We start from the raw sequence: 121,896 nt of genomic DNA, 5'->3' as shown, positions 1-121,896 counted from the left end.
TATTATTACTTTTTGACAGTTTTTGGTTTAAAGAGTAGCACAAAGCTCTTTGCAAAATGGCTTTTAAACAGCCCTACGCTGCACTTTGAACTCACAACAACTGGGTGTTGAAATCACAGTGTCGCTGGACGTCATAGTGAAGACTGACAAGTGAGTGGTCTAGCCTTTGGAGTTCTTGGCTGGTAAGACTTTCTCCCTGTTAATTCTAGAGTGCACTCTCTCACTCTCTCCTGCTAGAATTTGCTGACTTCTTTTTATGAAAAGGTCTTTTAATTGAATTCAACATCTCAAGGATGTTTGCATACATACGCACACAAAGTTCAACTGTGCCAAGCTTAATGAGCCCACTACCTCAATGAAGCTGAAAATTGTGTTCCATTCTTTTAAGTGATGAAGCAATTGAGCTAATCACACTTTACTCAGCCAAAAAATCACCTAGGCCTAGCGCACTATTGCCAAATGACAGCTGTCATGTCTTAATACACAAATGCCTTCAATACTGACACAGGAGAAGGAATGGGTGAAAGTTAGCAGTACACTATCTCAGTTATTTTGTAAGCTGCAAGGCCGACCCAAAGGAACAGCGTTCTCCAGGCTAGCAAAAGACAGAACATTTGGTGAACTGGCTGTGCTGTTGAGGCTGGCAGTTCAGTCTGCCAAGCAAAGAACAGAAATCAGCCAGTTCACTTAGCCACCCACCCAGCATTTCACTCACATTTTTTGTGGGGGAGGTTCCATGCATTTTCACTATGGCCAGAAATGAATACTGTTGGATTGAGGAATAGAAATGAGCTGTGAAATTAATAAGAGCTTTAGAAGAGCCCAATTGGATCAGGCCTAGTCCAGCACCCTGCTCCCACGGTGTCCAAACAGATGCCTGTGGGAAGCTGGGAAGCAAAACCTTAGTGCAAAAGTGGTCTCCCCTTCTGTGATTCCCTGGTATTCAGTGCAGTGCTGGATTAAACCCTGTGGAGGCCCCTAGGCAGTCAAAATCTCAGCCCCCTCCCCACATTGAACTAAGAAAGCTTGATTGCAATTTTCTTTCTAAATCCAATCAATATTATTTTGATCCGTTGTTGTGGGGCCCCATAGGTTAGTGCCTACTCTGCCTATTTGGTAATCCAGCACTGATTCAAAGGCATATTGCTTCCAACAACACACAGGGTTGGCTCACCCAGGGGACAAGATGAGGCGACTGCCTCAGGCGGCAGAATCCACCAGGGCAGCAGATTCCGATTTTGATCTTTCTTCCTCTCTTGTTCCTGGTGTAGATATTCCCCAACCCCTTCTTCTCTGATGGGGAGGGGGCACCATTTTGGGATCTGCCTCAGGTGCCAAAATGTCTTGGGGCAGTCCTGACAATGGGGGGATAGAATACAGCCATCATTGCTATTGCTAGCCTCATCCTCCAGAAATTTGCCTAATTGTCTTTTAAAGTCATCCAAGTTGGTGGCAATCACCATCTCTTGTTGTTTAGTCGTGTCCGACTCTTCGTGACCCCATGGACCAGAGCACGCCAGGCCCTCCTGTCTTCCACTGCCTCCCACAGTTTGGTCAAACTCATGCTGGTAGCTTTGAGAACACTGTCCAGCCATCTCGTCCTCTGTCGTCCCCGTCTCCTTGTGCCCTCCATCTTTCCCAACATCAGGGTCTTTTCCAGGGTGTCTTCTCTTCTCATGAGGTGGCCAAAGTACTGAAGCCTCAGCTTCAGGATCTGTGCTTCCAGTGAGCACTCAGGGCTGATTTCCTTCAGAATGGAGAGGTTTGATCTTCTTGCAGTCCATGGGACTCTCAAGAGTCTCCTCCAGCATCAATTCTTTGGCGATCAGCCTTCTTTATGGTCCAGCTCTCACTTCCATACATCACTACTGGGAAAACCGTAGCTTTTACTATACGGACCTTTGTTGGCAAGGTGATGTCTCTGCTTTTTAAGATGCTGTCTAGGTTTGTCTTTGCTTTTCTCCCAAGAAAATCACTATCTCTGGTGGGAGCAAATTCCAGTTTTCCATGCACTGTGTAAAGGACTTTCCTTTGTCTATCCTGAATTCTCCAAGGTTCAGCTTCATTGGATACCCCCAAATTCTAGTATTATATTTAAAAAACCATCTTGCCACATGGATTTAGGGCTACTGCATCCTGCTGGTTTGGGTTTGATGTACAATGATCTGTAAGTGCACAGATACCTATTTCTATGCAAAGGGTGGTGCTGGATGACCTTTGGTGTGTCCTTTCTGCTGGTATATCATGTTATGAGTGTATTTATGAGTGCAGAGGGGGGAATGTTGTACGTGACTGGCATCTTTATTTCAGCTCATTACCATCTCACTGGTTCTGGCCTGATCATTTTGCAAAATGTTTATATGCCGGAAATGGTTTCTGCATTGGTAAAGTGCAGCTGCAGAATGGGATCCTGGCCCCATTTGAAATTAATGGGAGCTTTGCAAACAAGAATTCAAGGTGACCATGGACTTTAATGACTATGCACACCTACAATCTAGGACTGAAGGGGCAGGTAACCGATCAGGCTTCCAGGAAAACATAGTTTATAATGAGGCTCTTGCAGAATTCCAGTTGGTAATGCTAAGAAATGTATAGATAAAGCAACCTTCCCCAATTGTGGGTTGGCCTGATAGGATTGGTTGTCCGAAACAACTGGAAGGCACCAGGTTGGGAAAAGTTGGTTTAAGACAGTGCTTTTTTTTCTGGGGGTATGCATACCCCTAAACATTTTGTGAAACTAAGTTTGGCTTCATTGAGGGGAAATATTTCAATATAAGTTGGAAAATGAGTGGGACGCGGGTGGCACTGTTGATTAAACCACAGAGCCTAGGGCTTGCTGATCAGAAGGTCGGTGGTTCTAATCCCTGTGAAGGGGTGAGCTCCCGTTGCTCTGTCCTAGCTCCTGCCAACCTAGGAGTTTGAAAGCACGTCAAAGTGCAAGTAGATAAATAGGTATCGCTCTGGCGGGAAGGTATACAGCCTTTCCGTGCGCTGCTCTGGTTTGCCAGAAGAGGCTTAGTCATGCTGGCCACATGACCCGGAAGCTGTACGCTGGCTCCCTCGGCCAATAAAGCGAGACGAGCGCTGCAACCCTAGAGTCAGTCACAACTGGACCTAATGGTCAGGGGTCCCTTTACCTAGGAAAATGAGAGTACCCCTAAACATTTTTTTAAAGGAAAAAAGGCACTGGTTTAAGGTGTTGTTTTTTCCATGAATGGCAGCATTTTTTCAGGTGACCAGGTATGGAGGGCTTACCAAGATTCTGGTCACCCACAATCCAGATGTCAGCTCTACTGATCCTTGGACAAATTGTTGCTAACTAGTTTACACATCAAGGCTTACTGCTTGATTTCTTTGTACGTAATAAACGTCGATTGTGCGAGTGAATGGGCTCCATTGAAATACCTGGGGAAAGTTCAGAAAAGGGTGACCCAAATGATCAAGGGGGTGGAGCAATTCCCCTATGGAGAAGGATTGCAGAGTTTGGGATCGTTCAGTTTAGAGAAAAAGCAAGCAAGAGGTGGCATGATAGACATTTATAACATTACTCATGGCATGGAGAAAGTGGATAGAGAATTTCTCATGAAGCATTTCCCCATGAAATTTTCCCATGAAGCAGAATGTTGGAAGATTCAGGACAGATAAAAGGAAGGACTTCTTCATGCCACCAGCTTGGTTGGCTTGAAAAGAGGATTAGACCAATTAATGGGACGCTGGTGGCGCTATGGGTTAAACCACAGAGCCTAGGACTTGTCAATCAGAAGGTCGGCGGTTTGAATCCCTGTGACGGGGTGAGCTCCCATTGTTCGGTCCCTGCTCCTGCCAACCTAGCAGTTCGAAAGCACGTCAAAGTGCAAGTAGATAAATAGGTACCACTCTGGCGGAAAGGTAAATGGCATTTCCATGCGCTGCTCTGGTTCGCCAGAGCAGCCATGCTGGCCACATGACATGGAAGCTGTACGCCGGCTCCCTCGGCCAATAAAGCGAGATGAGCGCCGCAACCCCAGAGTTGGCCACGACTGGACCTAAGGGTCAGGGGTCCCTTTACCTAGGAAAATGAGAGTACCCCTAAACATTTTTTAGGGAAAAAGGCACTGGTTTAAGGTGTTGTTTTTTCCATGAATGGCAGCATGTTTTCAGGTGACCAGGTATGCCTGTCTTGCCCCACTGGACCTAATGGTCAGGGGTCCCTTTATCTTTACCTTTAGCCATGATGTCTGTGTTCCTCCTTCCTTGTAGGAGACAGCAATGCTTCTGAATACCAGTTGCTGGAAGCTACAGGAGGGGAGATGGCTCTTGTGCTCAGGTCCCACAAGCATTTGGTTGGCTGCTGTGAGAATGGGATACTGGACTAGACGAGTCAATGGTCTGATCCAGAATAGGCTGTTCTTATGTTCTTATGCTGAATTATGTTTTTTATGTTACTGTTCTATGGTGGTCTTTTTGTACGCCACTTGGGGAGTGTGTACAGGCATGGTGGTTTAGAAATACTTTGAAATAAACGTAGTTAAATAATAATGCACATGCCGGCCACAAATTCAGTGGCATTGTGAATGAGCCCTATGCATAGCTACCACGGACGGATGTAGGGCTTTTGCATTCAGGAATAATTTTTGGACAGTAAGAGCTGTTCAACAGTGGAACAGGTTATGGACTCTCCTTTTTTCTTTTCCAGTTTTGATGTTTTATTGTTCGTTTTCCATATATATACAACATGTAATCATATTCATTTCCATCAAGCCAATAAAGATATCAATGCTCACAAAAGATACATACGATTTCAACTATGTGTTTTCTACATGAATCTATGACTTCCCATCCTCTCCATATTTGGTGGGATGGCCATCTGTCATGGATGCTTTAGCTGAGATTCCTGCATTGCAGGGGTTGGACTAGATGATCCTTGGGGTCCCTTCCAACTCCACAATGCTACAATTCTATGATTTGGTGCCTGTGGTTCTCCCTCTTTTCCCTTTTACTCTCAGGAAAACCCTGTGAGGTAGTCCAAACAGCACGGCTATTGGATTTCCTGGCAGCTCATGTCCTAAAAATATATTTTTAAAAATAACTTTTGTGAATAAATAATTCCAAAATGTTTAGATCTTTGCACATGCCTGCGTGGTGGGAAGGTGTGTTTGCTCCAGGGGCAATGCACCTTCCATTTGAATGAATTCCCAGGTTAAGCTTGACAGGAGCTTGCACTCTAAAAGCACCATCTGGAGGACTAGAGAGTTGGAACAAAACATCCTGGCTGGCTAATTACAGTTTCTTCTTGAAAATTTCTCTCCTTGTCGGTTGGGGAGAGGCTACCGAGAAGCCTGAGGAAATTGGAACCGGACGATCTGCAGGAGGCTGGGATGGAAAGCTTATGGTATGAATAAGCAAATGTGCCCACAAATTAGTTAGTCCATTTTGGACAAGTGGCAATTGGTTAGCCTGAGGTCTCTTGAGTGGTACCAAGGCACGGTAGTCTGCAGAGCAAGCCAGGGGCCTCCAGTGGTCCATCAATGCCTAGAAGTGGTGAGCAGAACTTTTAGCCTGGGGGTGTTGGTGCAGAGCCCTACTAAGTCACAGGGCGGCAAATTATCAGCACAGCTAGACATTTATCGTTGTCATTTACCCTGCCTCAAAAGTGGGCAAGACCTGGTTTGGACCCTTCCTCTCATTTTCCAAGAACAGTGGAGCCTCATCCTGACCTTTGCTGTCCAGCCCAACAGTCGCTTCACTTCCTTCTCCGCATCTGGTTCCCAAAATGGTCCTCCTTTTCCATCCTCAGTGGGGTGGTGGAGGCCTCGCAGCCCAAACCCACAGCCTCACCCGAGCAATTTTGTTGCATGAAGGCAAAGCGGAAGATGGCATCGCACCCACCCTGTTCCATGTGCAGAAGTTGACTGGACTGCCAGAAGAGTCAGGGGAGAGAGGACCATGGAGTAGAGGGCAGGCAGCAATGGTCACCTACTTGGATGGCTTCGGAAGCAGATTGGACAAGTTCCTGGAAGAGAGGGCTACCTATGGCTACTAGCCAGCATGGCTTTCCTCTGCCTCCATGGTCAGAGTCAGCAATGCTTCTGAATGCCAGTTGCTGGAAATCACGAAAGGGGAGAGGGCTCTTGAGTTCGGGTCCTGCTTGCAGGTTTCCCACGGGCATCTGGTTGGCAACAGGATGCTGGACTAGATGGCCCCGATCTGGGCGGGCTCTTCTTAGGTGTGTATATCTGGAGCTGCATCCTCCCTCTGCCTAATGGCAGAGCTGGCCCTGCTCCACCCTCCTGGAAGACTCCAGTGCTACTCAGGGGCCAAAGAGGAAACTCCTTCCCAGAGTGGCAAAACCTTGCCACACAGGAAGCTGCCTAATACTGACTCAGACACATTGTTCCATCTAGCTCAGTATCATCTACACTGACTGGCAGCAGCTCTCCCAGGTTTCAGGCAGGGGGGTCTCTCCCAGCCCTACCTGGAGATACTGGGGGGTAAACCAGCGAGCTTCTGCATGCCAAGCAGATGTTTTACTATTGAGCTAGGGCCCTTGGCTAAGCTGCCTCATACCGTGGCCCACCTAGTTCAGTGTTGCTTACACTGACTGGCAGCAGCTCTCCAGCGTTTCAGACAGGGGTCTCTCTCAGCCCCTCCTGGAGATGCTGGGAGTTGAACCTGGGACCTTCTGCATGCAAGGCAGATCCTCCTCCTCCAGAAACAGCGCAGAACCAGTATTTCCCGGGGGTGGGGGGGGGGAGAGAAAATATAACGACGAACTGCCCAGCTTCCTCTTCGGGGCGCGCCATTCTCCCCTCTTGGCTCCAGCCCAGCAAAGGCGCAGGCGGGTTGGGCCAAGCAAGCAGCAGCAGCCGCGCTCTGGAGCCGGCGCTGGAGCGGCGGCCGAGAGAGGGAGCGAGAGGGAAGGAAGGAAAGGAGGAGGGAGGGAGTCGAGCAGAGCGGGCGGAGGAAGGAAGGAAGGAAGGAGGGAGCGGGCCGGCCATGGCAGCGGTGCGAGCAGCAGCGGCGGCGGCGGCAGGAGGAGCCCGCCGCAGGAGGCGAGGCGGGCGCGGGCAGCCGTCGTTGCGCGCCTGATTGGCCCCCGGAGCCGCCGCCGCCGCTGCTCCCGGCCGGCCGGTGGGGACGCGGAGAGGGCCAAGGAGGAGGATGCAGGGCAAGAAGCCCCGCGGCTCCTCGGGAGAAGGAGGAAGCGGCGGCGGCGGGAGCAACAGCAGCGGGGACGGCGGGGAGCTGCAAGGGGACGAGTCGCAGCGCGCCAAGAAGAGGAAAAAGAAGAGCTCCCCGTGCGTCTCCAACATCCAGATCTTCCTGGTCTCCGAGTGCGCGCTCATGTTGGCGCAGGGCACGGTGGGCGCCTACCTGGTGAGCCAGCGGGGCCGGGGAGCGGGGGGAGCCGGAGAGGGTGTGCGGAAAGTGCGGAGGGGCAAAGTGGGTGCCACCTTCTGTTGGAGAGGAAGAGCGAGGAATCGGGCATGCGGGTGGCATCTTTAGCCCCTCTCCGCTGTAGCGTCAGCCAAGGCTGCGGATGGTATTGAGGGTCTGGGGGCGAGAGGGATAGGGACCCTCGCTCTATCTCTCTCATTCCGACTCCCCCCCCCCACCTCTCACTCCGGGTCCCGTGCCAGGTTCGGCAGGATGGAAGGTGATGCGAGGAGGGGCGTGTTTGGTGCAGGTGGCTTGATGGACAGCCAGCAGCCTCGGTTCCCTCCTGGTGCCCAGGCAAGCTGTCCGCGGCGGCTTCCTCCGGGCACCCTGAGCCTTGCCGTTGAGCTTCGATTGGGATGAGCGAGAGAGGGGGAAGCGTGGCCTCCCCTGCCCGCAGTTAATGGGGGATACACACACACACACACACACACACACCTGCATGGGAGCGTCTTCAGTAATTGGCCCTGGCCGCAGTAGTTGCTCCGAAGTAATCCAGTGTGGGGTAGAAAGAATCCCATATTTGCCTAGGTGGTATGCAGTAGAGATGCTGTGGCTGAGGGGTCCATAGGGGATATACATTCCTAATGCTAATAACTGTAATCATCAACTTGAATTAAGCAGAGGCCATTGTGGGTCAACCCCTCCGTGACCTGATTAACTCTACCCGCTCTGGTCTGACACACAGAAGCTGAACCAACAGAGGCAGTGACATCTGTGTATCTAGCAGGCATGGTGATTGACAGCCAGGAAGCCCCTGGTTCAAATGTCGCCTTGGCTAGGAATGCACTCTGCTGCTTTATGATGGCTGTGGCCTCCCCCTTGCCAATTCATAAAGGGGGCAGTTGGTATTCTAGCCCGCCTTACAAGGCTGGCATAAAGGTATCCCAGTTAAGGTACATCCGGACATTTAGCCACAGTTGGGTATGATTAAACCCTTCTCCCCCAACTACATGCATGCTGCGAAATGAGGCCTAAGAGCACAAAAACTACATTTGCTTAAGCCACTTTACCCTTTTCTCCTCTTAGTTGTACATTCTAAGTGTGGGTTACCAGCTGACCAGAAGGGGGGAAAGATCCTTAACTGTGCCTTGTAATCTGCAGTGATCAGCAGCTTGAAGTTCTTCAAGACCATGGAAACGAGCATTTTCACACCAGAGTGCTGTTTAAAGGCACAAGGACTGGGCAAATAAAGAGAATAAAAACTGGCAACCCTAATTGTAAGCTTTGTGGGGCAGGGGCTTGGCTTTTTCCTGATCATCCTGTTGTCTGATGTAATTGTAGTTGTGAATAATAATAACAATAATTTAATGTACAGCTATATACTGTAGGCTATCATGTGAACATAATTGTCTCCATCCTGCACCTTTTGCTGGCAAAGGGAAAAGGTTATCAGGAGTTGCTAGCAGCAATGGCTATATGCATCAGGCCAGAGGCCTTTCTAGTCTAGCATCATGTTCTCATAGCGGCCAACCAGATTCCCAGAAGGGCAGCCCACAAGCAGGACCAAAGCACACCAGTGCTTTCTCCCCATTTGTGATTCCCAACAACTGGCAATCAGAGGCACACTGCCTCCTACAGTGAAGGCAGAAAATGGGTCAGGGGTGAACCTTGCGAATATGCTGTCCTATGCAAGGCTAACATATGATGCCCTCCCCACAGTCCTCAAGGTGCTGGTTTAAGCCTGGTAAATGAGTGCTGGACTTTGGGAAGGAGGTGTAGGGCTCTGGCAGAGTTCTAGAGCCCCACACCTCCTTCCCAAAGTCCGCTAAGTGCTTGCCCAGCTTTGGGAAGGAGGGAGGAGAACTCTAGGACCCTGCCAGAGCCCTCATGCTTCCTTCCCAAAGCCAGGCAAGTACTCACTGGGCTTTGAGAAGGCACCCACCTTAGCTGAGCACTCAGTGCGAGCAAATCGGTGGCACTGTCCGAAAACCACCTCTGAACTGCTGCAGACCCTCAAACATTTCTCTGATGAAAATAGGGACATCCTATTTAATAACAACAGCAACATTTGCACCACAGCCACTCTGGGTGGCTTCCGACATATATAAAAACTTCCCTATGCAGAGCAGCTTTCAGATATCTTCTAAAGGTTGTATAGTTAACTTATCTCCTTGGCTCAGGGGGTTGCATAGCTCCACACCTTCCAACATTTCTCTGATGACAATATGGACATCCTAAGGAAAAGCAGGACATTCCTGGATCAACTCAGAAACCGGGATGGCTTCTGTAAATCTGGGACTGTCCCTGGAAAATAGGGACACTGGGGGGGGGGGCGTCTGCTGCTGTTGCATTCAGGTCGTGCTTGGGGGCTTCCCATTGGGCCATTTGGTTGCCACTGTGAGAACAGGATGCTGGGCTAGATGGGCCTTTGACCTGACCCAGCTAGATTCTTCTTACGTTCTTCTCTGATGAGCCAGTGCAGTTCTATTTAGGGCCTGCGTTCAGCCATGAGCTTCTCACCTGAGTCCTTGCCCTGAAGGTGAAAGGGAAACAGGGAGAAGCAAAAGAGGAGAAAGGTTTCTGCAGTCACCTGGCTTGCAAATCTCCAGTGCAGACCACCTTGCAAGCAGGGGGTGGCTATTAGCAAGCTTGGTTTTCTCGTTAAGTGACTCAGCATTTGCTCTGGGGTTGCCAGCTGTCTTTCCCTTTGTATGATGGGGTGAGAACAAACACACTTTTTGGGTGGCGGGGGGTGGGAGATAAAAGGTTGCATTTGGAATCTGAGAGTGCAAGGCAAATGGGTTTGATCGGGGGACCAGCTGTCCTGCCCTGAGATCAGATGTCAGGGTACCTGAGCCAAGGAAAGCAAATCGGAAGAGGGAAGAATGGGATACCGTCTCTCTGTTCCTCCTCTCACTCTGTTTCACCTTGCTGGATCTGAGTGACAGTGTGTCATTCACAAGCACGGGGTGCGTCTCATGTCTGGGTTGTCCTGTGTTTGATACAGGCAAAGGCCACGAGACTGCACATTTGCCGTTGGCTGGTTCTGCCCAATGGGTTTTGTGTGTGTGGGTGTCATTAGGGAGAGGCAGCAAATTCTCTCGGTCGGCTCTTGTGAACAGATGGAAACCGAGCAGCAAAAAGAGTTTGATGTGTGTGCTGTGAAATGCAGGCCTGCGCTGGGTGTTTCAATGTGGCCTTGCATGGAGGCAATATTTCATCTGGAGGTGCCGATAGCTGCAGAGGAATGAAATCCAGGTGCAAGCGCATTGAGAGAAGTGCGCCATTGTGAGCTGACTTGAACATTCTGCTCAAAATGCTGTGAGTTGTAAAATTGCCGGTAAATAGTAAATGGTTCTGGTCCAACTGAGGAACTGTGCTTCGAGCCTTCCCACTCTGCAGTTCTTTTGCTCCCTTAATTGGACTTTTTACGCACCCCCTAATTCAGATTGCTATTTTGGCAGCTGATGTTGAAATCCAAGTTGTTCCATTGCTTTAGAATAGTGTGAGTGGGCTTGCTGTTTCCTTGTTATAAAGTGTGTGTGTGTGTGTGTGAGAGAGAGAGAGAGAGAGAGAGAGAGAGAGAGACTGTTCTCTAATTGAAATTGAGAATATCAATAGCAGGAGTTGTGCCTCTTCTTTGATCTTGCCATCAATGCCGTTGATTGAACCTATGAGTCCCTGACCCACCCCCAGTCCAGAGCTTCAGAGAAGCTGTGTTGTCGCTTAACATTCAGCTGTTAACATTCACCTTTACCTTGAGTGATTGGAATGCTCTGTGAGCATTCTGTGATATCACAGCAGCACAGACAAGCGACAGCAAAGCCTCGGAGCCTGAGCCTCAGAGCTTGCTTGGAAGGCCTACTTGGACACTGCATGATATAATCCTTCATTTAAAGCATTTGTATTCCGTCATGCCCCACATTGGCTGAAAGATTTCTGCATTGCGGGGGGTTGGACTCGATGACCCTCATCAGCCTTTCCAGCTCTACAATTCTACGATTCTGTGATCCACGCCCAAGGCAGTTTGTTCCAAAAGCATTAAAATCTACCCACCCTCCTTGCCTAGGACAGTATGTGGAGGCTGGTTGTCGAATTACCACTTATGCAGAGTCTCTTTTACTCCAGATGGGCTGTGCAGGAAAGTAAAATAGGCAAATGGGGTGTCTGGTTTTGCACCTTGCTTTTCAAATATCTGCAGATGCCTCCCACTGCTTCACTTTGATTTTGCTGTGGGAGAGCTGGAGCTCAGGGCCAAAGCATTGGCTTTGCCTGCAGAAGGTCAAATACTTCTGCACACATAAGGCCACAAGCTCCTCTCCAGCATCATTTATTTAAGGAGCATAACACGGTCCCCGGTTCAATTCTCTGCATCCCTAGATTGGGCTGGGAATGCCCCCTGCCTGAAACCACTGCTGCCAGACCGTGTAGGCAGGACTGATTGTGGTTTGACTCCGTATATGACTGTTTCCTGTGCTCTTGTCTCTTATTTCGGCGATCCAATTTCAGGTATCAGGACAGGAGACGACCCCCCGCCCCGCCCCACCTTATGCACACTGCAACACAGTGTGGATGCCCTGGAGAGCAATCTGCCCCAAATCTGCTCTGCCTCCCCCCCCCCAGAACATTGAGCAAAACAAGACAGGCAATGTGCCTTCGGTGCTTTGCTAGTTTCCCCACCCATGAATACAGCAGCCAATGACAGTTGTAGGAGGGTGGAGAATGCACAGTAAAAGGACATTGTGCCTTTTGTTTTATTCACTGTTGCAGGGGAGGGAGGAGGTGAAGTTTGGAGCTGCTGGCTTTGGTGGGGCTCAGCTATCTTCTGGCACTCTGGCCAAAAGATCTTGGAGAAGTGCTGTCAGCCGTGGTGGGGACTGCTGGGTTCACCTTTTACAAGGCACCTTCAGGTGCTTAGATGTACCCCTGGCGTACAAAGTGTGGCACAGAACAGATTCGGGATTGGAGGATGATATGGGGTGGCATTCAGTGCCAGTCCTCCTCAGAGTAGATCCACTGACATTAATGGACATTATTAAGTCTACATTCAGACACTGAGGATTTTCGCATTTGTTTTTTTACTGGTTATAATGCTGACTCTTCCTTGCTGTGTTATGAAGTGGTGACTTCTTGATTGACAACTCCTGGATTGATTTGACAGCCAATCCCTCTTCCCAGGGAACTCTGGGGAATTGTAGCTCCGTGGGAAGAACAGAGGTCTCCTAACAGTTCTCAACGCCCTTAACAAACTACAGAATTCTTTAGTGGGAGCCATGATAGTAGCTTTCCTATCTAAATGCGCTGAAGTTAATGATGTGATTAATTACATTGGTGGATAGTGGTGACAAATAATGTAGGTCTTAGCAGAACTCAGACTGTGGCAGAATGGAAACAGTGCTGATTGCAATGAAGGCCCCATCTGAACTAACATTTTAAAGCAGTGTCATACCACTTTAACGGTCATGGCTTGTCCCAAAGAATCCTGGGAACTGTAGTTTGTTTAGGGTGCTGAGAATTTTAAAAGGAGATCGTTATTCTCTTCCCAGAGCTACAACTCCTAGAATAGTTTAACAATCAATCCCACTTCCCATGGAATCCTAGGAACTGTAGCCCTGTGAGGGGAATTGGGGTCTCCTAAGAACTCTCAGCATCCTAAACAAACTACAGTTCCCAGGATTCTTTGGGGGAGACCGATTGGGAAATTTGGTAGGATACAGCTTTACATGGATAGTGCAGATGGGTGGGCCTAAGATAGGCATAGGCAAACTTGGCCCTCCAGATGTTTTGGGACTACAACTCCCATCATCTCTAGCTAACAGGACCAGTGGTTAGGGATGATGGGAGTTGTAGTCCCAAAACATCTGGAGGGCCAAGTTTGCCTATGCCTGGTTTAAAGCATCCTTTTTCCAGCTGTTTTTGTGGACCCCTTGAAAACTGTGAGGGGGGCTTTTCAGACCTAAACATTCCTCCTCCCCCCAGCTGTGTCAAAACCACCACCATATTATGAAACCCACAAACCCACAATTAGGCCACTGACAAAAAGCAGCTGAAACTGAAAGGTTTCTAGAGAAAAATGAGTAGGCTGAACCAGTGCCATATTGTCATTATTACAACTGATTTATTAATCTCCTTTTAAACTGCTGTTTCAGTGTGATTTGCACGTAAGATAATTAAAAGCAGATAAAACCACAAAAGTCACAAGTAGAAGACTAAAATCCTAAAAGTGGACCCTCATGGAAAAGGCCCATTTATCTGCTGGGAAAGCCTTTCAGAACATAAATGTCTTCGACCGTTTCCAGAAAGTGCAGTAGTGGGCACCCGCCAAATCTCAACAGGACTGCTTTTCCACAGAACGAAGTCAGCCACACTAAAAGCCCTGCTCTTTTGTGTTATTGTGGAGAGGGCTTCTGAGATCTTTCGAATTTGCAGGAGAAACACTCCCACAGATGGCGGCAGGCGGTGGATAAGGGATAAGGCGGTTTCTCAAGTTACCTGGTCCTGAGATGTATGGGTACTTAATATGTTAGTACCAATACCAACAGTATTATGAAAATTGTTGGTCCCAGACCAAACAACTTCAATACCCATTATCAGAAGAAGGGAAAAGATTCCAGTGAGGCCCAAGTACACATATTTTCAATTGTTCTACAGCCTTTCTTTAGACCACCTGAATGGAGCTCATAGGCCACCAGTGTTCAATAGACCACACTTCTGTTACTAGGTCAGGGTTTATAGACCTTTTTAATCAGCCCAGAAACCAAATTGAGGTTGTTGTTGTTTTTGGTTGATCCAGGAGGAGAGACCAACTCTAAAGTCCTCGTGTTTTATTATTCTTGGATATCCATATAATACATGGCACATTCATCCTAACACTAGCAATGCAGCATTGTATGGCAAATGGTATACTGTGGTACCTCGGGTTACATATGCTTCAGGTTACAGACTCCCCTAACCCAGAAATATTACCTCGGGTTAAGAACTTTGCTTCAGGATGAGAACAGAAATTGTGCAGCGGTGGTGCAGCGGCAGCAGGAGGCCTCATTAGCTAAAGTGGTGCTTCAGGTTAAGAACAGTTTCAGGTTAAGAACAGACCTCCAGAATGAATTAAGTTCTTTACCCAAGGTACCACTGTAAATTTATTTTACCAATCCTGAAACATGTTGCTTGGTCATGTGCACCCACAGGAATTTTTCATATGTGTATGTGCATGCGCATGCAAAGTAGATACTCCAAACAAACAAACAAATAAACAAACAAACTTAACTGAAAGCTGGGAACGGACCGGTTTCTTGCAAAACCAATGAGGAGAACAGTGTCTGAAATATTGTGCCTCATATTTGAAGTTCTACAAACACTAGAAACGTAACTATCTCTCTCTCTCTCTCTTTATTGAAAGCTGGGAATCTGGGCATTAGGGTTCATCTGGGGCACAGGGAGTTGTTGTCTTGCTGACCCTGTGGGCAGCCATGTGGTTGGTTGGTCAGACCAGTGAATGGGCCCAAACCGTATCCACAGCTGGGTGTGGACACCAGGGATGTGGTCCAGTCCAGGTGATGGTGAGTCCAAGGAGTGACTGTTCTCAGAGTTCTCTGGGAAGAAGGGTCGATTCTTCAACTGCTCTGGGAATGGTAGCTCTGCAAGGGAAATAGGGGGACCAGCTAAGTAGAATCATGATGATGATGATGATGATGATTCTCATCTGTAACAGAAAGCGGGGATCTGTCAGGGATTCTTAAACTGTGATTCCTCCATTGCAGCAGGTTGGACCAGATGATCCATAGAGGGCCTTCCATCTCTACAATTCTATGATTCTATATCTCTCAGCACCCTTAAACTATAGTTTCCTGATTTTGGGCAAAATGGTGGTGGCAGCCATGACCGTTAAACTGGTATTGTGGTGCTTAAAATGTGTTCTGCAGATGCCACATCTATGAGATCTTACCTGACGCAGACCGAAGGGTAACTAATTATGAAACTGGACGACGTAAGGCATAGGTGATGTAATTTCCAGGGATTATTCTAAATGGGTTTACAAAAAGCATAGTGAAAAATGTAATCCCACTTACTGGGAAAAGAAAGCCATTATAAAATACACTGCACTGAATGGATGGTATTTGATGCCTACCAGGTTAAAAAAAAATTTATAATCTTCATCATGATATATGTGAGGAACCCAGGAATGGACGTAATGAATACATTCTAGAACTGCACCCAACTAAGGCCTTTTTGACAAGAGATTATAAATATAAGTGGCATGGTTGGGTGTAATGTAGTTTTAAATCCAAAAGAAATGCTCCTTTGTTGTTTCCAAAGAATTGTTAATAAGGGGGAATTAGAGCTTGCTATGGCATTATTAATAGCTGTGGGTAATTTGAAAATCTCCCAATGGGCCAAATGCAATGAATGGTGTACCAAAAATCCAAAATAAAGGTGTAAAATAAAGGCTGGCAATAAATATATTGAGAGGTGCAGTTACTTTATAAACTACAGTGGTACCTCAGGTTAAGTACTTAATTCGTTCTAGAGGTCCGTTCTTAACCTGAAACTGTTCTTAACCTGAAGCACCACTTTAGCTGATGCGGCCTCCTGCTGCTGCTGCGCCGCCAGAGCACAATTTCTGTTCTCATCCTGAAGCAAAGTTCTTAACCCGAGGTAATATTTCTGGGTTAGCGGAGTCTGTAACCTGAAGCATATGTAACCTGAAGCGTATGTAACCTGAGGTACCCCTGTACTGGAACTCAAAAAGTTTCATGTAAGTATTCAACCATAGGTTTTGTTACCTTTAGAACCATACATTTAAGTCAATTTGAGATGATTTGAAGGGTCTTTTCTTTTCTTTTCCAAAGGCTGATATTAGTTGCTGATTTACAGATGTTTCCTTTGTTATTTAGAATAATATTTAATAATATGGAAGCAGCAAAACCTACTGGAACAATAAGAAACCAAGAAGAAATGAATTTCATTAAGGAATGGGGAAAATTTGTGGAATATCTGAAAACAAAATTGTATACATTTAAGTTCATTAGCAGGATTAATGTAACAGGATTAGCAAGTAGTTGATTCGCTAGAAGCAGCTTAGTCGTGCTGGCCACATGACCCGGAAGCTGTACGCCGGCTCCCTCAGCCAGTAAACCGAGATGAGCGCCACAATCCCAGAGTCGGCCACGACTGGACCTAATGGTCAGGGGTCCCTTTACCTTTAAGGGTAATGCTAAAGAAAAATCAGGGAGTAACTAATAAATGGAATAATGTAGGAAATGCAGTATTAAAAATTAACATTATAAGGAAACCGCAAAAGGGGTGGAGGGGAGACAAAACGTATGTTTATCGGGAATCTATTGGATTTAAAAAGGTAAAGGGACCCCTGACCATTAGGTCCAGTCATGACCGACTCTGGGGTTGCGGCACACATCTCACTTTATTGGCCGAGGGAGCTGGCGTACAGCTTCTGGGTCATGTGGCCAGCATGACTAAGCCGCTTCTGGCGAACCAGAGCTGCACACGGAAACGCCGTTTACCTTTCCGCCAGAGTGATACCTATTTATCTACTTGCACTTTGACGTGCTTTTGAACTGCTAGGTTGGCAGGAGCAGGGACCGAGCAACGGGAGTTCAGCCCGTCGCGGGGATTTGAACCGCCGACCTTCTGATCGGCAAGTCCTAGGCTCAGTGGTTTAACCCACAGCGCCACCCTATTGGATTTGTATGTCTGTAAAAATAATAATTCCAAAATTGAAAAATAAAATTTATATATAAAAAAGAGCAGACATACTGAACTTAATGGAGTTAACGTAGTCAGGTTCATTCATTTCAGTGGATCTACTCTAAGTAAAATTTAGCTTACACCCCCTTGGTTTTTATCTGTTGAGTCCTCAGGACCCACTGCCAGACTGAGGCCTGATTCAAGAGTAGCACCATCACCATGCAAACATATGGCAAAAAAATAAGTAAAATGTGCCCCCAAAAGCATGTTAAAGGCAGATCCTAGGTATGAAAATATAGACGGCGCTACTATGAAATTAAGAGACCTAAGCTAGCCATTCCCATTGATTTCAATTTCAGTTATTCACCTGAGTAAAGCACAGGTGAATGAATGGCTTTCAGGGCATGTCCGTTCCTGGATGTAACCAAAAATAGCCAGACAAGACAAGGGCATAGGAAGCATCTGAGAGACGGCTGTAGGAGTAGTTCGGTAACAGCGGAAGGAGAGGCTGCAAAGGTTTCCTGGATGAAGGCATTATCATTATCACAGACCCTCCAAGTGTTCCTGTTTTCCAAGGACAGCCACAGATTTACTGAAGCTGTCCCCGTTTCTGATTTGATCCTGGAATGTCCCGCTTTTCCTTAGGGTGTCCCTAATTTCATTGGCGAAACATTGGTGGGTATGGAGTTATGCGACCCCTGAGTCAAGGAGATAAGTAACCATACAACTTTTAGAAGACATTCTAAAAGACATTCTAAAAGACATCCGAAGGCAGCCCTGTACAGTGGTACCTCGGGTTATGTACTTAATTTGTTCCGGAGGTCTGTTCTTAACTTGAAACTGTTCTTAACCTGAAGCACCGCTTTAGCTAATGGGGCCTCCCGCTGCCGCCGCACAATTTCTGTTCTCATCCTGAAACAAAGTTCTTAATCCGAGGTACTATTTCTGGGTTAGCGGAGTCTGTAACCTGAAGTGTATGTAACCCTAGGTACCACTGTATAGGGAAGGTTTTTTAAAAATGTTTTATATGCTGCCCAGAGTGGCTGGGGCAACCCAGTCAGATGGGTTGGGTATAAATAATAAAATCATTGTTGTTGTCATTGTTGCTGAATAGGATGTCCCTATTTTCATCGGAGAAATGTTAGAGGGTAAATTCAATTATGAATCACTTCTCATGATGCGTGTCAAACTGATTTACAATATAATGACACATATACGTGTGTGTGTGTGTGTGTGTGTGTGTAATTAGAAAAACAACAGCTATAAATGTTGAAACACTTCAAACAACAACACATACATAAAATCAGGTCAGAACCAGGACACACATCAACAGGGATAAATATTTTAGAAGGCTTGTTGAAAGGGGAATATGTTTAGCAGGTACCAGAAAGCCTGCAAAGAAGGCGCCTGTCTGATATGCAGTGGGAGGGAGTTCCAAAGGGCAAGTGCCGCCACACTAAACGTAGCTTGCCAAAGGGATGTCCTTTCTTTATGCTGTGTTGGAACATATGAGAGCATTCAGTCCATGGTGAGCAGCCAGTTGCACGTCGCAACAGGCTGGTCGGGTGATGTAAATGCAGAGTGTTTTAAGAGCTAGCCAGACTTTATCATGCCACTGCTGCTACTTGACACCACCCTCTTCCCTTCTGCAAAACCTATTATTAGGATTATACTGAGCCAGCCAAAACAAGCCCTAGGTGGGGCTCGGGACAACCAGCAAGTATACCTAAGGAATTTATCAGTGAGACCAACTTTGCTGACTCCTTTGTGGGATTTCTCTCAAGCTCATGTTTATGCTACCCACAATGCTGTTACAGAAGAAAAGCACGAAGATGTTTAAAGCCATACGTTTCTCTTTTATCCCAAAGGCCAGCTTCAGTTTTGTTCTGCTTAAGTAGCATTTTTTTTTTTTGTTTGCCGTTTATAAATCACTTTTAGAAATGTTTTACAATCCAGTTTCAACCCTCCTTGAAACAGGTCAGTTGCAATTTATCACATAACCCACAGAAATATTTTTAAGTTGCCAGGAAGCCAATGGTTACACCCTTCCCCATTTTTCATTTCTGCAGATTTAGCTTAAATATTTTAAAAATGGATGTCCTGTGGCCGATCATCTGTTGCTGGAGCCTTCTGCCTGAGCCACTGAATGAGTTGCTGGGATGTTATGGAATAGTTGCAGGCATTCTGACTGCTTGCTGGAGAAAGTGTCAGCGCTGGATTGCATCAGAACAGCCTCTCTAGTTGGCTGGACATTTCTGACAGTAACACAGACCTATTTGATTCCAGCATTCGTATGCTACTAAGGGAATGTGATTCAGCCACGGAGAAACCATTTTCAAGTGACTATCAATCTGCGTTGGTAATGTCTCATTTGGTCCATCACTAAAGCAACAAGGCCCTTACAGAAAGTCTGCAAAGTCCATTATCTCAGCCATGGATGAGGAACCTGTGGCCTGCCAGATGTTGCTAGATTACAGTCCCCATCATCTGATTGGCCAGCAACATCTGGAGGGCCACAAGTTCCTCATCCCTCATTGACTGACCAGTAGTTTTTCTTGGTGCATTGTGGTTAGAACAGTGGTTCTAAAATTATAGTCTGGGGAATCTTGACATTGATTTTGTAGCTCATCAGGATCCTAGGAGTGGACTGGTTTTTCAGAAAGGCACCAGCCACCATACCTTGCAGTGTGCAGCCACAAAGAAAAACTCAAACTGTGTCCTGGGATGACAAGACCCCATAGGCCTGCGCAACATGTTATTTTGTGCAACTAAGAATGCACCCCAGTATCCTCTGCAATCTGCAAAGGATTTCATGGGAGGGGATACATAGAAAGCTGTCTTATTCGAGGTCCATTGATTTGCCTGTCTGGTTCAGTAGAGTCTCCTCTGACTGCGAGTGACTTTCCAGGGTCTCAGGCAAAGAGAGGTCCCATTCACCATCTTTGACCTGATCCTTTCTAATAGGAAATGCCAAAGAATGAAACTGGATCATTTTGCATTCAGAGCGGTGCTCCGTTAAAATTGAGTGAAAGTCTCAAACTTTGGGCCCAGTGTTGTAAGAATGGTTTGGGCCCAGTGTTGTAGATGGGTCCATGGCCCATCTAGTCCAGCATGCTGTTCTCACAGTGGTCACCCAGATGCCTGTTGGAATCCTGGACCCACAAACAAGAGCCCTCTCCCCTCCTGTGGTTTCCATTAACTGGTATTCAGAAGAATTAATGCATCTGGCTATGAAATCAGAGCACAGCCATCATGGCTAGCAGCCATTGGAAGCCTTCTTCGTGATTTTGCCCAATCCTCTATGAAAGCCATCCAATCTGGTGGCCATCACTAAGTCCCATGAGAGCGAGTTCCATAGTTTAATTATGGGTTGCATGAAGAGGTCCTTTCTTTTGTCTGTCCTGAATATCTCAACATTCAGCTGGATATCCACGAGTTGTAGTCTTCTGAGAGAGGGAGAAAACCCTTTTTCTATACCCAATTTCTCCCACATCATATCCTTCAGTATTTCTCTGATGAAAATAAGGACATCCTAAGCAAAGACAGGACATTCTGGGCAGCAGCGTAGTTACCCGCTTGGGTGCCTGGGGCAGCGCATGTGCCCTGCGGCCAGGGGCAGAGCGAGCCACCCATGGAGCCTCTCTGCAGCCTCCACCTCAGCTGTAGGGCGGCTGAGGCAGTGGGCAAACATAAGCCCCGAGCTGCTCGAAAAAGCAGTGCAGAGCTTGCAGGCAGTCTGCCTGCTACCTCCCCTTCAGGAGAGACACTCAGGCATGCTGCAGGCCCTGCAGTGGTTCACCCAGTCCCCCCCCCCCGCCTCACCCAGCTACACCTCTGGATTAGGCAGATTAATGGAGGAGAGGGCTGTCAAAGGAAACATTTCTGAGCACAATTCAAAGTGTTGGTGTTACCCTTTAAAGCCCTAAACGGCCTCGGCCCAGTATACCTGAAGGAGCATCTCCACCCCCATTGTTCAGCCCAGACACTGAGGTCCAGCGCCGAGGGCCTTCTGGCAGTTCCCTCACTGAGAGAAGCAAAGCTACAGGAAACCAGGCAGAGGGCCTTCTCGGTAGTGGCACCTGCCCTGTGGAACGCCCTTCCAGCCAATGTCAAACAGATAAACAACTACCTGACATTTAGAAGACATCTGAAAGCAGCCCTGTTCAGGGAAGTTTTTAATGTGTGACATTTTAATGTATTTTTAATCTTTGTTGGAAGCTGCCCAGAGTGGCTAGGAAAACCCAGCCAGGTGGGCGGGGTACAAATAATAAATTATTATTATTATTACTAGCCATAAAGGCTGTGCTCTGCCTGCAAAGTTGGAGGCGGCAATGCTTCTGGTTTCTGAAAATCGCTCGAGGGGAGGGTGCTCCTGCAGTGGTGTAGAAAGGGGCGTTCGGTGGGTACGGGAGTTATTTTTTCAAAAACACACATCTTTGCCATTTAGTCACTCCCCTCAGTGATGACACCGGGGGCAGCCCGCACCCACAGCACCCCCCTTCCTACGCCACTGATTCTGGGATCAAATCAGAAACCGAGACAGCTCCTGTAAAGCCGGGGCTGTCCCTGGAAAACAGGGACACTTGGAGAGTCTGCATGCATAGTTTAATAAACTTTGATCATGTCCCCTCTTACTTGCCTTTTCTCTAAACCAGAGTCCCAAATGCTGCCGCCTTTCTTCATAGCTGGGTGGCTCAACTCCTTGATCCGTCTGGTTGTCCTTTTCTTTCAGAGTTGTCTACACTGGCTGGCAGCTGCTCTCTGAATATTCCAAGTGGAGCCTTTTCCCGCTTGCCTGGAGATACCAGGGACCAAACCTGACTGCTTTGGCATTCGCAGCACGTTTCCTTAGCAGATATAACTATTAATTTATTCATTAGGATAACTTATAGCCAGCCTTTCCAGAAGACACAATAGTACTCAGCGTGGATAACAGCTCCAACGCCCCCTTCCAACCCCCCCCCCAAAAAAAACCCCAGTAGAACAACAATTAAAGCAATTAAAAAGCAAAAAAAGCAAAGCAGAAGCAAGACAGACGATTAAATCATCAGAGCTGGCTCAAAATATAAATAAAAATGCAAGCATGTGGGAAAATGGGCCGTTTGGAAACGGTTGTGGGTAGAATAATTCTGCCTTGCCTTGCAAGTTTTGGAAGAGGAGAGGTGTCCGGCTGGGAGAGAAGGGACATTCCTCTTCTCACCAGTCTATTTGCCATCCTTGGGACCCCCTGAGATACTCACCAAAACCACCTGTAGCCTGGAACTGGATGGGTGCAGCACAGCTGATTGAGGTCTGAAAGGGACACAGCAACAAGAAGCCTGAGAAAGCTCCACACACACACTCCTGGGCACAAGCCTAGCGGGAGAGACTAAGGTGATGTCAGTTTGTTTCAGAAACTCTTCTAGTCATGAGATTTTGGGGGTGATCTGTGAGATTGTTTGGCCCCAGGGAGAGAGCCAGGGGGGAATTGTGGCTGAGAGCCAGGAGGCTGAGCGACATTGAGTGGGAAAGCATGTCAGAGGAAGGAATATTGAACGAATCAATATTCGTTAGCAATTCGTATTACGGTATTACTAATTCCTGTAATAAGTAATGTGTGCTGTATGCAGGTTAAATTTCTTTCTAGATTATTTATTTGTTTCATGATATATATATACTGCTTGATTATTATGTGTTTTTTTTAAAAAAAACCACACACTCTCAAAGTGGTTTACAAAAAGAAAACAATGAAACTATCAGATTTGTGTGTGTGTGTGTATTCTCTTTCTCATCTTTTCTCTCATTTCTCTCTCTTAATTATTTTTTATTAGATATTTTCTTGTGTCACAAAACAAACAATTAAACAAGTAAAAGCACATATAGCCTCTCCTTTTTCTATTCATAGAGTAGTTTTCACAGCTCGCTTATGTTCGGTGTGAGACACTATTGTCATAGACATCATGCAGTTGGGGGGGGGGTAAGAGAGGGGAGGGAGGCAGAGAGACAAGGGGGGCAATGTTCTTTCCTTCTATTGCATAGTGTTTGTGTAGGATTTTGTGTTGGCATCACGTAGGTAGGTCCTTTATTTATATATAAATTTTTATTGGCAATTTGTGGCACCTGCCACAGTGCTGGTGATATATAAACAGCCTTTATTTAATTTATTCAGAGCATGAGTCCACATCCCTGTGCTTCCCCCCTCCCTCCCCCCCCCACACCCTCCAAAATAAAATATCCCTGGTAATGTTTTCCAGAACATTCGCCAAGATGGCACAGCAAAGGGGGCTCTTCTGCAGCCTCACAAGGGCTCTCAGCTGCCATTTGACACGTATGAAGGGCTTTGGCTGTGCCGCCTGCACCTCCCTGTGTCCACATCTTCCACTTTGCATAGCTTTTATGCAAATGCAAACCCACGCTGCTTGCAGAGAGGCGGCTGCATGCACCCTGCTATTTTCACGTTCTCGTAATGTTCTGTTTATGTCCTTGTTTGGATCCTGCCTAATTATCCCATAAGCACATCGAAAATAGAAATTAGGGTGGACTGAAATGGCACCGGCAAAGGCCCCACTCAGCTTGGGAGTTTCACCCTGTCGAGTTTAGTCCAAGCTCGATTCCCTTCATGGTGGTCAGCTTCCCAGCAGACTTGTCAATACAGTGGTACCTCGGGTTACATACGCTTCAGGTTACAGACTCCGCTAACCCAGAAATAGTACCTCGGGTTAAGAACTTTGCTTCAGGATAAGAACAGAAATCGTGCTCCGGTGGCGCAGCAGCAGCAGGAGGCCCCATTAGCTAAAGTGGTGCTTCAGGTTAAGAACAGACCTCCGGAAGGAATTAAGTACTTAACCCGAGGTAGCACTGTACTGGCTATCCCTGGTCACCTCTGGCGAGGAAGAAGGCCCTCCAGGTGATCAGGCCAGGAGGCCCGATAAAGCTTGGTTCATTTAGGCTTCGGCTGACTAAGACTGCACTGCTAACCCTTCTTACCTAGAAGCAAACCCCACAGAATTCTATTGGGTTTACTTCTGAGTAGGCATTGCACTGTAAATCAGTATATTGAGGGCAGGTAGGCGAGATACTTGGTGGGTTTGTAACTCTTCTGGCATTTATATATTTATGTAATTTATTATTTATTATTGCTTTTAGGCAATTATATATAATAGAATATATAATTTCTATTCTATTCTATATTGCTTCTTAGGTTACACCATGGGTAGGCAAACTAAGGCCTGGGGGCCAGATCTGGCCCAATCGCCTTCTAAATCCGGCCCACGGACTGTCCAGGAATCAGCATGTTTTTACATGAGTAGAATGTGTGCTTTTATTTAAAATGCATCTCTGGGTTATGTGTGGGGCATAGGAGTTCGTTCATATTTTCCCCCCGAAATATAGTCCGGCCCCCCACAAGGTCTAAGGGACAGTGGACCAGCCCCCTGCTGAAAGAGTTTGCTGACCCCTGGATTACACAGCCAAACCCAGCGCTGTTTTTAAAATATATGGAAACCATACAGGATCAATATGATTTAGGCTGTTTTCCTTTTGTGTACTGCTTTGAAAGTAGGGCCTTAAGCAGCATTATGGAAATTATAAGTTACATAAAGAAATGAGATGAATACAGGAAGAATAGTTGAGCTGAACGTCTTAAAAAGTCTGGGTGACTCATCAGAATCCTCCTTCACCCCGTGCTGAAAAGGCAATGGGGACAGCACCAGTTGAACTTCTCTGGGGCGAGTTACAGAGGTGGGGGTGCCAAAGCAGAAAAGGCCCCGTCCTGAATTTCCTCTCACTTGAGATGGTGCTAGGACTTGCAAAAAGGCATTAGAAAAAGGAGAGGGACAAGTGTTATTGCTTCTAGGCACATCTGGTGTCTTTTTAATATTAAAATAAAGGTCACGAGCTGTGGGGACATAGGCTGCTTTCTGGTCTCTCTGGACACCTTCTAACTGATGTTAGGAAAGCATATATAGAAAACAGCAAATCCATATCTAGGTGCATGGACTTCCATCCTCAACCTTCTCCCTGCAACTACGGGATGAGAAAACTGGTCTACCTTCCAAGGCTGTTGTAGGATTTCTTGGGCGCATGTTGAGCGCTTCAAGTGCAGGTGCTAAGTGTTCTTATTATGAGGCCTGTCAGATGGTTAGTGGCATTTCAGTTGGTTAGTCCCCTTTTAACCAGTAATCAATTTATCCTTCAATTTAATTATTATTATTTTAAACTGGTCAATTTGCAAATAGCCAAATCCTCAATGATGTTGGTGTTGCGAGAGGTTTGATGGAGCAGAGCAAGCCAAAAAGCTTGGTTTTGAAAAAGAGATGAAACTATGCCCTGCAATTGGATTTCTCTTCTCTGCTTGCCCCCTACCCCACATTTCAATCTTATAAAGCCCCCATCCTTCTTAGGAGAGTGTTGCATACCTTTTTCCTTCTGTCTAACAGAGAATGTTTGTGCTTAATAATAATAATAATAATAATAATAATAATAATAATAATAATTCCCACCCTGAAGCTGATATTGTGGCTTATCTCGAAACAGAATTATTCTTTTTTGCAGCAAGAAGCAAAGCTTTCAGGTCTGACAGCTTCCAGGGTTGCTTTTTTCATTTTTTTTGCAGAGCAAAGAGCCTGATTTAATTTTCTCTCCTCGGTCTTTAGCCTTCGAGAGTGCCAGAGAGCTCCAGTTCAGGCTGACCTAGTTGCAAGGACCCAACATCTGCCAGAGTCAGGGGGTGCTTCAGATAAAAGACTGTCCATCTGGGGGATGTGTTGCTGAAGAAAGCAGTTCCATGCCTGCTTTGGGCTGGCTCTTTAAACCGAGGCCTTTGGAGAAGTTGATTATTGCTCACCAGTCCTGGCTCTGAATGTGGCTGGCTGGGTGAACATAGGAAATTGCATGAATCAGACCCTTGCCACACTTCACTCAGTATTGCTCCCACTGACTGTCAGCAGCTGTCCAGAGTTTAAGACAGGGATTCTTTCTTAGCCCTACCTAGAGACTGGACCCGGGGCCACTTATGGTAAAGGGACCTCGTGGTGGGAAGGAGACTGGGAAAGAGAAGAGCTGTGGTGTCAAGGAAAAGCATACTAACTGGGAAAGTGAGGGGGAGCTGAAATGTGAGGGTAGGGGGCAAGCTGAAAAACAAGGCCATCTCTATCCTCAGATTTGCAATCTAGAAGACACAGCATAAAAGGAAGAAGGGAGGAAGAGGGAGGAAGAAACAAGCAAGCTCATTCCCCAGTTCAAGTTAGTGTTCTTATAGCAGCTAGCTGGGATGGAAAAGGCTTAGGTAGCCTGATGAAATTCTCAGAGACAGTTGAAGGAGCAGAAAGGTAAGATCCTGATGGCACAGCACTGCTTCCCTTCTCTCTCTCTCTCTCTCTCTCTCTCTCTCTCTCTTGCATCCTGATGGAATGGTTGCAGCTAGGGGACAGCTGGAGGAAAGCCAAAGGCAGGAAAGCCAATGAAACAGCCTTGCTTGCTTTCTCTCCTGCTGCAGCCTGATGAAATTGCATCTATTTGTCGATTATATCCAGCTTCACCCGCTCGCATATTTTGTGTGTGTGTGTGTGTGTGTGTGTGTGTTGTCATGCCTGTTTCTCTCAGGCTTGGTTCACACACTGTGTGCCCATCGCACGGGATCCATGTCAGGTGTCAGTTGGGCAGATCAAGGCTCTGTGCTGTACTGAGAAAACCCAGAAGGAAAGAAAGCGCTTTTACACTTTCTGCCTTCCATACATTTAATTTGTGAGATTTCAGCTTGCCCGCCTTCAGCCACGTAAGGTTGAAATCTCACAAATTGGATGTGCGTAAGATCCGATTGTACTGCATTTCCATCTCTGACATTCAGGCGTTCTCCTCTCATTGCAAGCTGCAACATCTTAAAACACTGAGGATAAATGCTGATGGGGAAGCTGTGATAGTCAGTTACAGCAAACACACAATCCCTTGTGGTAACAGATTTACTGTGGCAAAAGCTTTTGTGGACCAAAGCCGACTGTATCATATGCTCAGGGTGTTATTCTCTGTTGGCAGATACTGGGTTTGCTTGCTTGGCTTGGGGTTTTGATGTAGGTGATCCTCCTGGCTCTCCAGAAAGAACTAAACATGTGTAAAGAATCCTAGGCAGATCTGGCAATAATCCATCAAGTGGTTGGATTTTAATTTTTTTTAAGATTGCAAGAAGCGTATGCCTCTCTTGCCTGTATTAGACTGGTTTCATCTTAGATCCTGCACCGAATTCAAAAGATCCAGTGGAGTTAAAGTATTTCTAATTCAAATATTAGAACTTGAGGACATCTGGTGTCGCTGAATGTTGGATAAAGGAAAGCCCTCCTTCATTCTGTGCATGGTTAAACTATGGAACTTGCTTCTGCAGGAGTCAGTGATGACCGCCAACCTGTAAAGGTAAAGGGACCCCTGACCATTAGGTCCAGTCATGACCGACTCTGGGGTTGCGGCACTCATCTCGCTTTATTGGCCGAGGGAGGTGGCATACAGCTTCCGGGTCATGTGGCCAGCATGACTAAGCCGCTTCTGGTGAACCAGAGCAGCACACGTAAATGTCGTTTACCTTCCCGCCGGAGCAGTACCTATTTATCTACTTGCACTTTGACGTCCTTTCAAACTACTAGGTGGGCAGGAGCAGGGACCGAGCAACGGGAGCTCACCCCGTCACGGGGATTCGAACCGCCAACCTTCTGATCGGCAAGTTCTAGGCTCTGTGGTTTAATCCACAGCGCCACCCACATCCCGACAGCCAACCTAGATAGATGGCTTTAAAAGAGGATTAGCCATATTCACAGAGTTGAGGGCTATCGATGGCTGCTAGGCATGAGAGTTGTATTCTGCCTCCACTTTTGGAGGCATTATACATCTGAATACCAGTTGCTGGAAAACGCAGGAGGGGAGCATGCTGTTGTGCTTGGGTCCTGTTTTTTGGGTTCCCATTGGGGTGTCTGGTTGGCCAGTGAGAGAACCAGAGGCTGGATAAGATGGGCCTTTTGCCTTGCCCTATAGTGCCTTTCTTACATTGGTTAGTCTATTAAAACCACCTATGTTCCTTACTTAGGCTTTTAAAAACTATGTCAGGTGGGTTAATGAATTCCAATTCATCTGCTTCTCAATAAGATGCAGCTTTTGTTCTTACCACCTACATCTCTGTGTGCCTGTGAGATGTGTGGGAGAGAGATTACTTGTGGTGTTTTTAACAGCTTGGCAGGTAAGTCTGTGTGTGTCAGAGAGAGAGAGAGAGAGAGAACTTATATAATGCTTGTAAGTACAAAATTTGGTTCCCAGGGGTTTGAATTCCCAGCACTCTAGGGAACAAAGGCTCATCTTCAGGAAATATGGAGCAAGTGAGAATGAACTTTTCTTACATCTGGCAATTAAAATGTGTCAGAAGCACTCCGGATGCAAATTGGTGCTGTTTGTTAGCTCCAAAATGGAACCTTAATTTGCCAGGGGATTTATTTTACAAATTATTCGGAACAGAGGAGACTAATCAGGCATCCTGGGGCAGCAGCAGCAGCAGCACCTCCTTTCCATGTTTCTGCCTCGTTGCAGCTGAGCTCCTCCTTCCTTGCCTGCATTGTTTATATTTGTTTTTATTAAGGGCATTGTTAACCTGCCCTTCATTAATGGATCCCCAGGCTGGGTTACACCATCATTTTAAAACAATTTAAAATGACAATTGAGACGGTAATCTAGACAAAACAAGGGGCACTCCTGATATAAACTGAAAACAGAAGAGCAAACTCCAGCACAGGAATTGCAGCCGCAGCAGGCGAACTTCCCTACAGACCTTCTCGGGTGCTCAGATTGGCAGAAGTTCAGAGGTAGCGACGTCCCAGGAGAAAGCATTCTCAGTGGCAGGCCCTAAATTGTGGGATTCCTTCCCAACAGCAGTGGGCCTGGCACCTTCAGCATATACCTCAAGGACTGCCTCTCCCTATATGAACTGACCCATACTGTGTGACCATCATCTGAGGTCCTTCTTTGGGTGCTTCCCCCACTAGAGGTCTGCAGGGTGGCCACGTGGGAACAGGCCTTTTTAGTGTTGGCTCCCCATGTGTGGAATGGTCTCCCCAGAGAGGCTCACCTGACACCTTCATTACATATATTTAGGTGTCAGGCAAAAACATTTCTCTTCAACCAGGCTTTTGGCTGATTAACATTCTATGGCCTTTTAAATGTGTCTGAGGAGGGGGATGGTTATTGTTCTGCTTTTGCTTTATTATGTAATTTGTGTTTTCATTTTGTATTTTTACGTTGTGAACCACCCTGTGATCTTCAGATGAAGGGCAGTACACAAATTTAATTAACGATGATGATGATATAGCTTTTGCCTTATGTTGAAGACATACCTATTTACTCTGGCCCTGGACATTCGAGAGAGAAAGAGATTTTAGAACCTGCTCTGTTTTGTATTTTGGTTTAAACGGTTTCAAATGCTATATTTCATATTACTGCGACCCACTCCTGGGGAAGGGTGGGTCGTAAATCTCATTAATTAATAATAAATTACTAATCACCCAGGTTTTAAATGCCACCAAAGTATCAGCCTCATCTGTGCCAGGCATGCTTCCAGGAGCAGGTCATTTTATAGTTGCAGTGCCACCACTGAAAAGGCCCTGTCCCTTGTCCCCATCCAACAAATTGATTGGACCTTTGTGAGACGCCCTCGATCAGCCTTTGCCAACCATGTGGCAAACCCTCCTCATTTAATCCCCACAACAATCCTGTGAGGTAAGTTAAGTTAAGAAGGCAATAACTGGCCTGAGCTCATTTAATGAGCTTTGTGGGCAAGTGAGGATTTGAACCCCTCTCTCCTGGGTCCTAGTCCAACACTCTAACCACTGTACCACACTGGCTCTCTACAAATCTGTCAGCTAAGAGTCTGGAGTCTGAGTCTTTCATGGCTTTCCCTATCTCTTACTTGGTAAATCCCATTTTTGTGTGACAGGCGGATATTTTGGGTGGATGCTGAGGTCAGCAGCTTTTCACCCATCAGGCTGTTTCTGTGGGGATGATGATGAGCACAGTTATCTTTTGACATTGGAAGTCAGTGTTTGTGACAGTAGCAGGGAATATCTCACAGTTTCCTTTAACTGGGCTGGGGAGGGCGACGGCGGAGGGGAGATGGGATCTTCTCACAGAATCAGCGCTCAAAGCTTGTTAAAATGAGAACAAATATTTTTGGGGGTAGGATCCTGAAGCAGAGCTCCTAAATACATAATTGCTTTGTAAAACGATAAATGAGAATGGTTCCCTACTGTATGCTTTTTTCAAAAATAGCTGTGATGATGTTTGGATTCAGAGGTGCCTTCTTTTCCTTTTCTGTAAGGAGTTGCATTACAAAACAAACAGTATTTCTGACGTTAGACCTCTGGGAAATGTTTGTTTTTCTAATTATTCTCAACCCTTTTGCGCTGCTTTCTGAACTGTATTGCTGCACATCTGTCCTTGCTTGCATCTCTACAAATGCTGCCAGCAAAAACTTGGCCTGTTCTGCATGGATCTGATGGCCACTGAACCTCAGGGCTTTTTCACACTTCTGTTTACCCCTCTGCTTTCCCCCAAAGAAAACCTGTGACTTGGTGCTGAATCGGAACGAACGGTCACCAGGTTTTCCATGGATTGCGATCTGTTCCAATTTAGCCCCAAAGAGCAGGTTTTCCAGGGGAAAGCAGAAAGGTAATAGCAAAACCGCTGGAACTCGTGCCTGCAAAGCGTGGGACAAGTGGGAAACTGCTCGGCCCCTTGCTTTCTAGGCACGGAACAAGCAGACGTGTGGATGAACCCTCACAGTGGATGCTCCTTGCACCTTCATCCCTCCCCTTGCCCGACATGCACGCCATCCCTCCTTCACTCACTCGCAGAAGAAACCGCAAGGCTCTTTGTGTATGAAGTGTTATTACTGGTGTTCTCTACTTGCCAAGAAGTGTCTCCAAGGAGATATGGAGCAAAGACAAATTCAGGAGTAGGTTGTGTCATGTAAGACAATCCCAGGTGTGCCAAAGTACTAGGAAGGCATTTTGCAGTGATGTTCAAGTATGGTTTTTCTGTATTCTTAAATGTCTCACAGAAGGAAGACATTCAAGGCTATATCTATCTATCTATCATCTATCTATCTATCTATCTATCTATCTATCTATCTATCTATCATCTATCTATCTATCTATCCATCCATCCATCTATCTAGTACATTTGTGTGTGTGTTGGAGAACTGCGTTGCAAAAATCAGATGAGTGCAAATTCTGGAAGATAACTGTGTTTCCATTCATTGCATTTTTACAGGAATTAGGTGCACCCACATTAAAATGTGAGCCAAACAAACGTCTTCTTGTTCGCCACGTCCCATGCACAGCAAGAGTTCTTGCTCACATGTTTCTTATTCTGCACTGCCTGCTGTTTTAAATGGAAACTGTAGTGGCAGAAGCACTACTATTACACTAGTGAAAAATGGCTAAGCATTACACCGAACCTCATCATTTTCCAGTGAGGGGTGTATTAGGACTGTATAAGGAAACCACAAACAGGTCAGAATTGGCAGATCCCTTTTTGTCAAGTTCACCTGAAGGAAGGTTTTAATTGCTGCCAAACTACTGGAGGTGAGAAGTCAGGGAAGTGGCCATGGCCCACTGGGAGAATATCTGCTTTCTATGCAGGAGGTCCCAGTTTACATCCATAGCATCTCCAATTAGGAGATAACCCTGCAAAATCCTGGAGAGCTATTGCCCGTCAGTGTAGACAATACTGAACCAGACAGACCAATATTCTGACTTGGTCTAAGGTAGTTCCGTATGATGCTATGAGAGCTTTACAACTAACATCCCTGAAATCTTCTAAGGACCTTGAGGAGTCCTAATACTCTTTACCCTGCTTTGCATACAAGAGGTTCCAGATTAAATCCCTGGCTCTTCCAAGGCGACTTACCCTCTAGGAACTTGATGTACACTGGTGGCATGCGATGAAATTTTTCATAGGGGAACAGATGTGCCGCAAAGAAGGTCCAAAACACAACATTGTGGGAGCAGGCACATTTCACCAAGTTGCACTGGCCTTGGCACAGTCTTGCAGCCTGACTGCATATGTGCAGATGCATTCTCTAAGCAGGGAAATGTTTCTTTAACTGAGTCCCTCTCCATACTTTCTAATTAAAGTACAGTGGTACCTCGGGTTAAGGACTTAATTCGTTCTGGAGGTCTGTTCTTAACCTGAAACTGTTCTTAACCTGAAGACCACTTTAGCTAATAGAGCCTCCTGCTGCCACCGCGCCGCCGGAGCACGATTTCTGTTCTCATCCTGAAGCAAAGTTCTTAACCCGAGGTACTCTTTCTGGGTTAGCGGAGTCTGTAAGCTGAAGCGTATGTGTCAGAGCTGCCCGAGGTCCCAGCTCACAAAGAACCAACGCCAGTTCGTTGTTATATACAAAAGTCTTTATTGAAGTTCAGTTTCGATTTCAAAGCCGCGGCGCGAAGCTCTACGTCTTAAACCCTAGACCGCTGAAGCTCCGTCTGAATCTCCTCCCCCCAGACACCAGTTTAAGACTCTAGCCTTGCTCCACCTCTTCCTTTGCTCTTTCCTCCTCTGGGTCCGCCTGTCCGCTGGGGTCTTGCCCTTTCTAGACTCTTCTGACGCTGAGTCCCCTGAGTCTTCCCCCTGCCTCCGGCGGGCTTTAGGACCTGGTTCCCAATCCGGGTTTTCTGCTGTCCCGCGCGCCTGTACATTCGAACTTGGCGCGCGCGCCCAGCCGGCAACCTTTCTCCTGACCGTTACACTGCTCCTGTCACTGCTTCCCCCTTCGGGGAGGCTAGCTGGACCTGACTTCCCCTCCGTTCCCTCACTCTCCGATAGAGGCGTGGTCAGTCCTGACTCATCTTCTCTCCCTGCTGGAGGAGACGCTGGCCCTGATACATGGGACTCTTCCCCCCCACTACGCTCTGGTGGGGGAGCTGGTCCTGATCTCCCGCTGCTGCTTTGGGAGTCCCCGCTGGCCCCTTGCTTCTGGTGCATCCCCCCTGGGACCCCCCTTGCCCTGGCCCTCGGCGCCCCCCTCTGGGAATCTTCTGATTCGCTGGAGAAGCTCATGGAATCTCTCGTGCCACTGTCATACTCCCCTACGCTGCCCTCAGATTCTTCCCCTTCGCTCTCCATTTCCTCTCTCCCCTGTGCCTCTGCTCCTGAGCCCCTGACAGTATGTAACCTGAAGCGTATGTAACCTGAGGTACCACTGTATAGACACACAGTATGGTCTTTCTGGTCACTTCACACTTCACTTGAATGCTTGAAACTGCATGCTTTTAGTTGCTACAGGGGAAAAAACAAACAAACCTGTGCTGTGTTGCCTTCAGAACAAAAGGAGACATGTTAAACGCAAAGCACCAAACACCACGTGTAGTTATTTTGTCCAACAGACTATTCCTGTTCCTCGGCTCCAGCCGCTCCCGCTGATGACTCATCTGTCGTAAGTGGAAGCCAAAGCAGGGCTGTACAAAATGCATTTACACGCAGGAAATGAACCAAGGGAACATCTCTCGAACAGAGTATTTATCACGTCAGAGTGATAAATATCGTGATATAAACATGAACGTATACGAATGAGTTGGACACACTTTAATACTCTAATTTACCAAGAAGAAGAAGAAGAAGAAGAAGAAGAAGAAGAAGAAGAAGAAGAAGAAGAAGAAGAAGAGGAAGAGGAGTTTGGATTAGATATCCCACTTTATCACTACCCTAAGGAGTCTCAAAGCGGCTAACATTCTCCTTCCCCTTCCTCCCCCACAACAAACACTCTGTGAGGTGAGTGAGGCTGAGAGACTTCAGAGAAGTGTGACTAGCCCAAGGTCACCCAGCAGCTGCATGTGGAGGAGCGGGGATGCGAACCCGGTTCACCAGATTACGAGTGTACCGCTCTTAACCACTACACCATGCTGGCTCTCCAGGAACATTTAGGGGACTAGCCTAGTTCCCCCAAGTCCACTGACTGCACGCTGCAAGACTGAACTAGATGGACCAAGAATCTCACAGTTTCCCATGTTCCTATGTCTCGCCCGTGGCTCAGTGGTGGCACACCTGCTTGGCACACAGAAGGCCTCAGGTTATACCCTCAGCACCTTCAGTTAAAAGAAATAAGGAGCTGGTGCTTATAAAGTCCTCTCTTTCCATGTGACCTGGAGACCCACAGCTGTTCAGAGAAGACAGTGCTGAGCAAGATGTAGAAGTCATTTATATATACACCTCATTGTTTTAATATTGTTTTTTATATGTAAAAGCTTTAGCTCTTTATACATGCAAATGTTGTAGTGGCCACCCTAGGCTCCTTTGGGAGGGAGGGATATAAACTTGAATAAACAAACATCTGCTATTTTGGGTGTATGTTTTCGTTGGATTGTAAATCACTCTGGGGCGGCTAGTGGGAAGCGATTCATAAAGAAATATAGAGGGGCTTATTTTAGTTACTTTGAGGCAAGAGTAGCCAGGGTGGCACCCAGGTAATGTTCTGGACTGCTGTTCCTGTTGGACCAAACTAATGTGGCCAATTGTCAGGGATGATGGGAACTGGACATGACAACATCTGTATGTCACTACATTGGCTTTGTCTGGCTTCAGGAATACAAGAAATTGCTTTTCCCTTTAATTTTTCCATACGAGTCCAGTAATATTCTCTCTTCCGCCCAGTGATCTTTTAATGTCCTCTCAGCATTCCGATGTTCACTGAGGGCATATCTAAGAGGACAGAGGCTGCCAGAATCTCTTAGAATCCAGCTACAGAGAACATCATCTGCTTTTTGAGGAGGTTCTGATCGCCTCTGGTCCTAACTATTTTTTGCTTTTCTCCTAAGGCTGTCCTTTTTTGTTTTTAAGGTCTTTACTATTTGGGGTTTGTGTGTGTGTTATAAGTCTTTGGTGCGGATGTTTTTAAAGGCTTGCTGCAGAATATACATTTCTCTCCAGAACAGTTTTGGCATTTGCTCCTTTCAGGAGGAACAATTTTCTGTGTGCCTATTAATCTAATAAAGCTGCTGAAAGAGCTTATCCCCTGTCAGCAAGAGGAGAAAGTTCTGCAACAGAATATGGTGGGTCAGGTGTTAAGTAAGCTGACCCCGAAACTGCATCCCCTCAGCCGTTTACTCCATTTCCCTCATGTTTCCTTGTCAGTTTCTGCATTGTATTTGAGTTTCCACATGCCATAAAAGCCACTTCCAGAAAACTAATGGAATGTTGTGCATTTTTTGTGCTCATTTCCATTTTATTTGATTCCAGGAAAAAAACCCTGTTTGCAGCCCCCTTACCCCGGAAAATCACAGAAGTGACAAAATTCAGAGCGCTATAACAGCATATGGTTCTTTTCTGCCATTTTCATGGGGAAATCACGGGGGAATGGAAACATGCATGTGTGGAAAGTGTGAGGGAGCTACTACTACTATTATTATTGTTGTTGTTGTTGTTGTTGTTGTTGTTGTTGTTGTTGTTGTTGTTGTTATTATTATTATTATTATTATTATTATTATGCCCCAGCCACTCTGGGTGGTTTCCAACACATATAAAAACATAATAAAAACCAGACATTAAAAGCTTCCCAATACAGCGTAGCCTTCAGATGTTTTCTAAAAGTTGTATAGTTATTTATCTCCTTGACATCTGATGGGAGGGAGTTCCACAGGGTGGGTACCACTACCAAGAAGGCCCTCTGCCTGGTTCCCTGCAACCTCACTTCTCGCAGTGAGGGAACCACCAGAAGGCCCTCAGAGCTGGACCTCAGTGTCCAGGCTGAACGATGGGGGTGGTGACACTCCTTCGGGTATACAGGGCCAAGGCCGTTTAGGGCTTTAAAGGTCAGCACCAACACATTGTCCAACAATGTTTGTTGTGTCACACTGGTGTGAATGAAAATTAACATGGCATGTGAGTATATGAGTAAAAAACACCACCTTTCCATATTTGAACAGGTACTGCAATGCAAAAGGAACGTTAGAAAGCAGGACACAACCACGCTAAATCTCATTGTCTTTCCTCACAGGTGAGTGTGTTGACCACCTTGGAGCGGAGATTCAACCTTCAGAGTGCCGACGTGGGTGTGATCGCCAGCAGCTTTGAGATTGGGAACTTGGCTCTCATCCTCTTTGTCAGCTATTTTGGTGCCCGGGGCCACCGGCCTCGCTTGATAGGATGCGGAGGGATCGTCATGGCTCTCGGGGCTCTCCTCTCAGCGCTGCCCGAATTCCTGACCCATCAGTACGAATACGAATCTGGGGAGATTCGGTGGGGCGCAGAAGGGAGGGATGTTTGCGTGGTCAATGGCTCTGCCAGCGATGAGGGACCAGACCCGGAGCTTATCTGCAGGAACAGAACTGCCACCAACATGATGTATTTGCTTCTCATTGGAGCTCAAGTCCTCCTAGGGATTGGGGCCACCCCTGTACAGCCTTTAGGAGTTTCCTACATCGACGACCACGTGAGAAGGAAAGACTCTTCCCTGTATATAGGTAAGTGGTGGAGCTTTCCAGAGTATCGTTTTTGGCTGTTTCTTGTCCTCTTTACTAACTTTGTTCTCGGTAGATCTGGAATTGTGCCTTCTTGCTTCTGAATTCTTGTTCATTGGATGGGAATCCTCCTCCTCATTATATTATTATTTGATGGACATCCAATGTTGGAGGACTGAGGATCTATAAAAGAATGAACTTCTTCACACAGCACATGAAATATGGAACTCAGTCCCACAGAAGACAGTGAAGGCCACCAACTTGGATGGCTTTAAGAGAGGGTTGAACAGATTTGTGGAGGAGAAGGCTATCTATGGGGACTACCCATAGTGAGGTTGCAGGGAACCAGGCAGAGGGCCTTCTTCGTAGTGGCGCCCACCCTGCAGAACTCCCTCCCACCAGATGTCAAGGATGTTCAGAGGCAGTAATGCTTCTGGGTTCCAGTTGCTGGAGGCTACAGGAGGAGGAGGTGTCTTGTTCATGGGCCCTTCTTACAGGTTTCCCACAGGTAACTGGGTGGCCACCATGAGAATAGGGTTCTGGGCCAGAGGGCCCTGATGCAACAGGGCTATTCTTACGTTCTTAAGAATAAACCTCTACAACACCTTCCTCTTTCCTGATGACTAGTTTAGATCTCAATTTTCTTTCTTTTTTATAAATTTATTTGGTTTTTCAGATTAAAATTTTACAGTCATGTATCCAACATACAAACAAGATTCCAAAGAAATCTCCTGGATTCCCCTTTGTGGGTCCTATTGTTAATCATTTCCTCCTGCATCTTTTATAATAATCCAAATCTTTTACCTCTCCACTTTATCCAAAATTCACCATTAAACTACAAATGATATATTCCAGTCCTACTAATGATTTTAACTGTTTACAATGGTTTTTAAGATAAATTATAAATTTTCCCCTGGGATGCAATCTCAAAAATGATAGAATGATCTCGATACGAATCCAAGGCAGACCTTTTAACATCACAGTAATCCAAGTTTATGCACCAACTACTGGTGCTGAAGAAACTGAAATTGACCAATTCTATGAAGACTTACAACACCTTATAGAAGTGACACCAAAGAAGGATGTTCTTCTCATTATAGGGGATTGGAATGCTAAAGTAGGGAGTCAAGAGATAAAAGGAACAACTGGCAAGTTTGGCCTTGGAGATCAAAACGAAGCAGGGCAAAGGCTAATAGAGTTCTGTCAAGAGAACAAGCTGGTCATCACAAACACGCTTTTCCAACAACACAAGAGACGACTCTACACATGGACATCACCAGATAGGCAGCATCGAAATCAGATTGATTATATTCTCTGCAGCCAAAGATGGAGAAGCTCTATACAGTCAGCAAAAACAAGACCTGGAGCTGACTGTGGCTCAGATCATCAGCTTCTTATAGCAAAATTCAAGCTTAAACTGAAGAAAGTAGGAAAAACCACTGGGCCGGTAAGATACAATCTAAGTCAAATCCCTTATGAATACACAGTGGAAGTGAGGAACAGGTTTAAGGATTTAGATTTGGTGGACAGAGTGCCTGAAGAACTATGGATGGAGGCTCGTAACATTATACAGGAGGCAGCAACGAAAACCATCCCAATGAAAAGGAAATGCAAGAAAGCAAAGTGGCTGTCCAATGAGGCCTTACAAATAGCGGGGGAGAGAAGGCAAGCAAAATGCAAGGGAGATCGTGAAACATACAGGAAATTGAATGCAGATTTCCAAAGAATAGCAAGGAAAGACAAGAAGACCTTCTTAAACAAGCAATGCAAAGAAATAGAGGAAAGCAATAGAATGGGAAGAACCAGAGATCTGTTCAAGAAAATTGGAGATATGAAAGGAACATTTCGTACAAAGATTTCCATAATAAAGGACAAAAGTGGAAAGGACCTAACAGAAGCAGAAGACATCAAGAAGAGGTGGCAAGAATACACAGAGGAATTATACCAGAAAGAAACGGATGTCTCATATACCCCAGGTAGTGTGGTTGCTGACCTTGAGCCAGACATCCTGGAGAGTGAAGTCAAATGGGCCTTAGAAAGCACTGCAAATAACAAGGCCAGTGGAAGTGATGGTATTCCAGCTGAACTATTTAAAATTTTAAAAGATGATGCTGTTAAGGTGCTACACTCAATATGCCAGCAAGTTTGGAAAACTCAGCAGTGGCCAGAAGATTGGAGAAGATCAGTCTACATCCCAATCCCAAAGAAGGGCAGTGCCAAAGAATGCTCCAACTATCGCACAATTGCACTAATTTCTCACGCTAGCAAGGTTATGCTTAAAATTCTACAAGGAAGGCTCAAGCAGTATGTGGACCGAGAACTCCCAGAAGTGCAAGCTGGATTTAGAAGAGGCAGAGGAACCAGAGACCAAATTGCAAACATGCGCTGGATTATGGAGAAAGCTAGAGAGTTCCAGAAAGACATTTACTTCTGCTTCATTGACTATGCAAAAGCCTTTGACTGTGTCGACCATGGCAAACTATGGCAAGTTCTTAAAGAAATGGGAGTGCCTGATCACCTCATCTGTCTCCTGAGAAATCTCTATGTGGGACAAGAAGCTACAGTTAGAACTGGATATGGAACAACTGACTGGTTCAAAATTGGGAAAGGAGTACGACAAGGCTGCATTTTGTCTCCCTGCTTATTTAACTTATATGCAGAATTCATCATGCGAAAGGCTGGGCTGGATGAATCCCTAGCCGGAATTAAGATTGCCGGAAGAAATATCAACAACCTCAGATATGCAGATGACACAACCTTGATGGCAGAAAGTGAGGAGGAATTAAAGAACCTTTTATTGAGGGTGAAAGAGGAGAGTGCAAAATATGGTCTGAAGCTCAACATCAAAAAAACGAAGATCATGGCTACTGGTCCCATCACCTCCTGGCAAATAGAAGGGGAAGAAATGGAGGCAGTGAGAGATTTTACTTTCTTGGGCTCCATGATCACTGCAGATGGTGACAGCAGCCACGAAATTAAAAGACGCCTGCTTCTTGGGAGAAGGGCAATGACAGGCCTAGACAGCATCTTGAGAAGTAGAGACATCACCTTGCCAACAAAGGTCCGTATAGTTAAAGCTATGGTTTTCCCAGTAGTGATGTATGGAAGTGAGAGCTGGACCATAAAGAAGGCTGATCGCCGAAGAATTGATGCTTTTGAATTATGGTGCTGGAGGAGAATCTTGAGAGTCCCATGGACTGCAAGAAGATCAAACCTCTCCATTCTGAAGGAAATCAGCCCTGAGTGCTCACTGGAAGGACAGATTGTGAAGCTGAGGCTCCAGTACTTTGGCCACCTCATGAGAAGAGAAGACTCCCTGGAGAAGACCCTGATGTTGGGAAAGATGGAGGGCACAAGGAGAAGGGGGCGACAGAGGACGAGATGGTTGGATAGTGTTTTCGAGGTTACCAGCATGAGTCTGACCAAGCTGCGGGGGGCAGTGGAGGACAGGAGTGCCTGGCGTTCTCTGGTCCATGGGGTCACGAAGAGTCGGACACGACTAAACGACTAAACAACAACATAAATTTTCCCCATTCCTTATTAAAATTTTGGTCTTCCTGGTTTCTGATTCTTCCGGTCATTTTAGCCATTTTGGCATAATCCATCAACTTGATCTGCCATTCTTATCCAGTAGGGACTTTATCTTCTTTCCATCTCTGGGCCAATAACATCTGCGCAGCCGTGGTCACATACATAAATAGTCTTTTCTTAGGTCTCCATTTTCATTCACCTTTCCCCAGGAAATAGTTGCCATTCCTACAGCAGAAACGTGTGTGCCTCTTGGCTCGTTGCTCCAAAAATTAGTTATTTTGGGACACAATGCCAAAATATTTATGATGGGGGAAATAATGGCATCTTGAAACCAGATGGATTTTGCGGGTATCCATGGTGGGTGACTGTAGGGGCAGATTAGGGCTGTGCAATGGGTGCTGAGCCATGGAGCTGCTGTCTCAAAGCCCAGAAAACAAGGTGCTGGACTTTGAGAAGGAGGTATGAAGCTCTGTCAGGGTCCTGGAGTCCTCCCTCTTGTTCCTAAAGTCTAGTTAGTACTTTTACAGCTTTGGGAAGGAGGTGGGAGGGCTCTAGGACCCAGACAATGCTCTCGTATCTCTTTCCCAAAGCTGGGTGCCTCCTTATCAGCCTTTGGAAAGCATTGAGAGGATGGTGGGGTAAATTTTGGCCTTGCACAGGGTACCCTAGGATCCAAGTCCATCACTAGTGGGTGGATAGGGAAGTTAAGGGTGTGACAGAGAAAAAAACGATTATGAATAGCTCCTCTTGCCTCGTCTATTTGATTTTTATTTTTTTTTGTAATTACAATGGCAGAAAAGAGATAACCATTCTATTTATTCATGGTTGTTGGCATTAGAGAAAGCTGATGATCTGTTAATAATCCTTTTGGGCTGACAAGTGTAATGAGAGAGTGGTTAATTAGGAAGATATTCTCCTAATGTTTTCTGCAAGTGAAATCTCTAAAGTATCCTTAACTTTTTTATGGATCATTTTTTTATTGACTTCAAAGTTACCAATTATGGCTTTCTTATCTAGGCAGTAAGGTTCCCTCCTCCCACTTTTCATTGCCTTAAGTCAGTTGCTGGAATATTCAGGTTTAGTTTCTGCCTAGTGGGAAGTAATATGTTTTCCATATGCCCTTGGGATCACAAGCCAAGACTTGTAAGTTGTTCTGGTGTAAAATAACAGAGGAAGACACCAACACTTTTCACAGATGCTTGTACCAATGTCATTCAAAAGATTCAGAAGCACCAACCGGACATCATAAGAGGTCAACAATGATTTACAAGGAGCTAAGATAGGGAAGCTGCCTACCTTTAGCGATGAGAAAATCCACCAATTTCAGTTTCCCTGTTCCTCTTGTTTCCAATCTTAACTTTTAGATCACATTTTCACATCAGTTTGTGATTTCTTTTCAAAAGTCCTCATAAAAAATGGCATTTTAGGATAAATTTCTCCAAATATACACATTTAATGCAGTAGCCACATATTTTGCAAAGCGATCTCCCTTACTATAACATTTTTTTCCTGTTATTTTCAATATATTCAGTTCTTTGGACACTTTACCCTGGTATGTGCATTTTGGGTACACATTGCTTGAGAACTGCATTGCCAAATTTGGAGGATTACAAAAGATGGCTGTGCTTTGGTTACCGTATGTTTTCAAAAAGTGCACATTACCGTAGGTTGGTTTCTTTCTCTGTGCAAACTCAGTCTGATTTCTCTCTTATCCCTACTTACAGTACATCCCATTGCTGCCCCAAAGCCACCAATAGTGGACAGCAGAAGGAATAAGCCACCTTCACTAAAGGCTGAGCTGGAAAACAGGTGTATGAAACCCTGAACTGCAGTCATGGATGCATACCTGTTAGAAGACCCCTGTGGGAAGGTGGTCAGGGCTTGGGGTCATAGGGTAGAGTGGGCATCTTGAAGGCTGGGCTGCCCTTCTCAGACACTTTGGAAAACAAAGAAGAGGAATCCTTTATGATAGTTTGACGTGTTCAGCCTTAAACTTTTCCATCAGTGTTGGCTGGGGGCCCATTTGGGATTTGTGGGGCAGAAAGCAAGGGAGTCCAGCAGAGGCTGGAGACAGAGTCAGTGGCAGGCACAGACAGCTAACTTATTCATTCATTCATTCATTCATTCATTCATTCATTCATTCTACTCAATTAAATCTAGATCCCACCTTTCCCCCAAAAGGAGCCTAGGGTAGCAAACACTTCTGTGATGGAAACAACAACACACAATTAAAAACAAATGTTATCCCCCTAGAGCATTGTGGATCCAGGAAAAGGGTTCCCACTGTCATTTTCATTTGTGGCAAACGCTTCCTTTCTCACCACTGGCCAAAGTGAACTGGGGTAGTGGAGAAGGGTTTTTGGGGGGCTCTAGTCTTCCTTACTCAAAGGCCTCACATAAACCCAGCCTAGCTCCTCATTGTTCAGATTTAGATTTAGATTTAGATTTAGATTTAGATTTAGATTTAGATTTAGATAAATTTATTGTCATTGTCCGTATATACACAGTATACACAACAACGAAAATCAAACACCCAAGACCGGATTCACATACACATTTGCACGTATCTCCAACACTCTCATCCTATTCAGACATAATCTATTAAAACATACATAATCCAGAATATAACACAACCTATTAGAAGCATAGCATAACCTAAAACCTATCTCATTCCTTACTACTCACTGCTTGCTATTTCTTACAACTGGCCCTGAGATCATTGTTTAGTGCAATCAGAGCTCTTGGATAGAAACTATTCAGAAGGCGTGTAGTTCGTGTTTTCATTGTCCTATATCTTCTGCCCGAAGGCAACAGTTCAAAGAGGTTGTGAGCAGGATGGGTGGGATCTCTCAGGATATTGTGTGACTTCTTCAAGCTGCGAGACGTGAAGATCTCATCCAGGGTTGGTAGTTGGAGCCCAATAACATTCTGGGCAATTTTAATTATTCTCTGTAAGGCTTTTTTATCCATTCCAGAGCTGCTCCCATACCACGATAATATACTATAGGTTAAGACACTCTCAATGGTACTATGATAATAGGACAGAAGTAGGTGCTGGGATAGATTCAATCCTCTGAGCATTCTCAGGAAATACAACCTCCCCTGCACCTTCCTCACAACCAGCATACACAGCCCTGCCCTTTTCTCCCTTGATCTCCATCGCGACTGGCTGCCAGGAAGGGAAGCCTCTGTCGACTAGTCCTTTCTGGTAGCTAAGATACCTCTTGTTCCAAAACACAGTTGGCTCAGATGATGACTTGGCAACCCTTGGATTGTTCCCCTGTTTCTGCCTTTTAACTTTCTGCACTGCAATCTCACCTTAGGTGAAGTATCAGAGACAGAATGCCTCTACTGGCTGGCCTTTGTGGTCCCTCTTATTTGTTTTAATTATTTGACAAAATTTATATACCACTTGATTGCTTACAAAAAAGAAGAAGACGATCCCAGCACCCTCAAAGCTGTTTAGAAGAAGACTAAAACAATGACAGGGACGCAGGTGGCGCTTAGGGACGCAGGTGGCGCTGTGGGTTAAAGCCTCAGCGCCTAGGACTTGCCGATCGAAAGGTCGGCGGTTCGAATCCCTGCGGCGGGGTGCGCTCCCGCTGCTCGGTCCCAGCGCCTGCCAACCTAGCAGTTCGAAAGCACCTCCGGGTGCAAGTAGATAAATAGGGACCGCTTACCAGCGGGAAGGTAAACGGCGTTTCCGTGTGCGGCTCTGGCTCGCCAGAGCAGCGATGTCACGCTGGCCACGTGACCCGGAAGTGTCTCAGGACAGCGCTGGCCCCTGGCCTCTTAAGTGAGATGGGCGCACAACCCCAGAGTCTGTCAAGACTGGCCCGTACGGGCAGGGGTACCTTTACCTTTACCTTTAAAACAATGACATTATCGGGGAGTGAGGGGAACTGTTAAAAACAAGTATTTAAAGGATTCAAAACATACTGTAATTAATATCAGCAATAAACTAAAACCAGATTAAGATACGTGTCAGTATCCTGCATGTCCGAATAGGCTTGCCTGAAGAAAAAAGTGGAACAGGCTACTTCAGAAGACGGTGGATTCTCCTTCACTGGAGGGTTTTAAATAGAGACTAGATGACCAGGGATTCTTGAGCTGTGATACCTGCATTGCAGGGGGTTGGACTAGATGACCCATGGGGCCCATTCCAACTCTACAATTCTCTGATGCCTGATAGGTAAGGAAAAGGAAGTCCCAGCACAGAAAATTTCCACAACTCCAAAGGCCTAGTTCCTACATTGTGTGGAACAGACCTCCTGATGAGATGGTGTCTTCAGGGGGCCCTCTCCTACAGAGTGCCAGGGATGTGTGCAGTATATAAGGGTGTGATTATCTTTTTGGTCAGGGCTCAGGAACGGCCTGACAGACCGTTTCTCACATTCCATGCCCATTTGCCCACACCTGTTGCCATATGTGATGACATGTGTGTGTCAAGTAGGAACACGGCTGGGTCGGAAAACAAGATTGAGCTCCCTGTGCATCACCTTTATCACTTCCATCCTATGTGATTCCAGTAGTCTGACTAAGGTCTCCATGGGGAACTTGCTGGCACATTGACACCTGCAGGGAACAGGACCTTCACATCACCTTGTTCCTTCTGTCTGTCTGTCTTTTTTTGGTTCCTTCTTTCTAATGTATATTTTGTTCCAGGGCTTTCCTGTTTTGCATTGGATGAGTCAAGGTGGGGCAATGTATCTTTACCTCCTAAACAAAGTTCAGGGCTCCAGCCATCCATTCTGTGGTCCATTCTCTCCATTGATTTTTGGCACCTGGGACACAGAACATAGATGGAGGCCATGTTTGCTGAATGGAGAGCTTTATTTCAGATTGCTTTCATTGCTCACAGTTAAGTACAGACTGGAGTCCCTGCTTCCAGAATTCCCAGAGCATTCTAGAATCCTGGTCTGGGTCAAGGGATGGATCTGCTCAGATATTAAGGTAAAGGTAAAGGTACCCCTGCCCGTACGGGCCAGTCTTGACAGACTCTGGGGTTGTGCGCCCATCTCACTTAAGAGGCCAGGGGCCAGCGCTGTCCGGAGACACTTCCGGGTCACGTGGCCAGCGTGACATCGCTGCTCTGGCCAGAGCCAGAGCCAGAGCCGCACACGGAAACGCCGTTTACCTTCCCGCTGGTAAGCGGTCCCTATTTATCTACTTGCACCCGGAGGTGCTTTCGAACTGCTAGGTTGGCAGGCGCTGGGACCGAGCAGCGGGAGCGCAGCCCGCCGCAGGGATTCGAACCACCGACCTTTCGATCGGCAAGCCCTAGGCGCTGAGGCTTTAACCCACAGCGCCACCTGCGTCCCTGATATTACAGCCACCTGCTCAGATATTACAGCCCTCCAAACAGGATATACCAGTCTCCCCCCTGCTGTTTTGTCCCCTGCCCCAATTGTCACAACATTCCAAGGCTACGGTGCATGCTCAGTCCTCATTGGACTGTGGAGTTTTTTTGGGGGGGGGGCAGGGGTATTTGGCTACCACGTTTTTTTAAAAAAATTACTTCTGAAAACTTTGGGTTCCCTTGGGCATGCAGATACCTCCCGCTTGTTCCTCCTTGGCCCCATTTTTGTGGCAGTCCTGTCAGCACTCGCCACCTGAGTTTGCTATTAGAAGGATTGATGCCAGGCCCTGTAGAAAGCTCTGTAGTACATGCTGTAAACGTTGTGAGACAGCCACAAGAGAGTGTTGCTGTAGCAACTGTTTATAGGAATAGCAGGAAGGAAGGGTGGGGGAGTGCTTTGGAGTCAAACCAAATCCAAATTCCCCCCTCCCTCTCCAAGTTCAGAAGAGGATGTTCAAACTGCCAGCACATTCAGCTTTTCGCAGGCGCCATCCTTTCCGGCTGGTGATGGGCACTGCATCTTCCTTAGCACCAAACGAAAACAAAAGGCTTGAAACCAAAGATTTGACTGCTTGTTTCAAACCGGTACGTGATTCCTCAGCTCTCTGCAGCTGCCAGGTTCCTGGCACTTCTCATGGATCATTTTGTCTCTTTTCAAGAGCACAAGAAGAGCCTGCTGGGTCAGGCCAAAGGACCATCTCACCCAGCATGCTGTTCTCACCGGAGCCAACCAGATGCCCCAAGCAGGACAAAGCACAAGAGCCCTCTCCCCTCCTGGTATCCGGAAGCACTGCTGCCTCCAGCTGTGAAGGCAGAGCACAGCCATTGTGGCTAGTAGCATAGCCCTCAATGCAGGTCGTCAAAGCCCTGTGTTTATTTATTTATTTGTTGTTGTTGTTTAGTCGTTTAGTCGTGTCTGACTCTTCGTGACCCCCTGGACCAGAGCACACCAGGCACTCCTGTCTTCCACTGCCTCCCGCAGTTTGGTCAAACTCATGCTGGTAGCTTGGAGAACACTATCCAACCATCTCGTCCTCTGTCGTCCCCTTCTCCTTGTGCCCTCCATCTTTCCCAACATCAGGGTCTTTTCCAGGGAGTCTTCTCTTCTCATGAGGTGGCCAAAGTATTGGAGCCTCAGCTTCACGATCTGTCCTTCCAGTGAGCACTCAGGGCTGATTTCCTTCAGAATGGAGAGGTTTGATCTTCTTGCAGTCCATGGGACTCTCAAGAGTCTCCTCCAGCACCATAATTCAAAAGCATTCATTCTTTGGCGATCAGCCTTCCTTATGGTCCAGCTCTCACTTCCATGCATCACTACTGGGAAAACCATGGCTTTAACTATACGGACCTTTGTTGGCAAGGTGATGTCTCTGCTTTTTAAGATGCTGTCTAGGTTTATTTATTTACATCATACAATTCATACGCAGCTTGATTGTAAAAGAAAAAAAGCCCTCAAAGCAGTTTACAGAAAAAATAAAGCAATGAAATTATCAGTAAAAACAATTAAAAACAACTATGTAAAACATAGAAAAATAATAATTTAAACCAATAATAAGGTAAAAACCAGATTGCAACACAGGTCAGCATTCGCTACATGTCTTGATAGGCTTCTCTAAACAAAAGTATTTTTTAGCAGGTGCCGAAATGAGTACAGTGAAGGCACCTGCCTGGCGTCAATAAGCAGGGAGTTCCAAAGTCTGTGCTGCCGCACTTAAAAGACTAAGGTCTCCCGAGTGCAGAATGGGTATTGTGTGGCACTTGTGACAGTGCCAGTTCCTTAGATTGAAGCGGTCAAGCTGGTGAATGTGGGGCAAGGCGATCTTGCAGGTAAACTGGTCCCCAGTTGGTAAGGGCTTTATGTACCAATGGTAGCCCAGTAGCAACTTGCCAACCAGTGCTGATCTCTGAGTATGGGTGGTATATGCCGGCAAGGCCTCATTCCTTTCAGCAGTCATGCTGCAGCATCCTGCAATACCTGCAGCTTCCAGATCAAGTGCAAGGGGAGTGCCATGCAGAGTGCATTGCAGGAATCCAGTCTTGACATAACCGATGCATGAATTGTGGCCAAGCTGTTCCTGGTCCAATCTTCCCTGTGTTAGTAATGTCAGGTGGATGATTTGTACAGTGGTACCTCTGGTTACGTACTTAATTCATTCCGGAGGTCCGTTCTTAACCTGAAACTGTTCTTAACCTGAAGCACTACTTTAGCTAATGGGGTCTCCTGCTGCTGCTGCGTTGCCGCCATGTGATTTCTCTTCTCATCCTGAAGCAAAGTTCTTAACCCGAGGTACTATTTCTGGGTTAGAGGAGTCTGTAACCTGAATTGTATGTAACCCGAGGTACCACTGTAGTCCAGTAAGAGAAGAGGGTGGGTCTCCCTTCCTTTTAATTTCCTGTGTTGATCTGGGGGGTTGTTGACACAACAGATACCGCATTGTGAAAGGAACATTAGAAAACAGGACAGAAACATTAGTTTTATAATCAGGAAAACCAACACAATAGTCCCCACATCTGTACGTCCCCTTAGTTGGTTACAGCCTTATCTATTTTCCATGGAAAGTACTCAACAACATTTTTCACTAATCCCAGATGAGAGTCATTTAGTAAAGTCTTACAGCTTCCATTCCCTGCCTACCCCATGCTGCCCCTACAAAGGGATGTACTAGTGAGAAATGAATGAGTTATTAATACTAGCCATCCAGGAACGGTTCCCAGAAGTGCCATATATATTCTTAACAGCAGGTGTTCTGTCCATCTCAGACCGATTCCTCTTAAGATTAAATGGCAAAAAATCGACAAGGAAGTTGTGGTATCAGCCGCACCGTCATTGATCCAGGAAAAACCTGAAGCCTTTTAAATCATTGTCCTTCCTCCGGAGTCATTGTTTCTGAATATCCGCTCCTTAGTAGACCGGGCTCAGGTTGCCCACATCTCTGTTTGTGGCAGCATTAACCCAGAAAATTAAATGAAAACATAAATATTGTTGCAGTTCACTTAGAGTCATGGCCGTAATCAATTAATGGAAACACCTTCTATGCTTTGCGGGGGCACTTAAACGGATGTATTTATTAAATTACAAAGAGGGGCGGGGAGATAAACCTTCACTGCAGCACCGTCGCTCTGGGTCTCTGGCATATCACGGCAATTGCTCCACTTCATGTCATTTTGCTAATAGCTATTGGAGGTCTGAACGCAGCGGGCACGTCAGGGAGGCAAACGAGAGCAATACAGTCAGATCAGCTGCCTGGTTTGCATGAGATTGGTTGAAGCCAGCTGGTCGTAACAGTTTCTGACTAGTCAAATAGACTGCATCATGAGAGGCTGCTGAAAGCTTCGCCCTTTCCAGAATGCAGCAGGTCTGTGTGCTTAATTTCGCAGGACCATCAGAAGCAGTCTTAGGTTTATTTTCAAAGTGGTATAGCTATGATCTAAAGTACTAGGTACGTATTGTCTGCTTGGTGCCAAAGTGCAAAGCATCTTGTAAGAGGCACGCAAAAGCCCTGCCTTTCTCTGTGTATCTTCTCCTTTTCTGGGTTCTGTTCATTCCAGGAGCAGAGGAAAGGAGCACTGGATGTGGGGAGTGGGGTTGCCGATTTGTGGTTCCTAAAAGGTAAAGGGACCCCTGACCATTAGGTCCAGTCGTGGCCGACTCTGGGCTTGCGGTGCTCATCTCGCTCTATAGACAAGGGAGCCGGTGTACAGCTTCCGGGTCATGTGGCCAGCATGACTAAGCCGCTTCTGGCGAACCAGAGCAGCGCACGGAAACGCCGTTTACCTTCCCGCCGGAGCGGTACCTATTTATCTACTTGCACTTTGACGTGCTTTCGAACTGCTAGGTGGGCAGGAGCAGGGACCGGGCAACGGGAGCTCACCCCATCACGGGGATTCAAACTGCTGACCTTCTGATCGGCAAGTCCTAGGCTCTGTGGTTTAACCCACAGCACCACCCGTGTCCCTTGTGGTTCCTACTTCCTGCTTTTATTATGTATTTTGTGTTTTTATATCTTGTGTTTTTATGTTGCGAACCACCCTGAGATTTACGGATGAAGGAGGGTATATAAATACTGGTCTGTCTAGATCCATATTGTCTACACTGACTGCCCGTTGCACTCCAGGGTTTCGGTGGGGGGGGGCGATCTCCCTCTCCCATCCCTACCTGGAGATGCTATCAGGGACTGAATCCTGAGACTTTCTGCATGCAAAGCAGATGCTCTACCCCTGAGCTGTGACGTTCTCCATTTTGCATGATGTTTGCACACCACTGACAGGTCATTCAGTTGCTTTTGTCCTCTAGGACTAAGGGCAGAAAGGGTTTTTTAAGGCTTCCTTTGAAAAAAAAGGTTCATTGCAGCAGAGGAAAATGTGGAAGACATTTCAGGCGGCATGGAAACAGAATAAACAGGCATTACAGAATAAATTACAGAGACTGGAACCACAGAGCTATAAAGGCTTTTCTCCATTGGACGAAAAGGAAGTGTTACACCTGTTGCTCCACCTACCTTTGCTTCTGGCCCTGCTAATCACTTGCATCCGGCCCCCAGAAAAATGCCTGCAAGGGAATCTGGCCCTCTGGCTCCACATGGTCCCTCACCCCTGAGGTAGCTGTACAGGTAGCAGATGTGGTGGCAGAGTCTGCCCCAAAGTACGGAAGGGTAGACTTTAGGCTTGTAGAAACAGCTTTTTCTGTTTGTTTGCTCGAACCCTGGAATCCGTTCACTGTTCTCTCGGCTTTTCCTCCAGCCTTCGAAGGCCTCTGCCCTCCCCACACCCACCCCTCACTCACCACGCTGCCCCAGCAGTAATAATAGCAGAGGAAGAAGTGAGTGTTGCAAGATATTTTCAAGGCCTGTCGGGGAAGATTATTCCGGCTGCCCTCAGCCAAATGAGCAAGACGGAGCTCTGAAGAATTCAGCGATGCCCTTTTCACCTTCCACGGAGAGCTGAGCAATATGCTGAGTGATGCGGGACATAATGTTAGCAGAAAACCATTGCCTTAATCACTAAGTAGCTCATGCGGCTGGATTATGATTGAATTTGGGGCTCTTCCAGGCTCTCAATAGTTTCGGGTGGGATTTAATGCCAGCAGATTCAGGGAGCTTGATGCAGTCAGCCCCTCTTCCCAGGGAATTCTGGGAATTGTTACTCTGGGAGGGGAATAATGGTCCCCCAGCAACTCTCAGCACCCTTAACAAACCACCACAATTCTTTGAGGAAAGCCATGATTTTAACATGGTACCCTAGTTCCTTAAATGTATGCTGTGGACGTTGCCCAAAAGTGTTATTTTTTCACAGCATAGGTGTTATGTACTGAGTTGAATAGGATCCAAAATGCTGCAGTCTGATTGGTCCTAGAACAATAGGGTCCAGAATGCAGTAGTCTGATTGGTCCACAGGAGCCACCCGATCCAGCTCCAGGTGGAAGTGAATCCGCAACCTGATTGGCCTACAGGAGAATCCCAGAATTAGCCAATCACGTGGGGCCCATTGTGTAAATAATGTATATAAAGCAGGCATTCTGGGGGAACTTCCATTCCTCCTTACCACTATGAGCTGAATAAAGAACATGAAATCCACTCTCGACTCTGAGTATATTTCACTAGGGCACTGCCTTATACCAAATCAGGCCATTGGTTGGTCTAGCTCAGTAGTGTTTACACTGACTGGCAGCAGCTCTCTGGGTTGTCCAGCAGGGAGTCCTTCCCAGCCTTACCTGGAGATGCCGGGCATTGAATTTGGGATGTTTTGCACGCAATGCATTTAACTTGGCATTGTCTGTAATGACTGGCATTTCAGACAAGAGAAGTTGGGGGTTGAACCCAGGTTCTTCTGTATGCAACACAGATGCTATGCCACTGAGCAGCACCCTTTCTCCTTCTTTCCCTTGAAAATTGCCTTGCAGCCCAATAATGGGACGCTTGAGTTGGCTCTTCTTCCCATTCTCAACAACTTCCTGTCCTAAATACAGCCTGCTGCTTCTCTTCTGTTCATGGCAGATGCTGAATAAAGGGCAGGTTCCAGCAGTGGCAATGGCCTCTCCAGAGTGGTGCATGCTCTGGTTATCTCCCGCTTGGACTACTGCAATGCCCTCTATATGGGGGTACCTTTGAAGGCGACTCAGAAACTAAAACTAATCCAGAATGCGGCAGCTGGACTGGTGACTGGGAGCAGCCACCGGGACCATATGACACCAGTCCTAAAGGATCTACAGTGGCTCCAAGTACGTCTCCGAGCACAATGCAAAGTGTTGGCGTTGACCATGGTTAGGCAAACTAAGGCCTGGGGGCCGGATGCGGCCCAATCGCCTTCTAATCTGGCCCGTGGACGGTCCAGGAATCAGCGTGTTTTTACATAAGTAGAATGTGTCCTTTTACTTAAAATGCATCTCTGGGTTATTTGTGGGGCGTAGGAATTCATTCTTTTTTTAAATAATAATAAGAAATAGTCTGCCCCCCCCCACAAGGTCTGAGGGACAGTGGACCAGCCCCCTGCTGAAAAAGTTTGCTGACCCCCTGGTGTTGACCTTTAAGACCCTAAATGGCCTTAGCCCTGTATACCTGAAGGAGTGTCTCCACCCCCATTGTTCAGCCCAGACATTTACCGTATTTTTCACCCCATAGGACGCACTGGCCCATAGGACGCACCAAATTTTTTGGGGGGGAAATAAAGAAAAAAAAATTTATTTCCCCCCCCCAGGCGCTTGTGGGGCCGGCAGCGGGGAGAAGCGCTCTTCTTCCCGCCGCCCACCTGCAGACCAGGTCCGGGCACAGCGGGAGGACGCGCTGTGCCTCCCAACTGTCCCCGGAGCTTGCGGGGCAGGCAGTGGGGAGAAGCGCTCTTCTCCCCGCCGCCGGCCTGCAGACCAGGTCCGGGGACAGCGGGAGGACGCGCTGCGCCTCCCCGCTGTCCCCCGACCTTGTGGGACTGGTGCTGCAGCTCTCCTGAAGCCTGGAGAGCCAGAGGGGTCGGTGCGCACCGACCCCTCTCGCTCTCCAGGCTTCAGCGAAAGCCTGCATTCGCCCCATAGGACGCACACACATTTCCCCTTCATTTTTGGAGGGGACAAAGTGCGTCCTATAGGGCAAAAAATACGGTAAATCCAGCTTTGGGGGGCTTTTGACAGTTCCCTCACTGCAAGATGTAAGGTTGCAGGGAACCAGGCAGACAGAAGGCCTTCTCAGTCGTGGCACACTGAGTCAGATAAACAACTATCTGACTTTCAGAAGACATCTGAAGGCAGCCCGGTAAAGGAAAGTTTTTGCTCTTTTATGGTTTATTGTGTTTTTATATTTTGCTAGAAGCCGCCCAAGAAGGCTGGGGCAACCCAGTCAGATGGATAGAATTATTATTATTATTATTATTATTATTATTATTATTATTATTATTAATATTTTTACTTGAAAATGAGCTGAGCTTTCTCCATAACAGAGAGATTTCCAGGCAAAGTTACATTGAATCTCATGGACAAAGAACACATTAATTATATCCTGAGCAGGGGGTGCACAAAGTCTTATCAGATTTCCAGATAACACTAACGAGAAATCCGTTAGCCTTCAAGGTGCCGCAAGAAATTCTCTCCCTTTGTGTGTTTGCTTTATGAAACTCACAGGGTTACTACCTTTGGATCTGTCGGAGGGATGTTGGGTCTGGGCTGCTTAGATAACAAATATTTTACTACATGTAATCAAGGAGTGCTTTGTAGAAACTTTTGTAGCTTGTTCATAAAGAGCTTGTTGTCACAGCATCTGGTTGCAGACGTAGCAACCCTTTTCACTGTCCTTTGTTCCAGAACAATGGACTTTTTATCCATTCTCTCTCACATACACACACACACACCCTCCCACCTGCAAGATCTTGTGGCTCTGGCAATTAATAGGATCGTGCTAAGCCTCACCAAACCCAGACGTATCAGCTTGGCTGCCTTCCATAGGCCTTGTAACACAGTGGACTTCTGTTACGACCTTTCCCCTGTTGGATGCCAGCTTGAAGGGTGCCAAATAGAACTCATGTTACAAACATGCCCCCTGGTACAGATGACAAATCCATACTCAAGACTGTGTATATTTAAAGAACATAGTAAAGGGACCCCTGACCATTAGGTCCAGTCATGGCCGACTGGGGTTGCGGTGCTCATCTCACTTTATTGGCCAAGGGAGCCAGCGTATAGCTTCCGGGTCATGTCGCCAGCATGACTAAGCCGCTTCTGATAAACCAGAGCAGCGCACGGAAATGCCGTTTACCTTCCCGCCAGAGCGGTACCTATTTATCTTCTTGCACTTTGACGTGCTTTCGAACTGCTAGGTTGGCAGGAGCAGGGACCGAGCAACGGTCCCCGTTGCGGGGATTCGAACCGCTGAACTTCTGATTGGCAAGTCCTAGGCTCTGTGGTTTAACCCACAGTGCCACGCTCTTCCCCCAAATAAGAGCAACTGTTTTCAACATGTGGGGGAGATGGGATCTTAGAAGCACTGGCTGTTCCTGGTTGACCATGATGCCAACCTAGGCGTCATGGATTGGCTGGATGCAGAGGAGTGGTGGGAGGCACCAGCTGGGGAACTCCCACGGGAGGAAGGCTCAGAGCCAAGGGATTGGTGGCGGGACGACCGTGAGTGGTTAGAGGGGGAGGCTGTGTCAGAAACAGGGTTTAGTGAGCAGGAGGAGTCTGTGGCAGAGTGCAGTTCAGACTCCGAGGCTGAAACAGAGGCAGGAGAAGAGGAGGGGGTGTCAAGAAGCTGCTGAAGAATCCAGGGAGTCTCCTCCTGCTGCTGCATCCAGCTCCCCTCCCTCCTAGTCTCAGAAAACGCACAGAGAAGAGCAGGACAGAGATTGGTTGTGCACAGATGCAGTTTGAGACTATGGGGGTGGGACCCTGGACAGGAGGAGCCTTAGACAGCTGAGGGAAAGCAGGGACCTTCAGTCCTCACAACTGTGTCATTGGGCCAAGACCTCCTAGGAAGACTTGCTGAGACCACTAGACCTGAGCTACATTCCTCCCCCCCCCCTTGAATAGAGAACTTCACAGGCGTTGTTGTTGTTGTTTGATCGTTTAGTCGTGTCTGACTCTTTGTGACCCCATGGACCAGAGCACACCAGGCACTCCTGTCTTCCACTGCCTCCTACAGTTTGGTCTAACTCATGTCAGTAGCTTCGAGAACACTGTCCAACCATCTCGTCCTCTGTCGTCCCCTCCTCCTTGTGCCCTCCATCTTTCCCAACATCAGGGTCTTTTCCAGGGAGTCTTCTCTTCTCATCAGGTGGCCAAAGTATTGGAGCCTCAGCTTCAGGATCTGTCCTTCCATTAGTGACTTATTAATTTAGTGCTGACTCCAGCCCCTCTCACACTAGGTGGACATTGGTTCTGATCTAATGGGGTTGTTCTAATATTTTCAATGATATCTATATATTTGACACCTTGCGATGCTTGATCTCTGTATTTTGATCTCCATCTGACAGGCAATCATTTTTGATGACATGCGAAGGCTGTGGGTCTCCCCTGCCCCTCCACCGGGTTTTCTTTCTTTCTTGATTCATAAGCTTATTACTTCTAATGTTCTCCATTTAAAAACATACCCAGGGCAGTGATAAGCACAGCAGGAACACGAATGATTAATATTAATGTGGATTTTTTGGGGGGGAAGGGGGAAGTTATTTAACATAGAAAGTTAATGCAAACAAGCCTCATTTTATGCTTGTGACTGCTATTTGTAATTAGTGTGTGTTGCAATTACCCTGCAATCAAGACCACCTGGATCTTGTTAGCAGTTGGCTAACTACACGCAGGCTTGTTATTTAATCAGTCTAGGCATCAGAAGAATAAAAACAGTAGGCAGAGGACTCCAAAGAGAGTTATGAGTTTGTGGTTGAGCAATGTGGGAGGTTGATGGACTCTGGGCACCAGGCAGGGTGGGCATTTGTAAATCATTCTTCTTCTTCTTCATAATTCCTTTAAAGTCTATACCACTTTATATTTTTAAAGGGAAAAATCTCAAAGCGGTTTACAGCCTACCATAAAACATCAAATAAAACAATCCAGAATAAAACATTACTGAAGAAAGCCAGGTATAAAGTATACATTCAAAGCAATGTAAGGAACAGGAAACTAAAAATATTATCTAAAAAGATTTCAGAATAAAACATTATAAAGGAGGTCAACTACAGAACACACATTTAATGCAGCAAAGTTAACAAAAAACATTTAAAAAGAGAACATTACCGAAGAAATTCAAAAATAAAAAGCACATTCAAAACAGTGTAATTAGCAAGAGAATAAAATATTACCACAAGCACAGAGCATCTCTGCTGCTGTTGCTGCCAAGCCTGCCAGTGGCTGTTCATGGCAGGTGGCAGCTGTGGAAACTCAAACTCAATGAGCTGGGTCTGCACACAGGGACAAACAATATTGTCCTTTGTCAGTGGCAAAGGACCAAGATGCTCAACCCCTTATTGGGCAGGGAGGGAGGGAGAACCCAGCGCGCTACTGGCACCAATTCAAGGTGTTTGTACCAGGCCCTAAAGGACTTGAGACCCAAGTTGCCAAAAGAACACCTTCCTCAATATCAGCCATCTAAGGAAGGGGAGCCTCAGTTAGTAGTGCCAATCTGGATCTAGTCCTCCAGGGCTCTCTACCTGGCCCTTGGAACTCTCCCCAGGCCGCCACCCCCTCCCCACTGATCGGACTTCACACCTCCAAGCTTTATTTTTATTTTATTTTTTGCCTCAGTACAATTCATCCTTGAACTGTGATGGTGCTTCTTCCTTGTTGGAGGGATGATGGAGGCATATCGGTGCAGGTGTGCACAAAGGCAAATGTCACCACTGTCTGTGGCTCCAGCCATCACTGCCATGTGGCCCTTGGATGGTCCCTCACTCCTGGACCAATGTGTATAAGTTGCATAATTCTGATTGTTTTGCAGAGGATTTTGTTAAAAAAAAAATAGCATGCCATCCACACAGCTCTGAATATGAAGCAGCTTCATGATGACTATATGATATCATATCCCCAACATTTCTCTGATGAAAATAGGGATGTCCTATATTATTATTATTATTATTATTATTATTATTATTATTATTATTATTATTACCCTGCCCATCTGACAGGGTTGTCCTTGCCATTCTGGTCAGCTTCCAACATATAAAAAATATATAACAAAACATTAAAAACTTCCCTATACAGTGCCTTCAGATACAGTGGTACCTCGGGTTAAGTACTTAATTCGTTCCGGAGGTCTGTTCTTAACCTGAAACTGTTCTTAACCTGAAGCACCACTTTAGCTAATGGGGCCTCCTACTGCCGCCGTGCCGCCAGAGCAAAGTTCTTAACCTGAGGTACTATTTCTGGGTTAGCGGAGCCTGTAGCCTGAAGCGTATGTAACCTGAAGCGTATGTAACTCGAGGTACAACTGTATCTTTTAAAGGTTGTGTTTATCTCCTTTGCTTGGAAGTTGCATAACTGCATACCATCCAACATTTCTCTGATGGAAATAGGGACATCCCAAGGGAAAGGGGTTCATTCCAGATCAAATCAGAAACCGGGACAGCTTCTGTAAATCCAGGACTGTCCTGGAAAATAGAGACACTTGGAGGGTCTGAAAGCAGCTTCATATATGATATGATTCCCCATGTACCCAGAAAACCACCTTACACTGAGTTGGTCCATTAGTCCTCAGTACCAGCTACCCTGAATGGCAGCAGCAATCCAGGGTTTCAGGCAGGGGGTCTCTCCCAGCCCTTCCTGGAGATGCTAGAATGGAATCACACCTGGGATCTTCTACATTCCAGGTTTGCCACTGAACTATGACCCTTACCCGCTTACCTAATGGTAGAAGAGGGCAGCTATATGCACAATAACCCTATTCTCATCATTCTTCATTGGGAAGAATTCCTGTTTCGGTGCAAAACAAGAGACAGGGGCCTTAGATTTTTATTTTTTATTTTTTAAAATCTCTGACACCGCCTTCTACGGAAAGTCCCGAGCTTGTGCAGAACACTTTTTTAAAAAAGAAAGTCTATATACCCACCGCTTTGCGTGCAGAATTAAATAAACCAATAAACTAGGGCAGAGTTATAATCACCAGCCGAATTTGAGTGCCGCCAAAAGCCTGGGAGTACGAGCCTGTACTATTAAAATAATTTAAATTGTAACTGCAGCTCCACACAGCTTTTAAAATGTTGTACGCTTCAGGAAAGCTCTTGATAAAGGACAGGGAGTGCCTTTGTTCATTTGGAGTAAGTGCTAAACAGAGGAGGCTTGCAAGGGTGCCTCTTGAAAGAGATTTTTCCTTTTTGAAACCCCTCCAGCTGTTTTGGGCGATGACTCTACTCCCCTCTGCCAGCCACCAGGACAGTGGTGATGGGAGTCGCAGTGCAATTGCAACTGGAGAACAACAGGATGTGAAAATGCTCCAGGAATGGATCCTCTCTCTTTCCTCCTTCCCCCCAACTCTTATGTCCTGCTGCTGTGCTAAATAGACAGTAACATGGATCCTGTGGATAATTAGGTCCATCTAAACCCATTGATTTCAGAGGTCTTAAGCATACATTAGTCGGCCTGGGATTGGGGCTGCAAGCCTCACGATGCAAAGTCACCTGGTCCCTGGACTTTCTAGTGAGCACTTTTGCCCATGGCTGTTTATTATCGTACTTCCTATTGACTTTCATGTGGACTAGCAGATCTGGACCATTTGAGGTCATCCTGAAATATAAACGTATTCAAGGATATTTGGGTTACTGTGGCAATTCCCTTTAACTTTTAATTTCCAAATCCTTTCTTTTCTCCAGTTGTTGTTGACCTTAAAGAAGAGGCCTTTTGTAGCGTACTCTATAATTTATTGAAGGTTTTTACAAAGTCATTTTTTTCTATTTTGCATTTAAATATAAGTTTACATACACACACACACACACAAAACAGCTTTTTTTTGGAACTCAGTTCTGGCACCTCTCAGGTGGGCACCATTGCCATTACAAGAGAACCAGGCAGGCATTCATGGTGTGTTCTGACACCTCTTTTTCTAGAATGTGTGTGTGTGTATTCACACACAATATAGATATATATATGGAGAGGCTGTATCTAAGTGATGGAATACTTGTTTTGCATGAAAAAATGGCCTAGGTTCAATCCATGACATCTCCAACTAGGGCTGTGAAAATCCCCTGTCTGAAATCTAGGAGAGCTTCTGCCAGTCACTGTAGATAGTACTAGACTAGATCCTGTGTTCTGACTTGCTACAAGGCAACTTTCGGAAGAACCGTAGCCCAAGGGCAAAGCTTTCTGCTTTGCACACATAAGTTCCGAGGTTCAATCTCAGCAGCGTCTTCAGTCAGGGCTGGGAGAGAACCCTCTGCCTGCAACCCTGGAGAGCTGCTGCCAGTCAGTGTAGTGTGGTGAGCTAGATGGACCCGTGGTCTGAGGGATGCACAGGATCGGTCTGAAGGTAAAGGTGCAGCATCCTATTGAGCAGACGTTTTGGCCTGGCTACCAAGGCCAGCCAGAATATGAGGAACAACAACCTCCCATAGATGCTGCAGTGCCCTAAGGGTAATCATGAACCTGGTCCTCCACAAGTTACCTAAAAGCTTGCCTTTTTCAGAGCACAGCTCCAGCCAAACCCAGAGGAGATGGGCCATCTTTTCTCTTCCGCGTCAAGATGAAAATCCTTCTCAGATTAAAATTTAAGCATTAACACTCCTGCAAGGTAATTAGGGAAAAACCTGAGCCTTGCTTATAAAATGGGGACGTATATTAATAGCATTCATGCCATCTCAGAGGAAAAGGGAGTGAAAGCCAGCCTTCCTTTCCCGATGTGCCTCGTTTCCCAATGTTTCAGGGCCACATTGCCTCTTGGGGGACCTTCAGGTGGAACTAATGTCCACACTGGGCAGGCAGCAGAAGCAAAAGTGGTCAGAGCAGCAGTTGTGACTGTTACCTTTGTACAGAAGTCACACCACACCTCTCTGTTCTCCATCTAGACAAGCAAGGGACATTGTCACAGCTCAAGCAGGGCTGCCACCCAAACAGTAGAACTCAAAAGGGTCATGGAGCAGGTCCAGTGAGGGGTGTGGCCTGGGCAGGGGAGAGTCCAGAGGGGCCATACAGAGATGCCTGGAGGACCAGATTCTCCAGGGTTTCATCCAGAAGATGTTGGGACCTTCTGCATAGCTCTGCTCTGCCACTGAACCATGGATTCTCCAAAAGAACACCAGACGTTACCGTGCATTGAGTGAGATCGTTGGGCACCATCTACCCTGACTGGGAGTGGCTCTCCAGGGAGCGTTCCCAGTCCTACTTGTAGATGTTGGAATTTGAACCCGGGGCCCTCCGTATGTGCAGCAGGTGCCCTGCCAGTGGGCTGAGGACCTTCCCTGAAGTTGAGGACCATGACATACAAACAGAATGGGAGTCATGGAATGTGGCATCCATACCTTGTTTTCTGGTATCTCTTTCATGGCTCCTGCAGCCATTAAAACCTGCAGAAGACTAAGGAGAGGCTGACTCTGTTGGTGATCTAACCTATTTACAAGTCTTCCTACAGTTGATGTGGCTATTTTATTTTAAAATCAATGCACTGTCAAGGCAGCAAAGCCTGTTGAGCATTTCATCTGTGTTTTTTATACAGGGTTGGGTTGTTTTTTTTTAAAAGAATCAATGCTGAGATCCAGCTCAGCAGCGGAAACCTCATGCAATTATTGAGTGCAGTGGTGCTCATTGTCATGTTATTGATTCCTTTTCATTCACTAGCCTGAGCCCCCTTCCTGGGCAACTGAGTCAACTTCACAAAGTGTCCAGGAGCGAGAAAGAGAGCCTTTTCCAGAGATATGGTATGTGGGTGATTTCATCATTGGAACTGAAATTGGGATGATTTAGGCTGCATTCAAATGGCAGTGTATTCCCTTTCCTTGATGTTTCTCTAACTGGTGATTTCTGCAGAAAGGTTTCTGAGAAGGAAATGTGGCCCTTTAGACTGATCAAGGTTCCCCACCCCCTGCTGCATAGGCTGAATTTCAATGGCAGAGCAGCTCCTTTACTTGTAGAAAATCCAAGGGTCAATATCCATCATCTCCAGGTAGAGCTGGTCAAGACCTCCATTCTGGAACCCTAAAGAGCTGCTGCCAGTCAATGTGGGCCAGAAGTAAACAGCATGGATCCCTCTATATGTTCTGGACTCCCACTCCTATCAGCCCTAGACATCATGGCCATGGACCAAGGGTGAGGTGAGAGGTAGTCCACAGTATCTGGAGACCACTAGGTTGGCTACCCCAGAGCAGGCAAGTACTGTACTGAGCTAGACCAACCAATGATTCTACTCATCTGTAAAGCAGTTTCCTCTCTTCCTTTGGATGGCTCTAAAAGAGGATTGGACAAATTCATAGAGGATGAAGCTATTGGTGGTCACTGGCCATGAAGCCAATCTTCCACTTTCACAGTTGGAGGCAGTAATGCTTCTTGAATACTAGTTGCTGGAAACCACAGATGGAGGGAGTGCTCTTGCATTCAGGATTTTGCTAGTGGGCTACTCATTGGGGGATTTGGTTGGCCACAGTGAAAGCAGGGCTCTTTTTAGGTTTGGCTACAATATCTCTCTGTCTCTCTCTCTCTCTGGGTTATGCTAAGCAAGGATAGAAGTATATTCTGGAGCAGCTGAGAGCTTCTCAGAGATGCCTGGTCCGGGAGTCCCGTTTGAGAGACTATTTGTTGGAAGCTGTGTGTTTTGAGTACAGGACTTGCTGCTCCATGGAAGCCTTTCCGGAGCTGGTTTTTCTCCTCTGTTTTGTTTGGAGCTGCAGGAATAGACTCCTGAAAAATTGAACAATCTTAATTGCATTTTGCACTACACATTATTCCCTGGAGGGGAACATTCCACTTCAGAAGAAGCTCACTTCATTTGCACTCCCAGCCTGCTTCTCACTCTCTCAACTGAGACAGGACTCCATTCTTACATTCCAATCGTGGGACTCATCCCACCAGGTTTCAGTGATGCCTATTATGTCATATTTAGTTTGCTGTACCAATAGCTCAAGCTCATCTTGTTTGATCAGCTGCTTGGCTGCTGCTAATTCCAGTTCAGTCATGTGTTGGCCTTTGGGAAACAATGTCAGACTTGCCTTACTAGGTCAGGTGAAGGAGGTCTCTCTAGTCCTGCATGGTAGCTCCAGTGGCCAGCCATATACCTGGCTTCAGGAGTCAGAACCATCACGTGCCTGTTTGGGACCTGTTTGGGACCTTCAGGGGCCCACTGACAAAGTGGGGAGGTTCCTTCTCCCTGCTTCCATTGGCCCTGCAGACGCTTTCTGAGCATCACATACTCTGGCCTTTGCTACTGGCCACATGAACTCTGGCCACTTGGAGGCTGTCTCCTGGAAGAACATCATGGCAAGGGAGAGACCAACCTGGCTCCAGCCATCAGCCAGTGAAGGAGCACCTTCTCCAATGCTCTCTTTCCTCTGCCCTCCCCATTCATCTTTCCTTTCGTGCTGCACTTATTAGATTTCAGGTAGGGATGGTGTTACCTTTCATTGGAAGCGCAGCATTCAGAAACTTTTGGCAGTTCATGAGTGTTAAATGATAACTTTCTGTTTCTCCTGTACAAACACCTGTACACTCAGGAACACAGTGAGGCAAGTGGATCTGTCTGTCTATTTTTTTCTCTCTCCTAGCCCATTGAAATAAAGAATAAACCCACTGCAGCCCAATCATTTTTGTGAAGTGTTATCATCTGCTGCTGCTATGAGGTTCCAATTAAGATGAGCAGGAGATGGATGGCTAAAACTCAGTGTGAATCACCTTTAGAAAGTACCATTGATAACTGTGTTTCCTTTTAAGTGCTTTCAGTATAAAGAAGGAAGCACCTTGAATATAGAGCATTTCATGTAGTTAGGGGTATATATGAGAGAGAGAGAAAGAGAAAGAGAAAGAGAAAGAGAGACTATATGTTCTGTGCAAGGAAATGGATGTAATTTTCCACCATAGGCCCAGCTTTTGGGGTGACCTTTCAAAGGCATACATTTACAGCATGTGTGCAAGTGTTTTGCATTAATTCTTCTTGCCATCTTAATAAGAATATTTGCTTTAAAGAGGTAAAGCATTTCACCTCCTGCCTCTCTGCCGAATGGGCCTTCAAGGTGACTTGCAGCGGAAAACATATGCATGAGACAATCACAGCTGCAAAATAGCAAAAGGATCCTATTATATCTGTCAGGGATGGTTAGTTTCATAACTGTAGGAACTTGGAAGGTGTTTTGCTTGTATGTGCAGTTTTAATCTTATATAATCCCAGACTTCTGGTTCAGAAGAATTATTTGCTAACAAAATATATTTTGGGAGGTAAGGAATCTTCACCTGGGTCAAATCAACCGGCAGTTCATAGAATTATTCAACATCTGTTTCAATGATGCCTCATGGAATCATCTATCCACATCACCCTGCACAGCTTCTGCTAAAAAGTTCCATGGAAAGTTTTGTCCTAGGGTTGCCATATTTCAAAAAGTGAAAATCTGCACACAAAAGTTTTGGAGCTTTTTTTTTCTTTTTTCTTTTTCTTTTTTCTTTTTCTTTTTTCTTTTTCTTTTTTCTTTTCTTTTCTTTTCTTTTCTTTTTTTTTTTTTGCAAAATCGCAAAAAAAATACTATCATTTTGGAGCTATTTTTAAGGAAAATCTGCAAAAGCAACACTGCCGACATGGATTGCTATACGTCCGGATTTTCCCAGACACTGCTTCCAACTGCAATATTCTGGGCATGTCAAGGAAATTCCAGATGTGTGGCAACCCTATTTTATCCTCATCCTCACCCCAGATACTGCCATATGGTTGAAGCCAATCCTTGTCGTTGAGGGTGACTCCAGAACTGGGGTTGAAGATCAGGTTTTATAATCCTTTCATTTGCGTTCCACATCTCAGCTTGTTTCCCTTGACCCCAAGAACTGAATATGAACCGTTGATAACTTGCCCACCTTCAGCCCACCTAGAGTTCCATTGCTTGGTTTAAAGCTGGATTGTAATAGAATCCCAGGACATGGGAAGTGACAAACATTTTTGGAGGGTGGTGGAATGGGGACAGGGAAATGGAACAGAGTATCCTGGAAGGGAGCGTGGCTAACTCGACTTCTAAACAGGATCATTCCACATTGCAATATTTTGTTGGAGGTTCTTGCAGTTGATTGCCCATGTCGGGCTCTTGAGTGCCTACCAGCTCCCCCACCCATTTGGAGAGCCAGTGTGGTGTAGTGGTTAAAGTGTTGCACTAGGTCCTGGGAGACCAGGGTTCAAATCCCCACTTACAATGCAATACAAATTTAATAGCATAAGAAGAGCCTGCTGGATCAAGCCAATGGCCCATCTGGTCCAGCACCCTGTGGCAGACCAGATGCCTGCGGGACACCGGCAAGCAGGATTTGTGCGCAAGAGCCCTTTCCCATCCTTTGGTTACCAGCAACTGGTTTTCAGAGGCATTGCTGCCCCTATCTGTGGATAGCCACCATGGCTAGAAGCCTTCAATGGTCCCCTCCTCCATTAATTTCAGCTCCCTTGTTGGGTTGGGGCTCCTGTTCCCCTAAGAGAAACTGCAAGATCCCCAGACATTTGGAACGGTGCCGATAGGAAAGGAAGTGTCCTTGAGATCACGAAGCGTGTTGCATTGGTGCCAGACAGATTTCAGCTTTGCACTTCTCCAGAAAAATGCCAAGCTGCTCGTGCCCTCCTTTGTCCACCGATGAAAGGCTTTCTGTCATCAGCTTAGGAGTTCAACATCAGCTCCTTGTGCACAGCTGAGATGCTCAGTGGGACTCTTTCCTCTTTTCTGTTGCCAGCCGTTTCCCTGCTGTGATCTGGTTAACGGTATTCAATCTACTGTGCAAGGCTGCCGGCAAGGGATCTGGGGACTTTGGACTTATTTTGGATGCCCAGTTAAAGTTGCTAGATATCGAAAAGAGATTGAGAGACCTCTAGAAATGTCAGCTACATATTTTGGGGGGTGTGGGGCTTAGACAACAGTCTCTCAGTGAGCCCCCCCCCCACACTTGAACAAGTCCACCTCTTTGCCAATCCTTGCCACTGTCTATTCATTAAAAAAAAATGCATTCATATTGATTTGTGCTCTTGATGGTATCAGGTAGGTTGTATGTGATCCTGCATTCAATGCTTTTTGCACCTGTAACATTTCAGGAAGAATATATTACTTTTTTCATAATTTTTATTCAATTTTCTATATTACATTTTAGAATATCCATTTAAACATCCTTAAAATATCAATGGCTTCCCTTCTTCTCTTTCCATGGTTCATTTTGCGTAACATAAATCCCTGCGTATTTTATATAAACTAACCATTCAGTATTCCATTACATCCATCAAAACTTATTTACACTGTTGAATTTATTTTAATGCTGCCAGTGTTTTCGAATGTACACAATTTCCCCCCATATATTCAATATCCAGTCTTCTTTAAACGTGTCTTCTTCTTGTTCTCTTAATCTATATGTTAAATCCACAAGCTGCACATATTCCATCAGTTTAAGTTGCCATTCTTCTTTAGTTGGGACTTCGCTCATTTTCCAGGAAGAATATACCGTATTATTTAGTTTCCAATCAGTGCCTGTTCCGTAGCTTCCAGCTGAAATTCTGTAACTTTTCAGTTTTTCTGGAGCCTTGAGAGCCTTTAGCCTTTAGCCACCCCCATTACAGGCCCCATTTTTTGGAGCTTAGATAACTTCCACATGAGAGGTCTGATTTAGAATTGATCCAGGAATCTCAGATGATTTCCTTGTTGGACCAATAAGGAACTGTGCATCCTGAGTCCCAAGTCCACAGCTCTCCTGCTGCCTGCCGGCTATCAGTATTTTGCAAGAGGGATTCAGTCAAATACAGAAATCTAGGTTTGCACAAATTGACCTTTTGCACTTAGGAAAGCAATGGGGAAATGCAAAGAAACATGCGGCGTGAACAAGTGATTAACATGAAGACAGGTATGCAGCCTAAAAGCAAATTAGAATGAATCATCACTGCAAGAAAACAGACCCTCCAAGTGTTCCTATTTTCCAGGGACAGTCCCAGAATTACAGAAGCTATCTCAGTTTCTGATTTGATCCCGGAATGTCCCACTTTTCCTTAGGACATCCCTGTTTTCATTGGAGAAATGTTGGAGGATATGGAGTTATGTGACCCCCAAGCCCATGAGATAAGTAACTATACAACCTTTAGAAGACATCTGAAGGCAGCCCTGTTTAGGGAAGTTTTTTAATGTTTAATGCTTTACAGTGGTACCTTGGTTCTCAAACAGCTTAGTTGTCGAACAACTCGGCTTCTGAATGCCGCAAACCCGAAAGTAAGTGTTCCAGTTTTTGAACATTTTTCAGAAGTCGAACATCTGATGTGGCTTCTGCTTGAGTGCAGGAAGCTCCTGCATCCAATCAGAAGCCGTGCCTTGCTTTTTGAATGGTTTTGGGAATCAAATGGACTTCTGGAATGGATTAAGTTTGAAAACCAAGGTACCACTGTACAGTATTATGTTTTTATATATGTTGGAAGCCACCCAGAGTGGCAGGGACAACCCTGTCAGATGGGTGAGTTATAAACATTATTATTATTATTATTATTTATTGAATAAGACATTCCTATTTTCATCAGAGAAATGTTGGAGGGTTTGAGATAACTGCCCCATAAACAAATCCAAATGAATGCTCAGTAAAAACCAGATGTAATCTAACTACACAAGCTCTGCTCTGAACAAATTAGGAAGATCCCACGGTGCAAACACAAATTCTTCTCCACAGTTGCTTCTGAGCCTCAGGACCCATTTGCCAGGGTCATGAGCGTGAACAGATTGAGTGGTCCGTCAAACCACTAGGGCCATTTCAAATGGCGACAGTCCTTCATAGAGATGTCTGTGTGTGGATGTTTAAAACAGACTGATGGCTTTATATTCCAAACTTCAGGGTTGTGGGAGGGAAAGGAACTTTTAATCCTATGTGTAAAATTGCATCCTGAGCGAATGGCAAAATTTCTGTACAGACAGAGTTCCCAAAAGAACATTTATCTCAGTGGTGCAGCTGGGTTGGTTTTAGACCTTGGATTTAATGGCTTTATTTCGGTGGGGGTGGCGGGGGGGGGGAGGGTGCTGCCATTTGGGACGGTCATGTGTATTGCTCCAGTGGTGAAGCAGACAACGAACATTTCATCTTCTCACTGCCCTGAAACCCCACTACCGAACTGCTGTTCCATGGCTTGCACTGACTTACTACATTCCTTATTTGATCGAGAAATAACCAGGCAAAAAGTACTTTTCCAATGCTTATAGAAAAGAAAAGAAAAGAAAAGAAAAGAAAAGAAAAGAAAAGAAAAGAAAAGAAAAGAAAAGAAAAGAAAAGAAAAGAAGTACTCTGAGCATGTGCAGTTTCTCATTTTAAAAACTCTGACAGTAATACCATCGTGACTACAGGAATCAAAGAGTGTCTGCTTTGGCTGTCTTGATGTGAAACGCTTAGGACTGGGGATGGAGGAAAAAAATGATTCAGTTCATATTTAAAGCCAAATTCAAATGTGCACTTTCTGAGGCAAGATGTGACGCAAAACTGCTATCCCTTGAAATTCTCACTTTTCCGAATTTTGCAATGCAGTTGGTATTAGGAAGGTGCCTTTACTGTACTGTTCTCAGTGCCTGCTAAAAACTTATTTCTTTAGGAAAGCCTATCCAGTCCTGTAATTTTATTGTATATATTTGTTTCTTGAGCATCTATAGCTTGATAATTTTGCTATTATCAGTCTTTAAAGTCTGTTCTTACTGCTTTTTAAAATGAATATTTTATACCACTGAGTATTTTTGAATGGAGAGGTATATATATTGATGGGGGAGAAGGTTATCAATGGCTTCTAGCCCTCATGGCTTTGTTCTGTCTCCACAGTCAAAGGCAGTAAGTTCTTCTGAATAGCAGCTGCTGAAAGTCACGGGAGCAGAGAATCCTCTTGTACTTGAACCCTGCTTGCAGGTTTCCCACAAGCGATCTGCTTGGCCCCTGTGAGAACAGGATGCTTGATCCTGTCAATCCTGCTTTTGTGTTCTCAGAGCTTACGAAATAAATGAAATAGATAAAAATGTACCATGTATGTGGTTACCCAACCCCTATACAGTCGTACCTTGGAAGTCAAACGGAATCTGTTCCGGAAGTCCATTCGACTTCCAAAATGTTCGGAAACCCAAGCGCAGCTTCTGATTGGCTGCAGGAAGCTCCTGCAGCCAATCAGAAGCTGCAGAAGCCCCATCAGATGTTTGAGTTTCAAAAATAGTTTGCAAACCACAACAGTCCCTTCTGAGTTTGCAGCAATTGGGAGCCAAGACATTCCAGAATTAAGCTGTTTGAAAACCAAGGGCTGTCTCTCTCTCTCTCTCTCTCTCTCTCTCTCTCTCTGTGTGTGTGTGTGTGTGTATGAAAGGATGCTGAGACCATCTTTAGCTCTGGTGGACTCTACTTTGCATCCCAGATGCTGAACTGAGACTTGTTTGCCAGCATCCCCATCATCTTATGTCCTCTAAATGGTCATCTGGGGGCCTCTGGACCATAGCCAGTATTCGAAATTTGCCAGGTGGATTTTGCACCTGGCTATCGGCCACTTGCAACCAAGTGAAGATATCCGGGTATCTGGATGGCACCTGACGTCTCCACCATCTGGAGGTACCTGCCTGAGGATTGTTGGATCTTGCCTGTTTTCACACAGTAGCAACACATCCTGTAGAATTCTACCGGTTATATTTTATCTGCACAATCAGAATGAATTTCAGGAACCAAAAAGTTGTATTGAAAAATATGACTTTCGAGCCATCTGGCCCCAAAATGGCAACTAGGCATTTCATTATTGGTGACTGCAACCTTGGATTAAGGAGCCATTTGACACCTAGCATGTATATCTGAGTTTCTAACACTGCTGTAGACTTGAAGTCCAGGCCTAGCTGTACCAACTGGTTTAACTTGTCCTCTTTCATAGCTGTAAGAGAAAAGGGTTCGTTTGCCCAGTTTATAATACAGTTTTCCTCTACAGTCACAGAGAGGTAGGAGACCTTGCTTTGCCACTTGTGCAAAACTCGTTTCTTCTCTGGAGCGAAAGAAGAAGGCTTGACTTTTCCATGATTGGTGCGATCAATTAGCAGAAGCCAACCAAAAGGAAAATCTTCTCCATGTTTGCGTTATCAGGCAGGAAGGTTGAGTGGGCAATGGATCATCGCCTGGAACATAAAGCCGTCTCTCCCCTTTCAGGAACTCTGATTTCTATCCAAACTATGACAAGCAAGGCAGCTGTTCCTTGCTTGTCAAGTACAAATCTGTAGACTTTATAAATAGAAGCAGGCAGTGTTTCTCTCCGACATCTAATGGTTGGAATCTCAGCCGTGGAAACGTCCCAGTTGCTGGAGTGATGGAGGTCAGCATACCGGTTTGGATGCTTGACTGAGCAGTTTGCATCCTGACATTGAGGCGTGCATCAGTAAACTGCACATTGGATGAGGCCTTGGGACCTTGGATGGGTTAGTCCCATGGCAGGTGGCATCGTAAATTTGCTCCCTTCAAGTCCCCAGCTAGAAACTGATATGGGAAATGTGAGAATTGTAAATGTTGTGAGGAGTTGGGTAGTTTGCAGTTCTGAAATGCTTTAAATATGAGGGTTACTGACCCTCTTACTGCTAAGTAATACTGCTTCAGTGCTAAGTAATTTGGCTTTAACTGACTCTCTAAGCCTAGTACACTTTGCAAAAATAATTTCTGGGTTCGCTAACATAATGACTGTCAATATTATTTGGATTTCTGCCTGATCCAAAACCTGATTTTAGTATCCTGGTTTATCCTGGTGAAGAATTCTGGAGATCTCCAAAGCTTATACTCTGTTTCTGAAATGTTTGGGTTGGTCCTAAGCAAAGTTTCCGTTCAGCTGTAGGTTTATTTGGGGGTTTTTTCCGGAGGGGCTTCCTTCTTTTTCTTTATGTGACGTTGCACACATGAACACCATGCATTTAAAGCACTATGGTATCGCTTTAAACAGTCATGGCTTCCCCCAAAGAATTCTGGGAGCTGTGGCCTGTTAAGGGTGCTGGGAGTTGTCAGAAGACCAACACACACACCACTGCTGCCGCCACCACCACCACCACATCCCCTTCATAGTGCTCAATTTCAGAGTGGAAATGCAGCTCTGGGAAGGAAGCACCAGAGTTCCCAGAATTCTTTGTTTAAAGAGGCGCCATAGTGCTTTAAATGTGTGGTGTGAATGGGGCCTTTTATCTTCATAAGACCACTTTCTCCATGATACCCTGGCCAGCTTCACTACTAAAAGGTAAAGGTACCCCTGCCCGTACGGGCCAGTCTTGACAGACTCTGGGGTTGTGCGCCCATCTCACTTAAGAGGCCAGGGGCCAGCGCTGTCCGGAGACACTTCCGGGTCACGTGGCCAGCGTGACATCGCTGCTCTGGCCAGAGCCAGAGCCAGAGCCAGAGCCGCACACGGAAACGCCGTTTACCTTCCCGCTGGTAAGCGGTCCCTATTTATCTACTTGCACCCGGAGGTGCTTTCGAACTGCTAGGTTGGCAGGCGCTGGGACCGAGCAGCGGGAGCGCACCCCGCCGCAGGGATTCGAACCGCCGACCTTTCGATCGGCAAGCCCTAGGCGCTGAGGCTTTAACCCACAGCGCCACCTGCGTCCCCTAGCTTCACTACTAGGGATGTACAAAACCTCACAGGTAATTTTTTTTTTTGCCCCTACTCCTCCTGATCCATATTGCAAAGCAAAAGATGGGAGGCAGAGAAGGAAGAGAGATTTATTGCCTTTGCTGGAAATGAGCATGGACTGCTGTTTCCTACCCTTTTCCTTTTATTAGGTTTTATTTATAGACCCCAAAACAAAAGCAAATTATTGAAGTATTAAAGTGAAAAAGAAGTGATAAATACTACCACTGGCCACGTAACTCATGGTTCTTTGGCTTAATGCAATACAAAGCTTTCCTGATTCGCCTCTGCAGCCTTAGGGATATTTAGATTCCTCTTAAAAGAATTCCATGCAGCGGGGTGTCTTCAAAAAGTCCCAACTGCACCACTGAGGGCTAGGGAAGTGGGAGGGTGAGGGATACGGAGTGTTCCTTTTCTGCTATTATGCCTTATTTGTTGTTTTCATTTTTAGCTTTGTAAAATTATATGAAATCCAATAAAAAAAGAAAAAGTCCCTTGGACTTTTTATATCTGCCTTGGATCAATGCGTTGTTTTTAATGCCTCGTACCATCCCCAGTTTGGCTGCTGTATCTGGCGGGGATAAGAGGATTTCATGATATCTGCTCACCTGCAAAATTTTTAACACCTTTGACAGGGAGAGTGGGGATGATTTCTCATGCATTCAGAAGGGTAAATAAATATGGTTCCATATTGTTAGGCCAGATGCATATCTAGAAGGGTTCCTGGCAGTAGACGGTTTTGAAATCCACTGATACAGTTCATGAAAGCAAATAAGAGTGAGGGAAGGTTGTTTTTCCGCCCATCTGACTCCCTCTCTCATTCATACCAATTCCAGGCTATTGCAACTTGAAAAGCCATCAGCAAAACAGAACAGGTACTTGAGATTTGAGAGGAAAGAAGCTTATATAAAGCAGGAAGGGTTGTGGCTCAAGGATAATGTGCCTGCTTTGCATTCTCAAAGTCCCAGGTTCAATGCACAGCATTATTAATATGGTTATTATTATTATTATTATTTATTTACAGCATTTTCAGCCCTCTCTTCAGCCCAAAAGGCTTCCATACAGTCCCTGCCTACAGGCTTTAAAAAATCATGGCACACAAGGGGAAAGGGATGGGGGGAAGAGGGGGGAAGCAAACTTTGGGGGCCAATTCTTAAACGGTGGTTCTTATAATGACCATAGCAACAGCCCAAGGGCACGAAGTGCCCCATAAAGCTGGTCTTTTAGTTCACTTCCCATCTTTCCCACTGAGGAAGCCTGATAGAGTGGCTATCTACAAACCTGGAGAGCCAATCCAATTTGGTGTAGCACAGGGTGCGTGGGGAGGAAACCGATGGCCATTCAGAGGTTTTTGGACTCTGGATCCCATCACCCCTGACTGTTGGCCATGCTGTGTGGGGCTGATGGGAATTGGAGTCCGATAGCATCTGGAGGACCACAAGTTAATCACCCCTGAGCTAGATGGGTCAATGGTCATACTTCTTAGTATGGCAGCTTCTTACGTTTCCAGTTCTTCCTTGGAAGTTTATTAGGGGGACCTGTAACAATGAATGTCCTTTGATAAAAGGCACTTGGCACAACCATTCCTGAAATGTGAAGTCACACAAGACTACTGGGTGGAAGATTCAGGACAGATAAAGGAAAGTACCGTATTTTTTGCTCTATAAGACACACCAGACCACAAGACGCACCTAGTTTTTGGAGGAGGAAAACAAGAAAAAAAAATTCTGAATCTCAGAAGCCAGAACAGCAAGAGGGGTTGCTGCGTAGTGAAAGCAGCAATCCCTCTTGCTGTTCTGGCTTCTGTGATAGCTGCACAGCCTGCATTCGCTCCATAAGACTCACACACATTTTCCCTTACTTTTTAGAAGGGAAAAAGTGAGTCTTATAGAGCAAAAAATACGGTACCTATTCAGTGCAGAGTTGAACTGTAGGATTCGGTCCCACAAGGGACTGTGATAGCCACTGGCTTGGATGCCTTCAAAAGAGAATTAGACAAATTCATGGGAGAGAAAGCTATCAGCTGCAGGAGGGGAGACTGATGTTTTGCTCAGCTCCTTCTTACAGGCTTCCTATTGTGGCAATGTGAGAACAGGATACTCCCCTCGATGGGCCTCCCTTTGGCCTGATCCATTGGGCTCTTCTTATGTTCTTATGCATATGCTCTAGGTTTGAGAATTCTGTTTACACCAGGCAACAATAACTCTGTTGTTGAGGCTCAACATCTCTGGACAGAAAACTCCTACCCAAAACTGAGAACCACTGTCAGTCAGTGAGCTGGATGGATCAGTGGTCCAATTCAGTATAAGCCAGTTTCCTATTCAAAGCAGTCCATGGGGACTAGGATCTTATTTTGTTTTTAGGGAAAGTGTCATTGTGCAGGAATAAACCACCAGTTATGCATGCAGAAGGTCCCAGGTTCAGTCCCTGGCGTCCCCAGGTAGGACTTGGAAAGATGACCTGTCTGAAACCCCCAAGAGCAGCTGCCAACCCGTGTTGACAATGCTGAGCTAGTTAGACCATTGGTGTAGCTCAAGATAAGGCTGCCACCTCTGCTGTGCCGCCTTATGCTGTTGGAGAGGATTTTGCTGGTCTTTGTTGTGTAAAAATGATGCTGTGGTATGTTTTGCAGACAGAGCCATCAGGAGGGAAAGGGAGGGGAGAAATCAAAGTATATTGTTTCTGACATTATTTGCTTTTACCCGGCAGTTCTCAGCTTTTGACATTTCTCTGGTCCTCCTTGTTTTCTCATCATCCACTGACCCGGAGTTTCATAGCTGCACAGCTCAAAGGCTGTCATTAACTTCAAATTTTGTGGTCAGTTGAGTTATCATTCTGGCTGTAGGTCGCTGAATCAAGTGTGTTCAGTCTGCCCCACTACTAAGCCTCCTTCCTCTCTTATTACAGGCAGAGTCTTGTGCTTGCAAAATCATGAATAATATCTGGAGAAACACCAGCAAGACCTTAATTAGGAAAATGACTAGAGTCTGCAAGAGGAAAATGTCACCTTTCTGCAACTTTTATGCCTCCTATTATTTTATTTATTTCTTACATTTATTTATATCTCAGCTTTCCTCCAAGGAGCTCAAATTCTTCCCCTGCAATTTGTCCTCACAGCGACTGTGTGAAGTAGCTTAGGCTAAGAGACTGTGACCGGCCTGTGAGTTTTATGGCTGTGTGGGGATTTGAACCCTGGTCTTACAGGCCTGGTCCAACACTCAAACCACTGCATCACTTTTAGCTGGCTCTCTGCCTTTGCCCTAACAGGAGTAGAGGGCATTTGAAGTGTGCTAAGAGAGAGCTTGGTGGGACGTGGGTGGCGCTGTGGGTTAAACCACAGAGCCTAGGACTTGCTGATCAGAAGATCGGCGGTTCGAATCCCCGCGACAGGGTGAGCTCCCGTTGCTCTGTCCCTGCTCCTGCCAACCTAGCAGTTCAAAAGCACGTCAGAGTTCAAGTAGATAAATAAAGTACCACTCTGGTGGGAAGGTAAACGGCGTTTCTGTGCGCTGCTCTGGTTCACCAGAAGCAGCTTAATCATGCTGGCCACATGACCTGGAAGCTGTACGCCGGCTCCCTCGGCCAATAAAGTGACATGAGCGCCGCAACTCCAGTCGGTCACGACTGGACCTAATGGTCAGGGGTCCCTTTACCTTTACCTTTAAGAGGGAGCTTAGATGAGCCTTTGGCCTGAACCAAAAGCCAGACAGTTCTCAAGGCATAAGAAGGGGGGAGGCCTGGAAAAAATCAGATTCTTGTTAAGGAAAGAGGCAGAGGTTAGTGACAGAGCCCATACTCTGCAGGCATAAGATTTGCAGCATTTGCAGATCAAGCTGGGGGTGGGGGAGAGGAAACCCTGAAGAGCACTTGCTCTGCATACTCAAGAATGTCCCAAGTTCAAGTCCCAGCACCTCTTCAAAGGGAGCCCCTTCTTCTGTTCCAAGAATGCAAAATTCACCGCAGAATTTTCTTGAGTATCCCAAGGGTGCCGCGACCTCCTGAAGGTCACTTGGCCTATTGAAAGCAAAGCCAGGAGACAGATGGTGGAAAGTAAACATTCCTCCAGCCCCCGTTGGAGGTGGGGAGGAAGGCTGAGCAAATAAGTGGTTGGAGAGCCCTTTGGTCTTCTGGGTGCTTGTTGCATCCCTGTGAGGCAGTTGCCGCAGCAACAGCCGGGTGTTAAATCGCCAGAGTATCATAGCAATCATTGACTTCCCCAAGCATGTTTGCAACTATTGTTCCGTGACATTTCAGAGTAGCGTCCCACCAGCTGCTTTGTCGTTTTAGAAATCAGCAGGCTGTCCTGAAGGACGGCACAGCTCAAATGTTCTGCCTTCCAGGAGAGCCCTTGCCACGGAACGCGCCTGCCCTGGGACCCCAAACGCTGCAGGAAAGGCATCACGGAGAGTTCTATAGCTCCTTCAAGAGTGACAATATTTCTATGGCGCATAAAACATCTGTGGACCAGAGTCCGGTTGCATCTGATGAATGAAGTTCTATCCTCCCTTTGGGAATATACAGACACTTGAGTGCAGGGTGGCGGTGAAGTATACCGTGGAGTCAAATTGCAATGAATTGCAAAAATAAAACTACACCCTGTGATAATTCAGATGAAATTCAGATGTAAGGTATTGCAGCACAGTGACCATTCACAAATGTTTTTGTAATCTTGGCATTGTCTACGTGCAACAGAGGATTCTGGGGGTATGCAGAAGGGAGATTAGTATCTGCAGGTAGATTTCAGGGCAGTTTTCAGTCGATAGGCAGAGTTTTGGGGAAAGAGTGTTTTTTTTCTAAATTAGTTTGCTGAAATTAAGAAAGCTGGTGGTTTGTGGAACCAGGAGTGGATCTGTGTGTGCGAGGGCTCTATGAGATCGGTTCTGAGCCTAAAAACAATTTTCCTGGCTGAGTATGTGCTCAGAGGCACCCTGAGCCATAATGCTAAGTGTAGCCATTTCGATCTGGCTCTGGTTGGTGGATCCATCAAGCCTGAAATCTGCTGACCTTTGTTCTAAGGCACACTCAATTCATGGCGGTTTCTGGCCAGAGCCGTTGGGCCCCACTGTCACTTGATATAAACAGAATGTGGGACCTAGAGCATGGCCAGAAGAACTTGAAACTAGGCCTCCTGGATCAGCTCAGTGGCCCATGTAGTTCAGCATCCTGTTCTCACAGAAGCCAACAAGATGTCTGCAAGCTAGACCTGATAGCCACCTCCATGAGTTTGTCTCTGCCTCTTTTAAAACCATCCAAATTGGTGACCATTACTGCCTTTTGTGGAAATGAACTCCATAGTTTAACTGCACTGTATGGCTTCCCTTTATCACATACACAGCCCAACAAAAAATGACAATAATCCACCAACAGCATACAAATCAATATGGCTAACCTGATCCAAAACACCCACCTACCCCACTCACACAAAGATCACCACAGCCAATCGCAAACAAACAACCACCCCCTAGGCCAACCCCAACCTCTCTCACCACCAAAGGAACACAAGTGAACAGCACAAGCAACACTGACACCAAACCCTACATACATTAAGCATAACAGAAACGTCTCCACCCGACCCCACCCCCACCCATGTTCCCTCCCTCCACCCCCTTTTTTCTTTTCTTTTTTCTCCCCCTAGTGTCTCAACAAATGAAACAGATTTGTAAAAATGTTACATGGAAAAAATACGAGAGACATTACACTTACTTCTGTAAAACAAGAAAATCTTTAATTAAAAAAAACCAGCACTGTGTGAAGACAGTAATCCCTTTGGTTGGTCCTGAAACTTCCACTCATGTGACTGCGCATTTCGGCAATGGTGTGTCAAAGTGCATTCTGTCGTGCAGAGGAAAAAAGAGATAGAAAGAGATAGTGTGAAACCCAGGCTCCTTCTGGCCTGACTATTATCCCTTGACAGAAGGGATAACAGAACCAGTTTAAACCAGCTGTACTCACCTTCTCAGAAGGAATAACCCAAACAGTCATGAATATCCTGCCTGCTTCTTTCACACAAAGAAGAAGCTTCCAGAACCCTATTGAATTAATTAGAATAGGAAAGATCTCTTCACATCAGATCAATACTTTCTGTACTAAGAAATGCAAACTGACACATTCATCATTACCAACCTGTACATTCAGGAATCTAATAAAATTCCAGGGATGGCAACATAGGAAGATGCCCCAATATCAATGATGAGCATCTAACTCAGGGGTGCTTAAGATGCTGTTGGACTCCAGCTCCCATCAGCCACAGCCAGCTTGGCCAATAGCTAGGGGAGATGGGATATGGAGTCCAACAACATCTGGATGTCCACAGGCTTCACTCCACTCTTCTCCACTAAATGGGTTTGGCTTTCCAGGTTTCAGGCAAGGGGGTCTCTCACAACCCTACCTGGAGATGGCGGGGTTTGAACCTGGGACCTTCTGTATGCAAAGCAGATGCTCTACCAGTGAGCTACAGCCTTTCCTTGAGCAACAGAAAGGAAGCTTCCTTATGGAGGAGGAGGAGAAGGGAGGGGTAAGATGTTTCTAAAGCTTGAGAAAACAGAATACTGCTGGGCCACCCATTCACATGGGGAGCTACACTGTTAGAGACTATTTAAGAGATAATTGCTGGAATGCCAAAGGCAAATAATGATGATGATGATGATGATGATGATGATGATGATGATGATGATGATTTATTTGTATCCCACCCTCCCCAACTGAGGCCAAGCTCAGAGCAGCTAACATCATAAAAACAACACAATAAACATGAGAACAGACATCAATTAATTAAAGTACATCTTAAAATTAATTCAGACAAGTTAAAATCCAGGCAGGTGGCAATTATCAGGGTGGAATTGAGAGTGGTTTATAATCTTTAAAAGTACATTCACCAACTTTTTTTTTAAGAACAGTTGCAAAGTGCTTCCCAAACTTTCACTTTGATCTGAATTTAAATAGAATAAGGAACAGAAGAAACTGCCTTATATGAGGTTCAGATCATTGATCTGTCTAGCCTAGTATTGTCAACAGTGACTGGTAATGGCTCTTCACTCTTTCAGACAGGAATCTTTCCAATCTGAAGATACTGGGGATGGAGTCTGGCACCCCCTTTTCCCTGCAGTGAATTTGTTTGGTTACTGTTTGGAATGCAGTTTTCTTTCTTGCAGTGGGAGAAAGTGAACAAGGATCTGGCAGCTTGCTCGTTAAACCGAAGCAATGTTTTAAGACCTGTTCTATTCTCACTGAGAAAGGAGCTCAGTGTGAGACTCACACCAGGATAGGCATTTTTCTGGAAGGGGGCTGTCCAACCTTTACACCTGAGTGGTTGTTCAGGGATCTTCTCCCTCTCTTTTGCTGATGTTTCTGCAGTGCGAGAAATCCTGCAGACAGCCGCTTATGGGGAATGGTGTAAAGTACATAGCCCATCTGAAGGGAGCAAAGGGCGACCTCAGTGGAGAGATTATTTTTAGAAGCTGCTAATTCCACTTCCACCATTCGTGGTGCTATTTTTAAAAGCAACTGTGTCACAGAGTCCCTTGAGTTTGTGTGAAAGATGGACAATGTCTCCAGCACTGGACAGAGAGAGCCAACTGCAATTCAGAAGCTAAACTGCTTATTTTAGCTGCCTTATGATTCAGCATAGTTTGGGTGTTATTTCCATGAATTGGTGGACGTCATTCTTGGAAGAAATAGGGTTTATTCGCTATCCGCTATGACCAAAGCTAACATAATTAATTATGCAATTACTTGCCAATGCATTAAGGTAGGAAAACTGCTATCGTGACTTCCACACACAAAAAAACCTTTTGCACCCCTAACAAACTACCATTTCCAGGATTCTTGGGGGAAGCCTTGAATGTTAAAGTAGCATAGGTAAAGGGACCCCTGACCATTAGGTCCAGTCGTGGCTGACTCTGGGGTTGCAGCACTCAACTTGCTTTAATGGCCGAAGGAGCCGGCGCACAGCTTCCAGGTCATGTGGCCAGCATGACTAAGCTGCTCCTGGCGAACCAGAGCAGCGCACGGAAACGCTGTCTACCTTCCCGCTTCAGCAGTACCTATTTATCTACTTGCACTTTGACGTACTTTCAAACTGCTAGGTTGGCAGGAGCAGGGACCGAGCAACAGGAGCTCACCCCGTTGCGGGGATTCGAACCACCGACCTTCTGATCAGCAAGTCCTAGGCTCTGTGGTTTAACCCACAGCACCATAGTAGTGCTTTAAATGTATGGTCCAAATGAGGCCTGAGCCCAGTGTTTAGGCAGAGAGAGTTCTTTCCCATTTCCTCCTTCTCAGTCCTTTCAACTAGAGATGCTGGGGATTCCTGCATGCAGAAGCTTTATCGGGTGCATTTGAACGTTCAGAATGAAAGTTGAGTATTGCAGAAGTCCTTGCCGAAGCCCAGTAGGGTAGGCCAGTGTCATTGTCCCTGTATTGTGGGGCAGGTAGTGACAGAGATTGAGGCTGACAGGGAGTGTAACTTGCTTAAGGCTAGCTATTGAAATTGCAGTGGTGGTAAGATTTGAACTGGCAGCTTCCGACATCACAACCTCATTCTCTTTGACACTACATGACACCAGCAGAGCCAATGTGCTTCTCGTGAGTTTCCAGAGGAAGGTTCGGGGAGGGAGAGATCACAAACTGCTTTTGCGTTTGATTACGGTAATCTGAGATGGATGAAAGTGTCGGCCTGAGCTAATTGGCCCTTTCCCCATTTAATCCCGTCGCATTGCAGGCTCTTGAAGGCAGATGGTTTTGCTCTTTCCCTCCTGCGCATGTGATGAGCGACTCCTTTGCTTGTGCTTTGTCAAGCCCACAGCAAATTACTTTTAGAGCTTCAGAATTCCCTCCAGAGAGAAACACGAGAGCATTTTCACAAAGGTCTCCTGAGTTACTTAATGGATTGCATGAAGTGCTATTAAGCACCACAAAAGAATTGAATCGGAGCTCAAAGTCGGTTTGTGTGGAAGCAAAGGGCTGACACGCTTCCCTGGACACTTCATCCTCCCATCCCTTTTCCTCCTGAGGAGTGAATGCTGCTGGTTTATCCTTCATAGATATTGCATTGAGAGTCGCAACAGTGATGGTTGGTGCCAATTGGGACTATTGCTTATTGGGGCATAAGGCAGGGAGGGCAACAGTAGATGGCGCCAGAGCCAATGGCAAGCAGTTCCAGCTAATCCTAGTTTTGCCCCCATCCTCCTCCCTGCTGAGTTTTGCAAGGGCAACGCTTGAGATGAAGGAGGAGGCAGCTGACGGCCAGTGCCACCCTCTGGACTGCTTATCAGTAAGAAGACAAGCAGGTGGGCGCTAGATGCAGGCAGACTGAGGTTCACGGGCCAGTGCTGCATTTATCTGAATGTACCAGCCTGATCTTACTGATCTTAATTTACAACCAGACAGAGGTGACAGCTCAATGGTAGAGCATCTACTTTGCATGCAGAAGGTTCCAGGTTCACTCCCAGGTAGGGCTGGGAATGTCCCCAGTCAGTGAAGCCCAATAGATGCTTCACTTGTGGCCACCCAGATGTTGTTGGACTCCAGTTCCCATCAGCCCCAGCCAGCATGGCCAATGGTTAGGATGATGGGAGTGTGAGTCCAACAACATAGGAAGGGTGCTATGAGTTCCCCATTCCAGATGGAGGAGGCAATCATGGGAAAATAATAATAATAATAATAATAATAATAATTTATTTGTACCCCACCCATCTGGCTTGGTTTCCCCAGCCACTCTGTGTGGCTTCCAACAAAGATTAAAAATACATTAAAATGTCACACATTAAAAACTTCCCTGAACAGGGCTGCCTTCAGATGTCTTCTAAACGTCAGATAGTTGTTTATCTCTTTGACATCTGCTGGGAGGGCGTTCCACAGGGCGGGCGCCACTACCGAGAAGGCCCTCTGCCTGGTTCTCTGTAGCTTTGCTTCTCGCAATGAGGGAACCACCAGAAGGCCCTCGGCACTGGACCTCAGTGTCCGGGCAGAACAATGGGGGTGGAGACGCTCCTTCAGGTATACTGGGCCGAGGCCGTTTAGGGCTTTAAAGGGTCAAAACCAACACTTTGAATTGTGCTCGGAAACGTGCTGGGAGCCAATGTAGGTCTTTCAAGACTGGTGTTATGTGGTCTCAGCGGCTGCCCCCAGTCACCAGTCTAGCTGCCACATTCTGGAAAGAAGAACTGAAGAACATAGGAGACTGCCCATCCAGTCCAGCATCCTGTTCTCACGGTGGCCAACCAGATGCCTCGAGGAAACCTGCAATCAGGACCCGGGCCGCAAGAATACTGCCCCCTGCTGTAATTTCCAGAAACTGGTATTCCCTCCAACTACGGAAGCAGAGCAGAGCCATAATGGCTAGTAGGCATGGATAGCCTTATCCTCCATGAATCCATCCAACCTTTCTTTACATCCACCCAGGTTGGTGGCCATCATTATGTCCTGTGGCAGTGAGTTCCGTGGATCTGTGTGATCTTCCTAGAGGCATCTGCCTGGCTGCAGCAGGGCTAGAAAAGAGAATGCCGGCCTGGATGGACCTTTGGTTTCCGACCTGGCAAAGTAGTCCTTCCCATTCTCATGAGCTTGGATTTGTGGCTGGCCCAGAGCTATCACAACCTGTATTGGCACAACACCTGCAGTACCTGAAATCTTTTTTTATCTTGCGCTTGCTGCAGTTGCAACAAGCTGGTGCGCGATTGCGGGGGTGGGGGTGCTGGCGCTTTGCCCAAGTAATTAAGTTGACGGGAAGGAGCAATGCGTGCTGTTCTTCTGCCACGCAGCCTCCTATTGTCTGTGTGACAATGGAGCATCTCAGGACCTGTGGGTTAATTATCATCTTTTCCGGGACCTAAATAATGGATAATGGTGCTCAGGGCTTTGGCGTGTTAGCCTGTAATCAGTTTATTAGGAGGCAGATGAAGACGACACAGCGGGATGGTATTATTCCCGGTGAAGGCCCTGGAAATTAAATTGCATGGCATTTATGCATAATTTGCCAGTACAACAATCTCTTAAAATCCTGCCTTTTTGCCCATTTGTTTGTCTCATTTTTTTTCATATTTTTTTTTAAAAAAGATTATTTTAAAGCTGCTTGCTAAGAGAAAAGATAATTGGAAGGCACTGGCAGCTATGTTTTAGCAGCCAGCATGCCTGGAACATGTTGCCATATAAATAGCTGTCAAATTCTCCCTCTGTTTATTTGCGTAGTTCTCTTTACATTTTTATTCCACCTTTGGTTCCCAGTTTGGAGACCCCTAAAGGAGCAGACAATGGCAATATTTATATAAATAAAAGAGAGGAGGATAGAAGAGGACACAATGCCTTTTCAACTCACACTGGAAATATTGGATTTTATTAAATGCTCACCAACAACAACATCCTTTCGCAGTAAACAGAAGAACAGTGGGAAACCAATGTGAATTTGGCCGATTATAAAGCTGTACCATTCAAATGTCCAGAAGAACAAGAAAATGTTTGGATGCTTCTTAAAACCTTCCATAGAACTAGGGAGGGGGGAGAATTTCGATTCAGTTCACCTTTAAAGGTGAATCTGCCTAAAGCACACCACTTTCTTCATGCCTCGTTGCCTTTTCTCTAAATTGTAAAGTCCCAAACACTGCAACCTTTCTTCATGGGGGATTTGCTCCATCCCCTTGATTATTTTGGTTGCCCAAAACCTTTCCTGACTACAATTTGAAGCTCGAAAAGGGCTGTTAATCCCCAAGCTTCTCAGGATGAAACATAGGAATCTACTGTCAGGGACCTTGCTGAGGAGGACGGCACTGAGGAAGAATGGTGGGAACCACCCCCTCTCCCTGATCCTGAATCTTCCCAGGAGCAGGAGGACAGTATAGATTTGGAAGAGTGGTTTGCAAAGGGGCATAGTTCAGAAGGCAGAAGCTGGGAAATACTGGATGGGGAACAGCTAGGTAAGGAAACACTGGAAGAGAGAGGGTTAACAGATTCACAGTTGTTGTACAGCATTCCTCCAATCTCCTCAAAGTCCCAAAAAGCTCAGAAAGTCTCAGAACAGAAAGCACAGAGGTTACAAACTCAGATTACAAGACGTAGGAGTAATGTAGATTAATAGGGATGGAAGGAGATGTAATCCTTAATTGGGAGCACCGCCATTTCTAAGAGATGTGTTCTTTGTTCTCTCACTGTGATTATTAAAGTTTCTAACTGGTAAGAAATTCCTGTCTTTGATCTTCTTATCTACTGCCATGGGGGAAGTAAGCCAATTCCTTGAAGCCTGACATCTACTTTGGTTTCCAACCCTCTTGGCCCCATGGGCATATTCGGGGCCTCTCCAGATATCCTATTATTATTATTATTATTATTATTATTATTATTATTATTATTATCATCATGCATTCATGATGATTTGCTATCAGGGTGGTCACACGAGTTCCTGCTTTCATTACTGCTTGTTCCTGAGAAAGGTCTGCTTCATTTCAGTCAGCACAGCCTGCCATCAGCTTCCAGCATCATACCATTTGTGCTGGGTGGGGCTGATGGACATTGCGATCCAAAACATCTGGAGCACACAAGTTTGGTGAGGGCTGGGCGGCCGCCTTGATCAGTACACTCGATTTTGCATCCAGCTTTTGGTTGCTGTTGCTGTGAAAACATGGCAGAAGCTGAAAACCCCAAGTCCTGCCAAGGCAGAGTCTGCTCTTGATTTATTCGCCTTCTCGACGTAGCCATGAGAGTAAAGGGAATGTTAAAGTAACCCTGACAGATGTTTAAAAAGCCTGCAGCTGTTAATTAATGAGAGGCTATGCCAGGATGACTTGCTTTAATGTTCTCCTTTTATTCTGGTGGGGATCAAAGCAGTTCCAGCCAGGCGCTTTTACCAAGTGGGGTGATGGAGTCTGACAGCGCCAGCATCTTGGCAGGGTTGGGGTGGGGGAGCAGAGAGATAAGAGTCAGGGAGGAGGAAGGGAAGGGGTTTTTTAATTTAATTTTTAAAATAACAATGTTTTTGTAATCGCCGCAGCAGCACACCCATGAATAATGGAGAGCAGGTTTCACCTGGCAAGTGAGATTTTGCAGCAGACAGGAACCGCTTCAGCCAGCCAGGAGGCAGGGGCTGTGTGTACCTTTTCGTATTAGATTTCTCTGTCAGGCTTACTAAAAGCCACCCGCCCACATGCCTGGAGCGACTCAGACTTGCCTCCAAACAGACTCATGTAGATGTAGGAAAGCCTCTCCTCTTGAACCCTGGAGGGCTGCTTCCCAAAGCCAGTGTAGATCACAGAGTCTCAAACTGTGGACCCTGTAGTTTTTCAGAAAGGTTGCGGATCAATCAAGAAAATGTTCCTGTGGCCTTGCACTTGTACATCATGACTAAGAGCTGCCTTCAAAGAACATTGAAATTCTGCCTTATCCCAAGTCAGACCACTGGTTCATCCAGAGCAGAATTGCCCACACTGACTGGCAGCAGCTCTCCAGGGTTTCAGAGAGGGATCTCTCCCATCCCTAGCTGGGACCTTCTACGTGATAGACAGAATGCTCTGCCACTGAACTGTGGCCCTTCTCCTTGATACAGAAATCACAGAAACCTAGGAAGTTGTCTTATAGCAGGTTAGACCACTGGTCCATCTAGATCAATATTTGTATACACTGACTGGCAGCAGCTTTCCAGGGTTTCAGACAGAGGTCTCTTTCAGTCCTGCCTTGAGATGCTAGGAATTGAAACCTGGGACCTTCTGCAAGCAAAGACTTGCTGGTACTCTCTTGAGTTGAAATGCAGGGCCAGGTTTACAGCCCTGCTAATATCTGGCCTGTTAGTTACTGCCTCTCTGTTCTCACTAGAGATTTAAAAGGCCATTGGTTGGCCATGGATCATTAGCTAACTCCCCGTTGCCTCGGCTAAAGGTTTCTTCTTTAGAAATGAATTATGTATCCTGCTGAATTGTCGCTGAGCTCGCATATACGTAAGGGACGCGGGTGGCGCTGTGGGTTAAACCACAGAGCCTAGGACTTGTCGACCACAAGGTCGGCAGTTCAAATCCCCACGACGGGGTGAGCTCCCATTGCTCAGTCCCTGCTCCTGCCAACCTAGCAGTTTGAAAGCACATCAAAGTGCAAGTAGATAAATAGGTACTGCTGAAGCGGGAAGGTAAACAGTGTTTCCGTGCGCTGCTCTGGTTCGCCAGAAGTGGCTTAGTCATGCTGGCCACATGACCTGGAAGCTGTGCGCCGGCTCCTTCGGCCATTAAAGCAAGATGAGTGCCGCAACCTCAAAGTCGGTCACGACTGGACCTAATGGTCAGGGGTCCCTTTACCCTTTCCTCACATATATGTAATCCATTCAAAGCACACAGTTTCCCTCAAGGAATCCTGGGAACCATAGTTTGTTAAGGGTGACAGGAACTATTGCTCTGTGGAGGGGAACTACAGTTCCCGTGGTTATTTGTGGGAAGCCATGTGCTTTGAATGGATGGTGTGTATGCAAGCTCAGCAGGAGAGCCCACTTTGAAGGCAGAGGGCCCCAGGTCCGATTCCTAGCAACTGTTAAAATGACTTTGGAATGACCCTGGGAGATACCAGGCAATCCAGTGGGGTGTGCATGAGATAGAGCTGTAGTGGTCCAAGGTTGCAATGGCTCAAAGACCATTCTCCTCACCCTTTGTGTTGACTGGAGCCAATCGGAGCGAAAGAAGGTGAGTCAGCCATTGAGGATTGGCTGCTAGTCTCTCTCTGGGGAAGGTGCTCAGGAAGAACAGTGAGGAGGAGTTGTTCTGTATTCTCCAAAGCTAAGCATTAAACCACTTCTCGCTGGAGCACTGCAAATAATTTACCCACACCTGTGCACTGAAAATAGTAGCTCTAGCTGAAAAGCAACACATGGAGATTGGCACTGATCATTGCCATGCGCCCGTAATTATTATTAGTGTATAATTAACAGATTATTGTGTGATTTTAGGTATTATCTTAAAGGTGGGCCTGGCTATGAGGAGTGTGGCTGTGACTATCATGAAGGGATCCTGAATTTGCCACTACCCTATTGGTATGTGTTCGCAGATCAGGCAAATTCATGTGTTCAGGCAGATTCGAGATTTGGCTTTTTCAGCAGTCAACATCCCTTCCATTGGCCTGATCAAGTAGCACCCTTTTTACGTTCTTAGGGGAGGAAGAAGGCTTGCACTCCACATGCAGAGAACAGGTCTAGGGTGTGACAAAGGAGCGGTGGACTCAGTGGGGTAGAGGGGGGGGGGTCATGGGGCCAGTTGCCCCAGGCACAAAGTTGTTTGTTGTTGTTGTTTAGTCGTTTAGTCGTGTCCGACTCTTCGTGACCCCCTGGACCAGAGCACGCCAGGCACTCCTGTCTTCCACTGCCTCCCGCAGTTTGGTCAAACTCATACTGGTAGCTTCGAAGACACTATCCAACCATCTCGTCCTCTGTCGTCCCCTTCTCCTTGTGCCCTCCATCTTTCCCAACATCAGGGTCTTTTCCAGGGAGTCTTCTCTTCTCATGAGGTGGCCAAAGTATTGGAGTCTCAGCTTCAGGATCTGTCCTTCTAGTGAGCACTCAGGGCTGATTTCCTTAAGAATGGATAGGTTTGATCTGCTTGCAGTCCATGGGACTCTCAAGAGTCTCCTCCAACACCATAATTCAAAAGCATGCAACTGTTGTTAGGGGTGCAAAATTTCAACATTTGGTGCTGCCTCAGAACAGTTGCATGCTTCCATCACATTGAAAACGGCTTCTCCATGTGAACCAGGAAGTGATCTCTCCAGGCAACAGAACTTTTCTTTTCTTATGTCTGTGGCTGTGGTCTCCTGGGTGACATGGACACCATTAGGCAGTCGAACGTTCATGTGTGCTCTGTCCATTTTCCTCTCTCCCACCCCACTCCAAGCCGCACATGTAGGCACCTCGGTTAAATATATCCCAGTAATCTCTCCGTGGGGGAGACACGCCCCTTTACTATCAGCCGGCCACAGCGGGGAAATGTGGGGCAAGCAGGCTTTTGAGATTAACGTGGGCTTTAAAGAGGCAGCCGGTCGTGTTGGCTGGACGAAGGCAATCACATTTTTTCTGAGGTTGAAAAAGCAGTCTGCAAGAGGAACAATCTGCTACGGAGATGCCCCCCCCCCCCCGGCCAGCTTCTGTTCTTTTTAAATAGGTTTGCATACCCTCCAACATTTCTCCGATGAAAATAGAGACATCCCATTCCATGATGATTTTACTATTTATACCCCACACATCTTACTGGGTTGCCCCAGCCACTCTGGGCAGCTTCCAACATATATAAAGACGTAATAAAACATTAAACTCTTTTTGGGGGGCTCAGAGTATTTAACCCGTGTTGGAAAACTGTATTTTGTTTAGTTAATATCCTTTCTCTTTTTAAAAAAAGAAAAAAGAAAAGAAGCTCTGAGTCTTCTTTCCATGCTTAGTGCTTTAGCATACAGCATACTCTAGTGGTGAAATCTCAGACTGGAGGAAGCGAGAAAAGAAAAAAAAACGCCCCAGTACTCTCTCAGATGTTTAGACTCATAGAACTGTCGAGTTTAGTCTGGTCACGTACAAACTTTGCTTTAGGTTCAGTTTCTGGAGGGCAATCTTTGCAGTTCTGTTAGCAGACTTGTCGGAAGGGAAAGTGCCTCGAGGCGTTGTTTTTTTTTATCGGAAGGAGAACAAAGAGAAGCTGTCCGACTTCAGCCAGAATTTAGTCCCGCTGGTCCCATGCTGTGGATTTATCTTCCAACAGAGGTTCAGCCGGCATCCGTCACATCCAACACCATACATTTAAAGCACTTCAACAGACATGGAGGATCCTGGGAACTGTGGTTTGCTAAGGGTGCTGGGAATTGTAGCTCTCCCGGCTCAGCACCCCATAGCAAACTGCAGTCCCCAGGATGATTTGAAAGTGGCCATGACTGTGAAAGTGGCATAAGACTGTTTTGCTTAGTTATTATTATTTTTATTGCAAATAATTGCATCTCATCTTTTTCTCCAAGGAGCTTAAGGTTGCATGCATGGGTCTCCACCATTCTCATTAAATCACTACAACAACCCTGTGAGGTAGGGCAAGCTGAAAGGCAGTGACTAGTGGAACAGACTCCCCTACCTAAGAAAACCATCAAGTCAGGAGAAGACTTGCATAGAGCTCTTCTCCCATGAGCTGCTAGCTTTCTGTATGAAGGGAATGCTTTGGTCTGGAGGAAACTTCAATCACCAGAGAACTTTTCTTCCCTCACTGCTCTCCAGCGGCAACTCAGAGTGCTACAACCCATCCACGTATCAAACACCTCACTGAGGACTAGATCCTTGTTCCAGGACGTGCCTCTCACTGTGTTGTTGTTTTTCTGTGTTCCCTACAGGGATCTTGTTTACAATGCTTGTGTTCGGACCAGCCTGTGGATTTATCTTGGGTTCCTTCTGTACCAAAATCTATGTGGACGCCGTCTTCATTGACACAAGTAAGGAAGCACTTAGTTGCAGGTGATGGGTCTGTGAATGGCAGGGTGGACAGGGGGGCCACTTGCATTTTGGAAGGTGTAGAATGGGAAGAGGCTGGCTTGCATAATTGCAAAACAAAAAACCTTGCAAGCATTTCAGGCACATTGAGCAAGGATTGTAGCTCAGGGTGGCTCTCAAGTTTTGCATGCAGAAGGTTCAATCCCCAGCATCTCCAGGCGGCACTGGAAATCCTGCCTGAAATCCTGGAGAGCTGTTTCCGGTCAGTGTAGGAAATACTGGGTTAGATGGAGCAATGGTTTGACTCCATATAAAGCAGCATCTTATGTTGGGGTAGGGCCATTGCTTTGCATGCAGAAGGTCCTGGGTTCAACAAGAGGTGGACCTCTGGCAGCATCTCCAGGAAGGGCTAGGAGAGAGCCCTGCCTGAAATCCTAGAGAGCCGCTGCCAGTCAGTGTAGGCAATAGCAAGTTGGGCAGACAAGGGTTTGACCTGGCAAAAGTCAGCTTTTTACCTAAAGCATGTACTCAAGCACTGAGCTGTGCTTTCCGACTGAAAATAACTTAAGACCCCAGTCGCCATTTTTTGGCAGAGGGGGAAAGTGTTGATTAATTTATTTTATAATAATTTTTATTAATTTTCCAATTATAATCCAATGATAGCCTCATTATAACAATGCCAGTTTAAAATACAGTTACTAATATCAATCATTCAAATACCAAATTATATAATTTAGATAAGGTGCCCCCCCACATGCTAGAATTGATGATTCTGATGATTTTCTTTATTTGTGTGTTCCAAAATCTTACTGACATTCCAGTCATCATAATAATCCCTTATAAAACAGCTGCAATATTTATAACTTCTATTCGTGTTGACACGTTAAATAATTTATAAGACTACAAGTGAAGATCTCATACTATATCATTGTTCTTCCTGCGTGTGACATTTATTCTGTCCGTATTGCTTCTTCCCGTCCTTGTAAATTGTTATGTCTATCTTTTGCTGCTATCCGTCATACCTTGAGCAGAGCTGATATCCCAATGTGTTCCAAAAATTTCTCCCTCACTCAGTCACTCAACTTTAACAATAGCTGCAAAACTCACTGTGTTGATTTAAGCCACAGCAAAGGAATCTGCGGACGCGGGTGGCGCTGTGGGTTAAACCACAGAGCCTTAGGACTTACCAATCAGAAGGTCGGCGGTTCAAATCCCCGTGACGGGGTGAGCTCCCGTTACTCGGTCCCTGCTCCTGCCAACCTAGCAGTTCGAAAGCATGTCGAGTGCAAGTAGATAAATAGGTACCACTCTGGCAGGAAGGTAAATGTGCTGCTCTGGTTTGCCAGAAGCAACTTAGTCATGCTGGCCACATGACCTGGAAGCTGTACGCCGGCTCCCTTGGCCAATAAAGCGAGATGAGCGCCGCAACCCCAGAGTCAGTCACAACTGGACCTAATGGTCAGGAGTCCCCTTACCTTTACCTTTTATATGAATCTGCGCGATGGCATTGGTTCATTCCAGGTCAAGGGTAGTACTGGGCTATTCTCTATTCTGCCTTGGTCAGACCCCACCTAGAGTCCTGTGTCCAGTTTTGGGTGCCACAATTTCAGAAGGGTATTGACAAGCTGGAACATGTGCAGAGAAGGGAGTTGGGTAAGAGGAGACTGAGAGAAGATAAGATAGCCATATTCAACTATCTCAAAGACTGTCACATGAAAGATGGAGCAAGTTTGTTTCTCCTGCTCTGGAGGGGAGGACCCGAACCGATGTCTTCAAATGACGAGAGAAGAGATTCATGGAAACCATCAGGGAGAGCTTTCTGACATTAAAAGCTGTTCTGATAGTGAAACAAAGTCCTGCGAGAGATTGTGAACTCTCCTTCCTTGGAGGCTTTTTAGCAGAGGTTGGATGATGGTCACCTGTCCTGGATGCTTTAGCTGAGATTCCCACATCACAAGGGGTTGAACTAGGTGGCCGTTGGGCTCCCTTCCAACTCTCCAGTTCTATCATTCTTCAGGGTTTCAAGCGGGAGTTTTTCCAAGCCCTACCTGGAGATGTTGAGCATTGACCCTGGGCCCTTCTGCACACCAAGCAGATGCTCTTCCACTGAGTAATAAGGTGCTCTCACAGTGGATAGACTACAACTCTCCTCGGCCAGAATGGCCACTGGTCAAAGATAATGCATGGTGACAACAAAAACTGGAAGGCACCACATTTGCTACCCTCCCAAACTAGGAGTAAGCGGCTAAGGAGGGCTGTCAAGAAGCAGTGGCGAAGGAAGGCTCTCTGGTATACAGTGTGGGGTGTCAAGGGGTGGAGCAAACCACCCAGGACGGCGCATGCGTGGCACTGATACCAATGACACATGTGCAGCGCCGATACCAATTGCGCCACTGGAGCGCCCATATGGAGAGTGTTCAAGCGGTGGCCATAACAATGGCGCACAAGCGCCCTCAGCCGCCCTACAGTGAGTGTAGCCCTTGGTCGGCAGCCATTTTGTCAAACTCCTCCCTCAGGGTAACACCCAGGGTGGACTGACCCCCCAACCCCCTTCCTACACCCCTGTCAAGAAGATCTCCCTCCTCCTCTAAGAGGGGAGTTGGCTGTGGGAATAGGGGCACAGCCTCACTTCTGGACAAGTCTATCTGTGGTTGCCAGCTGTGAGGACTATGCTCTGCTTCCATAGCTGGAGGCATTAATGTTTCTGAATCCCAGTTGGTGGAAACCTCAGGAGGGGCGAGGGCTCTTGTGCTCAGGTCCTGCTTGCTGGTTTTCCTTTGGGGGCATCCGGTTGTCAGGAGTTCAGCCTACACTCGAGTAGGACTCTGGCAGAGGCACATCCCTGACTGGCTTGTTCTCTCCCTTCTGGTCGATCGTTGGGGAGCTTCAAAAGCTTTCTTCAGCCCGACCAATGCCAACCAGTGTGGTGTAGTGGTTAAGAGCAGTAGACTCGTAGTCTGGTGAACTGGGTTAGATTCCCTGCTCCTCCCACATGCAGCTGCTGGGTGACCTTGGGTCAGTCACACTTCTTTGAAGTCTCTCAGCCCCACTCACCTCACAGAGTGTTTCTTGTGAGGGAGGAAGGGAAAGGAGAATGTTAGCCGCTTTGAGACTCCTTCGGGTAGTGATAAAGCGGGATATCAAATCCAAAAAAAAAATTAAAAAAAATTCCAAATCCAACCGACACTAGCACACTTAGGGATCCGCAGAGTTTGCGCATCATGCGTGGCAGACCTCAACAACTCAGCATTTTGGCTAATCTACTTTATTTACATATAAACACACACGGAGCACTGCAACATGGCTCCCTCTCTCTCTAGCATTAGACAGCAAAGAGAAAAAAGAACAAAGGACAATATTCCACTTCACGGAAGACAGTAACACAAACATCCTGTCTCCGTCACTTCCCACTCTGTGGAGTCAAAATATATGCCATCATGTGATAGACATAAATCCCATGACTGCAATCATGGAGTAGGAATTCTAACATCAGTAGGCCACTGTGAGAACAGGATGCTGGGTTTAGATGGGCTATACCCCAATCCTGCAAGGCTTTTCTTATGTTCTCACAGTGCAGTTCTGGGAGGCTTGCCAAAAATAAACAATTTAAAAATATCAGTTGCTTTTGCTGCTTGTTCTGGAGCAGCTGATGCAGCTGCGAACAACTTGCAATTTATTTTCTTTTTTAAAGGAGACCCCTGTGGCCAGCAGAGGGAGCTATAAAGTAACTGTTTCTCCATCCCCACCTGGTTTCCTCATCCTTTCATCCTTCCTTGCCTCGCTTTGCTGCCTCACTTTAAATGGCATTTCTGAAGTTTCCATAGACATCTAGACACTCCCCAGCTTGCTATGACCGTAATAACCATAAACCCCACCACTTGTGCCTGGAATTTATTTATTTATTTATTTTTTTAAAAAAACTCCAATGTGATTGCTAATATATTAGCAATATATATGGCTAATCACGTTAATAGAAGGTGTAGTTAGCACCCCACCACCACTACCATGTGTAGGTTTTCTTACTGGCATAACAGCTGGTGTAGCTCAGTGGCTAAGACAAGAGACGAGGGCCACTTTCCTTCATGGGGGCCACAGGTGGGCTGGGCCAAAGGCAAAATTGGGAGGAGCAACGAATAAAGGCTACATTCCAGCCACACAAAAGGCAGTGGTTATACACCCTGATGCCCAGAAGCATTGCCACAATTCACAGACACATTCCAGTTGCATTTCAAATTGTAAGCTCCTTGCAGCAAGGACCTGCCTCCTTGTTTTCCCTCTGATCTTTGTTTTATCTTGGCCAGCAGGGAAGGCCTCGGCTAGAGTCATTCTTTCCTCCTGGAGTAAAAGGTAAAGGTACCCCTGCCTGTACGGGCCAGTCGTGTCCGACTCTGGGGTTGTGCGCCCATCTCACTTAAGAGGCCGGGGGCCAGCGTTGTCCGAAGACACTTCCGGGTCACGTGGCCTGCGTGACGAAGCTGCTCTGGTGAGCCAGCACCAGCGCAGCACACGGAAACGCCATTTACCTTCCCGCTATAAAGTGGTCCCTATTTATCTACTTGCACTTAAGAGTGCTTTTGAACTGCTAGGTGGGCAGGAGCTGGGACCGAACGACGGGAGCTCACCCTGCCGCGGGGATTCGAACCGCCGACCATACGATCGGCAAGTCCTAGGCACTGAGGTTTTACCCACAGCACCACCCGCGTCCCCTCCTCCTGGAGTAGGAGAATTATAATACTGGCCTACTTTGCAAAGTCATTGTAAAGACTGTGGCATATGCAACATAGACTCCAAGGTGCTACTCAGATGCGGCCATAGCATTTCTGTCCTCGAGTTGTGGTGTACAATTCTAGGCTCCTAGAAACATAGGAAGGTGACTTCTCTTGAGCCAAACCACTGGTTCCTCTAGCTCAGTACTGTCTGCACTGCTTGGCAGTGGCTCTCCAGATTTTCAGACCCAGAGTCTTTTTCAGCCCCACCTGGAGATGCTGAGAATTGAACTTGAGGCCTTCTGCACGCAAAACTTGTGAGCTATGGCATTTCCCTCAATGTCATAATAAGACACCAGTCCACAGGGCTCTGAAGAATCATAGAATCAGGGAATTGTAGAGCTGGAAGGGACCCTGAGGATCATCTAGTCCAACCCCTGCAATGCAGGAATATGCAACTGTTCCTTACAAGGATCGAACCTGCAACCTTGGCGCTTTCAGTACAGTGCTCCAACCAGCTGAGCTATTGGAAGAAAAAACTGATTGAAACAGGGGCGTAGGAAGCTGCCTTATACCTCGTCAGACCATTGGTTCATTAGCTCACTGTTTCCCAAACTTGGGTCTGTCTTTGGACTACAATTCCCATCATCCCTGACCACTGGTCTTGCTAGCTACGGATAATGGGAGTTGTAGTCCAAAACAGCTGGAGACCCAATATTGCTCAATATTGTCTATAGAGACTGGCAGTGTCTGTCCTGGGCTTCAGGCAGGGAATATTCCAAACGCTACCTATAGAATTATAGAACTGTAGAGTTGGAAGGGACCCCAAGGGTCATCTAGTCCAGCCCCCTGCAGTGCAGGAATCTCATTTTTTAAAAATAAATATTTTATTGGTTTTTACAAAAAAAAATCAAAATAATAAAGAGAAAAAAACTTTTTCCATATCCATATTTGAGACCTTCTGAATCTCACAACTTCCCCCTCCCCTGCATGGGTCCTTAAATAATTTTTCTAAAACTACGTTCTCCACAGTTTTCATCTCTCTAAATTATCCATATTTATCGTTTCTTTACAAGTCATTTTTTTAATAATATAAATTTTATTAGTATTTTCCACACAACAACAGCAACACAAAAAATATCGAAAAATAACAATACACAAAACACAAAAACCAACATTCAAAAAACAAAAAAATCCATATCTTACAAGTTAATAATATAAGCACTAAAAAGAAAAACAAACATTGACTTCCACCAATCCCACAAGTCATTTCTAAAGTCCAGCTAATATTTTTATTTGTTTACAATGGTCGAATGGTCGCCAAAGTTCCCCCATTCTTTCTTAAAGTCATTATCTCATTGATTCCTGAGTCTCCCAGTCACTTTTGCCATTTCCGCATAGTCCAGCAGTATGGCTTGCCATTCTTCCTTAGTCAGAACTGTTGGTTCTTTCCATCTTTGGGCTAGTAGCATCCTTGCAGCTGTTGTCACATACATAAACAGTCTTTTCTGGTCTTTTGGATGCAGGAATCTCAATTAAAGCATCCATGCCAGGTGGCCACCTGCAGATGCCAAAGACTTATCCTGATGCCTTCTGCATGCAGAGCAGGTGTTTTTTCCAGGGAGCTTGGGTTGGTGCTCCATGAGTGGTGGCTGAGGTTTGGGGTAGCCCCAGGTCTCCTTCTGTAGAGTAGACCACCCCATGACACACCCCTTCAGTCCCTGGTTGGGGTTTCCTTCTTATCTCCTGTCATGATCCTCAACAGCCTTGTCTTTCTGTCCTTTGCAGGTAAGCTGGACATCACCCCCGATGACCCCAGGTGGATTGGCGCATGGTGGGCGGGCTTCTTGCTCTGCGGTGCCTTACTTTTCTTCTCGTCTCTCCCGATGTTTGGATTCCCACAGTCCCTGACCCGCCGGCCAGAGCTCTTGGCAGAGGTCGAGCAGGCCATGCTGCCAGACAGGGACTACGAGAGGCCAAAGCCCAGCAACGGGGTCCTCCCGCGGAACACCTTGGAAGCCCCAGATGACGTCTCCTGCTTCCAGCAGCTGAGAGGTGACACTATCCCCTCGTAGCTCGCCTGGCGCCTGCGGGAGGCGACAGGTCAATGACTGGTTAGATCAGAAGTGGGGGATCCTGAGGGCCGTGTTCCTTCATGGGGAACCTTCCAGGAGCCATGGTGCATGGGGCCAGAGGCCAGTGAGTGGAGCCATTAATGCAGATTCTACATTTAAGCAGTAGGCTAGTTTCTGCATGCCCTGCTCTGACCTCTCTATCCAGGAAAGCAAGGGCAGGATTGAGAGGTCAGGAGGGCTGTGTTTGCCCCCCAGACTGGTGGTTCCCCATCCTGAATTTGAGCCACTGCCTCCTGTGGGAGTGAGTTCCATAGTTTAACAATGTGCTGCGTGAAGTCCTTCATTGTGTCTTTCTTGACCCAGTGGGCAAACTCTGAGCATTTTGGCCGCTGACTCTCCCTCCCACATCCTCCACTGCACTAGGGATGTGGGTGGCACTGTGGGTTAAACCACAGAGCCTAGGGCTTGCCGATCAGAAGGTCGGCGGTTCGAATCCCTGCGATAGAATGAACTCCCGTTGCTCTGTCCCAGCTCCTGCCAACCTAGCAGTTCAAAAGCACACCAGTGCAAATAGATAAATAGGTACCGCTGTGACAGGAAGGTAAACAGCGTTTCCGTGTGCTCTGGTTTCTGTCACGGTGTCCCGTTGCGCCAGATGCAGTTTAGTCATGCTGGCCACATAACCCGGAAAGCTATCTGTGGACAAATGCCTGAAAAGCGAGATGAGTGCTACACCCCATAGTTGCCTTTGACTGGACTTAAGCATTCAGGGGTCCTTTGTCTTTCTTACTTTACTGCACTAGAGGGCAGGAGACAAGCTCAAAAGGAAGAGACACAAAGCAGGCTGCCTGGCAGATGCACACACAAGACAGACACGTAAAGAAGCACTTGTTTCACACAGCACGTAGTTAAAACTATAGAACTCCCACAGGAGGCAGTGATGGACACCAACTAGAATGGCCTTCAAAGAGGGTTGGACAAATTCATGGAGGAGAAGGCTGTGTTCAACCTCCACTGTTGGAGATGGCAGTGCTTCTTAATACCAGTAGGGAGACTTGTTGATGCCCTCAGGTCCTAGAGGCATTTGGATAGCCACCTTGAAAACAGGATGCTGGAATAGACGGACTCCTGATGTGATGCAGCAGCCAAGCTCTCAGCTCTGCCCAGTTACCACCCCTCAATATCTGCCACCTGAGACACCTGTCTCACTCTGCTTCATGGTAGAGCCAACCATGACTGCAGATTTAAGTGGACTATTGTGTGGTACAGCAGCCCTTTTTTTAAAAAATGGAGCTCAGCTAACCCCTGCTCAGATTGAAAACTGAGATTCCCTAGAGGAACCCAGACTTCCTTTTGCCCTGCAATTTACAGGCACAAGTCCACACTTAAAAAGTCCATGCCCATCTGTTGTCGTTGTTTTTGTCCTGGCACTTTCCATGGGAAATTCACTGCCAAATTGGAGCAAATGGCAATCCACTGAAAATCCATTTGCTGCAATTCAGTGGTAGGACATGGGTTTCCTTGGGGAAAGTGCTGTGACCAAAAAAAAAAAAAAGGTCTGTAAGCTTGCAGTTATTAGGAGCTTTGCTGGAAGAGACAGTGAGATGAAGAACCATAAAGAAATATCAGGAATGCGTATCAAAGCATTGTGAGGTGTGAGGCCAGCTCAAAGCATGAGGGGGTTCTAGGAGACCCCCGTCCTCTGCTGGTGGGCCCTGCTGGGGAACCAGAGATGAGCAGTCACTGTAACATCTGCACCATGAGCAGCCCCAGGGGGCCAAGCCTGCCCTCCAGGATATTTCCCAGCAATTCCCTGATATAGTGTTGCTTGGGATGCGGGTGGCTCTGTGGTCTGAGCCTCTTGGGCTTGCCGATCGGAAGGTCGGCATTTCAAATCCCCGTGATGGGGTGAGCTCCCGTTACTCTGTCCCAGCTCCTGCCAACCAACCTAGCAGTTCGAAAACACGTCAGTGCAAGTAGATAAATAGGTACCGCTATGGCGGGAAGGTAAACAGCATTTCCGTGCACTCTGGTTTCTGTCACAGTATCCCGTTTCACCAGAAACGGTTTAGTCATGCTGGCCACATGACCCGGAAAGCTGTCTGTGGACAAACGCCAGCTCCCTCGGCCTGAAAGCGAGATGAGTGCCACAACCACATAGTCGCCTTTGGCTAGACTTAACCATCCAGGGGTCCTTTACCTTAACCTTTTTACCATGTTAATTCCCAGCAATACCCTAATATAGTGTTGCTTGGAGTGTTGTGGGGGCCCTGAATGACAGAGCCAGGCCGGGGGGGAGAGAGATTTTGGGGGAGGGGATGGCATTAATTTTGCGCCCTATTGATGCCTGGGGGTTCCAGCACATGCCCACAGTTACTAGGTGCCAGCATTGGCCCTGCTGAGTCTAATGAGATGGGTGGAGGGGAACAGTCAGCTTTGAGCTTCCAGGCAGTGAGGTTAGTGTAAAATCTGTGATGGGGCAAAAAAAAGATTCATTTGAAGCACAGATGCAGATGAAGAAATCAAAGGAAGCGGCTGCTCCTTGATGTTGGGCTTATCTTGATGACAGAACAGCCAGTGTCTTCCATCCCCCCCCCCCAAAAAAAAAAAAAAATTGGTTGGCTAGAACTAGACAAGCAAAAGCCCTCTGGTGATGTCTTGCTGGGCTGCACCATTTCTGACTACAGGGAGGGTCAAATATCTGAATGTTTCTCTGTACCTAGTGTCTATACATCCTAAACCAGTGTGGTATGGGGCAGGTGAGTCTAAAAACCTTCCTTGCCAGGGGGCTGTTTTGCCCATAGTCATGTCTTGCCACCAGTTCTTGCTCCTGCATTATAAAACTTTGAGCATCTAAAGGAAGAGACGGCAGTCAACCCAGGAGGATATGACAATTGTTTTTCAGACCCAAGAAACAGAAAGCACAGTGAAAGAGGATGGGATTTGCAAAACGCAGACAGGCCCCGCTGAGGCTTCAGCTGCACTTCAGAGAGATAATTTTTCAAACATCCTGATTTTTCACATGTAGGACTCGCAGAGGAGTTAGTTGCCAGGTATCAAGGCAAGGCGAGGTTCTTCGCAGAACCTTGGTGCACTCCATCTTGCTCAAGCGGGGTTATCTCTGGAATAATTAAAATACTCACCCAAGCAGAACAGGCTCTGCCTGATTCATTAGCTTAAGAAACGCTTTGCAACCAAAGTCTTTCTCTCCTTCTTAGAAACAAAGAGAAACTCCTGCATGAGCTTTGCAGGGGGGGAGTTGGGGCTTAGAGAAGGTTAATTGAAAATGAAAATGGGGATTTCACATACTCACATAGGCAGAATGGAGTAATACCGGATGCAACTCTTGACATATTCAACAAAGGGATGACTGGATCTGTCAAATTCAGTTTCTCTTTTTTTCAGTCTTAGTTTCAGGTCTCCACATTTCCAAATCCAGCTATCACCCAGCCCTACTGTTTGCCTCTACTTAGTTCCATCCTTATTTCATAATATATCAGTGATGCTTAGCTGGTAATACCGTATTTTTCACTCTATAAGACACACTTTTTCCCCCTTAAAAACTAAGGGGAAATGTCTGTGCATCTTATGGGGTGAATGTGTGGTCCCTGGAGCTAAATTGCTGGAGTGCAGCACGCTCCTGAGCCGTTCTTTGGGGCTGGCGGGGGAACCCCAGTTGCCGGCAGAGCAGCCGGGGCTTCCCCCTCCAGCCCCAACAAGCTCTTGTTTAGCCGCGCGCAGCCTCCCCGGCCGGGGCCAGAACAGCAAGCGGGATCGCTGTGCAGTGATCCCGCTTGCTGTCCTGGCTTCTGGGATTCAGAATATTTTTTTTCTTGTTTTCCTCTTCCAAAAACTAGGTGCGCCTTATGGTCTGGTGCGTTTTATAGAGCGAAGAATACGGTATATTGTGATGTTGAAAACCAGATATTGCCCAGCCCTAATGCCAGCCAGTATTAACTGTAGATTCACCCTTTCTGGGGGAAATCCAGGAAGTCTTAGCCTGCCAGTTTGCCCTGACATAGCTCAGTTGGTGGAGCATGGTACTCTTAATCTCAGCTTCATAGGTTTGAGCCCCATGTTGGGCAAAATATTTCTGCACTGCAGGGGATGGGACCAGATGATCTTCGTGGTCCCTTCCAACTCTATAATTCTTTGATTTTGCATGGCCATTTCCCCCCAAACCATGTCCACCTGTCAATCAGCTGACATAACTGGCAAGAGTTCATTTCTCAGCTCTCTGGGCCCACCAGTTTCTCACAGGGAGTTCAGTCCTGCTTCGTGAGTGCCTTCCCTGAGGGGGATGTGCTGACAGAGGAGACCTTTCCCTGCCACCCCTGTGGTTCAACTCACCTGTCATCATAGCATCAGATGATTGACAAGTGAGTGGCCCTGCCACATTGGCCCGTGGAATGAGGTAAGGCATACAGATCAGACCCACTGGGCTAGACCTCTGCAGCACACACACAAAAAACCTGTTACCAGCAACCCATTGGGGTACCTTGGTTAACTTCTTAGAAATAAGCCCCAGTTTGGAAGCATCAAGAGGTAACCCTGTTTGCCTCCATTGGATAGATGACCTGTCACTGATTTTTAGAGCAACGTTTCCCAGGCTTGGGTCTCCAGCTGTTTTTGGACTACAACTCCCATCATCCCTAGCTAGCAGGACCAGTGGTCAGGGATGATGGGAGTTGTTGTCCAAAAACAGCTGGAGACCCAAGTTTGGGAAAGATTGCTTTAGAGAAAGGCAAGTACCCCTTATCCAGAAACCCAGTAGTTAGTACAACATTTGGGGCAGAACCAAAGCCTCAAATCTAAACACCCAGAAGTTTAGCACTACTCATACAGTAATTGATTTCCTGTGTAATATACTCTGTAGCCCCTAGATGGCCCCATGAGCCTCAAAGCAGTCCAGGTATGGTTGGATGGCAATGGTATTCTTAGGGAACTCATGTCTGCTTGTGTCGATTTTTCTGTTGAACATCCCCAAAGGGGCTAGCCATGCCAACGCTGCATAAAGCCATTAGGCTAAATCAATACAAAGTCGTAAGAATAAAGATGAGAATCTTACAAAGAATCTGATTCAAAGTTGGAATAAAGAATGCACAGAATGGGAAATGCTTCAACTTTAGAAAAGGCGCCCTGTGGCAAGTCAAGCCATTGCCTGATTGTGGAGGGAGAAAGCAGATATCATGGGTGCCTGCTTTGCGGAAGGCTGAGCTACTGGTTCTTGGAGTCATAGTTTAAAAACAAAGAAAACATAGTACAGTCATACCTCGGGTTGAAGTAGCTTCGGGATAAGTATTTTCGGGTTGCGTGCTGCAGCGACCCAGAAGTAACAGAGAACGTTACTTCCGGGTTTCACCACTCACACATGCGCAGTCAAAATGATGTCACGCGCATGTGCAGAAGTGGCAAATCGTGACCTGCAGATGTACAGGCGCGGGTTGCATTCGCTTCTGGATGTGAACGGGGCTCTGGAACGGATCCCCTTCACATCCAGAGGTACCACTGTACACCCCACAAGCCTGGTGTCTGTCCAACCCTGGCCTTGAGTGCATTTCCATGAGAGTATAGGAACACCAGAAGACCTCCTTGCCATCTAGTCCAGCACCCTGTTCTCAAACTGGCCACCCAAATGCTAACAGGAAACATGCAAGGAGGACCCAAGCACAAGAGCATGCTCTCTGCCTGCAGTTTCCAGCCACATGTATTCAGAAGCATGACTACCTCTGACCATGGACAGAGGCAGTTAACTATAGACCTGTGGCTTGGGAAAGCCAACCACATGTGCCGAGGCTCAGTCACGTGGATCTAGCAGCATAAGACCCATGTGACTGAGCCCTGCCAATGTGGTTGGGTCATGTGGAGTGTCCTCCCAGCCACATGGGAGCTGCTTACAGACAACCAGCTGCCCCACAGCTGGGAAAATGTCTTTAGGCACCCTTCCCTAACCTGGCATGCTCTAAATGTTTTGGACCACAATTCCAATTATCTCCATTCAGCAAGGTGTTCAGCAAGTGAGCCAAGATGCCTAGAAGCTGGGGAAAACCTTCTTGAGGGCATCTGGAGAAGCTCAGAAGGTATCCCACTATCTGAAGACCCCTTTCCTCTCTTTCCTCTTCTTCAGTGATCCCTAAAGTAACCAAGCACTTGCTCTCCAATCCGGTCTTCACCTGCATTGTCCTTGCGGCGTGCATGGAGATCGCCGTGGTTGCTGGCTTTGCGGCTTTCCTGGGGAAATACCTGGAGCAGCAATTCAATCTCACAACGTCGTCCGCCAACCAGTTATTGGGTGAGTAGCCAGAGCAGGCCATCGGTTGGGCCATAGTTCTTTTCAGGGTATATCATGGGGTGCCAGATGTTGTGCTGCTTACACCCATGCCCACACGCACCCCTTGCCTTTGCCATCCCAGGCTTGCAACAAAGGCTTGGCAGCTCACAAGTCATGCAGGACCAGTCTCATGGCCTTCATAGATGGTTGATGCTCGCATAACCCTTTTCACTCTGGTATTAATACAGTGGTACCTTGGTTCTCAAACTTAATCCGTTCTGGAAGTCTATTCCAAAGCCAAAGCGTTCCAAAACCAAGGCGTGCTTTCCCATAGAAAGTAATGCAAAACAGATTAATCTGTTCCAGACTTTTCAAAACAACCCCTAAAACAGTAATTTAACATGAATTTTACTATCTGACGAGACCATTGATCCATAAAATGAAAGCAATAACACAGCATTGTATATGATAAAAATTAAAATTATTTTTTTCTTACCTGCACTGATGGTAGTCATTGTTTGGATGGGGGGCTTTTATCCATTTCCTCAGTCACACAATCAATCCATCAGTAGCTGAACTGGGTTCCACACAGTCACAAAAACAAATTAACAGAAAAAGCCTCAAAAACAAAAATGCAAAATAAATAGCAAAAACAAAAGCACCAAACTTTATGCATTCTGGAAGTCTGTTTGACTTCTGAAATTTTCAAAAACCAAGGCACAGCTTCTGATTGGTGGAGGCACCCCGGAAATAGCCCACAGCTGCATTGGACGTTTGGCTTCCAAAAAACATTCAGAAACCGGAACACTTACCGGTACTTCCGGGTTCGCGGTGTTTGGGAACCAAGAGTACCAAGGTGTTTGAAAACCAAGGTACCACTGTACTCAAGTTCGGAACGTAGGTGGCTCTCTCTGAGTCAAGAGGACTGTGAAAAATTAAATAAATTGTATGTGTAATGGACTGGGATAGCTTGACCCCAGTTGCTTATGCTCTGGTGTCCTCCCATCACTGCAGTGTACATGGGGCTACCCTTGAAGATGGCCCAGAGGCTGCTGTTATTGCAGAATGGGTCTGCTAGGCAGGTCAGCGAGGCAGCTTGTTGGGATCATGTGCCACTAGTCCTGAAAGCTCCGTGCTTGCTGCCTGTCAGTTACAAGTCCTAATTTAACTGGGGCTGCCTGGTTGGTATTGACCCATGACAGGGCCTTTTCAGTGGTGGTTCCCCACTTGTGGAATGCCCTCCCTTGGTGAGGTGCACTTGTCTCCCTCATTGCTGACTTTCAGGAAGAATAGAGGGAAATTCCTATCATTTTATGGCTGGAAAACACTTCCTGGCAACTTGTCATTGTTTGAGAAGATGCTTTTAACTGTTTTGGAATATTTTAAACAACTTTTTAAAATGTTCTTAAAAAGAAGTAGTTTTATTATTGATGCGTTTGGCACCCTGGGCTCCTTCAGGAGAAAGAGTGAATAGGTAAATACATAAAACATCTGCCTCTTCAAATATACTCCAAACAGCCCTGTGAGGAAGGCTAGGCTTAGGGACTGCCCCCATTTCATCCCATCAGCTCTTTGGCTGAGCAGGGATTTGAAGCAGTCCCACCCCATCCTTTCCAAAACATTCTTCCACACCAACTCTCATAGTAAGCTATGCTTTTTGTGTTCCTTTTTATTCATATGCAAATACATATGCAGATTAAATTAATTGACCCAAACTCATGCCATTTATCAACTCTGGTTTCTTTAATCAGGTGCTAGCCTTTCAGTTTTGTGCCAGAGGAACCCAACCTCCGAAACAAGAAATTGTCAAAGCCTGAGACCTGCATAAATTAAGCACATGAGACCAAATGGCGAGGTTGCTCTCACTTTGCTTAATGTACCCTGCAATTTTTAATATTTTCTTTCTCCACAATTCATCCACACTCTTAGCCCTGGAAATGCTGTTCAGCAACCCGTCTGACTACAGAGGTTTCAGCAAGTCTTGCTGCCAGTTTTTCAGGCATATCTCTGAAAAGTGTAAGGTCTGGGATCTTGCTGTTTTTTAAAAAAAGACAACCAAGGATCTCACAAAACTGACCTCTGAGTTCTGCATTTTGCAACTTTTCAACAGTTTCATGGAATTGTGCCATTCCCCACAATGTGAAAACCAAGGAAAACCAATTCCCTGCAACCTGCAATAGTTATGAACACATTCACTTTGCAGAGAGCCAGTGTGTTTTTGTGGTTAGAGTGTCAGACCAGAACCTGGGAAAACAGGGTTCAAATCCCTATTCAGACTAATCTACCTCACAGGGTAGGCCCCTGGGCCTTAGTTTGCTGACCTCTGCCTTAAGGTCTAGAAACTTGTTTTTTTTATTTTCAAAAGAACTTAAGATTATATTTATTTCCCTACGTTTCTGACCCACCTTCTTCTCCAAGGAGCTCATGGTTCCCACCCTCCCCATTTAACCCACACACGTCTGACACTCTAACCACAACACCACATTGTTTCTCTAATAATATGAAGTATATATATAAATACAGTGGTACCTTGGCTGTTGAACTTAATCCGTTCTGGGAGTCTGTTCGATTCCCGGAATGGTTCGAAAACCAAGGCGCAGCTTCCGATAGGCTGCAGGAGCTTCCTGCAGCCAATCAGAAGCCGCGTAAGCTGTGCTGGACGTTTGGCTTCCAAAAAATGTTCGCAGACCAGAACACTCACTTCCAGGTTTGCGGCATTCTGGAGCCAATTTATTCGACAACTAAGCCGTTCGACAACCAAAGTACCACTGTAAGTGCTTTGTTTTTGTTTTTTTAAGGGTTCCTAATGTTTCAGGAAGTAGGTTTTCCCCACCTGCATTCACAGGGAGTGAGGCAAATTGAAATGGAAGCTATGAACCCCTTTTTCTCTTTGTGCAGGCATGACAGCTATTCCCTGTGCATGTCTGGGCATCTTCCTAGGGGGCCTCTTAGTCAAGAAGCTGAGCCTGTCTGCTCTCGGAGCCATCCGTATGGCTATGCTGGTCAACCTGGTGTCCACGGGCTGCTACGTCTCATTCCTGTTCCTGGGTTGTGACACAGGACCAGTGGCCGGGGTCACTGTTCCCTATGGAAACAAGTGAGTATGACCCATGAAGCAGACTTTGAGCCAGAAACGCTCCTGGGATTTATTCCTCCATGGCCAACCCGCTGCCCATCAGAAGTTTCGAGTTACCTGATGGGTACGCCCCTGTGATTGGTCCGGATGTTAAAAAGTCCCACCGACCTGGAAGGAAGGGCTGTATCCAATAGGTCAGGTTGTGACTGAGCTGCTCCTTGAGGATGAGACGAAGGGTCCCAGCCTTGGTGGCCAGCACCTTTAAGAGCAGAATCTCTGCTGGAATTCTTTCATGTGGCCATCTTAACTACAGAGGTCTAATCTAGTGGAGTGCGGTTTCCTTCAGCAATCCTGAAGGTATGGTGTTATGTACTGAGCTGAATCCTAGAACAATAGGATCCAGAATGCAGCAGTCTGACTGGTCTGCAGGAGCCACCCAATCCAGCTCCAGGTGGAAGTGAATCAGCGACCTGATTGGCCTACAGGAGCAGCCCGGAATTAGCCAATCACGCAGGGCCCATCGTGTAAATAATGTATATATAGCTAGACGTTTTGGGAAAAGTTTCATTCATTGCTGCTACAAGCTGAATAAAAAGCATGAAATTCACACTCAACTCTGAGTATATTTCATACAGTTAGGAAGCCTAGATGCAGGTAGGGTTGGCTTTGGGCTGGCTTCCAACAGAGCCTTTAGCTGCTCCTGGATTTCCCAGCATGCACCTGTCCCATTTAAGAGACAAGATGGCTGCTGATGTAGACCTTGGTAATATGGTGCCCTGTGCGAGTCCAGTATTTGACACACACACACAGCCAGCCCTTGCGCCCCAAAGCCAGGCTTTGGAAAGGAGGCATGAGGAATCTAGAGCCTTCCCTACTCCTTCCCAAAGCTGGGTTTTGGACCCTGTCAGAGCCCTCACACCAGCCGGAAGGCACTTGCTTGGCCCCTGCATTCTGGGGGGGACGGGGACCAGTCAACCTGCCCTAAATCTGCCTCTGACTGATTGCTATCCCTAACCTTTGTGACCTTAAGCTCCTTCTGTTCTCTTTGTTGTCTTCCATGAAATCAGTAGCCAAGGAAGAGTCTGAGACCATAATACCATGGTGTCATAGCATGCACAATGATGCTTCCCCCAAAGAGTCCTGGGAAATGCAGTTTGTAAAGGGGGCTGAGTGTTGTGAAGAGACCCCTATTTCCTGCCACACACACACACACACACACACACACACACACACCGAGCTACAGTTTCCAGACTGGTTTAACAATCAGTTCTTCTTCATGGGGAATTCTGCAAATTGCAGCTCTGGGAGGGGAATAGGGGTCTTGGCACCCTTAACAAACTACACCTCACAGGATCCTTTTCAGGGAGGGGCCTTAAAAGTGAGGCCTTTTTCCAGCTGAAACTCACCTGAACTCAGTTCCGCCACCTCTCAGGTGGGCACCAGGATGAGTTTCAACATGTCTTTCTCTAGAAAAATAGCACTGCTTAAAATTATGATGTGAATATGGCCTGGGTGTAACTTTTGGGGAGGAAAGGTTCACTAGGAAAGAAATGCTTCAGAGTCACGCTTCCTTCTGACCAACTGCTGCCCTCCCCTTACCCCCCACCCACTTTCTTCCAGATCAGGACCATCGTCCATCCTGGCACCATATTCCGCCTGCAATAACAACTGTAAATGCCAAACTGATTCCTTCACTCCGGTCTGTGGGGCAGATGGGATCACGTACTTATCTGCCTGTTTTGCTGGATGCAGTACTATGGTAATCCATATTTCCTTCATTGATTGATTGGATTTCTTACCTGCCTTTCACCGTAAGGTCCCCGTGCGGATTGCAGCATTTGGTTACAAAAAAAAAATAAAACAAAATGCATTTGGGGCACTGTGCAAGATCACGCCCCCCACCCCCAAAAAAGTGCTTTTTATCAGGGTGTGATTGTGGCACCCAAAATGGCCACCGTGCTCTCAGACAAAAAAAGTGGGATGTCCCGGTTTTATCAGGACACTTGAGGGGTATGTGTGTCTTTGTGCTCTGGCGATGCCTCTTGCTTGTCCACATGGAGGATACAGAGAAGGGCGTGTGAGGGTGCATAAAAACTAACAAACTATACAAATGTAAAATTGACATTCGTAGCGCCACCTTTATACTCTTGCCCCGCCTATCGCTTGCACAAAGCCCTGCCCAGCAAGGAATGTGGCCCTCACTCCCCGCTCTTCCCTTAAACAAAATGGACGGAGCCTCATCTAGTGGCCCAACCCTGCAAACAAAGAAAGGGAGAATGGAGCCAACAGAGAGGTGCTGGTGAACATCAGTGGCATGAGCAGGTGGGAAATTCTCCTTTGCCAAAAGCGCCAGGCAAGGCCCTCAGGGTGGAGGGGAGCAGGTGGCCGTGAAAGAGCTTGCTAGCCATTGCTGGCAAAGGGAGCCTGTTCTTCTTCCAGAGGCTCATTGTGCCCAGATATAATTGCTTCCTCAGCTGCATCTCCTTCATCCTCCTTCCCACCCCAAACCCCTTTCATATCCTCTCTCAACGTTTCTCTGGAGAGAGGGAGAGAGACAATGACAGGTTGTGAATTCAGCAAATCTCTAAAAGCTTGACAAAGAGAATAATTTCTCTTTGTTCTCCAAAGCCTGATATTTTGATAGAAAGAAGATGACTGATGTGTGTGGACAAGGCAGAGTTGATATCTAAGGACTAAGGAGTGTGTGTGTGTGTGTGTGTGTGTGTGTGTGTGTAGACCTAGATATTTCAATAACTTAACAGTTCAAGGCGAGTCAGTTAGAATAAATCCTCCTAGCAGGAAATAAAGCGATTCTGTATCTCCCAGCATCCTCAGGGAGCAACAGCCATGATTGCGACACATTCAAAAAATGTTGTTCAATTCTTCTGGGGATCTTACTAAATGCACGCACAAAAAGCGGAAGAAAAGCACAGCAGATTTTCTGTGCAGCTGAAAGCTCACAGATCCAATTATCCCCATTCTCCTCTGCTCCTCCTTTATCACACTACGCCATTGTGTGGCATTTTCCTGGGCCACTGATATCATCAAAAGCCTTCCTCACTCTTTCCTTCGGCAAGCACGCATCAGAGAGCCAGAGTCCCTCTTCAGACACACCAGTGGGGAACCACAGCATTGTCACTTTTTGGCAGTGTTTGGACAGACACCTCTTTTGTTGTTGTTGTTGTTGCATGAATAATAGCCGCGGGGAGCTTGCCTCTAGCCACTACACTGCTCTTGGGGCCAGAAAAGTGAAAGCATGGTGGAGGGGGGCCACATGCAAACTTTCTAGAAAAGCAGAAGATTGTAAGCTTCAAGGCACAGTGGAGAAAGCCATATTGGAGCCAGCCACCTTCCCAAAATAACTAGAAAGACTTTAAAAAACGAGGAAGCAAAGACTTTGTGTTGTCTTTTATGCCTTCCTACATAATAGAGGCTTATTAGTTCGCTCTGAGGGCAGATGGGAACCTCTCCACTCAGACAGAGGCATAGCTGGAGGGGCATGCTGGGTGCTACACCGCAGGGGCCACCCCCATGGGTGGCTCGCCCACCCTCCAGGTGCCCAAGCTGCTAGCTAAGCCCCTGTACTTGGGACCCCCAAAGCTCTGCTATGTGTACTGCCACAACCTGTCAGACAAGGGTTTTGAATAGCAAAAGATGCACCAGTTCTCTTAAGGCAGCCTTCCCTAACCTGGTGCCCTCAATTATTATTTTTAGTAGTAGTAGTGGTAGTATTTATATGCTGACCCTCCAGCAAATTAAAACATTGAGCACAGGAAAACACCCAACATTTAAAACTTCCCTATACAGGGCTCCCTTCCGGTGTCTTCTAAAGGTTATATGGTTACTCATCTCCTTGACCTCTGATAGGAGGGCATTCCACAGGGTGGGTGCCACTACCGAGAAGGCCTCTGCCTGGTTCCCTGTAAACTCACTTCTCACAGTGAGGGAACCACCAGAGGGTAGCAACACGAGAACAGGCTTTTTTGTGGTGGCTCCTCATGTGTAGAATGCTCTCCCCAGGGAGGCTGGCTTGGTGCCTTCATTACACGTCTTTAGGCACCAGGCAAAAACATTTCTCCCAGGTCTTTGGCTAATTATGCCATCTATGGCCTTTTAAACTGTGGGGGGAGGTTATTCATTTTATTTTTGTTGCTAGGGTATGAATTTTTCTGTTTTAATACTGTACACTTCCCTTGTGATCCTTGGAAATTTAATAAATAATAAGAATTAGGAGGGAGGTGCTGCAGAACATGAGCTGGGGACCAGGAGTGAGATCTGTGTGCAACATAAGCCCTTCGTGATATTTGCAGCTGGCTGGGAGATCAAAGGGAATACAGCCACTTTCTTCCCTTTCTGATTGCACGTTGATAAAGCTTATCTTGCCTGTCTCTGGCTTTCAGCCCCTGAACAAATCCCCTGTAAACCTGAAGCTGTCTGTTCCCCTTCTAAGGTGTGTGTGTGTGTGTGTGTGTGTGTGTGTGTGTGTGAGAGAGAGAGAGAGAGAGAGAGAGAGAGAGAGAGAGAGAGAGAGACAGACAGACAGACAGACAGACAGAGGGGAGCACCTCTGTTATTATCCCTAATGCTGCTGATTCCTGACTTTCTGCAAGAGACAGAGTTAACATCACAAACCAGTATCTTTTGCCTCTTCATTGTTCTGAGGTTCTGAAATGAGGCTGCAAAGGGCTGGGCAAATTTACTCTTTTTAATGCACTCTGGCATAATTAGAAGCAGTGGGTGAAAAGTGGGGGGGAGTAAATCAGAAAGTAATTAGAAGCTTTAATTTGAAAATGGTTTAGCCTAATGCAGGGACACAGCGTCTTCCTTTTATCCCTGTATTCATGAGGGGTCTCAACCCATGGTAATTTTCTTTTCTTTTTTTAATGGTAATTTTCTCACAGTCGTGCTTATTTGAAAGACTTGAAAGAGCCAAAGGGAGAACCACAAAGGGGAAAGGAATGGCACACCACTAGAGCAAAGATGGCCGAATTCTGTCCCTTGGCTCTCTTCAGACTGGCAGATGCAGGAGGGGTGTGTGTGTGTGTGTGTGTGTGTCTGTGTGTGTACCTCCCATTTCCCTGCCTCTTGTCTGACTTTTACAGCCAATATTACAGTGGCAGAGTTGACACTCAGGCCCACTGTGATCCTCGCAGGAGTGCAGAGCACAATCCTGAGTGCAGAATCTCTTTATGGACACAGTCGCAGAATTTTGCTTTTTAATAACGATATCGAAGCCCAGGACCATAGTGCAAAAGGTTGAAAAAGGAATACTTCAGTTATCCAACCCCCAAGCCATCTGAAGGAAGCTCTGTATAGAGATTTTTTTAAAAAAAATGTTTAATGTAGGGCTGCCATACATCTGAGTTTTCCTGGACATATCAGGGATTTGTCCATTTGAAATAGAGTCTGGGTGGAATTTCCAAAAATTGTGATGTATGGCAATGATCTTTTCAGGGAGATTTTTCAAAAAAAAAAAAAAAGCTCAGCAACCAAAAAGTCCTCATGGTATGGCAATCCTAGTCTATTTTTATTTTTTTCAAAAAAAATATTGATTTTCCAAAAAATTTAAAACAAACAAACAAACATAAATCTTAACTGTAATTAATCCAATCTTCATAACATTGTTAGGAGACTTCCTCTAATTCCCCTGGCTGAATTTCAGTGTATATCATTGTAACAGTTTTCCAAAACCAAATTTCTCATAAAATTAACTTAATCACTTAACATCATTCTTTCTTTTCATTTTAACTTTAAACATTTTATTCTCTAACATCACCTATTTAAATCCTAAGCCTATCTGGTATTTGCAAGTTTTTCCACTTAAGTTATCTTAGCATATTTAACTAAATAGTCTTTAAATTCCATCCATTCCTTCTGGTACTCCTCCTCCTTCTGATTGCGGACTCTTCCAGTCAGGTCGGCTAGCTCCAAAAAGTCCATCGTCTTCATCTGCCATTCCTCCACTGTTGGGACTTCTTGTGTTTTCCATGGCAATCCTAATTTAATGTTCTATTGTGTTTTTATATATGTTGGAGCTGGGTTGTAGCTGGAGCAACCCAGTCAAATGGATGGGCTACAAATAGTAAAATTGTTGTTGTTAAATATGACATCCCTATTTTCATTGAAGAAATGTTGAAGGGTATGTGATGGTGTGTTGGCAGTGCCTCTCAGAAGCCAGAGCATAGTTAAATACAGTTTGCAAGTGGGCTGCAGGTTCCCTCTTGCCTTTCCATGGCTCCCAAACTAGAATGAGTGTCATGTCCACACCCTGTAGCAGAAAAGCCGCTGCTCTGTGTTTTGCCAGCTGAGCCTCCTTAGCCGGGCTTTCTCTTCCAGAACCTCACGGGTTGCACGTGCCTCGGTCTGGTCCCTGCGGAGAATGCCACGGTCGTTCCTGGGAAGTGCCCAACCCCAGGATGCCAAGAAGCCTTTCTGACATTCCTCTGTGTGATATGTGTCTGCAGCATGATCGGAGCCATGGCTCAGACGCCCTCCGTCATCATCCTCATCAGGTGAGAGCCTTCGAGCATTTGGGGACTGTGGTGACAGAAAAGGGGGCCGCTGGAGCTGAAGCAGAGCTGGATCCGAAAGTGTGGCCAGCTGAAGGCCGCATCCGTACCATACATTTAAAGAGCTTTAAACAGCCATGGCTTCCCCCTAAGAATCATGGGAGCTATAGTTTGCTATGTGTGCTGAGGGTTGTTAGGAGGCCCTTATTCCCCTCAGAGAGCTACAATTCCCAGAGTTCACTGTGAAGAGGGATTGATAATTAAACCATTCAGGGAATTGTACCTCTGTGAGGGGAATAAAGGTAGAGGGACCCCTGACCACTAGGTCCAGTCGCAGACTACTCTGGGGTTGCGGCGCTCATCTCGCTTTATTGGCCGAGAGAGCCGGCGTACAGCTTCTGGGTCATGTGGCCAGCATGACAAAGCCGCTTCTGGTGAACCAGAGCAGCGCACGGAAATGCCATTTACCTTCCCGCCGGAGCGGTACCAATTTATCTACTTGCACTTTTTTGGCGTGCTTTCGAACTGCTAGGTTGGCAGGAGCAGGGACCAAGCAACAGGAGCTCACTCTGTCACGGGGATTCGAACCGCCGACCTTCTGATCGGCAAGCCCTAGGCTCTGTGGTTTAACCCACAGTGCCACCTATGTCCCTATGAGGGGAATAGGGGTGACCTAACAACTCTCAGGAGCCTTAACAGAACACAGCATCCAGAATTCTTAAGAATTAAGCCATGACTGACTGAGGTGTTATGATAGCACTTCAAATGCAGGGGGCTCTGGTTATATCTGAATATCCTGCTCCCCAGTTTGAAGCTGCGTCAAAACTTTGCATCCCTTTCAAGGCTCACAGCGGAGACTATTCCGCTGGGGAAACTAGTGCATAGCCCTCCCAAGGAGAATGTCAATAATTTTTTTTTAAGCCCTCAAATCTCAAAGCCACACACACTTTCCTGTGTCTGTTCTCAACGCATTTTATACTTCTGTTTGATGTTAGAGAAAGCTCTGCAAACATCTCTGTCAATCTACCATTCTCTGGCCAATCAGCTGTCTGCACCACTCAGCCAATCCCAATCCAAACATGTAACTATGGGAAAGAGGTTCCTCATCAAAGCGGAAAGCTAGGTGACTGATGAGGCCGCCAGAAACTCAGCTCCTGTAGGAAGGCAATTATTCTTACTCCTGTCATGAGACCTGTCCAGCACAGCTGCTATAGCAGATACAAGAAGAGCCAGGACTGCTTCATAAACAGCCCAGGATGCTGGAAGTGGTGGGCCGCTGACCTGATCCATCAAACTCGTCTTAAGTTTTTATGTTCACACTTTTCACCCAAGGCCAATAGATCATTATTTTTTATTGCCTCTCCCTGCACATTCACACTGCCTGTCCTCCTTGTGACGTTCTAACTTTTTTTAAAAAAAGTTTTCCCTTCTTCCTTTCAAAAATTCAGTACCTACAGGTGCTGGGAGCAGGTTGGGGAGGGGGGCTGCAGAAAACAGGATGGTCCTTTTTGCGGCCTTTCTGGAGGCTTCCACTGTTGGAAGCAAGTCACTGGACTAGAGGGTCCAATCTAAAGGTTTCCTGTCATATCCAGCATATAAAAAATGTGAATTCCTTACATGATGGTTCACAAGGGGTTGTGATTTGCAGGCGGTGGATGGGAAAGTTCACAATGCTGCTAGATTTCTTAACTTACCAGGCAGCTGCAACTTTTTTCTAATCCGAAGGCACCTAGAAGTGGAGTGGTAGGGAAGGGAGCACATTAATGATTTAATTTCTGGAGATGGGACCATTTTGGTTGACAGAAAAATATAAATGAGGTAGTGGTGTGCAGGTACATTAATTAAAGCCTGGAGCAAGGAACCATTTTTATACACACAAACATATTGTATATATATATATCTTGTTTGCTTGAATTTCTCCTGTACAGAACAGTGAGCCCAGAGCTGAAGTCTTACGCTTTGGGAGTTCTCTTCCTTCTCCTCCGATTGTTGGGTAAGTAAAACTTAAGCTTTCTTTTCATCTTTTCTCTTGGTGCTCTGCTGCTGTAGGCAATGACTTCAGCAAGAGCAAAGACTAGACCAGGTCAGCACCATGGAGAGCTCAAGGAGGAGACTCCATAAGAGCAGAGCTCTGGTGTTGCTTCAGTGAGGACTGGAACATCTTGCAGAGGAGGAGCCAAAAGTTGCTGGTCTTTCAGGAGAACTGATAGAAATATCTGGATGTTCCATTTCTCTCCTGTGTAGCTTGATGGAATGGGCTGCTGTAGATGGCAGTTAAGAGAGCTCTTTTAGCAAAGTTGATGGAGATGCTAAGGATGTTCGAGGGATACCAGCAGATATAATGATATCTCTTCTGAGATGCTGCTTTGTGGTTTTCCATAGGCATCTGGTTGGCCACTGTGAGAACAAGATGATGGAGTGTTGGCCTGATTCAGCATGGCTTTTCTTGATTTCTTTTCTTATATATAAATTTTGTTAATTTTGTTTTCAAATGTTTACATACTTTACTATCAACAGTACGTTTAATTTATCCATTGACTTCCCATCCCCCCATTATGTTCTATGTTTATCCTTTAATGCTACATATTTTAACTTATTACATTCCATATATACATCCTAAATTATTAGCCTTGATATCTTTCTACTGTTGCTCATATTTCAAATCCTCCTCGTGTTTTCAAGCAATTATAATAGTTCTTTAGATATTCTACAAAGGGTTTCCAATCCTCATAGAATGTTTCATCATTTTGGTCTCTAATTTTTGCTCACGAAAGGAAGAGGACCGCCATTGCCGTTTGCGCCGCCTCCGGAAGTCTGAGAAGCTTCAGGTTTCTTGGGGAACATCATCTTATACATCTTCTTTATCTCATTATAAATGATTTCCCAATAGTCCTTCACTTTTTTGCAAGTCCACCACACAGGGGAAAAAATATCCCTTCTGTCGATTTCTCACATTCTTATCTTCTGCTTTCACAGGTTTTATCCCACCTCCCCTGATCTTTGGAGCGGGGATTGATTCCACATGCCTGTTCTGGAGCACGTTCTGTGGAGAGCAAGGAGCATGTGCTCTGTATGACAACGTTGTCTACAGGTACCTGTACGTGAGCATCGCAATAACCCTGAAATCGTTGGCGTTCATCCTGTACACCACCACTTGGCAGTGCTTAAGGAAGAACTATAAGAAATATATCAAAAACCATGAAGGTGGACTAAGCACTACCGAGTTCTTTGCCTCCACTTTGACCCTGGACAACCTAGGCCGGGACCCCATTGGCCAGAATCCATCACATAGGACAAAATTTATCTATAACCTTGAAGACCACGAGTGGTGTGAGAACATGGAGTCTGTTTTATAGTGATTATGAGGGTGGATTGCTAACCCAAAGTTCCTTTTTAAAGTTAAAAAAAAGATAGATAAGCTATATGGGAAAAAATGTAATATAATATACAAGGATCTTTTGCAAAATGGCAGCCACCGCTATATCTCAAAATCTACTGTGATGTTCCAGAACACTCTCATACATAGTTAGACTGACAGAGGAGGAAACTCTGTCCTTTTCTGAGAAGCAGGGCTAGACAAGGTTCAAGAGAACAGGAACATTCTTAAAATTTGCATCAGAAATGGAGGTGTGGAGCTGTACCAAACATGTTGGCTGGTGGTGACATTATGGATGGGCAAAGCTCGCATCATTTTGGGATCCAGAGTTTCAGTAGAGAGCTGTCTGCCTTTTGGCATAAAGACAAAGAGAAAGAAAGAAGGAAAGAACGGAAGAAAGAAGCCTTTTTTCCAGAATAAGCGCCATTTGGATCTCAAGTACCGCTGGGGGTAACCTTTGCAATAAGAGCTAAAAGGATGCAAACTTAGCTGCTGTTTAGTCCCAGCATTCTCCTCTTACCATCTCTGTCTTTGTCATCAAAGAGGGAGCCACATCGGAGTTCCTCAGCTGATCCAACTTCACCATCACAAAAACCACAATCCCAGAAGACATATCTAGGCAGCTGTTGAAATGCCCCAAGCCAGCCCGTGATGCATCACCACTCAAAACGCACCAGCATCATTCAGTTGACATCTCTCTTTCCATTTTGGTATTGGGGGTAGGATTTGAACCTGGCTGTGCCAGAATAAGGAGGGAAGGGGGCATTGGATGATCCATGCCGAACGTGCTGTAAGCTGGCCATTTTCCAACCTGGGATCCCTCCAGATGCATTGCACTACAACTCCCATCCGTCCCAGGAAGCAACAGCTTGGGCTGATGGGAATTCCAGTGCAAAACATCTGGAGGGCACCCAGCTGAGGAAGGCTGCTGGAACTTTTTTTTAAAGTACATACAGATGAAGAAGATGTTTAAGGGTGAAGAGAGATGTTACAGATTAAAAGTGGTGACATGCTTGCCCTTCCTGTATACCACTGTGCATTTTTGTATTCTGTCATAAGCTCTGGGGGGGGACCCCATATTTTCAGTGCAATTTGGGTTGAGCCAAGTGAAAAGTTGGAACGTGGTTGGACTGGGCTTGGTTGAGGGTAGCACCTCTCCCCACAGCAAATGTTCACCCATTTGTACAAGATTTGTGATTTTTGGTTTTTTTGGTAGGGGTATGGTGAATGACTATATATATATATATATATATATATATATATATATATATATACACACACACACAGTGGTACCTCTGGTTACGAACTTAATTCGTTCCGGAGGTCCGTTCTTAACCTGAAACCGTTCTTAACCTGAGATACCACTTTAGCTAATGGGGCCTGTTCTCATCCTGAGGCAAAGTTCTTAACCCGAGGTACTACTTCCGGGTTAGCGAGTCTGTAACCCAAGGTGTTTGTAACCCGAGGTACCACTGTATAGTGAGAATATATATATGGGTGGTGGGTTTGTTTGTTTGTTTGTTTGTTTGTTTGTTTGTTTTTAGATACAAATCCTGATACTCAAGGGCAAATTACTCACCTCAATATGGGAAGCATTTTGTTTATCCACTTAGGGCCAAGGGGAAATGCCTGCCATTTTGGCCCCTCTCTTCATTTGTGAGGAAATGGTGTAGGAAGTGAGCAATGAAATCAAACCGTTTCAGGGACACCTTCCTTTTACTACATTTATCTCGCCTGTCTCTTAAACCTGTAAAAACCTCTCTTTCTGTGTGGTGACAAGCAAGACAGGAAGGGAGGGAGGGCGAGAGCCACCATGATTTTATCCCAGAATGCCTGCTGCAACATTGGGAAATTTTGGCAAACAACTGGCTTTCACCTGTGGGAATTCTCTTGGTTCAGCCCACTCCCTAAGGTGACACTGTTTCTCTGCACGTGTGCAGCTCAAAGGGCAACCATCCTTTTTCTACCTATGGCACCTTTCTCCAAACTAGCTGGCTGTGGCTGATGGGAGTTGCAGTCCAAAAACACCTGCAGGCCACTAGCTTGGGGAAAACTACAGTGCCTCTCTCACCAATGCAGAACAGCCATTCCTTGGTCACTGCTAGGTGACCTGTTTTTATTGAGCATTCATCCTGATTTGTTTGTCGGGTGATTAGATTATGTTGGCTATTTAATGAGCGTTCATTCTGATTTGCTCGGAGGGAGGTGGCCTTGCCTCAAAGTAAGTATTAGCCCACACTTTCTAGTGCATTTTCCCCCCCCCCCCACACACACACTTTTTCTGTTGCAAAAAGGCTGATTTCGGGAGAGAGGGAACAGATCGTTGTGCAAAAGTGACCTGAATTTGCCGGCCTGTAATTAAATCCCACCTGCAAATACAGTGACAGCCCAGGAGTGCCCAAAATCACTGAAAGGAAGAGAACCATTTTGAGTGCCCCCAGGATGTGATGTGCATCTCTTTGCTCTACTTGCACCAAACTTGCCATTGCACACACATCACACACTTCTATGCATTTTAGGCCTATGTTAAATTTCTTGCTTATTCGAAAAGCAGAAGTGTGTGTATGTGTGTTTTTAAACAACAATCATCCCCTGCTCCTTCTTTTTTAAACTCTCTATGAATATTTTCCAATACATTTTAGTCTTCCTCACTTCTAGATGCCCCATGACTCTTAACTGCAACAGAGAATTTCCCAATGTAGATACATATCTGTACCAGTAGTAAAGAAAGGAAGGATCACAAAATATTGTTTTGGGACCGGAGTAGTTTAACCCTTGGCCTGGGGGGGTAATCTCCCCCCTCAAGTGAAGTTATCATGGGTGGGGTCCCATCACCAATTTTGACAGTAGCATATATAGAGAGAAAATTAAAGGAGGCAAATCACCTTCTGATGAGCAGATCAATCTTCTGATGAGCAAGATGGTGGCCAATAACACCTGTAAGTCATCAGAGGACAGGGGGCTGTGCAACTGTGTGAGAGGAAGAATGTGGGCTGGCCACAGCCAGTTTTGGCCACACTCACCACTGGCATGAGATCCTCGGAGGGGTGGCCAAACATGAATGTGACCCTACACAACAGCCACTCTGGTGTAGAAATACAGCAGAGGCTAAAACAGGTGCAGGGTCTATTATTATTATTATTATTATTATTAGTCATTGTTTTTCTCTTCTTCAGTACTTGTAAATCCAAATTGATTAAAACTAATATATTTAATATATTTAATACAGTCCCAGCAAGCACAGCCGGAGTCAGGCATGGTGGGAGTTGTAGTTCAGTAACATCTGCATGGCCAAAGTTTCCCCAAAGCTGTTATCCAACAGCAAACCTGACCTTGCCATGTATTGCAGGTTCAACAAGGAGTCACGCCCAGTCCAGGTTCTCTTATCCGTCTGCATGATACATTCTTTTGGTCTCATTCACACTTCAGACAGCTTCCAAAAAGGAGTATAAGAGCCTAACTGTGCCCCTTACGCTTTGCCATTTCATACCTCAGATATTCGCAGGGGACTCGTTTTTCACCCAGCATGCAACACTGCCATTGCATTTCACTTGAGGGTTCCACTAAAAGGGCATTGCAGTCAGATCCCAATAAAATTGACTTGCAGGAGGGTGGGGCGTTATTTCAATATTCCAAAACCATTCCCTACCCCACAGGCTAAAGAGATATAACCTTTCTCCTACTTAAGGTCTCTTCTGCCATGCTTCATCCTTGATCTGTTGAAAATGTAGGTCCAATGGGGGAGCTTCGGCACTAATTTGAATGTTAACTTACCGTATTTTTTGCTCTATAAGGCTCACTTTTTCCCTCCTAAAAAGTAAGGGGAAATGTGAGTGCGTCTTATGGAGCGAATGCAGGCTACGCGGCTATCCCAGAAGCCAGAACAGCAAAAGGGATTGTTGCTTTCACTGCGCCGTGATCCCTCTTGCTGTTCTGGCTTCTGAAATTCAGAATATTTTTTTTCTTGTTTTCCTCCTCCAAAAACTAGGTGCGTCTTGTGGTCTGGTGTGTCTTATAGAGTGAAAAATACGGTAATTTTGCCTATTGCCATATACAGGGAAACAAGAAATGTGGGTCATCGTCACCTGCAAAAGGTTGGCCTGTTCCAGTGTCATAATATTGCTTGAAATGCAGAATGTGGCTTTTCTTAGCATAGTCTTCATCCACCTGGTGCCCTCCAGATGTGTTGGACTACTGCCTGGCTGTGCTGGCTTGAAGTTCTAGTCCAAAAAAATCAGGGGAGGGGCACCAGGTTGGAGAAAGCTGCCTTCGTGAATAGTGCCAGCACCCCATCTCTGGGATCCTGGGTTTGGCTGTTCTGGAATTTCTAGACAACTGGGTTTCCCTTGTTTGGACCATGGAGAAATCTGGAGAACACAAATGAGGTTGGAAAGTCCCTTTCCCAGAAAAGTGAAACAGAAGCAGAGCCTGAAGTCTGATCTGCTGCTTCCCCCAAGAGGGCTACAAATGTGATCTTGTGTCTTCCTGAGATATTTGTGAGCAATTCTTCCTCTTGGACCTCCTCTTGGCTGGTCCTCTGTTTAAAATGTATTCTTATTCATCCCTTTTGTGTGTTCCTCCAAGTTGCTCAAGGCAACATTCATGGAGTACTCCAATTTTACCCACCCAAATATCACCACGAGCCAAGGCAGGGTGAGATCCAGGGACTTGCACTAGAATTTGAACCCAGATCTCCCCACTCCCAGCCCAGCACTATTTACTTAGGACTGCAGCCTAACTTAGGGACAATATTGGCAAGTTCTCTCTCTCTGCATGGTGGCAGTCAGACAGTTTTATTAGTTGAAGATCAGAGGTTATTGCAAAGATGGTGAATCTATCTTCTTCACTATACAGCTTTGGGAGAATGCTAAAAACACACCTATTCAACCTGGTCTTTGCCACCTGAGATGTGTGTTTTCAGAGCCCACCTTATTTCCAAAACAAGGCAGAAGGAAGCGATAAAAGGATTCCCAGAATGAAAATTAGCAACAGTTTGTACATACTTTGTTTTAGCATTTTATGAGCTGCCAGGTAAAGCAGGGATATCCTATACAAAATGATACATCTGCTGGAGTCTCACCGCAATAGGAGAGATCTTATCTGCTCTCATTCCTATCCAGCATCTCTTTCAAAATTCTATGGAAAATGTTCCGGCTGCTTTATGGACCGAGATTGTCCATAGCACCATGCAATGTATACCAATTTTTGTTGTTGTTTGTTGTGATGTTGTTTATAATGGAAAGACAAAAAGCATATATACCCATTTCCAGCCATGTCTTGTGCAGGAAAAAGAAAAATCCATGCATCTTGAGTGCCGTTATGAAACGGCCGTAAGCAATAAGAAAAGTATCAGGTATAGCCAGCAAAGCTAGAGCAAATAATTTATTAAGAACAGGTTTGATTGTAACAATTTTTTCCCATCTGAAAGAGAGGAAATAATCATTTTCAAAAAGTTTCCTCAAAACTTCTCATCACATTGTTCAGCGCCATGCAGATATTTCATGAGGACTAGGGTATTGAAAAAAATGTAGGAGCCAGTCTTGGGGGCAGTCACTGGCTCCTTGGTGCATGCAGCATGGGAAACGCACAACATGCGGTTATGGGCCCAGAATCCAGCTTTCATCAGTAGAAGAGCAAGTTTCTAGTCCACATGGCACATGTGTGGGGAATGCTGACAGCAATCACTGAAGTGGACAAGGTGACTAACCCAAAGTTCCTAGCTTCAGGGATAGTAGGGTAGCTTATGTGTTGTTAGAGGACAATCCTCTGTTTGAAGGTGTCTTCCATTTGAAGGGCTGTCCAGTCTAAGTGTGGTTTAAAGACAAACAAGAATAAGAAGGAGAGAGGGAGGCCTTGACATTGCCCATTGGTGATTAGGAGCACCTACATCAGACCAAGCAGGTACATATGGGTCACCTATCACAGTTTTGTTCCCCTCCAGGATGAAATGTATTGTAGTTCAAATGATAGTGAATAATCGTAAATTAGCATCTATGCATAAGAATTAGCCCATGCAAAGTCGATGCAATCCGTTTCCTCTTTATTCTTTGGGAGGGGGGGGTTGCATAAGTGGCCGCCCAGCTCAAGAGCCAACAGAACTCCTTGCCTTCCCCACTCCCAAGCCAAACCGAATTATGAAAAATAGAGGGAATGGCAGAAGATGACAGAAAAAAAAATACTAGGCATTGTGCAAATTTGCATAATTTATGCAGTTTGCAGATTTGGGGGTTTGGTCAGCCCAGAATCTGCATTTCCTTGGTGCACAAGTTCAGCTTTTAAAAGAATCTGCAGCAGGGTCCATGCAGCCACGATTATACTCCGCCTAATTCTTGAGGGGCACTTAAGGGGTGAGCCACCTGGAGCTTCAAGACTCTCGATTCCTGGCATTGGGGCCTCTCTCAAAAAGCAAAGGCAGGCAGAATCCTTATAAACCCCAGGTTCTTTTTTTTTTGGGGGGGGGGAATGTGTCTGAAAACGACCTGATCCATTATGAATCCAAGCAGGAAAACAAATATGATCTTGTTTCCAGGAGCGCAACATACCAGTTGCAGTTAATACCAAGTTTCAGGAGCTCACAAGTGAGGAGAAGGCTGTTGTGTCTGTGGCCTCCTTGTGGGTTTTCCTCCCAGGTTGTGCACTGTGAGAACAGGATGCTGAACTAGATTAGGTCATTGGCCTAATCCAGCAAGAGGGGTCTTCTTAGACTCCTGGGGTGGGGGAGAGAGGCAGATTTAGTACATAGAAAACTGCCTTATCCTGAGCCAGACCATTGGTCCATCCAAGCTCAGGATTTGAGTACCGTTTTCTGGGAATCACAAGTGTGGAGAGGGCTTCCCACGAGCACCTGGCTATCAACAGTGAGATCAGGATGCTAGACTAGGTGGGCCTTTGACCTGATTCAACGGGTGACAAGTCAATGCAAGTTGTGAAATCTGCAGTTGCAATTCCTTTGGTGATGGAATGGTAGGTATTGGATGGCAGAGTCCCTTTTTATCCAGAATCCACATAGAATTGTACAGTTGGAAAGGACCCTGAGAACCATCCAGTCCAACTCCCTGCAGTGCAGGAAAATGCAGCTGTCCCATTCGGGGATCGAACTTGCAACCTTGGCATTTATCAGCACCACACTCTAACCTACTGACCTATAAATCACATGTAAAGGCACTTCCAAATGCAGTGATTCCTCCCACCCACCTTGCCGCCCACCCGCCCAAGACTAGCATTAATACCCAGCCTCCTTCCTCAGCGTTTCCTTTCTGGGGCCTAAAACTGATCCCTTTTGATGCTTAGTTGCCCCTGTCCCCCCATTTCAGTTGGACAGCATGCTGATGCTTTTGGATCGATCATGCCCCCAAAGGAGGGTTTGTTCCAAAGATACTAATGATAATCTTTTTTGTGAGGTTTCTTTTGTTGTTGTTGCCTTGGCTGGTTTATCATTTGGGTGGGTGGGGGAGTTCTAGCAGGACTTCAGAAATTTAATATGTTAATCCTTTTTTTTTTCTTTTTTTGGAGGGAAAAGAGATTTATTTAAAAAAACGAGAAAGATCTCGCTGTACGTCTGATCGAAAGGGAGAAAAACGGGAAAGAGAAGCGTCGTGCTCAGTATATTTTGAGTACCGCATTCTGTATTTTTGCAAGCTTATATTTTCCAGATGAGTTTAGAAATATGTGATGATGTGAAATAACGTACTGTAAGTTTGCTGTAAATGATATTAAAAGCACTATTTTCATTCATCACTGGTGTCCTCGGGTGAGCTATTCTTTATTTGCATTTTTTATTAATGTTCAACATTAGCATAACAGTTATAATCAAAAGAAATAAACAAGGGAAAAGACAAAAGAAATTACAAGTGTGCCAAAAAACAAGGATTACTTTTGAGAGCCAGAACAAAATGGAAAGCATAGGACAGGATTCATGAAGATATATAAAACTAAATATAGATGGTTTTACCAAAAGGAAATATGGTCATTTGGTGGATGTCTTGTACATTCAGGTTGAGTTTGAAATTTTAGAAAAAGCCCTCAAGATGCCTCAGATTAATCCTTTTTTATTGTTCCTTTGCTGGGCTTGGGGGGGCATGTGAGGGGGGAGAGTCAATTTCTCTTGCACATAGGAGCCAACTCCTAGGGGCCGAGGGGTCTTCAGCCCCCCCCTAAAATATCTGATGGGCATTGCCATTCAAGTGGGGGTGTCATGTGATTGATTATGTGGGGCGGGACTTACCACCCCACCCCCAATATTTTATTCAAGTTGGCACCCCTGCTCTTGCAGATCCGATTTCCAAATTTTACACCACTCACAATGCACAGTTTCTATTTTGGTCATTGCTAAAAGAAACAAGACCAAGTTTTTATGAGTGACCTGAT

General features: G+C 46.1%; 1 protein-coding gene and 1 long non-coding RNA gene across 2 annotated transcripts; one reads left to right on the top strand and one right to left on the bottom strand.

The window, feature by feature from the left end:
• Positions 1-7,035: 7,035 nt before the first annotated feature.
• Positions 7,036-114,599, top strand: SLCO3A1 (solute carrier organic anion transporter family member 3A1). Its single transcript, XM_079954250.1, has 10 exons — positions 7,036-7,356; positions 36,062-36,527; positions 87,420-87,518; positions 94,011-94,277; positions 100,425-100,589; positions 103,467-103,665; positions 105,265-105,403; positions 109,981-110,156; positions 112,082-112,146; positions 113,130-114,599. The coding sequence occupies exons 1-10, from the start codon at positions 7,141-7,143 to the stop codon at positions 113,507-113,509; spliced, it is 2,172 nt and encodes a 723-aa protein (XP_079810376.1). The 5' UTR covers positions 7,036-7,140; the 3' UTR covers positions 113,510-114,599.
• A 536-nt stretch (positions 114,600-115,135) lies between these two features.
• Positions 115,136-121,260, bottom strand: LOC307203530. The gene is made up of 2 exons (XR_013833250.1): positions 117,560-121,260; positions 115,136-117,298 (listed from the first exon to the last, which is right to left on the bottom strand). It is a non-coding gene; the product is annotated as an uncharacterized lncRNA (long non-coding RNA).
• Between the last annotated feature and the right edge of the window lie 636 nt (positions 121,261-121,896).

This window comes from Podarcis cretensis (assembly GCF_951804945.1).
Source record: "Podarcis cretensis genome assembly, chromosome: 14".
In the NCBI taxonomy this organism is placed as follows: Eukaryota; Metazoa; Chordata; class Lepidosauria; order Squamata; family Lacertidae; genus Podarcis; species Podarcis cretensis.
This window is presented reverse-complemented; position numbering and strand designations above follow the sequence as displayed.

Excerpts from the sequence above, each read along its gene's own strand:
- SLCO3A1 (XM_079954250.1), top strand. The coding sequence starts at position 7,141 with ATGCAGGGCAAGAAGCCCCGCGGCTCCTCGGGAGAAGGAGGAAGCGGC. Across the intron at positions 94,278-100,424 it reads CTGCTTCCAGCAGCTGAGAG|TGATCCCTAAAGTAACCAAG; the intron begins GTGACACTATCC and ends CCTCTTCTTCAG. Across the intron at positions 105,404-109,980 it reads TTGCTGGATGCAGTACTATG|AACCTCACGGGTTGCACGTG; the intron begins GTAATCCATATT and ends TTTCTCTTCCAG.